General features: G+C 44.0%; 1 protein-coding gene across 2 annotated transcripts; it reads left to right on the top strand.

The window, feature by feature from the left end:
* The first annotated feature begins 35201 nt into the window (after positions 1–35201).
* On the top strand, positions 35202–120947 carry LOC147905626 (S-adenosyl-L-methionine-dependent methyltransferases superfamily protein). 2 transcript variants are annotated; one of them, XM_087381039.1, is made up of 10 exons: positions 35202–35449; positions 56510–56623; positions 56942–57010; positions 57234–57253; positions 57486–57538; positions 57755–57785; positions 57888–57969; positions 88204–88343; positions 117040–117092; positions 120594–120947. In XM_087381039.1, the coding sequence occupies exons 1-9, from the start codon at positions 35266–35268 to the stop codon at positions 117043–117045; spliced, it is 699 nt and encodes a 232-aa protein (XP_087237165.1). In that variant the 5' UTR covers positions 35202–35265; the 3' UTR covers positions 117046–117092; positions 120594–120947. The 2 variants fall into 2 exon arrangements, with proteins under 2 accessions (XP_087237165.1, XP_087237158.1); XM_087381032.1 differs by lacking the exon at positions 117040–117092 and having other exon boundaries at positions 120594–120944.
* The last annotated feature ends 6799 nt before the right edge of the window (positions 120948–127746 follow it).

The following is a 127746-nucleotide window of genomic DNA, read 5'->3' as shown; positions in this document are numbered from 1 at the left end:
AAGAGATTTGTTACAGGGCAGACTATGTGATGCTTACTGATTGCGGGGAGCCTTCTTGCTACAAAGAGGCTATCATGCACGAGGACCAATGTAAGAGGGAGTATGCTATGCAACCAAAGATGAGTTCACTCGTGAAGAATAAGACTTGGGACTTTGTTTCTTTGCCACATGGAAAGAAAGCATTGCCTATAAATGGGTCTATAAGATGGTCACAGGTGATGATGTATCTAAGTATAAGGCCCATTTGGTTGCTAAAGGTTCAAGCAAGAGAAGGGTGTGGACTTTGATGAGATCTTCTCTCTAGTTGTGAAGGTGATGACACGTAGATGCATACTTGGACTTGTGGCAAGAGAGGATATGGAGCTTATGCAGATGGATGTCAAGATAGCTTTCTTGCATGGGGATCTGCATGAGGAAATTTACATGGTACCGCCGGAAGGCTTTAAAGAAAAGGGCAAAGAACATTTGGTTTGCAAGTTGAAAAGAGTCTCTATGGCCTTAAGGAAGTGCCTAGAGAATGGTATCAGAAGTTTGATGCTTTCATTCAGTCCCAGGGTTTTTAAAGAATTGAGATTGATCTCACTACCTCTACACTAAAAGGGCTAAGGATAATAGCCTGATACTCTTGGCACTTTATGTGGATGATATGCTATTGGCTAGCAAGAACATGCATAAGCTGGATGCATTGAAGGCCAAGTTGCATGAAGCCTTTGACATGAAGGATTTGGGACCTATAGATCATATTCTTGGTATGCCCATCACGCGTGACTAGAGTAGGAAACTCCTTTGGCTGTCAGAGAAGGAGTATGTTTTAAACATTATAAGTACTCCATTGCCTCCGTATGTGAAACTGAGTCAGGCAGATACATGGTTGTAAGACACATTAAGTCACGACATGTTAGACATGCTTTAAACACGAGTGTCTAAAGTGTTTTAAAAATAAGACACGTCATTGTAATAATAAATATTTAATTAATATATGTATAAGAATACAAGTTTACAACTTGCTAGTATAGTCAGCTACTAGATTCTTGGAGTACAACACTTGTACAATGTACTTAGGACTTGGCTCAAGAGCTTGCAAGTCACGACACAACTTTAAAGGTTTAAACTAACAATTGAATCTTGATATTCAAAAATTTAAATAAACAGCACAATAAGAGCCTAAAGGCCTACATAGATTATATACCAATCATCATAAATCAATAAACCTAAATATCATGGTAACAGTCTATCAGTCACATGTGACGAATGAAATCTACATCTTGATACATATAATAGGAAACTTTTGACTCTCAAGAGCCAAATCTCTGGAGATTCATCCTAGTCCGAAAATGTGAGATCAATACCACTACTGGATCCAAATTTGCCATCAATGATGGCATGGTTAAGTCAAACTCAATGTCTATTGTTACACCTTACACCCCCCCCCCCAAAAAAAAGAGTCTAAAGGTGTCTTATGGTAAGACACGTGTCTTAAGTGTCTTAAGTCTCTTATCATAAGACATGAGTATCTTAACAACCATGGGCAGATAGTCCCAAATTAGATGAGGAGAGGGCCATGATGGCTAAGGTTCCTTATGCATCAGTGGTTGGGAGTCTTATGTATGCTATGATAGCTACAAGACTAGACATTGCATTTGTAGTGGGAGTTGTTAGCCGATATATGGCTAATCCAGAAAAGAGGCATTGGGAGGTAGTTAAGTGCATCATGAGGTACATAAAGGGTACCAAGGAGATGTGCATTAGATTTGGCAAAGGAGAGATGTGTGGAATTGGGTACACAGATTCAGACTATGTAGGGCATGTGGTTAGCAAGAGATCCACTTTTGGTTATGTGGTCACCTTTGTAGGTGGTGTAGTGTCATGGATTGCGCACATAAGTGTGTTGCTTTGTCTACCACAGAGGCCGAGTATGTTGCAACCACCATAGAGAGTTGCAAGGAGGCTATATGGCTTGATCGACTAGTGGGAGATTTGGGGATTCATACAGGTGTACTGACATTGCATAGTGATTCCATGAGTACTATTCAACTTAGCATAGAATCCGGTCTTTCATGCAAAGACCAAACACATTGAGGTCATGTACCAATTAAAAGGGAGGTACTTGAGGACAAGAACATAAAGCTTGTCAAGGTTCGTACAGATGATAACATTGTAGAATTTTTTGCCTAGTCAACAGTTTTAGTATTATCGTGTATTGATGGGCATTGGATAATATGCTCACGGGCTCTTCTCTCTTAAAGGCACATTGGCCTTTAAGTGGGAGGTTGTGGGGCTTAAAGGCCATTGTGCCTTAACCCCGGTTATGTACAATACTCAAAGACATATATATATGGATGACATAGAAGATTAGGGTGTTCTACACCCATCAAAACTTGTGTGGCTCTCTTTTGACTCTCCCTCTCTCTCACCCTCTTCCATTCTTCTTTTGTTGAGAGCACTCTCATCCTGCCTTGCACATCCAGAACAAATGCAAATCATGACACATATCAAGACAAACAAACCATCTTCTTGACCATAATTTGTATAGGTAACATTTTTGGCAACCCTAGTGGGGAATGAAGTGGTATGTGCTAGATGAGCCAAGGAAATGATGGGAACAAATCGTGTGAACTAACTTGCAACAAATGTCAAGGCCAAAAGATGCAAGTTCTTGTCATTGATGTAAGATATTAGGATAAGAGAGAAGAATGGATAGTGGCTTTGGAAGATCACGTTAGTGGACTTGGGATAGTCAATGACGAGGAGACTTAAATTGAGGAGGTAAGTGGGCTCGCTTCACTAAATAGATAAACTAATCTATGAGGGCCACTCTGGCTCTTAACTTGAGATAGTCATCAATTTCAGTATCATTCATGAAGGTATCCTACTGGTTAATTTCCTTCTTAAATTCCTAAGACCAACTTGGTTTAACATCTTCCTCTTCCATATCCTCTCCCTAAATCCACTGCTCATTCTCCTAGGCAATGAGATCTTTATAAGGGTTCTTGGTTTCAACTACATTAGTATGGGATTGACCTCTTGCTGTGGATTGGGAGCTTTACTAACCTTACTTGGAACATCCTTAGACTATTCTTTTGTGGCTTTGATGGACCATGTGGCCTTAAGATGTTGAGGGGTGGGGGTAGCTTCCCTACTAGTAGGTTTGTCTTTGTCCCTCTTTAGAGGATAGTATTTAACTATGTGAGGAAGAAAGCAAGTGTTTGGCAAATTTTTATGGACTAAAGGTTGTTCCTTATAGAATCCCCCATTTCTATTGACAATCATAATTGTATTGAGGAGCTCCTTAGCAACATCTAGTTTCACACATGCCTATAGGTTTCCTCTAGGATTGATAAATTGTTATTTTTCTACCCCAACGACTTCCCCTAGGCTTTTGCAAAGATTAGCTGCTTCAGGGATAAGAAAAAAGGGTGGATCTAGAAGCTTTACCCAAAAAAGGATAGTAGTGGACCTAGGCCTATCTATATTAAATTATTCTGACCGGAATTATAAGCAGAGGGGTTGGCTTCTAATGGTCCAAATCCCCTGATGTGTAGGGCATCATAAGCCGTTTCCTTTTTCTCAAATAAGAAAAGTACAAGCCTTTTCTTAAGAGCCTGACACTAGTGACAACCATACTTCTTCTCACCCAATTTGTTATAATCTAGTTCTCTAGGAAAGTAGGAAGAGGTTTAGGACTGAGGCATGAATCCAATCAAAGCATGGGTGGATGACCAATCTATGGACTCTTCATGTAGATATTTGTCCAAGAAGGCCATGACCTTACCTTTGGAATATGATGTTATCTCTTTCTGAGCTTCCTCACTCTCTTCATGTATCTCTTGTAGAAACATATGTGATTTAGTTTGATGTTCACTTGATTGCTCAGCTCGTTTGTAGCTAGCTGAGGCATTTCTTTTGCAACTAAGTGGGGTGCTTCTTGTGTGATCAGCTATGGCCTAGGGATGCTTAATTCATACGGCCCCTATTGAGGCACTCCACACTCTAATATAGTTGGGAGAGGGGGTCACGATCACCCACATCTTCCATGCTATGATAAATCTTTGCAATAGGATTGCTTGATGCTCCACTATGGTATTCAAGTTGCTACTCTCCATCTTCCTCTCTTCGAGGTTCATGTCTTAGATGGTAGGCCTTGGGGGACGTCCTCCAGTTAGACTTGGGTGATAGGTTTTTCTCTAGTGTTTAGAAATGGAAGTAGAAATGGGTCTTTTATGGTCAGCTCATTCAACTTTTTGTACAACTTGCAACTTGCCATTCTTCTTCAACACAATACTAGTTGGGATTTGACAAAATTACATTAAAATCCCAAATCAATAGAACTAAACTCTGACTAGGAAATGACAAATGAATCTCGAAAGAAACTGCCATAGTTTTCAAAAGGAATACTATGCTCAATGTCCTTGTGGAGCCTATCATTGAATGCTCGAATCAAGTGAGCAAGAACTTCTCATCCAAACTAAACTAGCAACCTATACAATGAGGCATGTAGCCCTTTACATCCTTTCCTACCAAGGGTCATCCAGGACATGGGACACCATTGGTAATTAATGGGGGTAGAAGGCGTGAGGATGCTCGAGATATCTAACACAACAACTCTGAGGCGTAATTGCCTATAATTACCTACCCAATCTGATAGCTGAGTCATAATGACCCTGTCATCAGAGAAGACCTCTAACTAAAATTGGACAACTCTGGCTACAGGTCAGAGATACCATTGTTGCCATATTGATCCGCAAGAGGGCCAAACAGATAGCAGCATATGTGTCAATCTAAAGAAGGTAAATGCTACCATGTGAAAAGACCACTATACACTACTATTTACAGAGCATGTATTAGAAAGAATGGTAGGAAAAGAAGCCTACAACTTTCTTGCAAGATTCTCTGGTTACAACCAGGTCTCCATAGCACTAGCAGATCAACATAAGATGGCATTTTACATAGAATGGGAAGCCTATGCTTCAAGAGTGATGCTTGTCAAACTCACTAATGCTCCTACAACATTCCAAAGGCTGATGGTTATAGCTTTTAAAGAGTATTTAAGGGATTTTTTAGAGGTATTCCTTGATAATCTATATGTACATTCAGCACGGGATAACCAGCTCATATATTTAATGCTAGTCTTTGACAGGTGTCGCCTATACAAAATTTCCCTCAACCCCCTCAAATGCCAATTTTGGGTTAAGCATGTGGTAATCTTAGGGCATGTTGTGTCCAATAATGGAATTTCCATGGACTACAACAAGATTAAGCTCATCTTGGAAGAGGCCCATTCAGGCATAGTAGGATAATATTTTGCAAGAGAGCTTATGGTCCAAAAGGTATTGCAAGCTAGGCTATATTGGCCTACTCTCTTTGTCGATGTAGCTGAATTTGTTAAACACTGTGACCCCTGCCAAAGGGCTTCTATCCCTCAAAAGAAGGATTATATGCCTTTATATGAATTCCTATGAACCCATCATTTGAAAAGTGGGGCATTGATTTTATTGGACCCATAAGTCTAGTAGACAAAAGGGATGCAAGCCCGATATATTATCATGGCAACTGACTACTTTGCCAAGTGGGCAAAAGCCAAGGCAACCAAGAAAGACTAGGCGAATAGATAAGTTCCTATATGAAAACCTCATGTCACGTGTTTGCCTCCCTTAGGAAATTGTTAGTGATTGATGGACTCACTTCATTAATGAAACCATACAAATCATTATTAGTGAGTTTTTTATTATTTATAGAAAATCAACTCCTTACTATCCTAAAGCAAATGGCCAAGCCGAGAACTCCAGTAAGACCCTATGTAACACCATGAAGTGCATGGTAGAGGCTAGCCAAAGTGACTGAGAGCATAAGCTTACCATTGCATTATGGGCGTATCGCACTGCATATAAAGTTGCAACCAATTGTACCCCATTCAGTCTCGCCTTTGGGATAGAAGCAGTATTGCTATGTAATTTAGAGTACCCAGTTTAAGAGTGGCAGTTCAAGAGAGACTACCTGAAGAGGCCACTCTTAAAAGGTTGGTAGAGCTCAAGAAGCTTAATGAAACCAACCTTAGAGATAAATACAGCATGAAAGTTGAGAAGCACAACCCAAATGTTGGTTTAATCATAATATTTAAAAAAAGGATCTTAGGAAGGGCAACCTTGCATTATTATATAGTGTAAGAAATACCAAACAAAAGTTGAATTATGACAGTATGGGTCCATATCAAGTTGTGGAAATCAGCCCACCAGGAACATGCATGCAAAATCATGACCCTTAATGGAGTCAATATGGGGATGGATATATTAACGATGACAGTAAGCTTAAATACTACTATGGCCCGTTGACCCAGTAGATTCTTCAAGCCATCCATAGTGAGAAAGATGTAAAAAAAGAGATTGCTCGTATGAAAAGACAAGCTATCGAGGAAGCTTGCATGCCCATCATGCTAAACTTAAACAAAAGGACTTAATGACAATTTTCAAGGCAACCATAGACTAGGAAGATGATTTGGATAATCAAACAATCGATCCTGCTAAGTTGTAGGATTACAAACAAACACCACATTTCATATTGGCATTGGTGGATTGTAGAGTGAGCCACAAATTCATTTGTAGGAGGTATGGGAATGACTATTAAAGGTACTCGTTAGACCCATCCCTGCCAGAGTATAAGCTGTTGGCATGCCCACAATTGGTTATGTAGATATTGATGTGATTGTAAATAACCATAGAATAGGGTGCCATTTTTTATGTAATGCCCACAAGCAAAATCGATGAGTCATTTGGACAAAGAATGGTGCTTTTATGTAAAGTGCTAGATAGATTGGCATGAAAGAACAGCCAAGTTAACAAGCGATGGACAAACATTGATGGTGCCTGTATGGCACAAAGATCATAATGAGAAGCCCACTCCAATAATTGTAGTAGCACCCTTGCCCCGAACTCCCCTAGTACCTAAGAATGCTACTGCACCCTCCTCATTGAAGGCCCCACTTCAGCCAAAACAACCACAAATAAAGCAAGTCTCTAGGAAGAAGGACCCCAAACCACCACCAGAACCACCACCATAGAGACTGCTAGAGGCAACCACCCTATCTTTCTTCCGACAAGATGTCTTACCAAAAACTCACCCCAAGGAAAGGAAAAGAATGCTCCATAAATGACCCAGGCAATAGTGCAAGGTTCCAAAGGCATTGCTACAGACCAAAGGGTACTACAAGGGCAACCAACAAATATGGCTACCAAAGCCCCATGCTGGAACTTCCACCACAAATAACCCTCAGGCAAACGTAGATCCTAAGCCATCTTGGCCACAACAACTAGTATGGAAACCCAAGAAAAATCATCCAACTAAAAGGCGATAGTGCGACAAGAACCTATAGCAAGGATAGCCCCAACCTTGACATCAACATCCCCTCAATGTTCTAAATTTGTAAATTTTCATCAAAGGACTTCAAGTGAAGAACCAAAAGATGAGCTCCCTCATCCTTCCAACTCATAGCTCCACAAGAACCTATCCCCATTATGGGGGTAGTATCACAAGAACCTATTGTAGTAGAGAATCTCTAACAACTATAACATTGCTTACCCCCAAGCAGCATGGAGTGACAAGGTCACTATTGACACGCTCAAGGAGTCTACCAAAAAACTCTCATCAAAGGTAGCATCTCGACCGACCAACCCCTTTCATCTTTGTTGGCAATAAGGTATGCCACCTTGTTGTTTTCTTAATAAAAGATATTCCATTCTAGAACTACTCACTCGCATCCACCACTATGTAGCCTTAGGTGAGTGTCTAGGTTAGGCAATTGGTAGCATATTCATAAAGCAGGAAACTTGTTAGTTTAACATGCACTAAGTAAGTAGGGTATTAAAATTCTAGAACTCATTCCACTCACTGTTTAGGCATGAGTCAAGAATTCCCCCTACATAGTTTCACTATTAGGGTGTACTTTTGTTCCTGATTACCTCACTGAGTGCACTTTAAATAGTCAAATCAAGCTAAGTCAGACACCATGTCAAAAAATGTCAAGAGATGTCAAAATCCCCAAAAAATGCTCAAAAAAGCCCAACAACAAAATACATTGAATTAAGGCTAGTAATTTAGCACGTGTTGGGTTACCTAACCTAGTGTGCATTGCATTAATAACCAAGCACCATGCTAGTTGCTAATTCAATACCATAAAGGGATAGCATTTTAGCACCATGTCACAATAATAACCCAGTATCCAATGGGTTAATAACTCAATGCACTAACTAATTCAATGTGCACTAAATTAGTAGAATTAGCTTATTTAGCACATGTTGAATTAATTTTCTATGAGAAGGGACCTTGTTGAGGGACCCACTTGAAAAATCCATGGCAATAACAGTTGTGACTAAACGCTAAACAAAATTTCCCAGGAATTTCCACAACCCTCTAAATCTGATTTCCAGCCTCCTGAACTTATTGAATGTGCATGTATTCCACCTTAAAGAGTTGAAACGACTCTCTAAGCTATTTGTTTTAGACCTATCACTCATTTGACCAAATGGATTCTGGGACCTCTCACACAAGGGAACTGCCAGCCCTGCCACACCATCTACCAGCCTCATCACCCCCTGCAGTACTCTTTCTATTATTATAGCTCCTCCCCCTTCCACCACTCCCATCCCTTTCCTAACTCCATCTATCCCTCTTCCCCTTCCTGGTCTTATTATAGAAGAGAAGCTCAGTGTCAAGCCAAAGCCCCAACCCCAACCTCAAGAATTCAGGTAGCAATCAACAATAAGACCAGCCAAAAGAAAAAAGAAAATTCCCTCCATCCAATACCACTTAGACCTTGCTAACCCTCTCCCACCTTAGCTACATATTTGATGTTATGGATCGTGATTCTCTTGATGCCCACCCAATCCTATCCACACCTTTTTTCAGCGGAGACAAAATTTTAGAGGACTTAAACATCTGTCACCTCCCCTACACCCCATAACCCTCAACTTTCAAAGTTGGTGTAGATGCATCATGGAGTCCTCTTTTTCCCCACTAATATAGAAATCTTAGATCTATCTAAGCCCAGTGACCTTTTGACATGGGCTTGCGATCCTCAGGTGGCTATGAGAGCGCGGTCGTGAAGAAGTCAAAATTACCCATAATTATCTTTTGACCAACAATGTCACTCAATACCATCGTTCTGATATTCTAGTCTTGTATAACAAAGTTTTGAAGGCCATGCAGCACATGTATGAAGAAGGCTCTAGCCATTTGACAAGGAATTCAATTAACAATAGCCTTCTTTAACTTTGTCGCCCACCCCGATACATCCCACTTGCCACACCCCTCTACTAATATTAATTGCCCACCTTCTTCCCCCCTTAATACTTACCTTTATTTCCCTCATCCCTCTCCTTCTTCCACCTCTACACAACCTTATCTTCGCAAACCTCCACAAGCATGCACATTGACGGGTCAACAGAGCCACCTCTGGGACAATCTCAAGATAATCCCACTGTGTTTACTTTCCAATAGGTTCAAACAATACTTCATCGAGACTTCATCCTAGCTAAACCACTTCCACACGACTCAACCCTCATTGAGATGACCACTTTCCAAAGGGGACGACCAAATCAAAGGCATCATTCTAGAATACTACACAACTGTAGACCATTTGAAGATATAACCAACCTCAGTCTTTGAAAGGGCAAGCTATAGAGCTTTGGCTTAAAGGTTTTGGACATCGTGGAGATTAGAGAAGAACTTTCAGAAGTGGTAGGCTTCAAATAAACTAGATACCAGGTGCAAATATGCAAATCTCAATCCCCAAGCTGTTCTTACCAACAATGACACAGATGCTGGTGTATAGACAACCACACTATGAGAGGTTCCCCCAATTCATGTTCAGTAGATACACATAAACTCAGGACTATAAACTCAACTAGAACTATAGCTTCCAATCCAAAGGGCATAAAAAATGGAGTAAAATTCGTTGTGACCTTATAAGCAGTTCTATATGCCCACAATGTTGCATGCAATTTGGCATCCCAATTAGTGCAATTAGAATTGATTGTCTTTGTAAGTATAAGCTTCAAAGTTTTGTTAGTGGATGTCCATTACATCTAGGGTAGTAAGTAGTAGCCACCCAATGAACAATCATGAACTCCTTTGTGAAGTTTTCAAATACTGCATTCATAAAATGAGTGATTTAATCACTACAAAGATGATAGGACAGCCATATCTGTAGATTATTTTGTCAAAGAGGAAATTAGCAGTAGTGAGCTGAGTTACCTTGGTAACTTTTGCTTAAGCCCACTTGATCACATAATCAGTAGCAATAATAACGTACTTATTTTGATTTTTAGTTATCTTTAGAGGACCAATGAAGTCGAGGCCCCATTATTGAATAGCTTCCCAAGGTTTAGCGGGTTGCAAAGGCATGTAATCAAGCAGAAGCATCCTGCTTCCACATTAACAAGCATCACACTAAACATATGCATCCCAAAATAGAATGCCCCACCACATTCCTACTTGCAACACTTTTCAAGTTGTAAGAGCTCTTGCAAAATGACCTCTAGCAAGACCTTTATGAGCCTGAGCAACAAGCACTATGGTGCACTTGTGTGGCAAAATCCACCAACATAATACACCATCAACACATTGGCAATATAACTAACCACCAATCAAACTATATTTCCAGGCCTTGATAGGAATTTGCCTACACTAATTTGGCATTTGCTCAAGAAATACCCTAAGATAAATATTGTAACAATTCTTCATATCAATAGCAAAGAGATTAGCATCAAGAAGCTTGGTAGTAATCCTTGACTCGATTGTTTGGTGTGGAAGTCTAGACAACAATTTGCTCGTACAAGTGCTTTACTAGGCTTATGAATAATCATGAAATTAAATTCTTGCAATAAAAGCATCCATCTCACCAACCTACATTGAGTGATAGTTATGTTGATAAGATACAACAAAGCTTGATGATCCACATAGAAAATAAATTGATTACCCAACAAATACTCGGTCATTAGTCTACTCACATAGTAAACAAGTAATCCATATTTCCCTTGGGTTGACTTAAAATAATCCCAATGGTATATCCAAAAGCATCCACATGCACATGAAATATGGCATCCCATCTTGGTCATCTAAGAATGGGTGTTTTGGCGGCTTTTTGTTTTAGTGTATGAAAAACCTTGGACAACTCAAGATTCCATTAGAACATTACATCCTTCTTAATGAGCTCATATAATGGAGCAACTATCTTAGCAAAGTCCCAAATAAAACACCTGTAGAAATTGATAAATGCAACAAAAGATCTTAGTTGAGTCAAAGTAGTTGGCTCAAGCATAGATTCTATAGCCTTAATTTTTCCTGGCTCAGTCTTGATTCCATCTTTAGATATTAAATGACCAAGCAATATACCAACTCAGACATAGAAAACACTTTTTATTGGATTCATAGAAATACCAACTTGTGCACCTATCAAAGGACTTACTCAAATATTGTAGGTGAGTAGAAACAACTGAGCAAACACAGAAATCGTCCAAATAGATGGCAATAAACTCAATCAGATATAGAAGGTTTCAACCATAAATCTCTAAAATGTAGAAGGTGCATTTTTGAGTCCAAAGGTCATAACCTAAGTGGCATACACACCCCAATCAGTAAAAAAATTAGTTTTAGTTTGCAAAACTTTTTGGTGCAATAGAAATCTAATTGTAGCCACTATAGTTATCCATGAATGAGTAGATCTCATGTCCTACAATTGATTAAGTATACTATCTATGAATGGAATAAGAAAAGGTTGGGCCATTTAACTTCCTGTAGCCCACACAAACTCAAAGCTTCCCATTTTTCAACCTACTTGAATGAGCTTATCTAACTTGGCTTCAACTTTCTTAGCATAATTTGGGTTCATTCTATATCTCCATTGCCTAATGGGTTTGGCATCAGGTATCAAGGGGATTCTATGCTGGCAAATCTCTGTAGGAATTCCTATTAAATCTACATGGCTCCATGCAAAAACATCCTTATACTACATGAACATGTTCTTAACTTCATTCAAATAATCATCAACCACAAAAGCACTGATGACCACTATTTTTGGCTCTTGTTCTAATCCAAGATCCAACTCTTAAGTTGGCTCTGAAAGTAACTGTTTAGAGCTGAACACAGTAATTTTGAGTCGAGGATTAGCAATTTCTCTCTTCCTAACCATATTTTCAATGAAATTGCTAGGATACAAGTGTTCTTGCATAGCAATTAATTTTATATTTTAGATGACAGCTGTCTACAAGATGTCAAGTTCTCCTACTCATAAGATTTGAAGCTCCATAAGTTGAGTTTTAACATCTTATAGAGACTGATCCTTGTTTTCCAAATCTTGAGGTCTGTAACTTTTAGGCACCATACTTGAATTGGTTGGAATCCATATTTTCCTTATCTATAGTTTTGATTGTCATCAACTCCATTCCCTAATCATGTAATACCTTCGCACTTTTCAACCAAGGTCTTCCTAATGATAAGGGATATGAATTCTCTTCCATGGGAATAACCAACAAACTCATGGTACAATGATTACCATCAATAGTCTGAACAACATCAGAAAGCATACCTATAGGTTCCACAAGTCGTTGATTAGCCATTTGGACTCAGAATGAAGATGGCTTCATATTCTTCGGCTGCAACCTATTTACCATAGTTGCAACAATGATATTCACTCTAGAACCACCATCCACAATAACTCTTGAAGCCTTTTGCTTTTTAATTTTAACAGTAATCATGGAAATTTGGTCGTCTACCATTGGAATATCAATGATGGGAATGGCGACTAGTGAATCCATAATGTTGACAATGGGTTCTTTAGCTTGAAGTTGTTGCAATAGAAAATCAATGTAATAAGGTGAAATTTTGAGTAACTCTATGACAGCGAGATTGACCTTCATTTGTTGGAAAATTTTCCATGCTTTTGACATTTCAGGACTCGGGTCTCCTTTAGAACTGTGGATTTCCCGAGACTCTGACTTGTAGAGGCCTCTCCCAAGTTGTTTGCTAGTGGCACTACTTAAATTAGGACGTATGTCCACTATGGAATTTCCCTTTCAATTCCTGAGTGATTTAGGAGGCAATTTGCTTCTATGCCTTCCAATTGAGATCACTCGTAGGTGAGGCTATGCCATCTTCATTAATGGCTTGTTGTTGTGAATGAGCTACTGCATGAGAATCAATTGAATTCTGAAACTTAGCTGAAATTGTTTGGCATCCAGGGTCAACTTCTCATCTTTCGTTGTTGCTTTGGAGTAATTCCAAATGCTTCTACCACAAAGGGCATTCATCCTTTGTGTGGTTACCATTGCAAACATATCAACAAATCTATGAAGGTCCTTGATTTTTATCTTTCCCATTTTTTCCATTACCCTTGCCTTGGTAGTCATGCTTCCTTGTTCTTAGACTTGGGTTCAACCTAATTTAATTCTGGCATCTTCTTTTTAGCATAGCAACAAATAGACTCATCAACACATATTGGAACAAATTCCACAATATTCATGGTGACACTCCCTTATATGGACATGCTCGTGGGGATGTCCCTTTGTTTTGCTGAAGAATCTAGCATCCTTCGACTATCCAATGGAGCCTTTGGTATTGCTGGCCTCGGCCTCTGATGATGCTTATGGCTACATCCCTATACTAGTGCTAGACTTGGTGTTTGATTTCTTGACGATGGGGTAGGACTAAATGTCCTTCACCATGATAGTGACTAATGTCATGACACCCCACTTTTATGGGTATGCTTTGAATCCTGGTTAGAAGCTTGGCTATGACTATGTTGAGTCTCTTGTTCTTCTACCTTTGACATGTGTGAACTTCTGTCATTGAATCCTGCTAGAAACATGTGTAGGTTTAGAATCAGATTTGTAGCACCAGCTTGGAGAATGGTGCTCATAGTTCGGTCTACATCATGACCTATTGGAGTCTTCAGAATGGAGACTCTCTGTGGATGATTGCTTAGAATCTTCTTGCCAACACCTAAAAACTTCGTCTCTATTGACAACTTCAAGTCATCTTAGATGTATATTTAGAATTGGCTCACTTCTAGTGTCTGTATGGTATCTTGTAGTAATTCATGGCAGCTTCCTCATCTTCCATATTCTACCAATGTTTATGGCCTCTTAGTAAGTATTTCTCTCATCTTGCCAAATAACTTTCTCTCCTCACCAAGCACATGTCAAACATTCTAGAAACAAGTGAATGATATCAAGAGCCACTTTATAGCGTACTCCTTAGTTCAGTTATCAGTCATCAAGCAAGCTCGCAAGATGTTGATACCCTCAGACTATCCTAAGAGATATCATTTGTAGTCATTTGCTAAACTAAGTAGCTACTGTACTCGGGTTAGCATGGACTACTACTGGTGGCAACTATGCTCTTGGACTTCTATGCTACCCACTCAACACTTTCAGTTCATCACTTCCTTAGTAGGATTGCCAAAGGTTGATGGCCTTTTTCTCTATTTTTGAGTTGACTAATAACTAGGCACCCTTGTTCGAGCTTGGTGCATAGGAGTTCATAGATGAAGATGTTCTTTCTTGCAGTCTTTGGATTGCTATGTTCAGTTGCGAGTTGAATAGAAAGGGACGTCAAAACAACTAACATAGAGCAATACACCCAGTAGGAAAATTGTATGAAGAAAGGCACATAGTGCTCAAACAGAAAGAAATAGACAATTGAAGAAAACCAAATGCTAATTGTATTTTAAAGTGATATCCATAGTGCAATAGCTCGTGGTGATATCATAGTGCAATAGCTCGTGGTTGCATAATTAGTTCCACTCAAACCATGACTCAAACTCACCTTCCCTTTGCCTCATGTAGATTGGAAGCTCTATGAGCCCTCAGATTGAACTAGACCTTCTAGCTTAATGCTACCAAAGTATCTTTGCAATTTAACAATAGCCTACTACTCTTAATACTCCTAAATATTGAATCTAAATAGGAGCCTCACCAACTACACAAGGGCGAGCTCACAACTTCTAATTCTACTCTTAGCTAACTTGGTGTTGTATGTTCCACCATTGGTCATTATTGTTGAATTCATGGAGAATTCATGCTCCCTTCCAAAATCTATGAGCTCTTCTTTGTCTCGACACCCTTTGAATGTCTATTGCTTCTACCACATTAGCTCACTAAGTTGAGTTCTACATTGCCAACTCCAACATCCCCTAATCTCCTGTTAAGCAGGGGTGGAAGAGAGAAGAACTATGGATGCTTTGGACATTTCAAATTGACCTCATGATTGATTTAAGATGACTATTGCAAGAAGGCATGCATCTTCAAGCAATCCAATATGCACACATCCTTGTGGATGATCTCTTGTATCTGTGTAAGCATAAAATAAACCATATGGTTGATTTGAAAAGGGAAATGGACGGTTTAGTCATACTATACCTATCAGGGCATGCTTCAAGTATGGAAAAACCATGGTGGAGTTGCATGTGGTTCAAATCGACCACATGGTCGATTTGACTGGACTACTACAAGAAGTTATGCATCTTCAAGAAAGACCATGTTCACATATTGTTTTCTAACCTCATGAGCTTCAAATTTACCACATGGCCAAGAACCATGTTATTTTGAATATGGTGTACATATTAGGGCACTGCACCTTCATTAATATGCATTAGCTATGACAAAACTAGTTTAGGGCTACATGAGTTCCAAATTGACTATGACGTGATTAATTCAAGATAACTGTTATAGATAGACATGCATCTTCAAGAGACACTTTGTATACACATCCTTATGGGTGATGTATTCTATTCTCATAATCATCAAATCAATCATGTGGACAATTTGAAAGGGAGACACAAGAACCATGGATGTCTTGTTTATGCTATACTTATCAAGTCATGTTTTACGTATGAAAAGGCCATGGTGGATGTTGCACGTGGTTCAAATCAATCACATGGTTGATTTGATTAGACTACTACAAGAATCTGCATCATTAAGAGATTCTTTGTTGGACATGTAATCTCTCTCATTCTCATGAGCTTGTGTGGTCGATTTGATATATATGAATATATATATATATATATATAGGTTGTCCTATCAATGTAACTTCATTGATATACATTAGCATTGAACATCTAGTCACTTTCTATACGTGGTTAAATTGTTTTGAGATGGCTATTAGCAAGAAGGCATGCATGTTCAAGTGACACTATGTGCACACATACTTGTGGATGATCTTTTCTATCCTAATGACATCATTGATAGTGTGATCGATTTGAAGGGAGAGACAAGGGACCATAGATGTTTTGGTCATGACAAGGCCCTACTTTTGCTATGGAGATGGTTGAGGTGCATGTGGTTTAGATCGACCACATGGTCAATTTGAGTAGACTACTACAATAATAAGATATGCATCTTCAATGGAGCCAATATCTCTTTAGTTATGATAGAACCATGCATGTATCTCAACGTTTAATTTGGGATGCTAGATCCATGGAGCTTTACATAGAGGTGCATGTGTCTTAAATCAATAATGTGGTCAATTTTAAGACCTTATATGCACACTTCTTGGTGCAAGATCTCTTCTATCCCCATAATTTTTGAATAAACATGAGCCATGAATATTTTGAACATATTGTGTACCTATTAGGGCAATGTACCTTCAATCATTGATGTGCATTAGCTATCAAAAATTGGAGTAGGGTGCATGTGTCTCAAATCAACCATGTGGTCGATTTGAGATGACTATTGTAAGAAGGCGTGCAGCTTCAAAAGGCCCTATGTGCACACATATTATGTGGGATGATTTCTTTTATCCTCATAAGCATCCAATTAATTATGGGGTCAGTTTTAAAGGGAGACACAAGGCCCATGGGTGTTTTGGTCCTGCTACATTTATAAAGACATTCTCAAGCATGGAAAAACCATGGCAAAGGATTATGTGGTTCAAATCAACCACAAGGTTGATTTGATTGGACTACTACAAGAAGTTATGTCTCATCAAGAGAGACTTTGTTGAAACATAACCTTGTTTATCCTCATGAGCTCCAAATCAATTGTGTGGTTAATTTGAAAGGATTGTTGTACCAGTACCATACCAACGGATGTATCTAGAACTTGTGGCATGGGAGCAACTGTACTGTGTTTCCACGTAATTTATCTTTAGATAAGCGATAACATGGTTGATTTAAGATGACCATTGCAAGAGGGCATGTATGTTCAAGGTACCCTATGTTCACACATCCTTGTGGATGATCTCTCCTATCCTAGTGAGCATCAAATCAATCGTATGGTTGATTCCATTTCAAAGACCGTGTTGGTCATGTTGTATCTATTAATGCATGATCTAGCTATGGCAAAGCCATGGGTATTTTAACTAGCAAAAAGGTGAGTATTTTGACCCCCCTTATCATGAAATGAGACCCACTTTTGTAGAGCCCTTGTTCAACTCATAAAAAAATGAAAAGGGGTATTTTATTTTTTTGGACCCATTATTAGGTGATGAGACCCTCACTTGTGTAGGGTTCCTATTTAAGAATGGTTCGACTAATAGAAAGGTGGGTATTTATTTCTCTTTATCCAATAGGTCCCCTCAAATATTTAAAAAATCCTAAACCCTATTAATTAGTGGAAACGGAGGAGGGGAGGGGGTAAACGAATGGGGTAAATTGGTGGAAAGTTTCGTAAAGAGAAATGCATAATTTTATCACTTCATTGGTTTCTCTTCTTCTTATATTTTGACTTTAAAACAACCTGTAAAAGATCATTGCTCATTGCCAAAAGTGCCTCACCTACATAACCAAAACACAAAACCATTGTGAGTTCCATCATTTGTCTACATGACCAAAACACAAATCACTTATATAGTAAGCCATCCATGTCCATCAATCTACCAAAGAATGGGGTTATCAGTCCAAAGATATTCCTACAAATGTAGATGAATTAATTTGACTATGTACTTGCAAAAAATGCAAAGGCATACACATTGTTTAATACATTAACTTTTCAAAAACCCTTTCATTCATTATGTTTTCATACAATGTGAAACGATTTTCCATTGCAAATGAGGTTTCTTTGGAACTTTGTCCCTATGCTATGACAACCCATGCTTGATTCTAACATACATGTTGAGTTATAATTTTTAGAAGATCTAGGAGCCATTGCGAGCCTCTTGCTTGCATATAATCCCTATTCAAGCAACTTTTAACTTATAAATAACGCGTTATTAGGCAGTGAGATATGTGCTTGTGTAGGGTCCCTATTCAAGTAGGTTTTAACTAATATCTCCACACAAAAATCCTTGTATTCTCTATATACATTTTTGTAAGAGTATTGAATAATTAAACATATAAATTTCAAATTTCTTATGGAGTAAAGGATTCATCTTGTGAAATTCTCCTCAAACATCACTCTATCTTTCTCTGATATATTCACTTTAAGTACACATTGGGTCCTTATTTTCTAATAACTTGTATAAATCCTTACTTTGAGATTCCTACCAACCTTGTCACTTACCTTCTTAATAGTTCTCTTGGTCTTTCCATCCTTATAAATCTTTGGTTGCTTCCCAATCCTTTGGATTTTAATGATCTACAACAAATGACCTCTTCTTTCCTTCTTTTTCTTTGTGTTGATTAGATTACCCTTCATACTATAGGATCCTTGAATGACATCTTCTACAGTAGATATCCCACAATCCTCAAGTAAATTTCCCTTTTTGACCTCCCAACTAAGTTCCACCTATATCCCACAATCCTCAAGTAAATTTACCTTTTTGATCTCCCAACCAAGTTCCAAATACAATGCTCATAGTTTTAAAAGCTTGTAGTCATTTGATTTGTATCATATAAGTGGAGTGGAGCCCTCAAAGCAATTTAATTATTTTTCTCTCTCTTGATCACATTATAAATTTTCTTGATCCTCTAGATTTAACTACAAATTCATATCCATAACAAGTCCGTCATTTTGTAGTCTCAATCTTTTTTTGCAAAGGAGATAGTGCTACTACTTTCAATAGATCGTATGCTTAAATGAACCATTAAGTAGTGACATGGAATACATTTCCTTGAATTCTAATCTTTGGGGAATTATGTAGCTTTGCTTTCTATTCTTTAACCACCATGAGGGCATCAATATCTCCTTCTATCTAAAATAAAAACATTTAAATGTAGATAAATGTAAAAGAAATAGATTAAAAGATGTACAACACCATTGTAGGGATTATTAAAATTTATAATGTGACCAAAAAATCTAGGGTTGTCATTGTCTCTCTCTTTCAAATTGAGTGCATGATTGCTTTTATGCTCATGAGGATAGAAAGAACACCCACTAGGACGTGTGCACATAGGGTCTCTTAAAGATGCACGCCTTCTTAAGATAATTGTCTCAAATAGACGATGTGGTCAATTTGATACACATGTATCTCTACCACAATTTTGTCATAGCTGAGCATATAAATCGACCATGTTCATTCGTTGCTTGATAATGGGTTAAGAAAAATAAAATACCCACCTTTATGTTAGCTAAAGCTTACTTGAATAGGGACTCTATACAAATGGGGGTCTATCGAGTAGATAAAAATAAAATACTAACTTTCATTGTTTTTAAAGTAAGTTTTTTAATAAGAAAATATGTATTTTTAAATTAAAAGCGTAAAAAAAGTTCAAAACGTCTAAACTCGCATTTTTTGCCAAGGCTTTGTCTATATGTTGGGGCTACTCAACAAGCACACATGTTAGAGGTTAGTAATCTTCTATAAACTTGTTCATTTTATGCATTTGGAAATAAATAATTATAGTTTGAAGATATTACCGTTTGCTCAAGCGTGTTGTATAGTGCAGCTGTATCATTTTGGTAAGTGTATGTACGTACCTCCTCCATACACCCCCTTCCCATTTTGAGATGGATACATGTAAATTCAAATGATTTAGATGCTACAATCCAAATATACTAAAGAAAAACAAATAGTGGTGAATTTACAAAACATTTAAGGAAGGTATCCTTGCCTTGTGAACCTAAGTGGGATTGGCCCACTTTAGCCACCCTAGCTATCACCTCTCACCATTCTTGGGCTCCTTCTTCATCTCCTTCTTAACTTTCTTCTAGCCATCTTGGTGATGAGCCCAACCTTCTCCACATCTAGTTGCCTTACAGATTTGATCTTTTCTTTATTTAAGTACTTGATACATCTTATCCAACATCCAAACTCTTTCTCATTTGGCATCAAAAATTATAACCACTATAACATCCAATCCTTTTTCTTTGTAGGCTAGTATTAAAGTCCTCCATGACTCTCTTGGATGCAAAGCTGCGGAGGTGGTGCTTTTGGTTGATGACCTTTTTACCTCATCAATCCATGATGATGTGACTATGATCATCAACATCATAGGGTGGGGTCATGGAAGCTTGGGAGCCATTTTTGGCAATAGTACGTTCACCTCCCATGGAAGATCATCTACAGTCTGCTGTCTCCCTCTCCCTAGCCTTTGAAGTCCCTTGGTAGATAGAGATGGAGGCAAGTGCTTTGACTTTGCTTTGCTCTCTCTGCTTTGTATATTCTCATATGAGGTTGTCCCTTGTGGAAGGACTTAAACCTACGAGTAACTGTTGCACCTTTTCCTCACTACTACCTAAGGTGGTGGGAAAATTTTCTCCCTCATGAACCATCATTGCTTGGCATTTTGCATTCCAAAGGTATATTTTTGAAACAAAGCATGAAATAGAGAAGCATGCAAACAAATGAAGGGAGAAGAGGTGGTTAAAGAGGATGCCTTCTCTTCTCTCCCTCTCCTCCTACCTAAAACAGTGTAACAACTCCTCCATGAAATTTAATGCTACAAAACATTCTAAATATATGTTGAATGCTACAAAACATTCAAAAATTCAAAGAGGCAAGTCAAAGATAATTTGAAACCCCCCATGAAACATTCTAACATTTAATGCTACAAAACATTATGGAATCCAAAGAGGCAGATAGGAGAAAGTGACTTTAAAATGGCATCTATCAATCTAAAAAGAGATTATAACTTTATACAAAAGTGACTTTAAAATGGCTAAATTTTACAAATTTTATAAGAGAATTCAAGGAAAATTATAAAATTTAACGTAATATGTTATAGGGACTGTAAAAAGCTATAAGTATTACTTAACCTTCATTATGGAAGGTCACTAAGGCGAAGTACAAAAATTAGCAACTACAAGCCTTCTTACAAAAATTGGCCACTGTAAGCCTTCTTGCAAAGTGTAAAGATTTGCAAAATCTATGTCAAATTTCACTTTCTCTTGAGCTTGCTCCACAGCCTCTCCATGGAACATATTATAAATATTAAATACTATTAAAGAATTATAGATTCGGTCTCAAATCTCTCTATCTACCAATATTGTCAAGAGCCTCATGTTGATGATATCTCCCACACAAGAGCTCCCAATGATATTTGTATAAATTAAACTATATTATTCATCCCTATTTGCCCTAAAAACTTGTAGTTCTTGTCTTGGATGTTGAACTTTGGCAAGTGCTTGTGACTCTTGGCTTTGTATTGTAGCAAATTGGTCTCTTTCATATTGGTTTAAAGGAGATTGTGTCCACCTTTTGTGCTCATGATTTTTTAGATGCTTGGCCACCGACTCTAATAGACTAGTGATTATTTGATCCACTTCTAAAATAACTATCAAATGATCCATTGGATCGCAACCAGGAGGAGAGTAGAAAGTAAGTAATGTAGCAAAATCCTAAACCCTAAAGCTAAAGCATGTAAGTCAAAGATTTAATAAGATCAAAGAAGAGTGCAATGAAAGAGAAAGTGACTTGAAAATCTACTGTTTTAAATATCTAGCATTGCTATTACTACCATTACGACTTTCATTGTCATCACTTGGTCACCCTCGACACACTCTTCTATGTCTTCATGAATCCAAACATATTCTTCTTAGAGAATGTATTTTTAATTTGCTATTACTACCATTAGGACTTTCATTGTCATCACTTGGAGGGTCACTCTCGACACTCTCTCCTATGTATTCACGAATCCAAACATATTCTTCTTAGACAATGTATGATAGGCAGATAATATCCAGATAAGTATATTATTATTATTTCCTTATAGTTATTGCTTACAGATATAAAGGTTCACCATCTGTTGAGTGTATCCCTTCATATCCACTCATGGATATGTATCAGAATGAGGATGTGGGGTGTGTGGTTGCAACATTAGATTTTTGGCTATTGCTTAATTGCTGTAAGAAAGTATATTCTCTTGAATTATAAGGATGTCTATTACTCTTGATTCCATGTTCATTCATCTGTTCTTTGCAATTTCGTAATGTTGTAAGCTTTTGGATTATGTTTCAATGATGATGTTTTACGCAACCCTAGTGTTCTCATAGCATTCGAGATCCGATGCAGTGTTGCAAGATGTTTATGCGTTGTCTGTTTTTTTTTTTTAAACGGTAAGAGTCATTGTATTAAAGTAAAAAAGGTTTAGAAAAAGGTATAAAAAAGTACATCATCGGAGCGTCCTCCAGATCAGGAGGCAGGAACCCTTAGTTCTTCAATATCTTTCCTACATGATTACAAGCATCATTCTTTTTCCCAAAAAATTGCATTGCTTTTCTCGTGTCCTCTATAATTGCTGCAGTCACTAGTCTCCCCAAGTGCTGTAAGAAAGTATATTCTCTTGAATTATAAGGATGTCTATTACTCTTGATTCCATGTTCATTCATCTGTTCTTTGCAATTTCGTAATGTTGTAAGCTTTTGGATTATGTTTCAATGATGATGTTTTACGCAACCCTAGTGTTCTCATAGCATTCGAGATCCGATGCAGTGTTGCAAGATGTTTATGCGTTGTCTGTTTTTTTTTTTAAAACGGTAAGAGTCATTGTATTAAAGTAAAAAAGGTTTAGAAAAAGGTATAAAAAAGTACATCATCGGAGCGTCCTCCAGATCAGGAGGCAGGAACCCTTAGTTCTTCAATATCTTTCCTACATGATTACAAGCATCATTCTTTTTCCCAAAAAATTGCATTGCTTTTCTCGTGTCCTCTATAATTGCTGCAGTCACTAGTCTCCCCAAGTGTGATCTGTGGAAAGAAAGATTGTTTCTTTGCCTCCACACACGGGTTATCACATGTCATCTGATCACCTGCCAGACCTCATACATGGGGTCAATCATCCTGCATTTGTCTCCTAGCAGTGCCATTTTCCAGTTCAGTCTGAAAATAACGTGAGCTCTTGTCAAGCTGAGTCCGATCTGTTTCCACACATCCTTGACAAAGAAGCAGTCCCAGAATAGGTGCATGTGAGTCTCCTTGGCCTCCTTGCAGAACATACAAGTAGGACTTACATTTGGGGTCCATTTGGCGATTCTTGACCTTATTGGCATTTTGCCTACCAATACCCACCATAGCACTAAATTCATTTTGTATGATGGCGTGGCCTTCCCTATGCAACCCATACCGGCAATTTGTCAATTGGGGCATGGAACCTCCACTGTCTATTGGCTGACAGAGGGGCCTCATGAGAGGAGCTGTCCTTAAAATCACTTAAGCATACTCTAGAGAATAGTTTCCCTTGGCTCTAAACAAACCCTTTGAACCCCAGTTCCTCTTGAAAGGATTGACTAGTGGGCCAATCTCCTTTGATCCTGCTCAGTAGAAGTGTGATTACCTTGCCTTCTCTTACCGTTTGCCCATATCTCTATGTAATGGTCTCAGTATCTAACCACTTCATCCCTCCAGGATCTCAGATTTGGATGAAGGTGCGAATGCCTTTCCTGAACATTCTAGCAGCAAGCCGAGGGAAACTCTTAAGGAGGGCTGGGCCTGTGAGTGACTAATGGCCAGTCCGTCAACCAAATTGATTTGCCAAGAGATGCATCACCATGAAGCGACCTAAGTCCCCCCCACTGATAGCCCTTCGATTTGTCTTTCCATATTTGCACTAGCTTGGCAAGCAGTTCGGATTGGGGAATCCTAATTGCAAACTCTGATAGGATCACATCCTGCCATGGGTAGACAATCTTTTTTGGAGCGTTTATGCAAATGAAGAATCTTGAGATTGTTGCCCATGGTTGACTGCTACCGAGTTGGAGCAGCCACACAACACATCATTTTTTTCTTTCATAGTGGTTAGCCCTAGGCCACAGCCCTAGGCCACCGTTCTCCTTTGGGGCTGTCATTAGCTCCCACTTCATTGAGTGCCACATCTCTTCCCATATGAAATTCGCAATTAATCTGTCAACTGTCCTTAAATTTGCTTTTGAAAAGGGAATAACCGAAAGAACATAGACTTAGGTGGACTCAAGCATATGCTTAGCAATAGTGATCCGGGCAGCAAGAGAAAGGGTTTTCCCTGCCCACCTATCAAACTTATGTTTTATTCTCCTGATTGGCCAGTCAAATTTATCTTTCAGGGAGACTTCTATCTCGATTGGGCACCCAAGGTATCTCAGTACTTGCCATCCACTTAAACTCAAAGTTAGTTGTCCACGGGGGTTCCTCATCCCAGCTGAGCCAGAGAGCTGTCATCTTGTCCTTATTGATTTTGGAGTCAGATAGTGTGGGAAAGTCCACCACAGTTTCCAGAAATCTGTTAATGTTGTTCTTGCCAGAAAGGTGGTATTGTCATCAGCGAAAAATTGTGAGCTAAACACCGTCCCACCAGGCATCTTTAAGCCCGTTAGGCTTCCACTATTGAGTTGTTTGTCAATCTGCACTAGTAGAGGCTTAGTGACTATGGCAAACAGCAATGGGGCTAGTGGGCAACCTTGCCTTATCGACCTTTTCCAATTCAAATTGCTGATAATGGTAGCCATTTACTGACACCGTGGTCCATGCATTCGTAAACAACATGTTTCCTAGCCTGCAAAATCCATTGCCAAACCCCAATGCACCTAAGCAACTTAGGACGAAGTCCCAGCTTACACAATCATAGGCCTTCTCAAGGTCTAAGTTTAGCATGACTATTTATTCGTTGCTTGCCAAGGCATAGTCCACTGCTAGCATCGCGTTCAGCACTGCTTTGTGGATATTTCTGCCAGTGACAAACCCAAATTGAAGCAGGTGTATTAGCCCTGACAATAGGAATTTGATTCTATTAGCGAGAAGTTTGGCCTTCACTTTATAGATCATATTGAGCATAGACAATGGCATCCATTGCCCAGGAAGTAGCCTGTTGTGAGATTCGGAATCAATTTTATGACACCCATGTTTAGTTCTCTGGGCATCACGCCCTTGATCCTGCACCAATTTGTGAGCTTAACCAGCTCTGTTTTGCATGTATCCCAGTAAACTTGGAAGAACTCTGCAGGAATCCCATCGGCCAGGGGCTTTCTCCTTGGCCATTTGCATGACCGTGAATTTAATATCTCCTTCAGAGAATGGTCTCTGCAACATAACAGCTTCAAAATCTTGCACCTTGCAAGGCATATTAGCCCAGGAAGGCCCTTGTTTTACTTTCGAAGTCGATTGGCTTGTTGGGTCTTGAGCCCGAGACCTTTGCCAAGTGATTAGCAAACACTCTTGCAATATCCTCTTCTCTGTAACCATCTTACCTTCCTCGTCTGCAATCATGGTTATAGCTTCTCTTTGTCACTTTTCCTTTACTACTTTGAAAAAGAAAGCTGATGGCCTATCTCCCTCCTCAAGCCATCTGAGTCTAGACTGTATTTGAGCAGCTTTGAGTCTTCAGTGTTCTTGCTCTGTCAGGAATGAGTCTGTTGAGTTGAGCATGGTAGATAGGTGTGGATCCTTAGGACTTTCTTGGAGTTCTTGTGGCAAAGCCTTTCTTGCCTTACTGGCATTGAGTTGTGCATGTCTGTGGATATTTGCTCTATTCCTGCTAGCTCTTATACATATATTCCACACCCGAGCAGGATGTGTAGATGCTCCAACAGCTTCTATCCGAGCCAAACGTACCCACTCATCGAAGTGCTTATGTCCCATCATAGCTGAGTTCCACTTGAAGGGCATCGGACCCTTAGCTACAACTTTTGCATGCAGTAGATCAAAAGACACCAAGATTGGGAGGCGATCGGACGCGAACGAGTCCGTAAGAACCTGGCCATGAACTCTAGGTTTTATCCACCAAGCACCCTGCAAAAAGTAGATCATATCGAGACGAGCTACCCTCCATGTGCTGCTTGCTTGCTTGTTGCTCCACGTGAAGACTTGTAGGGTTTTAAGATTATCAAAAGAGACCCAGTTGATCAGGTTACATATCCTTTCGAAAAGCTGCCAGGCATTAGTTTCATTGGTTGAAGCTTCAGCACCTTCGTGAGACCGGTATTGAGCACTAAAGACCGAGTTCCAATCCCCGAGGAGCAAAGCCTCTTTACCTTCTACCAAAGTTCTTAGCCTTTCCCATAAGGCGGCTCTCTCAGTAGAGCAGTTCGGGGCATACACTGAAATGGCCATAAACTTAGCTTCCTGGAAAGATATCTCCACAGCTATGTATTCCCCCCCCCCGAGCATTTTCAACAGTCACCACCGAGAGTTGTTCACACTGATAATGAGGGCAGTCCCCCCCCCTTCCTGCCTGGGGGCAATTGCTAATGCACCTGTAACCTCGAATGCATATTCCGTCAAGATTTCTATCTCCTGTCTTGAGTTCATGTAAGGCCAACACCTTCGGCTCATGAGCGTTGAGTATCCTCCTAACCACTCGTTGTTTCCAGAGAGCACATGCACCTCTTATGTTCCATGAGATGCAAGCTAACTGTGGCCTTCTGGCCTGCACTTCATCTCGTAATCTTCATCACGGTCCATTTCTTCCGCCAGTGGAACATAGATATTGATAAAGGCTCCACCTCTTCGTGCTCGACTCTTAGCATCTTTGAGGGATTCGACTCTTCTGGGGTTGGAATCGCCTTGGTGACCTTCATGTGCGGCTTTCCACTCGAGCTTCTTTTTCTGTGCCACCTCTGTGAACTTCCTGTGAGTCTCAGCCTTGCCTTCGGGGTTCGCTTCAAGAGCTTTGTCTTGTTGAGGTGTTTCACCCTAGGACTTCTCCATTTGAGCACTTGGCACCCACGAGAGTGCATGCAGCACTTGTGTTTGTCCCGTGTCCTCTGCCACAAGGCCTTCCACCGTCTTTTCTTCCTCCTCCTCCGGTGGAGGTGTGGGTTCGTTCTTCTCATGGCCGCCACGTTTTGGGCATTCTCGATTAAAGTGGCCGCTGCTCTTGCAGAAATAGCAAGTGTTGGGAAAGACTCCAAAACAAACTTCGACAAAGATGCTCCATTGATTAGGGAGTTCCAGCTCCACGGCCTCAGGTATTTCCCTTCTCCTATCCCACAGGAGGTAGGCTTTGGGAGAAGCTCGTTTAAGTTGCACATGAGACAGGTAGAGTACCTTACCGAGAGAAGACACCACTGAAATGAGCTGAGGGATGAGGAGTTCATTGAGTTCAGGGAAGTGAACCCACATCGGGCATTCATGCTGCAAGACCTCTTCAAGGGTAAACGACGCACTCCAAGGGATGGCGTATATCGAGTTACCTCTCTAACCAACTGAGCTCGAAATGAGCTATTCTCGCTCACTTGTAGGCTACATCGTGGCTTGAAAGAAGCCTCTTCCAACGTACCTGAAGTCAGCCAAAGAGGCATTACCTTGATACGAAAAATCAAACCACCTTGGGAACTCGTCTTCCGAGGGGATGCGTCCAAGAAAGAGCATGAAGATGCCACAGTCAAGGAGCCTGCTATATTCACGGTAGAGGCTCTCAAGCTGGATATCAACTTGAATGCGCACCACTTTGCACGAGGTTCCCTCACCATTCTGAAATCCTTCTCGCTTTCTAATATTGATTCGTTGTGCACGTCCTGTTCGAGACATGCGAGCTCAACCGCATCGAGATCTGTGGAGCCTGACTTGACAGCGTCGGCAAACGTGCCCGTCTCTTCACTGACACCGTCATTTCCTTCACCTACTTTTTGGAGCTTTCTTGCAGAGACATCGGCTGGGGACTGGGATCTCTGAGTCTTGAGGCGCCTCCTCTTGTTAGGCATGGTTGAGCAAATGGCAGAGCTCACTAGAGCTCCTCAGTTCCTCACATCCTCGCTTCACCTAGAGATGTTCAGAAAACTTCGACCTAAATTGAATGCGTTGTCTGTTTGAAGTCTCTCTGTTTTTTGAGTGATGAAAGTAGTAGAAGTATTAAGATGGAACACTTCTGCAGGTTCTAGATGAAGCCCAAATGACTAAAACAAACTATAAAACATCAGGTGAGATAGATAATGGCTCTTCGATCAGTTTGCTCATCTATACTTCCCATCTTTCTATCCTTAAGTCCCTTAATCTCAACAACTTATTCCATACATCAAACTTGACCTAAGCCAGAATTTATTTGAAAAGGCCTTTATTTTTTAATAGGGAAGTTCATTAGATTTCTAGGTGGAGATAATCCAATTAAGCTAAGGTCGGAATGACTTCACAAATTTCATGGAAAGAGGTGATTTGAACTCAAGACACCCTTTCCCTACTAGTAGTTATGGGAGAGGAGAGCACACACAAAGGGATAAGGAGACACCAGAAATGGTGGAGCAAAAGCTACTCCAGCTTATTCCTCTATCATACATATATGAGTATACATGGCACTGTACAAGTGGGCGGGCATACTGCCCTTTACCCCAACAACCTCCCACTTAAAGACAGTGTGCCTTTAAGGGAGTATAGTACACATATAATACAATCAGCCATAGGCTAAAAAACAAGATGACAAGACCATCATCTTATGCCCATCAGCACTTTACAATGTGCAAAGTGCATAGAGGATAAGCTGCTAGTAGACATCAAGTCTGCAGGATAGAAAATGACAAGCTATAGATGCCTGTCAACCAAGATCTCATGCCAGATCTCACTGGGAGAGTGAACTCTCACCACCACGTGCTCCTATGCTAAGTCCATAGCACCCGAACTGTCACTGTGCAAAGAAAATGTCTCTGTACCACCTGTGACCATAAGCACATAACCTACAATAGACCTCTGCTGGTCTACCCAACCTGCATCACTTGCATGCTGCTCCTAGAAGCGTAAGGAACTGATGTCCACAATCGCTTCCCTATTGCCAAAATCTGCCATAATCATGCTACCAACTCCCATTGCAACGGAAGTAAGAACTAGAAGTGTAGCCCCAATGGCAAAAATGTGAGAACCAAGTCTCAACCCAGTCATGGATGCACGAAGTACTATGGCTGCCATATCAACCATAACCTGCTGCTCAATTGATTTGTGATCGTCAAACCTGTTGTGTTTCAAGTATGGAGCCAATACAGGCAATGGAGTACTTAGTAACTTCCCCCTCTCCATACTGAAATAACCAAGTATCGGAAGACAAACATCATCAAGACCATGCAGCTTCCAATGCAAAGCATCCTTGTCCATAAAGGACCATATGGCAAGTAACCTCAGAAGGATAACAACATCTTAAATAGTGAGACCATAACCTGTCTCACTGCGCATCACATCCTGAGCTCTTATAACGGTATCAAACCTATGAAGCCAAGCTCAAGGGGATTGCTTCTAGCCATGGAGGCACTTACAAAGCAAACGTATCAATGATTCCTGCCCATGCGCAATATGACCTGAGTCAATAACTGCAGAAACCACATCTGTCTTGGCATAACCAACCAATGGATCATATCGGGCATCATTAGCCAAGGTATCCTCCTCACCATGCATAGCCTCATCATCATCTACAAGAGGCACTCCGCATCCTGGGAGCAAACTGTAACTGTCCATAGAAAATGCATCAACAATCTCCATAGGAGTATAAACTTGTGGAATACTCGAGACATCTGACCGTATTTGATCAAAATCAGGAAGTAATCGTGGCTATCCAACTTTATAACCTGCTCACCGTGGAAAAAACCTCCCACTCCAAGGGATATGGGCTACCCTTGCAAAGAATTCGGAGGTATCAGTGCACTTACACCCTCTTGGAACACCTATCTCTTGCTATCCACAGTCTTGGGCTGTCTAAACATAGCATCCTCTCTGAAATAGACATTATGGTTGCGTATTAGCTCTCTAGCTGAAGAATCCTATAACTTGTAGTCCCTACTAGACTCACTGTATCCAAGGATGATACACCTCGATCGGGAACCATGAGCATAAGCCTCATAGCCAAACACACGTAAATGCTCATAACATGGTGCCTTGCCTATCAAGAACTCAAATGGCACTCTACCATCGAGAGATCTCCCGGGTGACTTGTTAAACAAGTATGCAGCTGTCTTACATGCCTCAGCCCACTAGCATTCGGTAAGACTTGCATATCGTAGCATGCTACCAATCTTGTCCAATAGAATCCGATTTATGCCTTCTGCCAAGGCATCATGAGCAGAAAGATGAGGAGTGGTCAACACCCTCCTGATACCAAGTGTATCACATAGATGCTGAAATCTAGGAGAGGTAAACTCTGCATCACCATCAGTCATAAAGCTCAATAGATTCTTTCCTGACTGATTTTCAGCATTACCCAAGAAGCACTGAAATGTATCATATACATCATGCTTCTGACGAATCGGATATACCCATATGTACTTTGTAGCAGCATCAATAAATGTCACAAAGTAAGAGGCACCACCCAGTGAAATGGTAGGCATAGGCCCATAAACTGCATTATGAACCAACTGCAATGGCTCAACATACCTCTCACCGATTGTCTTCCTCACAAAAGAGGATCTTGACTGCTGACCATCATGACAATCATGACATAAAATTTGAGAGACATCCATAACAGGAATGTATCTCAATGTTGTAAGGGCTTCCATACCTGCAACAGACATATGTCCAAGTGTGGCGTACCATAAACTAACTGATGGCTGTTGATCCTAGACACCTGATACATGCAATGCATAAGAGAATCCAACTCGTGATCCCCTAGCCATAACCAGATTGCCTCTAGCAATCTTCCATGCATGATCACCCAGAGAGACATGATAACCTACCTCAACCAACTGTCCAGTACCGATCTTGCTCATATCAAGTCCTGGTATATGTCTAACCCTCTGCAGAACAAGAATAGAGCCACTAGGCATAACAAGGTGGATATCCCTATAACCATAGACATCCATAGAATGATCAATGCCCATCAAGCTGCTCTCCACAATGCATTCCTGATATGCACTGAACTATGACCTATGAGAGGTCATATGACATGAAGCACATGGATCTAACATCCAATCACCGAGGATGGGTACATCAGTGGCCAAGAAGGAGGTGTTAGACATAGACAAAAGAATGCCTTCATCACTACTACTGTCAGTGGAAACCCTGGCATCCACGCCTTGAAGCTCAACATGCTTCTTCTCCTTCTTCCTGTCATTCTTAACCTTGCTCTTCTTCTTGCATTTTCTTAGCCATTTCCAGCAGTACTTTTTCATGTGGCCATACTTTCCACAATAGAAACATCTAACACAAGTCCGAGAGCTAGACTTGCTCTTGGAATTCCCCCTTGAACATGACCTATTTCTACCGGTTGATCTACCTCTGGAGTGCATATCATGGCTGTATTTCAGCCCATCAGGGCATTTCAACCCATCATTCTGTAACATAACACTATCATGGTCATACATCCGGCATATACGAGTATAGAACTCATATGCATGGCAGTCTACACCCTGTACACCATCCTGTACCTGCAAGTAGACTAACTTTGATAGTGATGACTGAATGATAGAGCGTGCTTGCTCATCCATCTCATCCCAATCACTCTGTTTAATGCTATTAGGCTTGACACCTTTGCATTGTATGGGCTTATGTTGCCTCTTCTGCACTAACACATCATAAATATGCTCTTTCCAATACTGAAAGTTTGATCCATCCAACCTCTCAATATCAAAGAGGGCACTACCAGCTGTAGATGCCATATCTGTGGCACAATAGCTAACAACCAAAGAGCAATATAGTGCAATAGGCAACCCAAATGACCAAAAAATATAGTGCTGTCTAGACCAATCAGGTCTCCAAATAAACTGGTTGATCCAATGCTCAAAAGCACTTAGCCATAAAGAGGCATAAACATGAATATATGCAGTGCAGTAACCTGCCAAAATGCTTGGCAATCCAAGTAAGCAATGCACTGAACCAAATGAGCAATGCCTGCTCAACCAATGGCAGTAGGAGCCCCCAGCTCAACTATCCATAAACATCAGTGCGGCATCCACCAATGCAAATGCATAATGCATCGAAATGGCATTTATTGCATCACCTCAAGTGTGCAACCCTTTGGCATCAAAATCAAGCATTCACCACTTGCCAAATGTGCCAAAGTGACTTGCCAAAATGCCAATAATGCTCTTGGACTGAAGTGAGATCCCAATGACTGTCTGTAATTTACTGTGAGTTCCCAATTCACTATTGTGCAAGAGAAATTCCTACAACAATACCTCACAGCCACTTTGGGTAAGATAACACGCTGTCCCTGTCTTTGAACAGCGATATATTTTCACCAAAAGATTGATGCCAAAGCTGTAAATAGCAAAGTTGTAGCTTGTAGAAAGATCTACAACTTGTCAGTTGACCTTAAGAGCCAAATCCTTGTGGATTCTCAGAGATTCTCACCTGAAAACAGCTTCCTGCACATTGGTCACAAATAGACAATAGAATGCAACTTTTTGTGGTTTTGTAGAGGCTGTAACTCCTGCAGCGTATATCGGATCAACTTGCTTCCAAAAGCAAAGTTGTAGTCTGTTCAGCGAACTACAACTTTCCAGTTCGGCACCAGGAAAGAGATGTTCAGTCCTGAAAATGACTATTTTGTCATAAAAATAGCAACTATTACAGCAGCTTGTATGCTTGCTGCCCTTTACGGCACTCATCTGTTCCGGCAAAATAGCCCCCAAAACAGCCTCGACATATGCCAACTGTAATGTCCTAACCAATGGCAAACACAATGCCATAAAATCAGCCTCGAATACGGTAACAAATCAGCCCCAAAATGTTGACAAACCAGCCCTGAAACAGCTCCAAACAATGCTAATCTGACAGGATCTCAGTACATCACCGTACCACCGTATGTATCCAACATAGGCAAATAACCATGCATCAAACGGATTGTCAATGCATCTCAACCAAACATGTACCACTGTCAAAGCATGTGTGAACTTTCAAGAATCTAATCAAGGGCCTCCTGCAGAGAGTACTCCTAAACTGGTGAGTCTCAATGTTGGCCTACAGTGGCTCGAGGTGCCTAACCATACCCCTGAGCCAAGCCAATCACGGGAAATACTACCTATCTAGGTGTCCAACATGGACATAAGCACCAGAAAGATAGGCAATATGCTTCAAATGCATTGATTTGACTGCCAAGCTTTACCATGCGTGAAGAAGGATCCAAGAGGCGTTAGGCACAAGGAACGTGCTTCTCCATGTGAGCCATGGCTTGGAAGTAAACACTTAATGATTTAATAATTAAGGTTATTAAGGTTACTAATAACCTTATCTCAAACAACTGGCAATGTCTGCAACAATGGTAGTGAAACAGGGGACTTCTAATGGCGGTCTGAGGCGGTGCTAGACTGCCACAAATGCCAGCTACTTAGTGGCCCCACTCGACTGTGGAATGTATGCCCAAAGCATCAAAGCATTGCCTCTCAGGATAGGAAGATATGACACTTCCACAGTGCACCCCTCAGCTTGTACACCTCTAGCCAGTTCCACCTTTGCCTCGATTCCATCTCTCCAAGTAACAGCAACCGCATCAACTGATGCTTCCTGCAATGCCTCTTCCTCTGTTAAGTTTCTCGTGCTACTGTTGCTGCAGCCGTGCCTTTGAAGTTCCAACGACAGGGTTAGAGAATGGGAGGAGGGGCAGCCATCCCCAGGAGATCTCACGCTTCTGTCGCAGTGTCTCACATCCCCCGAGCTTGCCTCCGCATTCAGCATCACCTCTGAAATGCCACAATATCGCACACTAGCGGAGGTCAGTCATCATTCTCAATCCACGTTCGACGACCTTCATAGCTCCTTGGTTGACTCACTGTTGTCCAACTGCACCAAGCTACTCACTCACTTGTGGGAGAGGAGAGCACACATAAAGGGATAAGGAGACACCAGAAATGGTGGAGCAAAAGCTACTCCAGCTTATTCCTCTATCATATATATATGAGTATACATGGGCACTGTACAAGTGGGCAGGCACACTGCCCTTTACCCCAATAGTAGTATCCTTTTAGATCATGAGATATTGTGAAAAATTTATTGTAAAGATGTTTTAATTTCTTACCCACATAAATAAGAGGTAAGGCCCTCATAAATAGAGAGACTTTCTCATTATTCAACTCTGAGCCCCTTGGCTTTACTACCCCTCCCATCCTCCCTTTTCCCACCAGTTAATACATTTTTGGATTCTTTTCAATTGGGCGAACCATTAGATGCAACACGTCCTCCCTTTTCCACTAATTAATACAATTTTGAACTCTTTTCAATTTGGCGGACCATTAGATGCAACGAGATGCAAATCTAGGCAATAATTTAATAGGAGGTACAATAGAGTTAGATGCACATAGCCTATTAAGGGTGTTTCCAAACTAGCACATCATGGGAACTGCCCACAGACCATGGACGGGCAAGGTTGCTTGCCCACATCCAACCCACGACCTAGATGCATTCAAACCATGGTCAGGTTCACACTACCCGCCATTCATCCTCCAAAAGGTGGTGTGAGGGTAGGGACGGGCTCAGACAAAAATACAAATTTTTGGGTGTAGCCCATGAAGGCCGCCGACTCCATGGCCAACTCCTCCGATTGATACACGATTAATCTCGACACCAATAACTCATTGGTGACATAAACTAGCAACCTGTTGCAGCAGCTGGTGTGAGCCACCACACGTGGCAGCCATCCTCCAATTCTATTCCCTCCTCCATGGGCAAGCAAGTGGTCCTCAGTCTCTAAACACCTTGAAGATTAGCCGAAGAAAACTAGTTTGGCAGGGTTAAAAGCTAGATCATAGGTCTGGAATCTCGAGAAAAAGGAACTGGTCCCCACATTTTTCGTAGAAAGGAAGAAGATAATGGGCAATGTAGATCCACGTACAGGATCGTCTATCTGCCGCTCTGCACTCCCTCCCTATGGGAAAGTCTTGGGCGGCCCCACGGTGCTAGTCTATAAGCACCTAAAACTAGTGTGGTTGGGTTAAAAAGCTAGATCATGAGGTTTGGAATCTTGAATTGGTTGCCACATATTTGATAGAATTTGAATAAAAATAATGGGAAATTCAGATCCACGTACTCCATCGTCTTTCTGCACTCTCCCACTTCTCACTTTTGGGAAACCCATCCCATCTACTTAGAATGTATCGAGATCGCGCTCTTTGTAGCTCATTCAGTTATGGCGATGCCTCTTACTGGGACCAGCGCTACAAACAAGATGCCGGTCCTTTCGATTGGTACCAGCGTTACTCCGGAGTCGAGCCTCTCGTTCACAAATTTATCCCCAAAATCGCTCGCGTGCTCATGGTGGGTTGTGGTAATGCAGGTACGCAATCGCAAGCACGTCCTTAGCTGCTCCATTGCAGGGATTTTTAGTCAGTAAAAAGTAATTTCAAAGTAAGCGGCTGCTTTGTCTAGTCGTGGAAGAGTTGCTCAGCCAGAGTTAATTCGAAGGATGCCTTTTACGAAAATAGGTTTGCTGCAAACGTGACGTAGCCAACGCCATCCTTCAATTCTCCGTCGGATGAAAATGGCAGGCCTCTCGGCCTCTGACGGACGTCTTGGGTAACTGCCAAATGCTAAAAGCTTACAGGGTCAAAGTAAAGGCAAGCTTGTAAAGGGATGTCCACTGTCCTGATAACAAAAGTTCAAAATTTGTTTCTTTGGTTGAGCTTCTTGGGGATAACGCTTAGAGTGATTGGAACAAATTTGCGTTGTATTCCGAATATGGAAAACTTTGGATAGCTTTTGGAAGCTCCAACGCATGACTCTTCTGAGACGAGGACAAGAAGAGGACGTCTGTGATGACGGTGTTGAGATGTAGCCAAAGCTGAAGTAGACGCATGGGTCTGCACGGGTTAAAAGGGGCACATAGATTGGCTTAGTGAGAGGTTTCAATCATGGATTAGCACGAGGAGAGTTCCATTCCAATTGAAGTAGGAGAACAAGAGAGCAGGAATGCTACTGGGCACCACCGTGTGGTTTGAAAGCAGAATTGTATAGCAACAAGGCACTAAAACTACAATACCTTAACTGAGTTACAAATGTTTTAAGTTAATGTAAGGCATTCTTATGATATTCTTATAGGTTTGGATGTGCACGAAAATATTAGTGCATCAGGTGTCTGATGGGCCAGATACTCAAGAGAGTTCTTCTCTCTCTTTGTTACTTCAGTTATGGCGCCCTTTGTAACTCTACATTCAGCTTTGAGCTTTGCTCTTGTGCATCTTGTTAGAAAGGAACGGTCAACTCCCCACATGGAAGCCCATAAACGAGGAAGACTTGTAGATTGGTAGGGGGAAGGCAAGGGATGAACAGGCTGCCACATGGGCACTAGGCAGCACATAGGTTGCCATGTGGGCAGCACACTAGATTCTTCTTAGGGTTAATTCTTATTGCATTCGAGTGGATCATTCACAAAAGTCCATGTGGGGAGGGGTGTAGGGAGGCGTTATAGGCTGAGTTTGGGCATGTTCCTGGATTCATCCTGCTGTATTAGCAAACATGCAAATTTCACTTGTGAAGTTTTCGTCCATGTTGCGGCTTGCTGATATTGCGAGAAATTCTTTCCATCTTAAGTGGTGTGTTGCCCTTTTAGCTAATTTGTCTAAGCATTTCTTTACCATTGGGATAGATGGACCAATTCCACCATTGAGCCCCCACATAGGTAGGAAATGGAAGAGTGACACCTTTTTTTAGTACAAGGATTGCACATGAGCAGAAATAAAGCATGCCATCTGGGCGCTGTGCTGCCCACATGGCATGCTACCATTATGTCTACCTGACAGCCATGATGCTGCTCACATAGCTTCCTAATCAGCCCTCTTTTGTAGGTATGAGGCACTTTGAGGGCACTTCCTTGTACTTGACAACTGTCTACTTTAGAGCAGTTTACACCTCTTGGTTACTTGTTCCTGGATTCATCTAGATATATAGAGGGGTCATAGGCTGAGTTTCTACTCAGATTTCACCTTGTGAAGTTTTCATCCATGTTGCAGCTTAGTAATGGTGCAATACAGTCTTTCTATCTTAAGTGGTACGTTGCCCTATCAACTAGATTGTCTAAGCATTTTTTTGCTTGGATGCTCGTTTGGGAGAGACTAAAAGGAAATCATATAGTCTTCACAAGCAGTTGTAGCAAGAGGTTGTGGACTACCCTTCTCCTTTAGTGCTAGCCTTTGTCACAGCTGAGTCTGCCCTTCACCTCCAGAGTGTTGATAGAAACTCAGTAAAAAAGAACTTTGTACAAATGGATGCTCAAGTTGTTGAGACTGACATCTCCAGGGTAGACTGGCCGACCAGCTCCCACGCAGCAGGGGGGCCAGAGGGGGTAGGCTAGCCGACCAGCCCCTGGCCGACCAGGTCCTGGCTGACCAGCCTCTGGCCGACCAGCTGGTCGGCCCAGTTGGCTGACCGACCAGGCTGGTCGGTCTAGGCCAACTGACCGACCCTCCTGGCCTTCCCTATATAAGGGCCCTCCCCCTTCCTCATTTCATTCACTCCTTCCAGCAGCTCCTCAAGGCTCCAGTCTTTGCCTGCTCCTGGCCGTCCCCACCTGAGCCCCCCTCAGCTGCCCTGTTGGCTGCCCATGCTCCCTCAGCAGATCCCTCCTCTTTCCGGGCTCCTGCCTCCTCGCTCCAGGCTTCTTCAGTCCCCTTTGTTCCCAGATTCCTGCCTCTTCGCCCCAGGCTCCTTCAGCCTCCTCATTTCTAGGCTCCTGCCTCCTCGGTTCAGACTCCTCTAGCCTCCTCGCTCCCAGGCCCCTGCCTTCTCGCTTCAGGCTCCTCCAGCCTCCGTGCTCTCAGGCTGCAGCCTCCTTGTGCCCCTTTCCTCTGCTTCAGCTCAGCCCCTTCTGCAGCCTCCTTGTGCCCCTTTCCTCTGCTTCAGTTCAGCCCCTTCTGCAGCTCCTGTTTCTCATCCTATTCAGGATACTTTGTATTTCAGTTGCTGCCCTGGTTTATGGGCTGAGTTACAGCAGATCTGTTTGTGGCACATCTTGTTGTCTCTAGTGTTCTCTGTGTGGTTCTGTAGTTTCAGTTTGTTTGCATCTTCCGCTGCCATTTTTAATATGGTATGAGAGCACCAGAATACTCTCTGATCTTGGAGCTCCTGTATTGATGAAGTTGAAGAAGCTTGTACTCGTCGGCAACTCTCTTTCCCGCTGACTACAGACCTCTCTTCTTCCCCTATATATATATATTTTTTGCTGCCTGTCGGCAGCCCCGTTCTAGATTTCGATCTGCTCACCAGCCCCGTTCTCTTCAGCCCTTGGTTGCTGTCCACTCCCTGGTTTCAGTCATGGCTGATGAAACAAAGGATTCTGCTCCGGATCTTCGCGTTCCCCCTATGTCCAGTTTCTTTCAAGAGTCTGACAAGCCTGTACGCATCCCCACTCTTCCTACATTTCCAGATGCTCGGCAATTAGATGGGACCAACTATTCCCTTTGGAAAATTCAGATGGCGTCTGTATTGGAATCTTATGATCTTGCCGAGTTTGTTGATCCCGGGATCCCTCGTCCGTCTCCTGAGGAGGATCCACATGCTTCTCTTATCTGGGACAAATTGAATGCTCGTGTACGCTCGTTCATCTTTCTCAATTGTCAACCAGGGGTTCTCAATCATATCAAGCACCTTACTTCTGCACGTGCTATTTGGGAATTCCTTGATGGCATGTACCTTCGCGTCACTCCCATGAAACGTATCTCCTTGGAAGTTCAGCTTCGTCGCCTCGATCCGGCTACTTCCCCTTCCATACGGGACCACATCAATAAAATGCAGAGCATGCATCAGGACATCCTCCATGCAGGCAAGGCTATCTCCTCCGAAGATAGGGCTATGTTTTCTCCTTTGGCTCTGCGGCTATCTCTTGGTCCAGTAAACGCCAACCCACGGTCGCCCTATCCTCCACCGAGGCTGAGTATCGTGCTATGTGTAGTGCCACCTGTGAGGCTGTGTGGCTTCGGCGCCTTCTTCTCGATTGTGGTTTTCAGCAACCCGCTCCTACCACACTTTTTTGCGACAATCAAAGTTGTATTGCCCTTGCTCGCAATCCGGTTTTCCATGCTCGGACAAAACACATCGAAATTCAGTACCACTACACGCGAGAGAAGGTTCTTGACGGTACCATTTTGCTCCTCTTCAGCACCACTACCGACAACGTCGCCGACATTTTTACCAAACCTGTTCCCTCTCCCCTTCTCCAGCGTCATGCCAGCTCTCTGGGTCTTGTGCCACACCCTGGAGCTGAGAGGGGGTGTTGAGACTGACATCTCCAGGGTAGACTGGCCGACGAGCTCCCACGCAGCAGGGGGGCGAGAGGGGGTAGGCTGGCCGACCAGCCCCTGGCCGACCAGGTCCTGGCCGACCAGCCTCTGGCCGACCAGTTGGCTGACCGACCAGGCTGGTCGGTCTAGGCCAACTGATCGACCCTCCTGGCCTTCCCTATATAAGGGCCCTCCCCCTTCCTCATTTCATTCACTCCTTCCAGCAGCTCCTCAAGGCTCCAGTCTTTCCCTGCTCCTGGCCGTCCCCACCTGAGCCCCCCTCAGCTGCCCTGTTGGCTGCCCATGCTCCCTTAGCAGATCCCTCCTCTTTCCGGGCTCCTGCCTCCTTGCTCCAGGCTTCTTCAGTCCCCTTTGTTCCCAGATTCCTGCCTCTTCGCCCCAGGCTCCTTCAGCCTCCTCATTTCTAGGCTCCTGCCTCCTCGGTTCAGACTCCTCTAGCCTCCTCGCTCCCAGTCCCCTGCCTCCTCGCTTCAGGCTCCTCCAGCCTCCGTGCTCTCAGGCTGCAGCCTCCTTGTGCCCCTTTCCTCTGCTTCAGCTCAGCCCCTTCTGCAGCCTCCTTGTGCCCCTTTCCTCTGCTTCAGTTCAGCCCCTTCTGCAGCTCCTGTTTCTCATCCTGTTCAGGATACTTTGTATTTCAGTTGCTGCCCTGGTTTATGGGCTGAGTTACAGCAGATCTGTTTGTGGCACATCTTGTTGTCTCTAGTGTTCTCTGTGTGGTTCTGTAGTTTCAGTTTGTTTGCATCTTCCGCTGCCATTTTTAATACAAGTATGTGTGGGTGTGTCGATTTGTATGTGTGAGAGCTATTGGAGGTGAACATCTCCTAATGTCATATTGTAGAGAGAGAGAGGGCCTTGCTTGTGGGTGTGCCCACCCTATGAGGGGTTAGGGTAGGCTGAGTGAGGGCCTTTGTTGTGGGTGTGCCCGCGCCCCCCCCCCCCTTTTGAGCGTAGAGTAGGGTAGGACTGAGGGCAGACTTGCCCATTGTGGAGGCCAGGTGTGCTGGTTGCCACGGGTCAGCCCGCTACGTGGCAGTCCATGCCAGGGTAGGAGGCTGGGCAGGCCAGTCGGCCAGAGGATGTAGAGGCCCCTAGAGGGCTGCGTCAGGGCAGAAATTCCAGTTTTGTCCACCTTCCCGGTCGACTGTCACTTCGATGGTCTCAATTACAGTGTCTGGCGGGTCATGATGCAGTCTGTGCTACAGCCGTATGATCTGGCAGACTTCATATTAGTGGGAGTTGCGTCCAACCTAGGGATCCTGCAGTAGAAGGAGGCCGAGACCCTGTCTCACAGCTGTGTGACCGTGTCAATGCAAGGGTCAGGTCGATTACATTTCCTAACTATACTCCTCAGGTGATTAATCACGTAAATCATATGACGGTGGCCAAGAGTATCTGGTAGCATTTGGCATTTGGCATCCTTGTACAATCGAACCTCTCCCATGAAGAGGGTCTCCCTGGAAGTCTAGATGAGATTGTTGGATCCCAAGCAGTCTTCATCGATGTGGGAGCAGATCATCAAGCTACAGGAATTTCAGCAAGAGATCCTTCAGGTGGGGAAACAGATATCATCCGAGCACATGGCCATTAACATTGCTGTCCCAGCTATCTTGTCAGTACGTTGCATTCTATTCGTCCTTGATAACCAGTGGAAGGAGGAATACATTGATGTGGGAGGAACTGGTCCCGATGGGGCTCGACCAGGAGGAGAGATTTGTAGGTTGTACCTATGACAGTCAGCCTGAGGCTTTTGCTGCTAAGCAGAAAGAAAGTTCTAGTTCTCCTTGATGCTGAATGTCAAAAAATGCAGAAGTACCACCACGGTATCTATTTAATATCTCTTTGTAAGTGTCAACATCTCTTCATGCTCTCATGAAAGACATTCTTCATTCGCCAGTTATGTGGTAATCTCAATGCAACTCTTGGCTCCTTGGATTGGTAATCCTTCACCTGCTCAATAACCTGTAACATATTCTCAACAAACTTATCAGCAGCACCCCAATGTGTTATTGAAGTGGGTAAAGATCGGCCATAGATGATATCTATAGTGTTTCAACTCATGTATGTTTTTAAGTATTAGTCATTTGAATATATCCTTGACTTTTTTTTGGGGGTCAACCTCTATCTCTATCTTGAAAAACTCACTCTTCTTTGTATTTAGGAACAATTAGTCCTTAGGAGCTCCATCTCTTTGGAGGCCTTTTCAATCTGTTTTGGAGCTGCTGCTTGCATTTTCGAGTTGGTGGCAGCTCAGTTCATGGAATATGTGTTCAAATTGCATGGTCTGCCACAGGAAATAGTAAGTAACAGGGACACCAAATTCATGGACCAATTTTGGCAAGAAGTGTTCAAAGCAATGGGGACACTCCTCACTCTAAGCACTGCTGGCCACCCACAAACTGATGGCCAGTCGGAAGGGTCAACATGTGGCTGGAGGAGTATCTTAGGCATTTCTGTTTTTACACCCTAGACCACATGGGACAGATGGTTACACTTGGCTGAGTTTTTTTTATAACAGCACTAAACACACCTCTATTGGGTTGAGCCCATTTGAGGCCATGTATGGGTATAACATGTTCCCTCCACTGTTTTGGATGGAGCCATTACTAACTGGCAAGCTATTGATGATCTGGCTCACATGACAGCCCTACTTCAGCAATGCAAGGACCACATGTTTTTTTTTTTTTTGGCAAAGGAAGGAAACTTCTATTAATGCTTGGAAAACCCCATACAAATCAGCTGCCAAAAAAAGGCTGATGATGGTAAATACAAGGAGAAAAGTCTGGCTGTCCAAGACCAGCCTGTCGGCAATCCCAGCTCATTGCCTAGGGACTATCTGGAATAGGAGCTAGCAGCCAGGACGGTGGCCTGTACATCCAGCTGATATCTCCTGCCGAAAAGGTGTAAAATAAGCTTGCAGGCCAAGTCTTGTAGAAATGCTCCCACCGCTTGGCGGTACCTCGTGAGCCAGGGACTCCACGCTCCCAGTAGGCGTGCAAAGTGAAGATGATGTCCCGCCAAATGGCTACCAGTGCAGCCGCTGGTGGAACCTGCTGCCCCCCCATCACCTGACTGCTGCAATGGGCGACTACTTGCTCACCATGCCTTGCTTTTGGATGGACTTATTTCTCATCTCATTTCCAAAGGAGAACTCTCTATCAAGAGATTCTTGTAGGAAAGAGGAAGGTGATAATTGCTCACAAGGATCAATCAATTATGTCTGGATTCCCGCACTGGCACTCTGTTGACCCATCCGGATTCTAGTGTCATCAAACAATAGCTGCAGCAGAACTATAGGAGACCCCCTCTGGGTCTGCCAGGTAACATACAGCCACTTGAGTCAGCGGGAACAACTCCTCGTGGCACGAGGTCTTGCCTGAAAGCCTGCCTCGATAAATGACTCCCTTTCCCTTGCACCTGATTGGGAGGTCTCGCCGCCACAAACAAGCAAGCAATCCTCCATCGGGATCCAAAAAGATTGTTGGCAGTGCCTGCCCTGTGCTACTAGAAGGCTGGAGTATATGTCGTCGCAGCAGTGACACTACTGGCCAACTAGTTACTGGGCCCCTCAACGTTCCTTTGGGGACACTACCGCCAATAATGACCTTTGTGGCCACGTCGGTTACACGTACGGGATGCCTTGAGTGCTTCTCGCTCCTCAATTGTCAACTGTTTTTTATCTTTTTGGTTAGCTGTGAAAGCCTCAGGCTGACTCTCAAAGGTCCGATCTACAAAGCGCTCCTCCTAATCAAGCACAATTGGGACCAATTCCTCCCAAGTCAACTCATTTGCAAGGGGATCTGGTCTGGCAACACCTATCAAGATGAAATTTGCTAGATCCTATGACTGTAATACAGACTCCATCATCACTTGCCAGACACCATAATTGAGCCCATCCAACTGCTGGTCAACCGGGAATGTGGGCAACACTGGAATTGTAGTCTTGTTTCTCGAACAAAGTCGCCATGTTGGAGTGAAGAGGAAGCTGAACTGAAAGAGACAGAAGCATGCACCCTCCTCTTCAGTATAGCCTTCCCCCCCTCCGCCCCCTCTGGATCCTTCTCCCCTTCCTCCCCCCTCCCCATCGTCCTCTAGGCCCCCTGTCTAAACCCCCCCCCCCCCCCCCGCCTTTTCCTCCCCTCCATGCTGCTTCTGATCCGCCTCAATTTAGGTCCCCTCCTCCTCCAAATGCCCCTTGAGCCCCCCGGCATGGGCAAGGGTTCAACCCCCAACCAAGCCCCCCCCCCCCCCCCCCCAAGCGGGAGCTCCACCTTTGCCGCGAGAGTTCAGGCGTTTGGGGCCTTGGAACTACCTAGCTATTCCAGATTCCTACCCTTTGGCTCTTGAGCTTACAGTTTTGATTCTGCAGCCCCGTAAGGGGAGATCATTCAATGTGATCGGATCCCGCACTCATCCTTTTTGGGGTATGGAGCTTGCCTCTACAGGAGAGGAGAGATGGACACCGGAGATGTTTGACATGATAGAGGAGCAGCTGTCCCGCATGATGGATGAGTGGATGGGGCCATATGGCCTAGACCTGTGGCTTGCCTATGGCTCGTCGGCCTTCTTCCATCTTGGTTTCACGCCAGGCTCAGGTTTGGCAGTAGGAGTGATCTGTCTGCCAGCAGACCCAGCAGCACTGGATGCTACAGCAGTGTGCAGAGGAGTTAGGGGCAGATTTTTCCTTTATGATGCAGTGGGCTTGGAAGGTGGGAGTAGAGCCGGTGGCTAATTTGATCTGTAGGCGCACGTACACAGACTACTCTCCCTCCAAACCCCCTTCAAAATTGCAGAAGTTTCCTAGAACAAGCTCCCACCCATAGGCAAGCTTTGTTCTCTTTGACATATTCCTCATGAGCTGGACAATGGTGAGTTGGAGCGTGCACATATTCCACGAGCGTGCACATAGTTGTTGGAAAGGTCACCTCCCCATCTGTAAGCCCCCAAATGAGGAGAGCATGGGGGAGGGAGACCTAGGGCAAGGTATGCCCAGAGAGAGGGCGACAGATGGTACAAACAGGCCCTGCACATGGCGGATGACTTCAGCAAGGGTACAGCCACTGTACAGATCAGTACGGGCTGCTGCGGGCAGTGTACGGAAGGTGTGCAGGGTGCGCCAGGGTCCAGACAAGGGCTGAGCAGAGGCGGATCAGTAGCAACATGGAGTTGCACTGTTGCAGCAGGTATTGGGCAGGTCTATGACCTGCAAACAGGGCTGGCAGGGTAAGCAGTCCAAAGGGGCTGGGCCCTGCATGGAACAAAGGGCTGGCAAAGGACTCTAAATAGGGCTGGATAGGCAGCCAACCAGCCAACCATCTGGTCGGTTGGTTAGGGCTGCTACAGACCAGCCAGTCGGCCCAATTAGGGCTGGCTGGTCGGTTGATTCTGGAGGGCCTTGTGCCCTATATAAGGAGGGCCTTTGTGCTCTCATATCTCATCTTCTAGAGCAGCACTTCAGGGAGCAGGAAGGAGCAGCAGAGCAGCACCAGTTGGGCCTATGATCAGGAGGTGAACTGGGCTGAGGAGCTGCAGACTTAGCTCACAGAGGGCTGCCTACCTAGGCTGACACTCAAGGCAGCAAGGTTGAGAAGATCATTCTAGATGGAAAGTCTATAGACGCTCGAGGTGGAGCATGCGGGCTTGAGTCTAGAGATAATTGGCAGATAGGAGAAGGATCTTGTGGTAAGAGAAGAGGACCACACCATTGGTGGGACTATGGATCGATCTCTTTTGTATTGTGTCCATAGCTTTGGACGGAAATATATTATTTTGGAGGTTTCTCTATCTGGTTGGTTCATTGTCTATTGATGAGTTTGCACATCTATTCTATGCACATAAGTTGAAGAAGTTTGTGATTCCACACCCCACACCAAACTGTGTGAGCTCCTGGGCATTACTATCAGTCTTCCGTTGTGCGTACCCTCTGTTGGGTCATTTCTAACATGGTATCAGAGCCCAAGTAGGAGGCTCACAGGTGTGGGAGCGTAAAGGCAGGGACCTTGCTAAAGGACGACCCTGATTCATATGCTCTTGGGAATTGACGTCCACGACTGGAGGATTGTGCTCTTGCGAGGAGGGTGACTTAGGTTCAGTCAGCTGCGTTCAGAGTTTTGGCCTACTAAAAATTGAGTTTGGTTCGGAGAAGACAGACTCATGCCATTTGGCCTTGATGGTACTGAGGAGACTACCTCGGAGTCTCAAGAGCTTTGTTACGACCGTGACAGCAGGACAGAGGACCAAACCTCTAATGTTTGAGGACTTGGGTCCATTACTGCTATAGGAGGAAGCTTGGGAGAAGCTCTATGACGACGACAAAGACGACAAGGTGATGCTGGCGAAGGATTATGTCGGCAAAGGAAAGGGCAAGTCTAATGGTGGCAAGTCCAAGAAAGACGACTCTGACGACGAGGAGACTTCGAAGAGGAAGCAGAAGAAGTGCTTCTACTGTGATACGCGAGGACATTTTGCAAAGGATTGCAGTCTGCAAAAAGAAAAAGGTGGATTGAAAAAACAAATAGGAGTCAGACTCAGATTCAGAGGGAGAGGCCAAAGCAAATGTGGTAATCAAAGAGTTGTTCCTGGTGACATCACCGAGTGTTACCGAGGTCATATATGTTGACCAAGAAACCACAGTGAGGATGTCTGACATAGAGATGTGGGTCGACGAGGAGTCAGATGCCTTTGTGAAGGTGAAGGACAGCATGGAGCGCTTGGTACCTTCCAGGTGCATGGTTGTTGACACTAACACGAGGGTGGATTCCATGGAGGCCCTGGGGTCTCATGGTCAGGAGGGGACAGTCCAGGATTACACAGGCTCTTGGTAGGTGCCTCGATGAGGTACATGGTTTGCTTTCAGAGCAAACACACAGACAGTACAACAGTCTGGTATGTACTTGATATTTTGCATTTAAGCCTTTATGGACGTTGTGGTAAGAGAAGAGGACCACACCATTGGTGGGACTTTGGATCGATCTCTTTTGTATTGTCCATAGCTTTGAACGGAAATATATTATTTTGGTGGTTTCTCTATCTGGTTGGTTCATTGTCTATTGATGAGTCTGCACATCTATTCTATGCACATAAGTTGAAGAAGTTTGTGATTCCACACCCCACACCACACTGTGTGAGCTTCTGGGCATTACTATCAGTCTTCCACTGTGCGTACCCTTTGTTGGGTCATTTCTAACAATAGTCAGCCTTAGTACTTGATTCTTCGCAGGAGTTGCAGCGAGGTCAATGGACCTCCTCTTGATCCAGGGAGTGTTCACAGCCACCACCTCCTCCCAGGAAGGGGGTCCGAGGTTTGGTCCCCAACAATTGGTAGGAGCGATGGGGTTTGTATCTCGGACTCGCAGGCAGTGGCTTTTGAGGTCTTCAACCAGGGTGAACTGATCGCAGGCAGGGCAGTGTGGATGGGCCTTCATTGTGGAGGCCTTAGGATAGGGATCCTAAACGTGTATGCACCAGCATGTAGACAGCACCGGTGGAGGATAAACATGGGGGGACCTCATTCTCAGAGATGCCAGCAGTAGAGACGAGTACCTAGGAGCAGTTTGTTTTTGCGAATAGCGACAGAGACCCTTGGATAGAGGCACAGTTCACGAGGACTCCAGGCAGCCTACATTTTTCTTTTTGGCAAGGGAGACATGATGGCTTGCTGGAGCGCTTGGACCATTTTTATGTTGGGGATTGGGCTATTGGCATCTTAGCAGGCACCACGATGTTGGATCACTCTCCGATCATACTTCACCTAGAGCAACCCCGCCCATATCTCCCCGAGAAGGGGATTCACATCCCAGAAAGCATGCTTCAGGAGGCACAGGTCCATCACTCCATTGCAGTGATCTGGTAGTGGCCAGAGGGAGGACCCGTGCGGGCTGGGCAGCTTGGTCGCAAAGGCGGTCCATAGGAATACGCAGAGCTTCAGTCCCAGGCGCTCAGGAGGAGGCTTGCCCTGTAGGAGAGGGAGAGCCTTGCGGGATTTGGCTTCCAAAGAGTGCCTTAGAGAGCAGGAGCCTGGCTCACAGTGGCTCAGCAGGAGATATGAGGCCACATGATTGATCTAGCAGGATATGGAGGTGCGGAGGGCTGATTTCTCATACTACTCTTCCTGTGCCATATGGGTGGAGCAGGGGGACATGATGACTCGGCAGTTCTTCTAGGCCACCGAGCCACGCTCAGAAGGTACGCAGCTGTAGCGACTGAGGGACGCACATGGTCAGATGCATATGGACCCCCAGGAGATTCTAGAGATGACCACGGACTTCTACAGGCAGTTGTTCCAGACAGAGGCGGAGACCCCTGTTTCTCTTGTGGCCAGAGAGGCAGTGTGGGAGCAGGTTCCAGCAGTGGTCTCCCCAAGCTTGAGCGACTTTCTTTCATTTCTTCTGGAAGCATGTCCGCACTGCATTCTTTCAGACGTGCCAGGAGATTTTTGACACACGCTCTCTTCCACAGTCCCTAGGCTGCGGCTGGATGCTTGTTCCCGAAAGAGGGGGACAGGACGGACATTCGGCAGTGGAGGCTGATCACACTAATGGATACCGCATACAAGATCTTGGCCAAGGTCTTGAGTTTGTGGTTGAGACCTCACCTTCCGGATATCATCCACGACACACAGACTGGTTTTTTCCAAGAGCGTAGCATCCTGGATAACATTTTTACCTTCTGTGAGGCAGTGGATTGGACCGGAGAGGAGTCTCAACCTCTCTCTATCCTTCTCTTGGATTTTGAGAGAGGCATGCGTTCGGTCTGATAGGGCTGACCTCTTGCCCTCTTCCTTTTCATCTTTATGGCAGAGGCCATGGGATACTTCCTATGCTCTCAAGCCGCCGGTCTTTTAGGTATGCCTCCACCATGTGTGGGCATAATCCTCAAGATGAAGCACAACAAATCTTGCTTTACCCTGATCCCCTTCAGGATATAATATAAAATAGTCTTCCAATTTACTGATCAATTCTTCCAATTCATTGGGTGAACCTGTCTCCCCTTTAAACTTGGAAATGCTAGTCTTATCCTTAACCTCACTGCTCTGTAGTAATCCCCCTTTGGTTTCTGAGGGTCTCACAGTTTTGCACATATCGCTGGAATCTGAGAATTGACCTGAGGTCAGCAGGGAGACTCCTATATTCATTAAATCTCTGGTGTAAAGCTTCAGTTTCAGGGCTTGACTTTTCTGAGCTGTCCCTTGTGGAAGGTCCTTTGCTTTGGATGCAACCCCATCATTCCTATGGTAAGCTCTTCTAGCTGATGCCATAAATCCTTCACCTTGGTCATATGCTTAAATTCATCATCAGAATCAGGACTTGTTTCAAGAGTAGCCTCCATAGGTCTCTTTCCCTCTTGAATTTGGCTCCTTTTGAGTTGGTCAAACCCTTTATTCATGGTTGAAGATAAGTTCTGGAATCTCTGGTCCAGCCTTTGGTTGTTCATCCTGATTTCGTTAGTCAAGTCTTTGAATATCTGCAGCATAGGGGCCATACAGCTTTTTATAACCTGCTCCTGACTGAAAAGCATTTGCACACGAGGAGAGGTTTCCAAGACCCCCTGTGTATCATCATGAGCATCATTGAAATCAGCTCCTTCACCCTGATCACCATCAATGTGGCCAACGTCAAGAATGGCCATTCCTCCAGACCTTATAGCATCACGCTCAGCTTCAGTATCAGTGTTAGGATCAGGATCACCCACAGGATGCTTCCTGCCTTGACTTCCAGTCCTCTTGTTAGGCATTTTAGTATCCCAAACCACTGAAAATGTATTGATAAGTGTCAATGTCATTGTGTAGTACAGATACACTATTTTGGGTATCAAATAACAGTATGCAGAATATAATGCCAATGCTAGCAGTAGATTCACTGCTGACACAGCAGATTCACAGTTTGACCCAATTTGGAGCTCAATTCCCAACCAGATGTTCAGATTAGGTATAATGGAATAGAAGAGGTCAGATTAGCTGGAAAAACTCAAAAGCCCCAAATTTTAGAGAAATTGTAACTTCTGACAATACAAAATGCACCTGCTGGAACCAATTTCAAGGCAGAAGTAGGGGCAAATGGCATCTGATCAGTACCAAACTTGGTACAGGACTGTAATCAGCTGGGGTGACTCCATATATGCGGGAAAAACATGAAAGCCCCAAATTTTAGGGAGACTATAGTCTATAACTGCTGATTTTTCAGAAAAGCTTCTGCTGGAACCAATTTCGAGGTAGAAATTAGGGCAAATGACCTCAAATCCCAATGAAACTTAGTACAGTGCTGTAATCTGCTGAAGCAAAATTGATTATGCAGAAAAATCCAGATTTGGTGCAGAAAATGTCCAGATAGCATTCAGGAGGTCATTGCACTCAGGAATATGTAGAAAATTTGCAATTCTGAAAAATTTGAATTTTTGGCTCTCTAACAGCCTGACACGTGGCAGAGAATGATTGAAAAACTCACGGCGATGGAATTTTGCAGAGAGGTAGGCCCACGTCTCAAGATTTCATGCTCCAATTTTCAGAATGATTGGACAAGAATTTACCCATAAAATTCCCAAAAAGGTGCTCTGATGCCACTGAAACAAGGTTGCTACTAAATAGAGCTATTTCTCAGCCTATTTAACTCAAATGACAGCTCTAGGCTAGCCTAATCACCTTTAGAATAGCTTGGGAAAGGAAATAGGGTAGATCCATTCCTTAGAATCTGAAATACACTTGCTGGAATGTACATTGCAGAAAGTACAATGTTGAAGGAAGCATAGAAGTACCTTTTAGAGCAGAGTAAGAGAGGTTGAGAGAGTAAGTCAGGGGCTGGACTTACAACAGGTCTTGTGAGGGGCTGCACAAGGACAGAAGATGGTTAATTTCATCTTAGAATTCAGCTTGAGCTTAGAAGCCCTGGTAGAATTCCATTTTGGCGGGGGGGCATGCCTCTTAGAGGAAGTAGGGCATGCCAAATTACAACTTTATTTATGGGATGGTAACCCCACACTGCCACATGGTATCAATCTAGAGCCTAAAGTACAAAGTACAAAGTACAAGGCTAATAAAAAGGCTACAAAAATACCACTTTTGCTACACATCCCTTCCCCTTCCGTTCTTTCTTTTTACTAGTAACTAGAAATTGACTTATTGTAATTTCAAAACAGAGGTTATTCTACAACAAAACTCAAATCTTGTAGAGTTAATGGTACTAATCCATCTCCCGCTTCGTCTATGTCGAAAAACAAGCTGAAATAAGCTCTTTTCCCTTGTCTTTTGCAATAAATGGTGCACGGAGTTTAGATTGCTTAAGTTGGGTGAATCGAAGGTCTTGATGCCGTTACAGGGGGTATATGATGGGTGGATCACCCTTTTAATATATTGTTCTGATCCAACTTTCCGTTGTGGTAACAAGGGCTTGGGGTTTTCATCTCTTGACGATTGAAGGAGTTCAAGGGCACATTCACATGGGGGATCACCCCATTAGGACGACCGTTCACTGTTCAAGCACAAACATAGCGGATGGAAATTTTAGGCAGAAGGCCTTCCTTAGGGTGCTCGAAAATTCCAAATTGAAGGCCTTCTCTAGGATACTTGGATTTTGCTGTTCTGTGCAGCTGGCCTTTTACCCTATTTTAGGATAGATTCCGCCTTCCAGGCCTTTTCACCACTCTTTGGTCCCTATTGCATATCCAACTATTTCCTCGGCCTTCCTGTGCACGTGATTCCATGAAACCTTGCCCGCTTCTGGCCTAGCTTGCTTGTCGCTCCCATGCATGTTTCTGCCTCTTCTTTGCTGTCGCTCTTTTTGACACTTAGCCCTGGTATGGCCTTGTAGGTTAGTTAGGACGCTTAGTCCTAGGACACAAGTCCTATTGGGACATCTAGTACACTTAGGACATTTTAGTCCTAAGTAGACTTTGGTTGACTTTGGGTCTTATATTGGCCATCTCTTGTACTTTCACACTATCCATTTGCAAGTACACTTCAGTTCGTTTTGCTTGTTGTCTCCTCCTTGCATTCCAGCGTCCTTCTATTGCTCTTCGCATCCAACAATGGTATTAGAGCAAGATCTTTTGCTTCTTCTTGTCTCCCTCATGCTCATTGCTCAACCCAGGTAAGACTCAAGCAATTGAATGCCACGGGTGAAGATGGGAGGTGACCCGATGCACGATGAATTGAGTGTGGGAGTGGCTTCTGTTTGTAGGGTTCATCGACCCATAGTCGCCGTTGCTGTAACAGGGCCGTAGTTAGGGGTTGGCAGTTTTATATGAATAGCACCTCAAAGGCCAGCTGAGATCATCAACCCATAGTCTTGTTTGCTGGAATAGGGCCCTAGTCCGGGGTTGGGAGTTTTAGCAAAATAGTAGCTCAAAGGCCAGCTTAGAGGATGGACACATAGTTGCCTTTGCTGTAACAGGGCTCTAGTTTGGGGTTGGGAGTTTTAGCAAAATAGCAGCTCAAAAGCCAGCCTAGAGCATCGTTTGCAGTTGGGAGTTTTAGCAAAACAGTGGCTCAAAAGCCAGCCCAGAGCATTGACCCATAGTCGCCTTTGCTGTAACAGGACCCTAGTCTGGGGTTGGAAGTTTTAACAAAACAGCAGCTCAAAAGCCAGCCTAGAGCATCGACCCATAGTTGCCTTTGCTATAATAGGGCACACGACCTGCTATTTAGATCTTCCACCTGCTTGTCAGCTCTTGCGACTGGTGCTTGCCTCACATTTGCATAGCTCTATTTGCTGGAAACAACAGCTCGTTTTTGCTGAGAATGATTCAAACACAGATTCAGATCAGATTTGATACAAATCGCAATGCTTCTAGCAATTCACAACCTCCTCATGATGCCAATGTTCAGCCCGATCATGCTATTAAACAGGTAGTTGTAGAGGAGAGGGCTGTCATTGGACAGCCAAAAATAGTCCCAAGGTGGCTTTTGGAGACTCTCAGGTACAGCGAGCAAGCTGAGCCCTTGGCTACCTGCACCAGAGGTGGTTAGAAACAGATACATGGCAATTTTCTTGATGTTGCATTGATTGTCACAGTTTGCAATGAAGAACCCTTATGCCATAAGGATGCATTTGTTAGCAGGGACTGGATGGATGCCATAGGAGCTGAACTTGATTCCATTCATGCAAATGGCACATGGGAGTTATGTGACTTGCCAGCAGGCAAGCATGCCATCGATAGTAAGAGGGTCTTACAAGGTGAAGTGGAAAGCTGATGGTAGTGTAGACCACTACTAAGCTTGTCTTGTTGTGAAAGGCTATGCACATCAACATGGCATTGACTTTGAGGAGACCTTTGCTCCCACTTCACACATTACGACCATTCTGTGTATCATTGCCATTGCATCACATAAGCATTGGGATGCTCATCAGCTTGACATAAAGACAACTTTCCTTCATGGTGATCTACTTCTATGTCAGCCAACCTTGAGGATTTGAGTTTGTAGGTTCTGAAAATAAGGTATGCCCGCCGGAAAAGGACCTCTATGGATTACAGCAGGCAACCTGGGCATGATATGCAAAAATACATTCACATTTGTTGCATTGGATTTCAGAACAGCCCCACAGAGGTTACTCTTCGTGTCTGGAAGAGTGAACCACATTTTTTGATTTTAATTCTATAGTGGATGGCATGCTTATTATTGGTCCAGATACACAGCAAATTGCAGCTTTCAAGCTGATTTGCACAAATCAAGTTACATTACTATATTGGCATTCAATTTGCTACTTTTGATGGGGGTATAATTATGATCCAATCCAAGTACATTGGACAGCTCTTACACTGCTTCCAACTCAAGGATTGTAAGCCAGTTTCCACACCATTGAAGCTTGGCTTCTAGTTCTCCTTTGAGGATGGGAATGACCCATTTGATTCTACCCTTTACCAATAGTCTGTGGGCTGCCTTATCTGTCTATGTCACAGCAGGCCTGATTTGCAATATACAGTGTCTCAGTTAAGCAAGTTTATGCACAAGCCAACTACACAGCAGTGAAACACGTCTTCTGATACTTAAAAGGCACGCAACCTTGGGACTATTATATGATGATGAGTCTTCATTGGTATGCATTCTTTCACGGACAATGACTGAGTGGTTGTTATGACACCCGTGTGTCTCACAGTGGTAACTGTTTCATGCTTGGCTCTTAATGCATTTCTACAGTTGCTACTTTGAGTTGTGAAGCTAAGTACAGGGCAGTGTTCACAGCTACTGTAGAGTGTGTTTGGCTTTGCAAGTTACTTGCAGATGTTGATGTCAGCTAGCGTACCAAGCACATTGAGACTGCCAGCTAAAGGTGTAAAGTTGTCCTATGTTCCCATGATCCATGTGCAAGTACACTTCAGTTCCTTCAGCTTATTGTCTCGTCCTTGCATTCGATCTTCCTTCCGTTCCCCTTCCGTTGCTCCCTTCATCTCCCTTCATCCAATAGCTCTATCAGCGACCAGCCTCCTTTGCTTCCGTCCTTTTCAATGGCTCATTGCTGCTCTGATACCAAGTGACATGCAAAATGCGCTCTCTTTCGTGAATGCTTCAGATTTCTTCATTTTTCTTGAATTATAGCAACCAAGAGTGTAGGGATAGAAAGAAAGAAAGAAAGAAAGTTTATTAAAGTCTTTGGAAGACCGATGGGTCTATGAGACTGTGAAAATCTTGATACAACGAGCTGTGGTAGTGGAGCTACTAAACGAGCATCCATACCAATGCAAAATGCAAAATGCAAAAAATGCAAAAATGCAGAATGGCAATACTAAGTCCTAAGTACAACATAGTCATGTTGATGGTTGACTATATATCAATCTCAGCATCATCATCAATATCATCATCATCCCCAGCAACAGCACTCGAATGTGTCTACCTCCATTTAGGTGCCTAATGCATGACACTTTTTATTTCATTGATAAAATAAGCGTTACTTGTACAAATTTGATGCTGTTTGAAGCAACGGCTTCAGCTCAACAGGCCCTATCATTTAGATGATGTACCGCCATAACAATCTCGGCCGGTGTCCATTATATGTCACACCATCAAATTGGTTCATAATGTAATAATGTTCTAATGTTTGTTAATTAATAGAATAATCAATTTCCCTTTTCATGACAATGCAAAGGGCAAACCAACAAGAATCTTGGACCTAGGAACAATGCAAGTACGCAATCGGAAGATACCCCCAGTGTTAGTTGCATGGCATGGTTTACCTCTATTGGAAGGGAATTACGAGTCTGTGTACCAGATGCAGAGAGCATTTCTAGGCTCCATCATCAAGGACGCTGATGCTTGAAGAGGTAAGGAATGTTATGCTCAGGTTGAGATAGCATGACCTCGTAAGGGTCAGTTGGTATTGTGTTGTGCTTTATGTATATGGTCAAAAGGTTTTAATGCCAAGGTCATCGGTGAGGTAAATGGCACAGACTAAATGGATCTAAGGCCAAAGGCCTTGGTGCACAAATTGTGCAAACAGGCATGGGGGCAAGTGAAATAAACTTGGATCCTCAAGTGGTGCATCAGAGGGTAGGCGTTATAAACATGACATGTGGCATTCAGGTCCATCTATGTATTTGGGGCCTTGCACCTGGAAATGGAAAAGAAATCGATGGGATATATGATGTGAGTTTTTGGCTGCTAGAAAAATGGCTGGGTGGAAAACCATAATGCCACCACCTTTGATGTTTTGAAAAGATCTGGAATTTGTTTGAGGGTTGATTGACAGTTTCATCTGCCATCGCAGCCCACTGGATACTTGGCTGGGTTATATAGAGCCGCACAACCAGCCCAGACATTGGTGCACAGTTATGCTGAAACGCGTTTCAGAGTCTAGCCAAGCCTGAAACGCCGTTTCAAAGAAGCCTCGTTTCCTGAAACGCGTTTCAGAGTCTGAAATGTTTCAGGATCCTGAAACGGCTGGCTGAAACGTTTCAGCCAGTCTGAAACGCGTTTCAAAGCCCTGAAACGGGCCGTTTCAGACAACACAGGCTGCTAGGTCTCCAAAATGAGGCGAAATCCGCCGCCAGCCCCGTTTTTGGTCTTTTTGCTTTCGATTTTGGCCTCCTTCCACTCCTTCAGCCTCATACTCTCTCCATCCTCAAGGTTTTCCAGCCCTCCTTGAGCCCCATTCACTCCTTTCCTCTCCTTTCTCTCCTGCAAGCTGCTTTAGCCCTCCATCATCATCTGCTCCCCTCCAGCCCCCTCCTTCAGCCCCCTCCTTCAGCCCTGTCTTTCAGCCTTCTGTTCCCTCCTCTTTCAGGCCCCACTTTCAAGTTTTAGCCCTCTCTTTCAACCCTTGGCTCTCTTTCAAGCTGTAGGCTATAGCATTCTAAATGTGTGTGTTCTCATCTCAAAACCCCTTTTTCTAAAACCCCCTTGCTGACGTGGCGTTTCCTCGTTTCAGCCTTCCCAAAAATCCCAAAATGTTTCCGTTTCCGTTTCCATTCCCCGTTTCCCCGTTTCTGTTTCCCCTAACTATGCATTGGTGGTACTGTCAGTCATATCTGTTGACAGGGTGACTCATTGGCTGCCATATAAACGGACTCTTTCTTGGATTAACACCTGGTAGCTTGTCTGTTGCCCATGTGGCAGTCTCTCCCACTCCTCTTCCCGTGCCCAAATGGCACCATGCTCACCGATATTGCTATAGGTATCATGCCTCATTGCACTCCTTATTTGGGGACAAACAGGTGATGCCTGCCTGGACTAAATGTTTGCCTTGGCTTCTGTGAAGTTCTTGCTGTAAATCTGAAGTTTGGAAACAGAATTCCGGGTAATGGGATGTATGGACATACTGTAAACCATTGTCGTTTCTCTTTTGCTTACCTTCGAATCAAGGATCTTTATGCATCATTCTATGCTATGAGTGTAGAAGGGCACTTGCCTGAGTATCAAGAAGTTTTCATGAATGGTTTGCATAGTTCAGTCTCAATGGTAGAATAGTCATAAGGTGGCAACCAGCAATGTACACCACTGCTCAGGTGGTAGAATTCTTGGTTTTGTTTTAGAATGTATTACTTATGCTAGGTTCTGAAAATATGTCTACTTCTGAACTAATGGTACTGTTTTCGTCTCGCCAGTTCTGAATTGAAACTCATTTTGTCTAAACTGAGGCTGTTTGTTTGATTGTACTCCCATTGTCATTCTATATTTGCAGTAATGTCAGAAGATATGGTGAAAGATGGGTACCAAGAAATTATCAACATTGATATCTCACCGGTGGTAATTGAGGCAATGCAGAAGAAGTACTGGAATGTGCCTCAGCTGAAATGTATCCACCAAAGTTGAAACTTTGGGTGGGATCCACTTTCTGTTCTGATTCTTGTTTTTCTTGCTTTGGGGTGTTTGGGGCCGGGGGAAGGAGGGAGGGGAGCTGCTAATCAAGATGTCTGCATTTTTTTGCCCTCCTCCCGACCCCCCATCTCTCCCATCCAAGAAAAGTTTCATTGGAAAGTAGAAGCAGTAATCTAGTTGAAGAATTTTACTTTCATACACAGATGCGATTGTTGTGCAAAGAAAGCATAAGGTACTTTTCAGAACATGTGCTTGAAGAGTCAAGCGAAAAAGATCCCTTAATTTCTTACTGCAGATATGACTATGGATGTTCGAGATTTATCTTTCTTTGATGATTGCACTTTTGACTCTGTTATTGACAAAGGTATGTGATTACATGTGTGCACTCATGTCTGCATGACCTGTCTAAATTTGGTTGGAGAGAGCCTGTGTAATTTTCATGCCCTTTTCAAGTTTGGTGTTAAGATGTGGATGTTTCAAGTGGAACTTAGAATTAATGCTGCAATGGACAGTCAACAGCAGTGAGTTTTGAGCTATGTAAAGGGATTTGATTGTAATGCTAGGCTTTGATGAATATTTTGGGGCAGGTACTCTGGACTCACTAATGGTATGTCCTTGAGCTTTGTTTTATAAATATGTCCTGTTATACGCACCTTCAATGCTCCATGGTGGTTTGGATTCTAACAAAATCTTGAAGTTTTCAATTATGGAGAAAATTGGTTCTTTATTGTTATTTTTAAAGGTTTCATCACTGACTTTCTGAGTTTCCTAATTTTGAAAGCTATACACAGTTTGTCAGAATACAGTCATGTAACTTGTATATTGAATATGCTGGACAGTGTGGAGCCAATGCGCCATTTAGTGCAGCAAGCATGCTAGGGGAAGTTAGCAGGTCTTGTTTTCTCTGAAACGACTTTTTGTTTCGCAGTGTGCACATTGAGCATCCTGTTGGTAGAAGCAAGCCTCTTCTTTATCGAAGAACAAATATCAGCAATCTTTGTAAGAGTAGATAATTAGTTTATTGTCTTTTTCAGTGCAAGATTTGTGCTGAGCGTAAGCATCTATTTCTGGCTTAGAAGTATTGCGTCCTCTCTATAATGTGTTTCAGGGTCTTGAAGCCAGGCGGTGTTTATATGCTGGTATGACTGTGCTTTTGTTTTACATTTGTTCGCTATCCTACAATCTTGTTCATCTGGTGCTTATTTTCTCTTCTTGGTTGGTTTGTTGGCATTCAAGTGCAGATCACCTATGGTGACCCGCGGGTTAGAATGCCTCATTTGAGCAGAAAGGATCACAACTGGACCATCACTCTATATGTAATACGTAAGCTCCCAACTTGTGTATTTTATGTTGGTAGGCTTTATGGGTAATTAAGCGAAGCCCTTTGCCAAGGAGGGTTACAGTTGTTGGAAATAGATATGAGAGAGGACCTTCAAGTTGCCAGGGACGGGTTAGAGTCATTGGAAATAGAGGCAAACACATAGGTTTGCCAAGGTGGCGATGAAGACACAACACCAAACTGAGCTTTATTGTAGCATAATCTAATTACACTGACTATTTGATGAGAGCATGGCTGAAGGCTCAGCCCAAGACTGTCTGGTGCACATTTGTCCTGTGCAGACATGTGGTGTTTTCAGTCATGCTCCAGCCATCTGACATGGCCCTGACAGTCCAACCTTGCTGTCCTGTAGTGTGTCCTCTGCTCCAGGCTGGCGCTGACTCACTAGCATTCTTTTCCCACATGGCAGCGTGCATGCTGCCCACATGGCAGCCCTGCATATGCCCTCAGATCTACCTCCGTGGCACAATATTCCTCGGAAGAGGGTGTGCCGAACCATTGGGCTACACCTAGTTTCTTCTCCCACATGCACTGAGGATCTCAATTGGACAGTTCCAGGTATCTTCACAAAGCTATGGGTTGAGACAGGATGGGTATCAGGCATCCCACTGTTAGAGTTGCATCTCCTGTATCATAGAGTTCGGGCCTTTGTTGTGGTTGTGCTCGCCCGTGTGAGGTAGGAGCCGGTGGATTCAGCCTTCCTTGCAGGCTGCCTTGAAGGCATATTGGCCGTGGACAGGGCAGGGGGGTGTGGGGCTGTATATACCCGTCCCTGGGCTCTCTTCAAGGCTGCACACAGGCTGCTATGTAGGTGTCTAGGTGGTGCTGTGGTTGGGGGGCCAATCAGAACGAGGTTGGTCACTGGACCTTGGGTCCTAGGTCAGCCAGGTTGGCTGGTGAGGGGGACCCTATAAATAGGGCTCCTCCCCCCTTGTTGTACCATCAATTGTACAAGGTTTTGGCCTAGCAATTGAGGTATTTTTTCAGATCTCTTGTGCAGACTTACTTTCTCTCTTTCTCGCATTTGAGTTCGCATTGTGTGTGCTCTCTTTTGCTGTCCAGATTAGGCTGCACTCTCACATGGTATCAGAGCCAAAGGTTGGCTAAAGACCTGAGTCATGGAGGGTGCTTGGAGCCAGCGAACCGCGAGGTATTTTGGGCTGCTGTTCGGAGCTGTTTGAAGAGAAGTGTGAGGACCTGTGGACTGTTTGGGTACAACAAAGGGCGACTTGTTTGAAGGGTGTTTTCAGATCGGAGAGGAGGTGTTTCCAGGGCCGGACTTCATATACTTGAACTTTGGCTGCAAGCTTCTTCATCGTCTTTTGCCAGCCCTTTCCTCTCTTCTTCCTTCGATCCCCTTTCTCTTTTCTTCCCACCCACCCTCCCTTTTTCCCTTCTACTCTTCTTCCTGATATGGCTTCCTTGTCGGAAATGGCTGATAATAAGTTGAAGATTCCTGTAATACCCACCTTCTTCGTAACCGTCAATTGGATGGGATTGATTGCGGTCTATGGCGGGTTATGATGGAGTCTTTTTTGCAATCATATGACCTCGTAGACTTCATCTTGGTGGGTGTGCGGAGTGTTGGAAAAGTAGAGGTCACTTCCCGATTTGTGAGTCCCCAAATAAGGAGTGCATTGGGGCGGTGGACCATAGGAAAAGAGAGAGAGGTTTGGGGCTGCCACATGGGCAGCAAACAGGCTGTCATGTGGGCAGCATAAGGGAGCAAGTACCTGGCAGATGAAAGCCTACATGGGGGACAACAAATGTGTAACACTGCCACGTGGCTGCCTCTAGATGGAAGGGCACTGTACAGGGAATCTAGCAAAGAAACAGGCGATGACATCAGCATTGACATCAGCACCTGGATGGCTGTCCATGTCAGCATGTACGGAGTGTTGCAGATCTGGAGGCTGGCAGAGGTCTTGCAGGAGGCAGAATCAGCAGGGCTGACAGGCGCACTGTTTACAGCAGGTTTGGGGGCCAAATAGGCCTGGAAGGAAGTTGGGTTAGGGCTGGACAGGCCTATTTCAATGGCAGCCTGCCACGTGGCCAGGCTGGGCCAGCCAGCTCTCTATTTATGTGTCCCCAGAAGGGGGTCTCGATAATGCATATTGTTACGCTCAAGTTGAGGTAACATGACCTCGGAAGGGTCGGTTGACATTTTCCTTTAAAGGATCAATGTTTGTATTATATTTGTTGGGCTTTAGGTAACTGATCAGAAAGGGATTAAAGTCAAGGTCCTTGGTGAGGGTGATATGGCACTAGACTAGGTGGATCTAAGGCTAAAGGGTCTAAATGCATTAAATGTGCCAAGGGGCAAATGATTCAATGATATCCCAAGAGAGGGGTAAATGATGCATTTAGGAGGTACCTTAGAATGAAGACATGTGGCATACTAGATCCATCTTGGGAATTGGGGCTCGTTGGGATTTGGCAAGCAGGAGCTTTCACATAACGTAATCATCTTGAGAGCTTGCTACCATCGAGGTTGGCTGGGAGGATAATTTGTGTGCCTATGCCTGTGATTGATGTGAAAATTTAGGCGTCAACAGTTTTGGACGTTTCATTTGGTATCAGAGTTGCAGGCGATTGGGAACAGGGGGATTGAGAGAGGCCCTAGACTGGTTGGGTGTAAGATTGCACTCTAGTCGACAGGATCGTTGCTTGGTTTCTTATTCATTTGTAGATGGACGGCAAATATCAACTCTTCGAAAGCCTTCAGGATTGCATCAAGCTGTAGGAGTTTGGAGCGACGCTTTGCTCAGAGTATGATTTAGGCATTGTCTTGGGCTTTGATATTCAGCAGGCAGAGCGTGGCAAAACGTCGGGCTATTGATCCGAATCTTCGTTAAGCCTTAGCGTGCTACCACCGGGAAGCCAATAGAGGAGCGGGAAGCTTATCTTACGTGATCAGGGAAAAGGCTAAGAGTGGCGCACACGCTGGTTTACGGGTTATTACCTTTAGTACTAGTTGACCGTAATATTTCGGTATCTTTCGTTGTTGAATGAAGATGTGGAAGACGGGATTACAGGAGCCTGTGAGCATGGGCTAGTTTTATGATTATTGTGATTCCTTCCGTTCGTCAACCTGCAGCTAGCTTAGGGCCATGGAACTGATCTAGATATCCACGACGAACCACTTAAAAGAAGTCTGGCTTTTGATATTTGTGTTACGTGGAGGTTCTTCAACGTTATCGATGTTGGGTGAGAAAAAAAAAACGTAGTGCTGTGGATTTTGCAAGTCATGGATTCGGTAGCCAGTAGAGTTACGTACGATGCTAACCTCAAAGGTTGGAGCGTAACAGAGGTTGTTGGTCAATTACCTCGCAAGGTTCAAGCGTTATGACAAAATAAATGGCTTGGGGCTAAGGTTACGATGGTATCCGGTGGATTTTAAGGTGACGTTTACTATTTACGACATGGTTATTTTACAATGATGTAGCGTCCAGATTAGATGCTCACAGAGATTTGGTGAAGAAGAAAAAGAGAGCCACATCATCCATTCAGGTCAGATTATAAATGCAGATTTGGAGTGGCTTACAGGGACTAGTTGATCTCTTCATGCAGCAGAAATATGACCAGGGAGCTCTCTATGCCTTCTAAGTTTGAAGAGTATACGCTCGTTTATTTGCCTTGGCGTTTGAGTTATTTCTCATTGCAGATATTTCCCTAGTATAGGGAAAATATATTCGGTTTGGTTCTCAATTACTTTCAGTTGATGGTTACGCCTGGTTGGACACCTTTTGGGGTTAGGAGATTGAAAAGCCGTTTGTAAATACAGTTTTAGGCGGTGTTTTATTTGTTATATTTATTTATTAAAAAAAAAAAACCTATCGACCTAAATGTAAGTAGAAGAAGAAGCTTCTAGGGTGGATCTCGTAGAGTCGGGAGTCTGGCCAACCCCGTAGGTGTTGCGCCTAGCAGGCCATACACTATCTGGCAGAATTGCAATGTTAGAAGATGCCTTGCAACAAATTTTAGCGCAACAATTACAAGCAAATGTAGGGTAATCCGAGCTCAGGAAAATGGTTCATAGTATGTCTGCTAGACCATCTCGAGAAGAGAAAGGTAAATCTCCAATGGAGCTTGAAACCAGTGTTCATATGTTCGAGCCTAAGAGGACTAAGGTGCCTAATATTGCCAAGTATAGGCCAGAAAAGTATTCTGGTTGGATATCTGACCATAGTTCCGATATCATAGAAACCTGGTTACACAAATGGGACGAGGCCTTCACCATTTATGAAATCAGGAATGATATGAAGAAAATCTGCAAGGCCACCCATATGTTTAATGAGGCAGCGGATAGGTGGTGGATAAAATAGCAGAAAGATGGATTGGCATCCACTACTTGGGAGGGGTTTAAAAAAGAATTTAGAAAACACTTCTTACCTCCTGACGAAGCATCTTGAGCTTGGGATCAGTATTGAAACCTTCATCAGAGAAATTTATCAGTGGCAGAATACACTAATAAGCTCAGAGAAAGTGTAATGAAAGTTTATGAACCTCTATCTCAGTCAATCCAGGTAAAATATTTTATCTTTGGATTGAATGATCGGATCAAGATGGAAGTTCAGGCTAAGTATGCGAACACGCTAGATGAAGCAATTGCCATAGCCTTGAACTATGAGGATGCAAAAGGGAACATACCAAGTGGGTTTGTGCAAGTTGGGACTCGGTATGAGTACACGAAGAAAACTGGGTTTAAGAAGAAGTTGATTAGCAAAGGGAGTGCCTCACAGCATAGTGGTTGAGCCAAGCAGGCGAAACCAGTTGAGACTCGTAAATCAAGTACCACCATTTGAATGAAAAGGAAAGTAACACCAATGGCAGCCCGGGCTTAGTCGAAGTCTTCTTTGAACTCAGAGCAAAGAGAAAAAGCGAGGAGAGAAGGCTTGTGTTTTGGATGCCTTCAGCCTCATCAGTGGAAAGATTGTCCACGAAACAAGGATCGTCGGATGGCTGAGATGGTGATCTCAGAATGCGATGTGGAAATGGAGGGAAGTCCCAGAGCAAGCAAATGCAGATTCAGCTAGCGGGATCTTCTCAAAGGTCAGTACCTGTTTTGTTATGTGTGTCTATTGCTAAGTTAGTAACTAGTGCACTTGATAATGTCCTGTCAAAGCTCGCGACAACGGGGTATACAGCCTTTAATGATACGGAGTTAATTAAGATGAAGGGGCAAGTAGCTAATCATGATGTCATTGTGTTGTTTGACTCAGCGTCAACGCACAATGTAATTAACTCCAAGCTTGTAAAGAGGCTGAAACTAAAGACTAGCCCATCTGACTATGCATATACAGTCAGAATGGCAGACGGAAGTTCAACTGAAGTATGGGACCAAAGGGTTACCCAGTTGGAACTTCGAATTTAGGACTATGCTGAGAAGCTTGATTTTGAAATGACAAAGCTTGCTCATGCAGACATAGCCCTGGGTAAGACTTGGCATTCTAGGAAGAATCCAGCCATAGATTTGAAAAAGCACATTTATCTATTTAAGATGAATGATGTGCTGTATGTCTTACGAGGTGAAAAAGATATACCTCAAGGACCGTTGGTTTTCGTAATGGAAATTCGAAAAGATCAAGAAGAGTTTTTGTTTCTTTGTACAGTATCGGTAGAGCCAATTGATGATTCTTCGGCTAGCACTGATGTTGCCCAAAATGGAGATATGGCCAAGCTGGCTGATCAAACAGTAGAGGAGTTCTCTGATTGTTTTAGGGATGAGTTACCTTATGGGTTACCTCCAGAGCGGAATGTTCAGCATAAGATTGAAATCCCGGGAGCAGAACCTGTAAATAGACCTCCCTATAGGTTGAGTTTTACCGAAGAAGCGGAGGTACGAAGACAACTGGAAGAATACCTCAAGCTGGGGTAGATTCAACCCAGTTTCTCACCTTTTGCTTCGCCAATGATATTAAAGAAGAAGAAAGATGATACTTTTCGCCTCTGTATAGATTACAGAGCATTGAATAATATCACTACTAAGCACAGGTATCCGATGACTCGGATAGATGATTTGCTAGATGCATTACATAGGGCCGTAATTTTTAGTAAGATAGATCTTAAATGTGGCTACCATCAGATCCGTATTGGAGCCGAGGAGGTGCATAAAACCGCTTTTAGAAGCAGGTTTGGACATTATGAGTTTTTAGTAATGCCCTTTGGACTTACCAATGCTCCAGCTACATTCGTCATGCTTATGAACGATTTACTACGTCCGTATATCGGAAAGTTTGTAGTACACTTTATTAACGATATTCTTATATTCAGCAAAAGTATTGCTGAGCATTACGAACACTTAAGAATAGTGTTCAATACTTTGAGGAAAGCCAGTCTTTATGTAAATAAAAAAAAAACTATACTGTGTATGGTAAGACTTGAATATTTAGGATTCATAATTACTCATGAGCGGGTAGAAATGGATCCAAAGAAAGTGGCTGCGATACTGACTTGGCCAATCCCTCAGAGTTTGACCGCTTTGCAATCATTCTTGGGATTTGTCCAATTTTATCGAAGGCATATCAAAGGATATTCCGAAATAGTATCACCATTGACTGATCTGACCTCAGATAAAGTACCTTTTATATGGGGACAGAATCAACAGAATAGTTTTAACACCATAAAACAAGCTGTGGTCTCAGGACCGGTGTTAAAAATACTTGATCCCGAGAAACCGTTTTTCCTTGAAACCGATGCAAGTGGCATTGCGGTAGGAGCTGTTCTTCTTCAAGAGGGAAGGCCAGTAGCCTTTGAAAGCAAGCAGCTTTCTCTCTCTCAATGAAATTCGCCAACTCATGAATTAGACTTGTATGCTGTTGTCCATGCTTTGAAAACATGGAGACATTATTTGTATGGGTCAGAGTTTTATGTTGATGTTGATCATTGTACTCGTTTCCAAGGTTTTGGCCAGGCACAAAATCGATCCATGCCTCCCTCTTCAAAAGGAGAAAAAAAAAAGAAAAAAAGAAAAAAAGAAAAACCTCGTATGGAAGGCCGTATGTACGGACGTACGGATGGAGTATGGTGAAAATGTCCGCACGCGTGCGGACCTAACTATGATTTCAAGTTTGATGGCCATATGAACGCAAAGAATCTGCCAGCATGTCATCAAAAGTGGCTTGCTGCCCACCACCAACCCCTTGCTGCGTAGTAGCTGCTGCCATCTGATGCTCTGGTTGCATCTGGCTATATGTGCTCGCTGGTGGAGCGATAGGTGCATGAACCACTCCAGGCATACTTGATGGTGCGGTGAAAGGAGCACTAACTGGATGCACACCAACGGGTCGGCCCAAAAGAGACGGCTCAGCCTGCATAGATGTAGAAAGCTGTGAGCGAAAAGATGGCTTGACATTCTGCAAGAAGGTGCTCAGTTTAGAGAAAATGCATCATCTAAGTACAGATAATCCCCATGCTGGGGTACATGCAATGGTCCAGAAGACTGATGGCCATAGGCACGGTGGGTATTTGCCATAAAACCCCTACGTGGAGCAGACAAAACATCCTGACTGTCTGAGTGGTTCCCTTGCTGGGGTGCGGCTGCTTACCCTTATCCTGCATAGCAATGGCAGATGTGATCTGTTGACCAATCTGCTGTCCCATCTGGGCAAGAGCGGTATCTTGCATATGGTAAGCCGTTGGCTGAACTCCTATCCTATCTGGCGGAAAGCACCTTGGAGCATAGAGGAGAGGGCATCCAAAGATTGTCTGTGTTGCTTGCGCTTCCCGGGATGCAGGAGAGAGAGGCTAAGTGGAAGGAACCTCTGTACCATGAGTGGATGCAGCCACTGTGGGAGGCACTTGCTCATACTGAGCAGCCTCATCACTCTCGTGCAATATATCACGAGGGGCATGCTTCGGTAGCATGGTGACTGGCCCTGGAGAGAGGAGCTCGAATGTAGGCAAAGAGAAATGGATAGCAAATCCCTGTTGTAATGAGCACGTGAGATAGTGTGTGGAAACACGAAAAGGTCGATGGAGAGGCTCAGAAGAAAGGTTGTTGAAGAAGCTTCGAAACGGGGCCCGAATTAGCCAAAATAGGGCTATGAGCACATGAGATAGTGTGTGGAAACACGAAAAGGTCGATGGAGAGGCTTAGAAGAAAGGTCGTCGAAGAAGCTTCAAAATGTGGCCCGAATTAGCCAAAATAGGGCTATGGAAAGCCCTTAAAAGAGGTTGGAAGATTCTTAGTTTTGCCTCTCTTTTTTATTTTTATTCTTTAATTTTTTTGTGTGTGGGGGGGTCCCTAAGTCACCTAGGACTGGTAAAGAGAGTTAAGACAAGACTTAGTCTAACCTAACCTAACCTACTAATTGAACCGTAGTTAGGTTAACTAACTGACTAACTAACCCAACCTAGCTCATCAGACCTAATTGACTAACCCGACCAACCTAACTAAACCTAACCAAACTAACCCAACCCAAACCAAGTAACTAACCAACCAACAAACCCAATGTTAGTATAGCACAGCTAACCTTAGAGGCTAAGGTTTACAAGGTGGCGAGGACGTCGCGTAGGGCGGCGCACGGGGGCAGACGGGGGTGATTACGCAGTGGGCAGCGGGTACTGGACGGGGTAGCGTGCAGCAGGAGTAGGACGAGGAGATCACGAAGTGGGCAACAGACGGGGAGATCATGTAGCAAGCGAGGCTCGACGGAAAGGAATGGGTAAATGGACGGAATGTCTAGAAAAAAACGGGTGGAACGGATGGGCTCATGGCATGGGCGTGACGGGAGAGTAGATTGGGCCTGCTGGGTTTGCAGGGCAGCTTCGTTACGGGATGCTTGCAAGGTTGGGATGCTTGCAGATCGCCCTTCTAATCCTAGCTAGTGGGGGCTTTCCTCGTAAAGAAGGGGGTTTTCCTCATTGGCGACCTGTTGGCGTTGGAGTTTCCTCTGCCAGTTGCGTTGGTCACCGCATGTTGCTTGGTGGGTGGCGCTAGATCACAGTTGGCGCCAGTATTTGACGTTGCACACTACCTGTCCTGCGTTGGCAACCTGTTGGAATTCTGAATGGAAACCAAGGTGCCAGTCATGCTCTGGTACCGATGCATTGAAGGGGGCCGGGGCTGAATTGGTGAAGCGCCAGAGATGGCAGGAGAAGGGGGAAAAGAGGAGAGGGGAGAGGGAAAGGGAGAGTGAGATGAAAGGGGAGAAGGAGAGGAAGGGGAAGAAGGAGAGGAAGGGGTAGAGGGAGAGGAAGAGATAGAGATAGAGATAGAGAGAGAGATTGGGAGAGAGAGTAGGCAGAACGTAGGAGGAAGGAGGAGGTAGTATATAGGATTAGATGTCACATCAAAAAGTGCTACAATAAGTGGTGGATGGAGACTTATATAGTCCCACCACATGTCCCACCTAAAATCCCCCTAAAGGGCCTCTAAATTAGCCCATTTTCCCCCTTCATGACAGAGTGGCTCTAGCAAATAAAAATATTTGTAGTTCCTAAGGCAGTGGCCAATGTATTAAGGGTTAGGGGCGATTTTTCCCTTTATAAGGTTTTTTCCTCCTAACCTCAATTAGAGGTTGAGTTTGTGGGCGAGTTAGTCACTGCACATGTTTTGATCCTAGTTAGGGTCCATCCTAGGATTTTGTCTCTATGACTACCCTAGCTTTGTAGTTCATTCTTGTTGCTGCAATTTCAGTTCAGCTTTCTTCACTGCATTCTCTGTTGTTCTCTAACTTCCATTTCCAAGATTTGGTTTAGAGCAGGCTTCCCTTGATTCCTAGCATCTCCCGCGCACTCGTGGAGCTTTTTTGTTGTGAAAACCCTCCGTTTTCGTCGTGAAGAAAGTCTGAAATCATTCCAGCCTAGCTGCAGTGTTTTGGAGCAGATTTTCAAGTAGGCGATTATTATTTTGGCAGTTTTGAAGCCGTTTTTCTGAAGTCTCAAACTGTTCTTATTGAGTTTTTCGCATGCAAGCAAGCGGGTAGGGGGGTGGGGTGGGTGCACGCGTGCAGGGGGAGGGGGAGGTTTCTGCATGCACGCAATGGGGGGGGGCATCTTTTGGACAAATTCTGGAGATGGGTGGTACATTTTGAAGCAGTCTTTCAGAGTAAAGAGCTGCTGCTTGTCCCTTTGAGCTTTGGTTTGTCACATTTGCAGCCACTAGTCTCTTCTTGAGAGCCTTTGGAATTGCTGACAGAGCTGGTCGACCTATTTTGACGTGTTTTTCCTGCTCTAGCACGTGTTTCAAGGCATGGCGCTGCTGTTTTTCATCTGCTGCCCATATTTCGAGGTCCTTTGCAGGACTTTTCTGCTGTTTTGAGGCTGTAGAACCCCGTGGGGGTCTGTTTTCTCTATTTGCTGTTTTCCTTAATTTTGCTGTCTATTTTAGATGTCTAATCCCAAAGGCTATTTTAGATGTCTATTTGAACCTGGAAATGTCGCAGAATACCAGGTATTTTCTGGTCATGGTGCCACATGTTCATCCCAAGGGATATAGCCACCTATGATCATGTAACAAAGGGAACCAAGTGTAAATCCTGGTGAAAAACTTCAAACTTGGGGCAAGGAAGTGCCTTTGTAAACAGATATGCTAAGTTGTCCTCAGTCGGAATGTAGGACAACTCTATGTCTCCCGCTTTCAAGCGCTCTCGAACATAATGATAGTGAACCTCAATGTGCTTGGTACGCGTATGAAAGACTGGATTACGCGCAATGGCCAAAGCACTCTGGCTGTCAGTGTGGAGAGTAGTGGAGGATGGCTGACATATATCAAGATCTGCAAGTAACTGTCGAAGCCAGAGACATATCAGTTAGAGGTTGAGTTTGTGGGCGAGTTAGTCACTGCACATGTTTTGACCCTAGTTAGGGTCCATCCTAGGATTTTGTCTCTATGACTACCCTAGCTTTGTAGTTCATTCTTGTTGCTGCAATTTCAGTTCAGCTTTCTTCACTCCATTCTCTGTTGTTCTCTCACTTCCATTTCCAAGATTTGGTTTAGAGCAGGCTGCGCTTGCTTCCTAGCACCTCTCGTGCACTCGTGAATCATTTTTGTCGTGAAAACCCTCTGTTTTTCGTCGTGAAAAAAGTCTGAAATCAATTTGTTTTTTATGTCAGCCGGCATTTTTAAACTTATAAGAGCTCCAGGAGATGCTCCTAGCATAGGCAACTGATTCTTGAACTGATTTGGATTCCCTGGTGCTCATTTTTGTGCTGGTTGACTGGTTTTTGCCAAATTTGAACCTGATTTTGCTGTCCCAGAGTAGGCACGATTTAGGCGGCTTTGATTTCCAGCCTAGCTGCAGTGTTTTGGAGCAGATTTTCAAGTAGGCGATTATTATTTTGGCAGTTTTGAAGCCGTTTTTCTGAAGTCTCAAAGTGTTCGTATTGAGTTTTTCGCATGGAAGCAAGCGGGTTAGGGGGGTGGGGTGGGTTCATGCGTGTAGGGGGAAGGGGGGAAGGGGGGGGGGGGGCGGGGGCTTCGGCATGCACTGAAGGGGGGGGCCATCTTCTGGACAAATTCTGGAGACGGGTGGTACATTTCGAAGCAGTCTTTTAGAGTAAAGAGCTGCTGCTTGTCCCTTGTAGCTTTGGTTTGTCACATTTGCAGGCACTAGTCTCTTCTTGAGAGCCTTTGGAATTGCTGACAGAGCTGGTCGACCTATTTTGACGTGTTTTTCTTGCTCTAGCACGTGTTTCAAGGCATGGGGCTGCTGTTTTTCATCTGCTGCCCATATTTTGAGGTCCTTTGCAGGACTTTTCTGCTGTTTTTGGGCTGTACAACCTTGTGGGGTTCTGTTTTCTCTATTTGATGTTTTCCTGAATTTTGCTGTCTATTTTAGATGTCTAATCCCAAAGGCTCTTGGCAACCAAAAAATTACAAAGCTGTAGGTGCGGTGAGTGTGGGAGCATGCACAAGAGTTCAGGCTGAAAAGCTGTCACGTCAACTAGATAGAAGAAACGAAAGTACAATGTACATAAAGATAGACCCTAGGACTAAGTGTCCTAGGTGTCACATAGGACTAAATGTCCTATGTGGCATAAAAGGCACTAAAACACTAAAGTGCCTATAACTATGCGTACAAGGCACATACCAGGGACCATAGGGCATCACTACGACCGGGAGAAGATGGCCTACGAACCCCCCTCCATGTAGGGGGAGGGGGGGGGGGGGGGAGGTTTCCGCATGCACGGAAGGGGGGGGGGGGCAGCTTTTGGACAAATTCTGGAGATTGGTGGTACATTTTGAAGCAGTCTTTCAGAGTAAAGAGCTGCTGCTTGTCCCTTTGAGCTTTGGTTTGTCACATTTGCAGCCACTAGTCTCTTCTTGAGAGCCTCTGGAATTGCTGACAGAGCTGGTCGACCTATTTTGACGTGTTTTTCCTGCTCTAGCACGTGTTTCAAGGCATGGCGCTGCTGTTTTTCATCTGCTGCACATATTTCGAGGTCCTTTGCAGGACTTTTCTGCTGTTTTTGGGCTGTACAACCCTGTGGGGGTCTGTTTTCTCTATTTGCTGTTTTCCTTAATTTTGCTGTCTATTTTAGATGTCTAATCCCAAAGGCTATTTTAGATGTCTATTTGAACCTGGAAATGTCGCAGAATACCAGGTATTTTCTGGTCATGGTGCCACATGTTCATCCCAAGGGATATAGCGACCTATGATCATGTAACAAAGGGAACCAAGTGTAAATCCTGGTGAAAAACTTCAAACTTGGGGCAAGGAAGTGCCTTTGTAAATAGATATGCTAAGTTGTCCTCAGTCGGAATGTAGGACAACTCTATGTCTCCCGCTTTCAAGCGCTCTCGAACATAATGATAGTGAACCTCAATGTGCTTGGTATGCGCATGAAAGACTGGATTACGCGCAATGGCCAAAGCACTCTGGCTGTCAGTGTGGAGAGTAGTGGAGGATGGCTGACATATATCAAGATCTGCAAGTAACTGTCGAAGCCAGAGACATATCAGTTAGAGGTTGAGTTTGTGGGCGAGTTAGTCACTGCACATGTTTTGACCCTAGTTAGGGTCCATCCTAGGATTTTGTCTCTATGACTACCCTAGCTTTGTAGTTCATTCTTGTTGCTGCAATTTCAGTTCAGCTTTCTTCACTCCATTCTCTGTTGTTCTCTCACTTCCATTTCCAAGATTTGGTTTAGAGCAAGCTGCGCTTGCTTCCTAGCACCTCTCGTGCACTCGTGAATCATTTTTGTCGTGAAAACCCTCTGTTTTTCGTCGTGAAGAAAGTCTGAAATCAATTTGTTTTTTATGTCAGCCGGCAGTTTTAAACTTATAAGAGCTCCAGGAGATGCTCCTAGCATAGGCAACTGATTCTTGAACTGATTTGGATTCCCTGGTGCTCATTTTTGTGCTGGTTGACTGGTTTTTGCCAAATTTGAACCTGATTTTGCTGTCCCAGAGTAGGCACGATTTAGTCGGCTTTGATTTCCAGCCTAGCTGCAGTGTTTTGGAGCAGATTTTCAAGTAGGCGATTATTATTTTGGCAGTTTTGAAGCCGTTTTTCTGAAGTCATAAAGTGTTCGTATTGAGTTTTTCGCATGGAAGCAAGCGGGTTAGGGGGGTGGGGTGGGCTTATGCGTGTAGGGGGAAGGGGGGAAGGGGGGGGGGGGCGGGGGTTTCGGCATGCACTGAAGGGGGGGGCCATCTTCTGGACAAATTCTGGAGATGGGTGGTACATTTCGAAGCAGTCTTTTAGAGTAAAGAGCTGCTGCTTGTCCCTTCTAGCTTTGGTTTGTCACATTTGCAGGCACTAGTCCATTTGCAGGCACTAGTCTCTTCTTGAGAGCCTCTGGAATTGCTGACAGAGCTGGTCGACCTATTTTGACGTGTTTTTCTTGCTCTAGCACGTGTTTCAAGGCATGGGGCTGCTGTTTTTCATCTGCTGCCCATATTTCGAGGTCCTTTGCAGGACTTTTCTGCTGTTTTTGGGCTGTACAACCTTGTGGGGTTCTGTTTTCTCTATTTGATGTTTTCCTGAATTTTGCTGTCTATTTTAGATGTCTAATCCCAAAGGCTCTTGGCAACCAAAAAATTACAAAGCTGTAGGTGCGGTGAGTGTGGGAGCATGCACAAGAGTTCAGGCTGAAAAGCTGTCACGTCAACTAGATAGAAGAAACGAAAGTACAATGTACATAAAGATAGACCCTAGGACTAAGTGTCCTAGGTGTCACATAGGACTAAATGTCCTATGTGGCATAAAAGGCACTAAAACACTAAAGTGCCTATAACTATGCGTACAAGGCACATACCAGGGACCATAGGGCATCACTACGACCGGGAGAAGATGGCCTACGAACCCCCCTCCATGGTATGGGCTGAAGTATTTTGGAAACGTCTCAGAATAGCTTGTATTTTTTGGTCATGGTGGCACATGTTCATTCAAAAGGATATAGCCACCTATGAATGTACAAGGTATGTCAGATCATGTAACAAAGCGAACCAAGTGTAAAGCCTGTCGGAAGACTTCGAACTTGGGAGGAGGAAGTGCCTTTGTAAACATATCTGCTATGTTGTCCTCTGTGGGAAGATAGGACAACTCTATGTCTCCTGTTGACAACCGCTCATGAAACATTGAAGTTCAGCATGAAACATTGTGCTTGGTACACGCATGAAACATTGGATTACGCGCAATGGCCAAAGCACTCTGGCTGTCAATGTAGACCATAGTGGAGGATGTCTGGCAAATACCAAGATCTGTAATTAACTGTCGAAGCCAGACACACTCTACTGTAGCGGTGAAGGTTGCCTTGTACTCAGCCTCACAGCTGGATGTGGCAACTGTTGGTTGCTTCTTGCTGAGCCAAGAAATACATGAACTGCCAAGCAAAAAACAATTGCCGGTATGTAACACTCTGGTGTCGGAACAACCTGCCCAGCCACTATTCGTGTAAGCATGCATGGTAAGTGAACCCTGATCACCATAGAAGAGGGCTAAATCTTGAGTGCCTCTGAGAGATTTGAAGACTCTCTTCACTGCTTGCCAATGTTGTAAACTGGGCATGTGCGTGAACTTGCTGAGTTGGGATACTGCATACTGTAAGTGAGGTCTGGTGTGGCATAAGTAAATGAGACATCCAACAGCCTGCTGGTAAAGAGTGATATCACATGGTGGGCTCCCATCATGAGCTGAAAATTTGAAGCTAGGGTCCACTGGAGTAGAGATTGGCTTGTAATCTTCAAACTGAAAACGATCAAGGAGTTGTCCAATATACTTGGACTTTGACATCATGATACCCCCCTCAACATGAGCAAACTGAATGCCCAAATAATAGTGCAGCTGTCCCGTGTTTGACATTTCAAAAGTGTGCTGCAAATCAGCCTTGAAAGCTGCAATATGCTGAGTATCAGGGCCCGTGATCAGCATGTCATCCACATATAAAATCAGCACTAAAAAATCAGATCCACTCCCACGGGCATAAAGAGTGGGCTCTGTGGGGCTATTTTGAAAACCAGGGGACAGTAAGTGTGCATGAATTTTGGCATACCATGCCTTGGGTGCCTGCTTCAAACCATAAAGGGCTTTTCTCAGCCGGCATACCTTGTTTTTAGAACCAACAAGCTCAAAGCCAGGAGGTTGTGTCACATAAACTTCTTCCTGCAGATCCCCATGAAGAAAGGAAGTCTTGATGTCAAGCTGGTGCACTTGCCAATGTGATGGGCTGCAATGGCAATAACACATCTAATAGTGGCAATCCTGGAAGTGGGAGCAAAGGTCTCCTTAAAGTCAATGCCTTGTTGTTGGGCATACCCTTTTGCAACAAGACGGGTTTGTGTCGATGTATGCTGCCATCAGATTTCCTTTTTAACTTGTAGACCCACCGGGTACCAATGGCATGCTTGCCGGGAGGAAGATCTACTAATTCCCATGTGTCGTTTTTGGCAATAGATTGTAGCTCAGCTCTCATTGCATCCATCCACTCTTTGCTGTCAAAAGCATCTTTATGGCACAAAGGCTCTTCATTGCAAGCTGTAGCAAGGAGGGCAAACTCAAGAAAGTGACCATCCATCTGTCTATTCCCTGATCTTGTTCGGGCAGCAAGAGGCTGATCTTGCTTGCTGTCCCTCAATGTGTCAAGAAGCCATCTGTGACTTGCATTTGTTGTCTATTGACAGCTCTTTCTTAAATCATTGCATCATGAATATTGGGATCATTTTGTGCTGGAAGAGAAACCTGCAAATCAGCATGGGGTATTGGTTGATCATTGCTTGTTGGAGGGCCTGCAGGAGGCTCATGTTGCTGGCCAAAGTCTCCCTCTGAGGGAAGCAGAGGTAACCGAGAGTCAAAGGCATCAAACATGTCAACTTCTGGCTTAACTTTGCAGTCCACAAGAGGAGAAGCTGAATGTTCAGCAAAGATTACATCTCTACTGACAATAATCTTCCCAGTATTTGGTTGGTATAACCGATACCCTTTGCTCTCCTGGCTGTAACCAATAAATATGCATTTGATTGCCTTGTAATCTTCCCAGTATTTGGTTGGTATACCTGTACGGAAGATCGTACGAAACAGGCACGGAGCAGATGAACCTGTACGGAGCGAGTACGGTGCAAGCACGCCTGTATGGAATATGTACGACGTAGGTACCTTGTACGGAGGAGTTGTTGTGCAGGTACGGTTGTACGACGCATGTATCATTGTACGGCGCACGTACCATTGTACAACATAGGTGCTATTGTACAGAGCAGGTGTGACGGGTAGAGCAGCAAAGAACGAAGCTGTACGGCAGGGCACGTGATTTGTACGTTACTTGTGTGGTCGTTTGTACAGTCGTATGGACTGTACGGATAGCGGACAAAGCAAGCTGTTGGTAGCTGGGAGCAATGCAGGTCCGGCGGCAGGGGAGCAGGTCCTGGGAGCTCTGATACCATTGTAGGTGCGGTGAGTGTGGGAGCAAGCACAAGAGTCGAGGCTGAAATGCTATCACGTCAACTAGATAGAAGAAACGAAAGTACAAGGTACATAAAGATAGACCCTAGGACTAAGTGTCCTAGGTGTCTCCTAGGTGTCACATAGGACTAAATGTCCTATGTGGCATAAAAGGCACTAAAACACTGAAGTGCCTATAACTATGCTTACAAGGCACATACCAGGGCCCATAGGGCATCATTTTGACCGGGAGAAGATGGCCTACAAAAGCATAGAGCTTCAAAGAGAATAGTTGGTGCCATCCAACTTATCCTCTTGAGTTAGCATACCAAGAAAGTCATTTGTTGCCTCATTTTTCTTCTCTTTCATTTTCTTATTTATTTTCTTTGTATGCAGGCTCCTAGAGCTTGGTATGCCAAAATTGATGCCTTTTTGATCAGCTAGGGAATGCAGAATGGTTTGCATGAGAGCACCCTCTATGTCAAGGAAAGAAGATGGGGGATTAGCTCACTGTTGTCCTATACATTGATGACATGCTGCTCACCGGTATAGATCTTGCAAAAATTGCAGATTTCAAAGGCTGACTTGCAGCGGACATTTGAAATGTCTGATTAGGGGTGCTCCATTATTATCTAGGCATTCAATATATGCAAGATGATAGAGGCATTGGTTTATTGCAGTCCAAATATATTGGGGGGCTGTTGGAATGGTTCAGATTTCAGAATTGCAAGTCCGTTCCAACTTCTATGGAGCCATGGCTTAAGCTGTCTATTCATGATGCTAGTGACCATTTTATACCACTATTTCCACCCAGGCTGTGGAATGCCTCAATTACTTGTGTAAAACGTCGCCTTATATTTGGTATGCAGTGTTCTAGCTGAGCATATTTATGCATAGACCTAATACTTCACATTGGCAGGCTGTGAAGCATGTGTTTTGGTACTTGCAAGATACTTGGTCTCTTGGTTTGCGATTTCCTAGGGGAAGACAACGATTTGGATTGGATTGGTGAGTTTGATACTAGGCAATCAACCAGTGGCAATTGTTTCTTTCTCTGACACTCATGCATTTTTGGTTGAGCTCATCCTGTGAAGCTTAGTACAGCTATGCTTTCACGACCATAGTCAAGTGTGTTGGGTTGAGGTGTTTGTTGGCCGATCTTCATGCATCATTGAAGGAGCCTACTTCGATTCTCACTGACACCGAGACTGCCATTGGCGTGGCATGGAATCTTGTGTTTCATGCTCGTATGAAACACATTGAAATTCATGATGCAGCTACATGCACGGGATATTAGCTTGGTCTTTTGCCCCATACAACAAAATATGGTGGATCTTTCACCAAAGCATTACCTCATCCAAAGCTTGAGGCTTTGTGCAAGGCTTTGAACTTATATCTGTTTGACGATGATATTTACATTGTACATTGTGACATTGTCGTTTGTAGGGGGGATTAGACATATTTATATTTCTTAAGGCAATGGCCAATGTATTAAGGGTTAGGGGCACTTTTTCCCTCTAACCTCAGCTAGGGTTTTGTTTCTATGACTGCCCTAGTTTTGTAGTTTATTCTTGTTGCTGCAGTTTTAGTTCAGCTTCCTTTAACTCCATTCTCTCTAGTTTTCTCGTTTCCATTTCCATCACTATTCTCTAGTAGGGGGATATCATCGATGTAAGCAAGTGAGTCATGCTGAAAATCAATAATCGATACTTGGTGGTCAGCAGTCTTGGCTTTGGTCTCCAACTAAAAGAACTTCGCCGTGGCTCGAGAAGTTCACCAAGGCAGCATAGGGAGATGCCTCTCCCTCCTCTCGGAGCTCCCTTGCAAAGTGTGAGATCTCCTATGGATAGTAGCAACCCGCGATGAAAATATCCCGCAATGATGTGCTCGTGATTCGGATTAAAAGGAATCTGGCGTGTGGATCGTGTCGCTTCACACTGCTCATCCTAGTGATAGATGAGTGATATAGAAGAGCAACATTGCGTGATCGTCATACTCCTCTTGTGTCTCTGGTCTTGTCCCAAAAGGCTAACTCCCTTGTATACCCACAGATAGAAGGTAGTGGATGCTCTAGACTCCAAGGTGTCTTTGTGTAGAAGACAACATCTCATCCTCTATTCGACTCCAAGATGTTCCCTAGCTCTGACCATAAGTTTCCATTATGGTTCCAAATGGTGCAGGTCAAGGGCTTGACCCTATGAGTCTCATATACGACGGGATGTCCAAGGTCCTTGTGTAGGCCAGTGAGGAGCCGTCCCTCACGTACCATTGTCGCCTTTCCCTCTCTACAGATGGCATCCTACTGCTGTATGGGGACTCGCAGGAACCATGTGAACCTGTGGCTAGTCTCGGAGGGCTAGACTTGGGCAATGCCACCAGTCTAGCTTAGGTGTCTCCGAAGCATATCACTAGAGGCTGCTCTATGGTGAGATCCCATCCGACTTGCCATGCCACCTCAATGCTATACTCGGGTATCTGAAGGTGGTGGTAAAAGGTAGTGGCATCGAAAGAGGTGGAGGTGGTATGTTCAATGCATGACATCAGGAGAGACAATGGGTTCTGTGGTGGGTAAGCATATAGAATGGAGGTGGAGGGTAGAGTGTGAGCTGGGGAAACCAGCGAGGGTCTGGCATGGCATGGGTATTTGGGGGAGCAGGGGGATGTGGGACTTGGGGGGAGAGCGAATACTTTGTGTGAGTGGGAGAGATGATATGAGAGGAGAGGTAGAGGATTGAGGCGGAGGCCGGGGGATCCTAGAGGGACAATTGGAGGGGCTTCAGGGACGAAAGAGTCGCCAAGAGGCATGTGGGCTGAGGTGGAGCCATCACGGTATATGGCAGTATTGTGTGCTTGGTTCCCACTTTTGGGTAAACCTCTTATTCCATACTCGTACACTTTTCCTTCTATTTGTCTTCCTCGTTCTTATCTTTTGGCTTCTCCTTTTCCTTGTCTTTACCTACATCTCAAGCCATGTGAGAGAGGCTGAATCAAGGGATATAGTGGCGAGGAAGATGTCCATCTATATGTGTCTAGAAATTAGCTCACCATCTTTCAGTTTCGATGGGGGCAATAGGATAGGGAGCAAATGCAGTAGCAGAATTCAGATTGGTGTGGGTAGATAATATGAGTAGAGAAATGAAGGTTGGATAGGGAGGATGCAGCAGCAAGCCGGAGGCCGGGGGGATCTTGGAGGGACAATTGGAGGGGCTTCAGGGACGAATGAGTTGCCAAGAGGCATGTGGGCTGAGGTGGAGCCATCACGGTATATGGCAGTATTGTGTGCTTGGCTCCCACTTTTGGGTAAATCTCATATTCCATACTCGTACACTTTTCCTTCTATTTGTCTTCCTTGTTCTTGTCTTTTGGCTTCTCCTTTTCCTTGTCTTCACCTACATCTCAAGCCATGTGAGAGAGGCTAAATCAAGGGATATAGTGGATAGGAAGATATCCATCTATATGTGTCTAGAAATTAGCTCACCATCTTTCAAGCCATGTGAGAGAGGCTAAATCAAGGGGATATAGTGGATAGGAAGATGTCCATCTATATGTGCCTAGAAATGAGCTCACCATCTTTTAGTTTCGATGGGGCCAATAGGATAGGGACCAAATGCAGTAGCAGAATTCAGATTGGTGTGGGTAGATAATATGAGTAGAGAAATGAAGGTTGGATAGGGAGGATGCAGCAGCAAGCACAATGAAGGGGGGTTGGTAGTAGGCGCAGTGTAGAAGTTTGGAGGGAGGCAGCAGGAGATGTGCAGTCGGGGAGGAGAGACCAGAGGCGCAACAATCGGGAGGAGATGGGCTGAGAGGATGATGCGATGCAGGGGGAGGGTAGAGAGATGGCAGGTTGCAGGGGGGGAGAGGGCATGAATGGCGCGATGGTTGGGGGAGAAATAGGGAGGGTGCTAGGGTGTTGGGAGGATGCAAGGAGGGGTCGTGGGTTGGGAGGGTTGCAACCAGCGGGGAGACAACAAGGAGGGGCTGGGATGGGCCGTGAAGCACGGAGGTGGCAGGGGGATGGGTCACGATTAAAGCAATCAAAGAAAGATTTGGGTGAAATCACCCAAATCTTTGATTATATTATATGAGTAGCAACCTCAAAATAAGGTGCTACAATTATATCAACTGAAAATTTCAGCATGTGCCAAAAAGACCTCATGATCTATGCAGCGGGTCTGCAAGCAATCAAAGAAAGATTGCTGCAGAGAACGCCTAAAAAAGCCAAACAGAGAGAAAGTAGGATCACCAAAGACTTTACAATTCCTATATGTCCATAAAGTCCATAGTGCCCAGTAGCGAACCCAAGCGAAGAAAAGATGAAACTCCGGTCTCTGGATGGATGAAACCCAAATAGCCACAAGAACTTCCCAAAAGGAACAGATGGGAATCTCGCTCGTAGGCGCTGTCAAAGCAGATCAAAAAACTCACGAGAGCACGGACAATGCAAAAACAAGTGAGGCACAGTCTCCGAAGAAGCAGAACATCTGTGGCGAAGTGCAGGAGCAATGTGTCGATGAGCTAATAGCTGTCCAGATGGAAACACTCCCAAAAGAACTCGCCAAAAGAAAACCTATTGCCGCTTCCAGGTGAGGCACAGTCTCCGAAGAAGCAGAACATCTGTGGCAAAGTGCAGGAGCAATGTGTCGATGAGCTAATAGCTGTCCAGATGGAAACACTCCCAAAAGAACTCGCCAAAAGAAAACCTGTTGCCGCTTCCAGGTGAGGCACAGTCTCCGAAGAAGCAGAACATCTGTGGCAAAGTGCAGGAGCAATGTGTCGATGAGCTAATAGCTGTCGAGATGGAAACACTCCCAAAAGAACTCGCCAAAAGAAAATTTGTTGCCGAAGCGGTACTTTATAGACCCAAAGTTGCTGTAATCTTATCCTCCACCACTTGGCTGGGCGATGCATTCGCCAAACAGAATCACCTCTCTGAAACCTAAGGTTGAGGCAAAAGGATTTTATACAATGCAGGTACAGTAATCTGAGATAGCCTCAAAGGATGAGAAGAGGACCCTGGAGAAGTCAAAGTCCAATCTTCTAGCTGGTCCTGGAGTTCCAAAGGAGGAATCAGAACAAAAGGCGAAAGCATAGAAGTAATTTGTCGCCACAAAGGACGATAATGAGAGCCCAATCCATATGTAGTGGCTACTAGAGAAAAGGGGAGCACAGTACTAGCATCGTCTATAACATTAGCAACCGAGATGATGCCTTTAAACAAGACAGAGTGTGAACGTCGAGGTTCGTATAAAGCCAAGGGAGGCTGAAAGACTTTCGATCAGTGAATGCTTTCAGCTCTCCAAGAAATCCCGCCGTCCATTCCATCTTAGATGAGAAAGAACATGCTTTTAGTTAAGAAGCAAGCGGGAGACAAAAGGGCAGCCAGGCAAAGTGCCATCAGTGCAGCCAAAAAAGAAAGCCCGAGTTGCCAATGACCAAACGCAGAAATACTAATATGAGTGACCAGAGTCCTAATCATAAGAGCCCAAGGCTGACACCTTGCAGAAATTGCAGCAACATTTTACCCCTATGGGCAAGAATATGCACATGAATATCTGTGATGTTCAATTCACCATGCATCTTGGGAGAACGAATGTGATGCATCGAAAGCAGCCTGAGACTTTTTGTGCCATGTTTGGATCGCCAGGAGATTTCCATAAAGACAGACATGAAAGATGTAAGATCTGCCTTAGTGAACATGATCAATGGCAAGTAAAATTGAATATATGCCACAAGGATGGACTGCACTATTCGAAGTGAACGTGCAAAGGCCAGGTTGCCAGTTTCCAATACTCAAGCTTTTTTCGAAGCTTAGCCAAAACCCAATCAGTTTGTTGTCGGCGAGTGAGTTCCCACCCCAAAGGGTAACCAAGATGACGAACAAACTGAGTGGGTGGAATGATATCCTCGGGCCATAATAGACTATGCCAGTCTTTGGAATGCAAAGGGAGCAGCTTAGACTTCTGAAAATTAACATGAAGACCAGCTGCCAAACCATAAACAGAGAGGGCCTGCATCAAGGCACCAAGATCATGGGGCATATTCTTTGGGGTAAAGAAAGAATCATCAGCATAAGCTTGAGTAACCATGCTGCGATTAGCATCCAATTCCAAGCCATGAAGTGATCCTATAGCCACAAGATGATCAATATATTGCAGCATAGGATGAGTAGCAATGGCATACAGTAAAGCACTGAGAGGGCATCCCTGGCGGACTGAACAACGAAGAGTCCACTCTTCAAAGATATCCCCAGAAAGAATGCAGGCCGCATTGCTATCTCCGTAAAGCCAGTATATAACCTGCTGCATTTTTGGTCCAAACCCCAAAGTTCGCATAGTTCGCAAGATGAAATCCCATTGAATTGTGTCAAAGGATTTTACAATATCTACATGCAAGAGTAGAACATCCTGCTGCGTGTATTTGCCATATTCAATCTTAATATAAGCATTGGCAATGTTATCTGTGTTATGGCGACGTGGAACAAAGCCATATTGGGAGGGATGCAACCTATCATGCAAATAACCTTTAATCCGATCAACCACCATTTTGGCAATGATCTTATAAATGACTGGCATGAGCGTGATTGGCCTCCAATCACCAAGTGAATCACATAGCTGCTTTTTTGGAATCAGCTTGAGAAGACCCTTTTTCCATGACACAGGCATTTGCTGATTTTGCCATGCTGTATCTACCATTTGCAGCAAGGTGAATTTAAGAAGATCCCAGAATGCAAGAAAAATTTCAACAGTGAGACCATCCCATCCTGGAGATTTCCATGTGCCACAGGATCTCAGTGCATCAGACAATTCCCTTTCAGTGAAGGGATGTTCAAGTTCTAAAGTTTGAGCAGACAGAATTTGATGAATATGCTGCAAAAGAAGCTGACGTGCAGATACGACCCGAGGAGAAAGAGTATCCACATGCCCAAAATGAGTGGAGAAGTGCTGCACATATAAATCAGCAAGCTTTGAACGAGATGTTGACCAAGAGCCATCAGGCATCCAGATTCGACAGATATTGGCGGCCTGTCTTTTGTAGTGTAAACTCTTTAAAAATTGCTTGGAAGAGCAGCCTTTATCCAAAAATGCTCGTTGTCTGTATTGAGTTTCCCATTTAGCAAGCTTTCTGCGATCATTGGATTGAAGAGAGAATTGAGCCTAACATAAGAGCATGCTTTCCTTTGAAGACAAAGGGTGAAGATGAGCAAGCTCAGTCAAACTCTGACAAGTAAATTTGGCATGTGCTACAGTCTCCCTTGTGGCTTGCATATAGGATTTGCCATAATCTCGAATAACTGCTTGCATCCAAGTAACAAAAACCTACCAGGCATAATCTAAACCAATGTGTATCTGATGAGAGAGAGGCTGAATAGCATCAGAGACCAAGGCTTTAAAGTTAGCATGCTCCAGATAACTATTTAAAGTCTTTGGCAAGGCAATCTGTCAGTGGGAAATTCATGTAAGGAAAGCCTCAACCAAAGAGGAGCATGATCCGAATGTGTGAAAGCATGATCAACCCAAATTTGACAAGTAAAGGCATCACAATGCTGTGGATCAATCTGTTACCATCCGTCCAAGCGTGCCCGATAAGAAGATTGAGCATTATGCTGAAAGGTATAGCCCGGAAGCATGGGTTGTAATTCCTTCCAGAGATCAACCAGGCGCAACTGAAGCAAAAAATCAGACCATGCCTGTGTTTCAGAAGCCAACATATGAGTGTGGCCTGAGGTATTGTCACTCGATTGAGGGGCATTATTAAAGTCACCACAAATGAAGGCATGTTGTCACCATGGATAAGTATGCATGGCAGCCCAGATCAAAGCTCTATCATGAGAAGATTGGGGGACATAAACCGATGCAAATTCAAAAATTTCCACTTGAACAAGGCATTGAACAATAATTCATTTACCATGGCGATCATTGAGATCCACAACAGGTTGAAGGTCGTGCTTTACCAAAAAAGCCACATTAGAAAAGGACGCTCTCCAGCATAGAAGATATCATAACCAGCAAAATGGCCTATCTGACTAGCATACATATGCTGATTTTGCTCTTGCAAAGCAACTATATCAGGCTGCAATTGCCTGATATACATCCAGACCAGTTTTCATTTGTGACCATCACACATTCCCTATACATTGAGAGTAACACACTTCAGATGATCAAGCATATTTACAGTTATGGGACATGTATGTACAGCAACTAACGGGTTGTCTACGTCTGCATTTCCACCTCAATGTCCAGGCCTCTGCCATGGGATGAAGCATCAGCTTGAGGCGAGGACAAAAGTGCAGCAACTTCTTCTTCAAGAAACAAGGTCCGATTTGCAGTCATAGTAGCCCAGGTCAAGCCAACACCAGAGTTTTCAGCAGGTGTTTTCCCATGAGAGGATGCACCACTCCAAGTCCGAGAAGGCAAAGGTCGCTTGGGGGAGATCACTTTGCAAGGAGTTTGCCATCCATCAGTCAAAAAATTTTCCCCCTTCCCGTGAGGTGGAGAGGACAAAGGCATAGGAAAAGAAGCATTACCATTTGAGACAGCCGGGGCTTTGCCTTTGTTTTGAACAGAGAAAAACTGTTTGATCCCTTTGTTTTTGACCACAGAAGAGGCATTTGCATTCTTATCCAAAGGCTGAACCATTTCAGCTTACAATGGCATCCATGGAGCTCGGGAAGGGCATTGTGAAGCCATGTGCCCAAATTGCTTGCATTCAAAGCAAGCACCTGCAAACAGCCCCCACTTGAGCTTGTAAAAGGCACTCCCCATGGAACATTATTCACAATAACTGAATATGAAGCTGGAGTGGGATGATCCGTATCCCACAAAATGCAAAAGCGATTCGAATTTCCATTGGGTCGCGGTGGACATGCCACCTTACCGAGGGAAGCTGCAATTTTAGGTAGAAGAGAAGACAAGCATTGAGGAAAATCCACAACTTCTACCCAAATAGGGCAACGTTGCCGAATCAATGCCTGATAATCCCGGGTGGGAGACCAGGGCAGGACATGGACCATCTGCTGGTCATATAAGAGAGGAGAGTGCTCCAGCAAAACCTGACGGTGCTCCTCATCAGCCATGATGATCTAAAAAAGGCTCCTCGCTACATAATGAACCTTTTTGACATAAGAACCACACAGGGTTCGAGTCAACCAATTCCCAACATCTACTGCAGCAGGCATCCATCCTGGGAAGAAAATTATAATGGCATGCTTTGCATACTCCTTAACTGGATCAAATATATCATCCACTTCCACCATAATGCCAGTGGTGGGAAGTGGATCTTTCCAACCTTTGCGGGTGTCTTCAAACCCTTCATGCATAACCTCATAAACAAGCTGAGCCTCAGCAGAGTCATGAAGGGAATCATCTGAATCCATCACCTGTTTTTGTTTCTTGTTGGAAACCGACTTGTCTTTGTGAAAGGTTTTCTCATAGGAATAATCCGCCATTCGAGTTAAGGAAAAGGCTTGGAAGTAGCAACGCTTTACAAGGAGGAAAGCACAGCAGGTACAAAACTATACGTACTTTTCGTGGCTGTATGGACACAATCGTACGGATTTTTGATAGTACGGGAATCCCCCCCGGACAACAAAACTGTACCGATTTTCCCGACTGTACGGACAAAAACTGTACGGACTGTACGGACAAAACTGTATGGATTTTTCGTGGCTGTACATACAAAATCGTACGAAATTTTGATAGAGCATACGGACAAAAAACGGGCGTCAAACGGAACCTCGAGGGCGTCAAACTGAGGGAGAAACAAGCAGCTGCAGCGTGGGAGCACGAGGGCTAGCACGGGATCTCTCTCACATACACACACCACACCACACACACACACACACACACACACACACGACAAGCACTACAGTCACTCTAGTCATTTGTCTCCGAGTCTACCTAAGGTCGAGTCTATCGAGTCATGTTCTCTAGGTCTCTACTACGCCGCGTCCCTTGCTGTCCCTGGCTCTAGTCATCGAAGAAGTCCATGAACTGGGCTCTAATGGGCCCTCTAGTATGCTGTGCTCTCCTCTATGCTCAAATGAGTTGATCTATGTCGTTGGGCCTTGAGGAGGAAAAATGCCATGCATCGCCAATCAGATGGACCAAGAAATTCTCTAAGAGGGCCAAAATTGTTCCTGAATAGATAGTGTGCCGTCCATAGATCTCATAGGACATATGGCATCTGAATATAAAGTGCTCCTCTATCTTGATCTCTTGCATATCACATAAAGTGCAAGTCCGTCGCTCATGTGAAGTGTCCTTTACCCATCATGTATCATTATGTAGCTGATGAGAAGACACTCGGAATTATCCAATAAGAGATCCTCATTTCATGTGAAAGATGGTAGCCGCCGGCTGGTGGTTCAATGAAATCTTGCTTTGAAGTGCAAGATAGTGATCTCTATAGAGATGAATTTTACCAAAGCTCATGAGGTGTAGCCAAGTCCTATAAGTGTGGAGTTGTAATAGATCCTCTTTGATGACGTGGTTCATCTTATGATAGGTGAGTGGAGATGGAGCCTCAAGGCTATATTGAAATGGTGGTAGTATCCATAGTATACTGAAATGGTGGCGAAATCTTTCTTTGAAATCCATAGATAGCGATCTTTGTAGAAGCTGAAATTTACCAAAGCTCATGAGGTGTAGCCAAGTCCTATAAGTGTGGAGCTGTAATAGATCCTCTTTGATGACGTGGGTCATCTAATCATAGGTGAGTGGGGTGGATGCAGCCTCAAGGCTATACTGAAATGGTGGTAGTATCCAAGTGTGTGTCCAAGCATACCAAATCCTCTCATCCTCCTGCCTCTAGTGCCATAGATGAGGTCAACAATGTGTTGTCCGGATGTTGTGGTGTCAAAGTCCTTGACTCAATGAAGATAAGTGACCACTTGAAAGGCTGCATCAGGTAGAGGGCTAGGACCGAACTCTGCTAACCTAGTGTGATGAGGGACTGATGCCTTGCTACAGATCATCTAAAGAAAGAAGTAGAATCTTTAGTCCCTCTACGTGGGAATGGCTTGTCTCAGGCAGATCTGTCCCTCAAAAGGGACTGCTATACATCCCTACTGGACAAACAAGTGAGTAAAAAATAAGAGAGGTTATGGGGTCTTGGAAATGGGAGTAAAAGCATTGATGCTTGAGTCTGGCAACTGTGGCATACCCTTTGCTGAAATGGGCCTGCAGAGCTGGTTTCATCGTGAAGTTGGGCCTGAGAAAAGGACCCCTAGGTACATATAGGACTCGTCAAAGTTAAACTGCTCTGGATGTGCGGCTGCTGAAGAAGTGCTGAAGATCATGACCTTGGGTTTACCAAGGTTGACCTGTCTCACATGAAGTTTGAAGTGTATCCAAGTATCAGTGGAGACCCTCGGCTAAGAACCACATCATCTATGTATAGTAGAATCAGGATCAGGGAACCAGCTATGGGTAAACCTGCTCCTACTAATGCTATGATGAAGGACTTGATCTCATGAATGTATAGGCCAAAGAAGGCTGATGGTAAAGGACAACCTTGTTTGACCCCAATCATGTTCATGATCTCCTCTGTCTACCCAGTCAATGTCTTGACTCTGCCTGATCCGCTGATATAGTGACCGGATGCCCATATGATGTCTTGACTACACCCTAGATCAAGTATCTTGTGTACAGGAACTTCCTCATTTCCCAGCTCCATAGGTGTGCTTCCTTGCATTTGTTTTGGAAGATGTATAAGGCTTCAACCCTCCCATGGCTCTTCTTTCTGGACATGCATTCCACTTGTAGTTGTTTGCAAACTTAAGAATGACCTTTGTCTTTGAAATTTTGACTTTCATCCGTAAGTGTTGGTAGAATTTACCTAATGCATCCAAGTGTGTTTGCATGTCCTTTTGTCTTTTGCAAAGAAAACTATGTCATCCGCATAGATAACAAGGAGTAAGGCATGCCCTGCAAATTGTACCCCCTCTATACTGCGTGCTTTCATCCAAACTTCTAAGTCATCTATGAATAAACTGAATAGAGTTGGCAAGAGGGTGACAGCCTTGTTTCACCCCTATGTCATTACTTCCTTAGAGTTTGACCCATCTACTAGTGACTCTGCTAATTCTGTTAGGACCTTTGTCTGAGCATGGCTTCCCTAAGTTCTTGAGGTATTTGCAGCTGTTCAAATAGTTTTTTGTGGGGTACTGACTGAAAGGCTTTCTTGGAGTCCACAGAACAGCAGTAAGTTGCTTTCCTCTGTCCTTGACTCCCTCTATTGCAGTTCCCATTGTGACCAGGTGTTCTATTGTTAAATGCTTGGGCTTGAAACTCGCTTAAGATGTTGCTCTTTTTTCTTGCTCTTCTGCCCAATCGTGACTTTCTAATCAAGTATAGTACCATACAGGTTTGCCAGTAACTGCTTACCATGATTGTTTTGTAATCGCTTGCTGTCCTATTGTCTCCTCCTTTGTGGATTGGTGCAATTCTATTGAGTTGCTACTTCATGGGAAGTTCTCTTTGAAAGCGTTATTTATTAGCATGTTAGTATCTTTTGTTTTGCCTCCTCCTCTTTTCAGCATCTCTGCTATTAGGCCTTGCAAGTCCAGAGCCTTCCCATTTGCAAATTTCTTCAGCCCCCTCTCCACATCCTTTTCTATAATAATATCATCTGTGGCCTCGTGGAGAAATGTGGGTGGGCCTTTTCTTCCCCTACTCTCTGGTAGAGGTTCTTAACAAACTTTATCATGTCTTTTCACGCCGCTTCCCCACCCATGATTTGTTTTTGTGTAGCTTTTGGAAGAAGTTTCTGGGATTTTTGTAAAGTTCCTCAAATGATCGAATCGTTTTTCTCTTAAGAACCTTCTCTTCTTAGCTGCTTGTATGCTCTTTCCCTTTTTTCTTTTCCTATGTGTTTATTGTTTTCCTTGATTTGTTGGCTTTTAAAAAAAGCCCTCATCATACCAGCTATCACGAGGCATTCCTTTGCTTCTTCGTTTGCTCTTTGTAAAGCATTTGTGGGCCATGCTTTCTGTCATGCATTTGTTCATCTCCTAACAGGCATGGGCCAACCTGCACTGGGATATTACCTTTTTATTTCCTGCTCATATATGTGAGCCTAGGGGGTCGCTGTGGATTTCTGTTTTTTAACAGCTGGTCGTATGTCTGGCCGTGTGGTTGGACTCCAATGTCTCACCAGATACTTCACAATGACTTGTGGATTTATTAATCGTGTAGTCAATCACGCTTGATTCTTATGGGGTTGTGCAGCCTCTGTTGTCCTTGAAAAAGGGGGAGTGGTTGGGGTTTGAATGAGTCTAGTTGTAGTATGGTTTATATTTAACCAGAGGACAATGCTTTCTCAACTCTTCTGTTGCAATTAAGCATTTGATCTTTTTTCAAGCTTCTGACTTGAGAAGTCTTCTTTATTGCACAGCTCAACCAGGCTCCAAAAAGGCTTTAGAGGGTTGCTCAAGCTCAGACTTAGATCCGGTATTGGTACATGATGATGGTAGTTATGCAAGTGATTTTTCCTTGGAGGATAAAGATTCTCATTTTATATATGTATGCATAAAGGTACGACCCTGCATCACACCCCACCCCCATGCTGAGAGATGTGAAGTGATGTGAAAATTCAGGGGCCCGGGGGGGGGGGGGGGGAGGAGAAATTGTTGTCACTTTTGTCTACAGACCAAAGGAGTTATCACGACCATGAATGTTGTTATCAACGTGGATGAAAAGTGGGAGCATTGGGGAAATAGGAATAAATATATTATAAAAACAAGAATTAATGATGGTGCTCGCTTCCCCAAGACAAAAACATATAAATGGGTATTTACAAAACATCCAGGGTTGCTATTAATCAGTCCTTTGAATATTGCTCTAGCAAGATAAAGGTTGCCATTTCAAGGGCTGTGTTATCATGGTAGTGCTGTTATCTTAGTATCCACCAGCGAGTCTGAGGAGTGTAATGCATATGAGTGTGTGTGCATGCTATGATCTGAGTATCTTTTGGCAAGTCTTAGGAGTGTAATATATGTTGGTGTGTGTGCATGCAAACACACACACAAATGTGCGCACATCCACTTGTACACACTCATAACACTGACCAGTGGATAAACACGTGTGCACTGTGCACGTACGCTTGTGTATGTGTGAGCACGCACACACCCAGTGTATGTATGTGTTTGGGTCTAGGTGCACACACACATGGGCATGCGTATGTGCACACACTTATCTGATGTGCATAAAGTTCTATTTTACGGGGGGTGTGCCGCATCAGCAGTGCAGACACAGTGAGCTGATAGAAACTTTTTGGGTAAGGTGGCTATCTTGAGATTCTTTTGGTGGAAGTTACCAGAAAAGTTTTAGCTTGTACGGCCACCTGCACTATACATATAAACATCTGTGTTTCAGTCTTTGCTTGTATGATAGCTAATAAAGGAAATCAACAGCTATGAGAAAGGCATGAAGGCTTGGCAACAATATATACAAATTGTAGTTGGAGCTACGAACGAAGAAAATGAGTAAAAAAGAAGCTTAGAGTGACAAGAAAGGTCTGTAACATCAGGACATATTTAAAGTCTGCACGTTCAGTAGACATTTGGATGTCATGAACCGTGTGTTGAGGTCCTCCAGGATCTTTTAATGGGGGGCTGAGAATGAAGGGCGGAGTTAAAGGACACTGAGAGGGGGCTGAGAGATTGAGAATGCTGAGAGTGGCAAAGGGTGAGAGAGGGCTGAAAGCGGGCGAGGTGTTGAGAGATGGTTAACAGGACATGCGTGCAGAGAGGGCTGAGAAGGCAAGGTGGTAAAGAGAGGGGCATGAAAGAAAGAAAGAAATTTTATTAGTCTTCGGAAGGCCGATGCGTCTATGAGACTGAAAGAAAACCTGATACAAATCACAGTAAGGGTGGAGCTACTGAAACGAGCATCATCACCCGTGCTGAACCCTAAGTCTGATCATACATAATCAAATACATCTGGATGTAACAATGAAAAGAAAAGAAAAGGACTGGAGTGGAGCGGAATCCTCTGTATGTCATGTTGCCCTGGCTGGTGCATAGCCGGTGATGGGACGTTGGCGCCCGTTAAGGGGTGCCGTGCGTCTCGGTCTCCTGGACGAGGCTCGACACAAGGCCAGAGCCACCGTGACTCCCATGGGACGTATCCCGGGTCTAAACAATGACGGGGGGTCCCCCAGAGTGATCTGTGTCCCCCCTCGATGTCTTGTGTGTGTGCTGCAGTTGTCGGGTCGGGGTCTCTGTCATGTCTGCGGCTAGAGACTGGACGATCAATGTCACTCGGTCTCCTGGACGAGGCTCGACACAAGGCCAGAGCCACCGTGACTCCCATGGGACGTATCCTGGGTCTAAACAATGACGGGGGGTCCCCCAGAGTGATCTGTGTCCCCCCTCGATGTCTCGTGTGTCGTGGTGCAGTTGTCGGGTCGGGGTCTCTGTCATGTCTGCGGCTAGAGACTGGACGATCAATGTTACTCGATGGGAAGAACTCTGCGATCCTGCTCTGAGAGGTGTCTGATGATGTGGCCAAGCCTCGTTGCCTGAGTAAGTACTCTCTGTGTCGGACCCCCTCGTGAATGAAGGCCGCGAGGCATCTCTGATCTGGGTAGGCGAGGAATCTGAAAAGGAGCCCGGAGTCGTCTCTGAAGAGGCAGTGGTAACGACCTCGAATCTTGTAGTACACTGGGCACCTGAAAATAAAATGCTCCTCCGACTCAACCTCCTGACAGTCGCACAATATGCATAAGCGATGCTCCCTAGGAATCCCCTCTGCTCTGCCGGTGTGATGATACCCAAAACTGTCCGATGGAGATCTGTAGTGAGTGAGGCATATAAAGCTCAGTGTACCCCGGTGGTGTGATGAATCCCTCCTCCGAAATACGAAGATAGTAATCTCTGTAGAAACTCAGCTTCACTGGGAGCTCCCTCGGCTCCAACTAGGTCCTAAAGGTGTGTAGCTGCAGGAGATCCTCTCGAATGACTTGGTTGGTGTGTGGCCTAATCGGGATGGTGGGTGGGAGTACCGGAGGGGCATCTAAACTGTACTGAAAAGGAGGTATCCTATTGATGTGGAACCCTAGTCTCACAAACCATCTGTGAGTCCGTGCATACTAGCATCGCTCGTCTCCCGGTGTTGCCAACCTCATGGAGGAATCGAGAGCCAACCATGGCAACCTGTGTCTCCCTGATGTGCAGTCCCCATATGATCTAACCCGGTGTAGATATGTGATGGTCTGAGAGGATGCATCTAGCTGGAGTGGAGAAGCACCAAACTCGGCCTGAATGATGTGATGTGGTACAGACGGTTTCCCCCAGATCATCCATGAGAGCATGAGGATCTGCACGTGCTCCACCCGTGTCCGCTCTATCTCTGACATGTCAGGCCCCCAACAAGGGCTGCCATACATACCGGCTGGTCGGACCAAGGAGTCGAAGAGAAGAGCCTTGGTTCGAGGGTCCTGGAAGTGGGAGTGAAAGCATTGTCTCTCTAGCCGAGCCAGTGAGGCGTATCCCTTGCTCTGTCTGGCCTGCATCGCTGTCTCATCGTGAAGATCGAGCCGGAGAAGATGACCCCCAAGTAAGTGTATGAGGATATGATCTCAATTGGTGACCCACCGAAAGTAAAAGTAACCTGCTTCCGTTGCATGTTTGCTCGACAGGTGTTAAAGGTCATGACCTTGGTCTTGCCAAGGTTGACCTCCAAATCATGGGATAAACAAAAAGCCTGCAGTGCATCTAGGTGTCGCTGGAGCCCCTCAGGTGTGGACGACATGAGTGCCACAACATCTGCATAAAGAAGAATCTTGATGATGATCTTGGAAAGTGAGCAACCGGTCCCTCCGAACGCCCCCATGAAAGTCTCAAGCTCATCGATGTAGAGGCCAAACAGGGTCGGTGATAAGGGACAACCCTGTTTGACCCCTATGGTACTCAGGATCTCATCTGTCCAACCTGCGCCTGTCCGAACTCGGCCTAAGACTCTCATACAGTGCCATGACTGCCCAGATGATCTCCTGATCAAATCCCAGTCTTTGTAGGCGTGTGATGAGACGAGCTCGAGGTACAGTGTCAAAGGCTTTGCGAAAATCCACAAAGCAACAATATACCCTCTCCTTCCGAGATCTGGCCTCCTCAATGACACTTTTGAGTGTGAGTATGTGATCCATAGTCCCATGGTCTCGTCTGAAACCGGCCTGACCCTCTGCTCTGAGCCCTCTCATCTCTGTGAATAGGCTGACCGATGCATCCAATACAGCTGCATAGATCTTGGACATCACATGTCCAATCATGATAGTCCTGTAGTTACTCGGATCCATGGGATCCCCTGCCTTGTGGATGGGGGTGATGGTGTTGAGTGTCCAGGTGCGGGGGAAGCCAAGGCAAACAGCGTCATTGAATAGCTTTGCTAGGATCGGGGCTAACGTGTTAATCCCATATGCGATAAACTCAGTGCATAGCCCCTCGTGATCCTTTGCTCGGCCATTGTGCAGTTTCAATGTCGCGTCCTTGACTCCCCCTCTGGTGAACAACGTGCAAGTGGTGGGGCAAGGTGTGTGTATGAGATTTGGAGTGGGCTGGTGTGGGACATCATAAAGATGATATCACCTTGGCTTGAGGCACTAGTCTATCAATTAGAGCAATGAGGATAACCTAGCCTAGAACCACTACTCAATACTAGTTATTATATGATTACATTGAGAGACGTTGCTCTTAGCTAGAGTCTTTATATCCAAAATGATATAGATTGAACATATGTTATTTTATGCATGCTGCTTCTTGCATTGTTGCTCCGTTATCGCATTGCTCCAAATAATTATTTGCACAATCAACTTCATTAACCTTCATGTCTATCACTTCTCAATAAACATCTTCATGCACATGCACTTGATTAGTTTGTATCCATATTAACATAGATTCTTTCATGCTACTATATGCATGAACCTATATAGACATGTTAACTCTCATACCGGGTACACTAGTCAACTGAGGCATGACAAAAAAAGAGCATCAACAAATGGTTACATGATTATGACCTAAGATGAAGGAGGATGCATATAATATACAAATGGAGTCCATAATTGTGGTCACTTTAAGAAAAAACTATCCAAAATCATAGCAGTGGAGAGTCATTAGGTCTAGGGATAGGGATTATGCCATGGTCGGGGACTCCCATGGTGGTGGTCACAAAGGTGATCGCCTCCTCCATGGGCATCGTAGTGGTGCTGGTGCTGTCTCACGTGATCCCTCGTACCCGGATGTTGAGGGCCTTCGAAGCCCTCTGCTGCTGCTCCTGTATGGCGACTGAAACGGTTGCCTTTGCGGGCTCTCGTTTCGCCACGTCCACCCATCTAGTCGTCTTTGCTATAGCCGACTGTATCGTGGCTATCTGTGCCTCCATCTCTGTGACTGGGGTCGCTCCAGGCACTGCTCTGAGGGTCCCGAGCTCCTCTCGAAGCTGTGTGATGTCGTGTCTGAGTCCCTGGATAAGGGTGCCCTGCTCATGTATAATGCGGGCCTGCTCCTGGGTGTATCGGGCCTACTCCTGGGTGTATCGGGCCTGCTCTGCCTCACAGGCCCGGATGCTGTGTATCTCAGTCAATAGGGAGTCCCAAGCATTTGGCGGGGGCCTAAGATGTCCTGGTCCAGGTGGGAACTGGATCTCGAGAGGGGTTGGAATGAAGGTGGGCTGCTGAGGTTGTACTGAGGGTAGGGACAACATGATCTGGGTGGTGGAGTGATATGTAGGAGTAGCGAGGTCGGACGAGGTGATGAAGGGTGGCTGATTGAGAGGTAGAGGTGATACGAGGAGAAAGTACTGTGGAGCCGTGGCTAGTGGCGCCAGTGGTGAGGCTACTGGAGAGTAGACTTGTGATGATGATGCAGGAGAGGGGGAGGAGAGAGGTGGCGTAGATGATGAGGCGGATGATGGTGGTGAAATAGTGGTGGTAACCATAGAGGTCGAGGATGTGGTGAGCGGCATGGGCTTTGGGTGGGCTCCTTTCTTCTGGACCGCGGTGCTATCCACTGTCAAACAGCTCCGGTTGCTGCGTTTGTTGAAGTCCTCCAGACTGGGTTGCTTTTGTGTTTTCGCCTTGTCACCGTTCCGCTTCCCCATCTCCACGCGTATGCAAATTTGGATCGAAGGGTCTCCCGCCTAGTCTCCTGTCCTCATCCCCCTGTTTCCTTCATTATGGGGGAAACAACAGTGGGCAAAGAAGGGATTACAGGAGGTCGAAGCTGCTTCTCTTTTTTTTTCTTTTTTTTCTTTTAAAAAAAAAAAAAAGATCGAAGCTGAGGAGTGTTTTTTTTTTGGGTGAGAAAAAAAAGGGGGGGGTAGCGAGGGGGTACCAGAGGTAGCGGGGGGGTAGCAGGGGTAGCGGAGGGGGTTAGCGAGGGGGTAGCAGAGCTAGTGGACTGTGGGAGGGGGTAGCAGAGGTAGCGAGAGGGGTAGCGGGGGGGTAGCAGAGGTAGCAGGAGGGGTGAGCGGGGGGGTTGAGCGAGGGGCTGCGGGGGCTGAGTGGAGAGGTGAGAGGAGGGGTGCGAGGGGGTGAGCGGGGGGGCTGAGCACATCAGCGGAGGGGGTAGTAGGAGAGAGGTGTGAGTGTTGAGAGAGGTTTGAGGTAGAAGGAGACGCTGAAATCCTTGGGGGAGGAGTTGCAATGGTGGCGTCAAATTTTTAGGGATATTTTAAATGGTGCCTGACGGAAGCACCTTACGCTTAGTTTTGTTTCAACAGGGACTGAACACTTTGAACAGCACCTTATGCAATCTTCAAGTCAATTGTGGCTTGAACACTGGCATAAGGCAGAAACACCATGTCCATGCATCCGACCTACTATGTTGAACACATATACATAGGCTAATTCTCACATTAGAAGGATGAAATATATTCTTACTAGCTACGAGGTGCACAAAGAATACGTCTACAATGTCTGAAGCATTCCTGCGAAGGTATAGGCAGGAGATCAATGAAGAAGTCTTTGCACAAAGCTGAGTGAGCTAAAGCAAAATAAGAAGAGTCAGACTTTGTGCTTAGGATGCGACCTCTTATCAATCAGTTGAGTAATGTACCAGATGATAAGTCTATGCGAGTGTGGCTAATCACAGGGTGAACTCAAGTAGATTTGCATAAGCTGGAGTCAGTCAACCCGACTAAGACTTATGAGAGTTGCGAAACCAAGTTGTTGCTCTGGAAAAGAGTGAAGGCTTAAAGAGCAAGGAAAAGAAGAAAGATGCTGATAGCGATACCGAGGAAATGCCAATAATAAGTGTTCGAGGGGTGGACATTGCTAGAAACATGGTGGAGAGAGAGAGAGAGAGAGAGAGAGAGAGGTTAGGGTGTGAGGAAATGATGCTCAAATGAAGACATGACAAAGGCTTTCATGCATTCATCAAGTATGTCAAGACAAGTGAAGTACAAGCCTTATATAGGCTACTCACTCACGCACTAGCACCTAGTGCATATCCCATGATGACACGTGGCACCCACACAAGTCATACTAGATCACCTAGTACTACACACCAACACACTCTTTGACTATGATATTTCCAAAACCGCCCTTCAGAGCAAAGAGTGTGAGACCCAACACGCAAAGAGTAGACTGATCCCCCCTCCACCGCAATATTGGAAAGAGCAAGTCCAACTATCCAACACCTCCCGTGTGATAGTGACTTCTGAGTCCGCTTGCGACCGGCAAGGGCAAACCATCACTCGTCACCCCCCCTTACTCTGAACTGGGTCTATAAACCCATTGTCATTGGAGCACTAAGGTTCACTGATCTAGTGTCAGTGTACTAGTTTGGACCTGAGAGGGGTTGTATAGCTCTGAGATACATGTGCCCATATAGGGAAGTAGACCTTGCACCAGGGGCAATATGAGTTGGATTATTGTTTCAGTATTTTTTGGAGTGATGTACCAGTAACACTAGCATGCTCTTTCCGGATAGCTGCTCTTGTATGGGCTGGTAGAGGTATAATGATCACTATACTTGAACTCGCTTCATTTCATCTGTTCAACGATCAATCACGTGGCAGGCACTCAAAATTTCCTCCTAGCCAACCTCGGTGGTAGCAAAACCTCAGAATAGCCAACAACGTGAAGGCTCCAGCTTGCAAATTCCACCAAGCGCCAATTCCCTAGATGGATCTAGTATGCCACATGTCTTCATTCTAGGGTATCTCTTAAATGCATATTTACTACCCCTCTCTTGGGATATTAATTTATTCACTTGGCGGCCTCTCAAGTCAGGTTGTTTATAAAAATGTTTCAGAGTATCATGATCAACATCAACATAAAACTTTGACCCATACAAATAATGTCTCCATGTTTTTAGAGCATGGAGAAGAGCATACAAATCTAATTCATGAGTTGGCCAATTTCGTTGAGAGGGAGTAAGCTTCTTGCTTTCAAAGGCTACTGGCCTTCCCTCTTGGAGGAGAACTGCTCCTACCGCAATGCCACTTGCATCCGTTTCAAGGAAAAGCGGTTTTTGGGGATTAACTATTTTTAACACCGGTTCTAAGACCACAGCTTGTTTTATGGTGTTAAAACTTCCATGTTGATTCTGTCCCCATATAAAAGGTACTTTATCTGAGGTCAGATAAGTAAATGGCGATACTATTTCGGAATATCCTTTGATATGCCTTCGATAAAATTGGACAAATCCCAAGAATGATCGCAAAGCGGTCAAACTCTGAGGGATAGGCTAAGTCAGTATCGCAGCCACTTTCTTTGGAACCATTTCTAACCCCTCATGAGTAATAATAAATCCTAAATATTCAAGTCTTGCCTACATAAAGACTGGCTTTTCTCAAAGTATTGAACACTATTCTTAAGTGTTCATGATGCTTAGCAATACTTTTGCTGAACACAAGAATATCGTCAATAAAATGTACTACAAACTATCTGATATACGGACGTAGTAAATCGTTCATAAGCATGACGAATATAGCTGGAGCATTGGTAAGTCCAAACGGCATTACCAAAAACTCATAATGTCCAAACCTGCTTCTAAAAGTGGTTTTATGCACATCTTCGGCTTTGATACGGATCTGATGGTAGCCACATTTAAGATCTATCTACTGAAAATTATCGATCCGAGCCATCGGATACCTGTGCTTAATAGTGATATTATTCAATGCCCCGATGTTCACGCTCAGCCTACGCTCACGCTCACGCAACGCTCACAACACTCACGCTCAGTCTACGCTCATGCTCAGCCTACGCTCACGCTCACACTGACCCTACGCTCACGCTATGCTCCCTATGCTCACGCTCTCCGCTCATGCGACACTGCCCTCTCGCTCGCAGCTCTTAGACCCTCGCTCCCCTCAGCCACCCCTCGCTCCCTGCTAGCTCGCTCCCTCACTCAGCCACCCCTTGCTGCCCGCTCCCTCGCTTTCCCACTCCCCACTCAGCTCCCTCGCTCTCCCGCTCCCTGCTCCCTCGCTCTTTGCTCCCCCACTCAGCCAGCCCTGCTCCCCGCTTAGCCTTGGCCCCCGCTCAGCCCCTCGCTCTCCTCAGCCATCCCTCGCTCCCCGCTACCCCCTCACTCAGCCACCTCCCTCCCTCCTTTTCTGCTCATCCACCGACCCCCCCTTCTCTGCTCCCCTTGCTACCTTCGCTTCTTTTTTTTTTTTGGAACTTCAAAAAAAAAAAAAAACCACCATTAAAAAAAAAAGAAAAGTTCCTCGTCATCTTAGCCCTTCCTTCTTCTCCACCTCTTGGCTGCCTCTCCACCTCAGGCTTCTGCCTTGCCTCTCCACACCTCGCACTAGATGTGCCTCCCATTATGGGGGGGGAACCGGTGCTCCCGGTCCCGGTCAAACAGTAAGATCTGCACCCGCACCCCAAGAGAAATGGGAGACAAAGCTAAGAAAGATGACAATAATAACAACAACAAAAAAAAGCAAACGACACAACTGAAATTGGAGAATGTGAACACACGTTACAATTGAAGTGGACTCGGGGTAGACAGCAAGGCAAAAGTAGGACCCGCGTCAGCTTCTTCAGTCTCTATCTCTACCTCAACCTCAACTCCCGCTACAGTGTCAGTTTCGTTTTCAGCTCTAGCCTCAGCTCCCTCTATCTCTATCTCTACTTAGACTTCAGTCCCCGCTTCAGGCCCAGCTCTAGTTCCAGTCTCAGCTCCTTCTACATCTACGATCAGTGACATACTCATGCCCATGGCGCCGGTTGTTGAGTTGGTATGATGATAAGTGTAAGGCCTTACGCTGTCAACTCAGATTTGAAACCAAAAACAGTCTCCCAAGCGCACCAGATATGCTACGTGAATACCGTAGACTGGTACAGAGGAAGAAACTAGACTTCGTTCGTCGAAACGAGGAGGAGCTACTGAACATTTCGTTTAGTAACAACTCTAAGGACTTCTGGGGGAGATTTCTAGAAGGACGGTCCCCTTCGCCACTCATTGACACCCAGATCTGGTTTGATTATGCACGCACACTTTATGACATCCCAAATTAGCCAGTCCCTAACCTCTCACACATGCCTCGTCCCACATCCTGCATCCTCTTTACTAGAGGAGGGGTAAAGGATGCCGTAATGAAACTTCATAATGGCCGAGTGAAGGACCATGAGGGGCTATGCACTGAGTTCATTGCATATGGGATTAACCTCCTAGCCCCGATCTTAGCAAAGCTTTTTAATGAAGTGGTTTATTTGGGATTTCCACACACTTGGACCATTAACACTATCTCACCCATCCACAAGGCAGGGGATCCCATGAGCCCGGAGAACTACAGGACCATTATGATTGGACATGTCATGTCCAGGATTTATGGATCAGTACTTGACTCCGAGGTTAGTAGACTTGCAGAGTGTTGAGGACTTAGAGCAGTAGGACAGGCCGGATTCCGGCGTGATCATGGAACCATGGACCACATTCTCACGCTCAGATGTATCATCGGGGAGGCGAGATCACGGAAGCAGAGGGTTTATTGTTGCTTTGTGGATTTCCGCAAGGCATTTGACATGGTCCCAAGAGCCCGCCTCATACGGCGCCTACATGACTTGGGTTATGACTAGGAGATCATTTGGGCTGTCATGGCACTTTACGAGAGAGCTTCTGGCAAAGTTCCGGTAGGATCCGGGTGGACAGACGAGATCATGAGTACCATCTACCATCGAGGTCAAACAAGGGTGTCCTTTGTCGCCTACCTTGTTTGGCCTCTACATTGCCGAGCTTGAGATAGTGATGCAGACACAGGGGGTGTAGGTTGCTCTCTTGCGGGCACGCTGATCCAGATTTTGTTCAATGCATATGACGTGGCTCTCTTGTCTTCCTCAGCAGAGGGGCTTCAGAGACACCTAGACGCACTACAGTCATTTTTTGAGTCTCATGATTTGAAGGTCAACCTAGGTAAACGAAGGTCATGATCTTCAATACATCTCGAGCTATCATGTGTCAGGAGCAGTTTACATTTGTGGGGTCTGTTGGGGTAAAGGCACTATGGCCACCCAAGTACAGTTAGTACACTTAAGTAAGTATCGCTTCTTTCCCCGCCTCCCGCCAAGCGTCCTCGCCCTGATTTCGGGACAAACTGTTGATTAATGCCTTTGGTATTCCTTAAAATCTTTGGAGAGCTTTGGCTTACAAAATGATGCAGACTACACTCCCGTGAGTACCTAGTCGGTATTGAGAATTTCAAGTCACAAGGTACAGAATCAAGGGGCTTTTGTAGCCACAACCAAGCATTGGCTTATACACGCACTTGTTTGCGTATATCCTCCTGATTGGAGTTGATTTGTGCAAGGATTTGATGCATTTTATGACTTACGGGACAGTGGCAGATGCATATGAATTGGGGCTTTTGACATTGTTATGCATATCAGTGTTGGGGGAAACACCTAGATGCTTTATGTGATCAGTGGAGCTTTGGGAAAGCGGTGTATGCACTAAAATCTTCAAAAATCGGCTTCCAGTCAAGGGGCTTTTGCCTCATTCAAGTTCTAAACTGTGTAACACAGTTATAGAGGCAAGAGAAAGTCTAATTCTGACAGTTTTGGACAGTTATACAGTCAATTTCTGTTGCTGTACTAGAAAGTACAGTCAGGTACTGTCCGGAGTCAACTTTTGGACTGTAAACAGTCACTTTACTGAAGTTTAAAGTGCATAAAATAGTGCTGTTTTCACTGTTACAGCAGGGACATACATTGTGTCAAATAAAGGTACTGCTGTACTGTACTACAGAGCATCAATTAATGCATTAAGTATTGCTGTTCTGGATCTGCAGCAGGCAGGAAACAGACAGTATTTACTGTTAAGTGGGAGAAAGTTGCAGGTCCTGTGTTCCATTGCAGGAATTAACTTTTGAGCACAACTACAAGTGCATCTGTGCACTTAGTTTGCAGGGAGTCAGGCACTCAAGTGTGGGTTATATTTCTTGCTGATTGTAATGGCTTCATCCTCGGAATCTTCTCTTCTCAATATTAAAAAGTTGCAGGGTGCTGCTAACTACCCAATGTGGAAAAAGATGGTCCTGAATGTGCTAATTCTCAGGCAGTTTCATGCTCCTATTATACACAAAGGTGTGAAGCCCACTGGCACAACTGATGATGCTTGGGCACTAGCTGATCTGTCAGCAAAGTCCATAATTGAATTGTCACTCCATGAGAGTGTTGTTTGGAATGTGGATGGTGAAAAAACAGCCTGGGGTGTGTGGAAAAAGCTACAGGACACATATGAGCAGCAAAGTGTAGCCACAAAGATATATTGGTTGCGCAAGTTCTTCAATCTGAAGATGAAGGAAGGGACCTCCATGGATGCACATCTCAATGAGTTTAATTCAATTGTCACTCAACTTGCAAATCAAAAATATGTGGTGGATGAGGAAACCAAGGGTATGGCACTCTTGATCTCTCTTCCTGAAAGTTGGGATACATTCACCACAGCTGTAACAAATGCAAACACTTTCATAAGTTTTTCAGATATCACAGGGCTGATTTTGCAAGAAGAGCAGAAGCTGAAAGCTCAGATACAGTAAAGCCTAACAATGCCTTAAATGCAAGGGGGAGAAGTCAGCAAAGAGGCAAATCTCAGGAAAGGGGAAAAGGGAGGAGCAAGTCCCGCTTCAACAAAGATGTTGAGTGCTACTACTGTGGCAAAAAGGGACATACCAAAAAGCAGTGCTTTAAACTGAAAAATGATAAGAGAGACAAAGCCAAAAACACTGATGCATCAGATGCAAAAGCAATTGTACCAGTAAGCATGGCAAGAGCAGTGTGAAGATTGAAGAGCTTCATTCTACACACGGTTATGACAGTGAGGGAGAGGTTCTATTTCTCTCTACTTTGGATGCTCATTCTCTCCATGCAGGAGATTTTGCAGACATGCACTCTTGGATCATTGACTCAGGTGCCTCATTCCATGTTACACCTTACAAAGAATTGTTTGTAAGATATGCAGCAGGCAGTAATGGAGTCGTTTTTCTAGGGGATAATCATGCATGCAGTATTGTCGGTGTTGGAGATGTCAGGCTTGTATTTGCTGATGGTACTCAGCTTATGCTTCACAATGTTAGGCATGTACCCGAAGTCAAGAAAAATCTGATTTCTACTGGTATGTTGGATGACGAAGGTTTTGTGACCAGCTTTGGTCATGGTTTCTGGAAGGTCACCAAAGGTGCCCTGGTTGTTGCCAGAGGCTCTAAGGTTGACACAATGTATACTCTTCATGCTAAAGTAGGTAATCATGCTGATATTCATGCCACTGAGCTGCCGAATATTTCTATGTGGCATAGCCGGATGGGACATATGAGCATAAGTGGAATGGAGCAATTGGCTCGCCTTGGCTACTTACCGTCTCTTAAATTTTCTGATTTAAAGTTTTGTGAGCACTGCATATATGGTAGACAGTTACAGTGTCCTCATAAAAGGAGATTAGGACATAAAGATGCTCAACTTGAGCTTGTGCATACAGACGTGTGTGAGATGCCTAGTCCTTCACTTGGAGGTGCACGGTACTTTGTCACATTTATAGATGATTCCACAAGGAAGGTGTGGGTGTATCCTCTTCGATTGAAGAGTGATGTCTTTCCAGTGTTCCAGAAATGGCTTGCTATGGTTGAGAACCAAACAGGCAGAACCTGAAGGCTTTGCGGTCAGATAACGGTGGGGAGTATATGTCTAATGCATTCAATGCATTTTGTGATGCTAGAGGTATTAAAAGAGGACTCACTACTCCTTACAGTCCAGCGCAAAATGGCACTGCAAAGCATATGAATAGAACCATACGAGAAAAGTCTCGCTCTATGATGTCACATGCTGCTTTACCTCATGGATTTTGGGCTGAAGCTGTAAAAACAGCAGTACACCTCATCAATAGGTTACCAAATAAAAGACTAGATGGCAGAGTGCCAGAGGAGCTTTGGACAGGAAAACCTTCTTCCTATAAGCACTTGAGGGTCTTTGGCTGCACTGCGTACGTGCATATACGCAGAGAAGATCGCAGCAAGCTTGATCCTAAGTCTCTTAAATGCATTTTTCTTGGATATGGTGACAGTGGTGAGATGGGTTACCGCCTATGGGATCCTGTGAATAAGAAGCTAATACGCAGCAATGATGTCTTATTTGATGAGTCATGTATGTTTAAGGCAGCAGATAAGCCTTCTGATGCTTCAGAGGTTGACATTGATGACTCGGGACATCCTGTACAATTCAGGCAGGCTGCGAATCAGCCACAACAGCAGCGTAATCAGCCAATGCATGATGCTGCAGCAGGTCCAAATGGACAGCCCGCAGTGGCGGAAGATGTACTACGGGACATGCCACCTTTGGAAGACCTCCCAGGCATAATTCTGCAGCCTGATCTACTGGAACAGCCACCTGTTTTAGGTGAGCAGCAAGTTGGACAGCAAGACCAATGGGTTCGAAGGTCCACTCGACAAATGAAACCGCCAGACAGATTTGTTCCAGGAGCAGATTTTATTATGCTTACAGATTGTGGAGAACCTTCCTGTTACAAGGAAGCCGTGCAAATGCATGATAAAAGGCTATGGGAACTAGCCATGAAGTCTGAAATGGACAGTCTCCATAAAAATGGTACTTGGGAATTGGTGCAGTTGCCTGAGGGCATGAAATTACTGCCATGCAAGTGGGTGTATAGATTGAAAGTCACACTTGGAGCTAAGCCAAGGTATAAAGCCAGGTTGGTTGCCAAGGGCTTTAAGCAGGAGTATGGTGTCGATTTTGATGAGATCTTTTCTCCAGTGGTTAAGATGACCACACTCAGGATTGTACTTGCTTTGGTTGCATGTGAGAATTTGGAATTATGCCAAATGGATGTGAAGACAGCCTTTCTTCACGGTGATCTTCATGAGGAGATCTACATGCAGCAGCCAGAAGGATTTGCAGTCAAGGGCAAGGAGTCACTTGTATGCAAGCTTAAAAAGAGCCTTTACGGGCTGAAACAGGCACCAAGGGAATGGTATAAGAAATTTGATACCTTCATGAAGTCCCAAGGTTTCAGGAGAAGTGATGACGATCACTGCTTATATACCAAAAGGGCTGCAAATGGCAGCTTAATCATTCTCAATTTATATGTGGATGACATGCTTATTGCTGGTAAAGCTCGTAAGGAGCTTGATGACCTTAAGAAAAGATTGCATGAGGCCTTGGATATGAAGGACCTTGGTGATGCAAATCACATACTGGGAATGCGGATACGGAGAGACTGGGGACAGCGCTTGTTGTATTTGTCTCAGACTGAATATATTGGCAAAGTATTGTACAGGTTTCATATGGAGGGGGGCAAGACCCTTAGTTCTCCATTGCCTCCATATGTGAAACTCAGTGCAATGGACAGCCCACACTCAGATGCTGATAGGGCTGAAATGGCCAAGATTCCGTATGCTTCAGCTTGTGGCAGTCTCATGTATGCCATGGTTGCTACCAGAGCTGATATTGCGTTTGCAGTGGGAGTGGTTAGCAGGTATATGGCAAATCCAGGCAAGAAGCATTGGAATGCAGTGAAAGGTATCATGAGATACCTGAAGGGCACACAGGAGTTGTGCATATGCTTTGGCAAGCGAGATGCAAAGGTGCATGGTTATGTGGATTCAGATTTTGCCGGTCATCCAGATAACCGGAAGTCTACTACCGGTTATGTTTATACATTCACTGGAGGTGCAGTGTCATGGATGTTAAGGATGCAGCAGTGCATAGCCTTGTCTACCACGGAAGCTGAATATATTGCAGCCACAGAGGCATGCAAGGAGGCCTTATGGTTATCTCGGCTAGTGGGAGACTTGGGCATTACAAGTGATATTCCATTGTTGCATTGTGACAGTCAGAGTGCTATTCAGTTGGCACACAATCCTGTCTTTCATGCAAAGACAAAGCACATTGATGTGAAGTATCACTTCATCAGGGAGGTAATAGATGATAAGCTGATTCAGCTTGTCAAGATTCACACAGATGATAATCCAGCAGATCTGTTGACAAAAGGCTTGCCTGCAGAGCGGTTTGCACATTGCCGACAGTTGATGGGTATAGGTTGAGCCTCATTTATTTTTACTTGAGGGCATATTGCCTTTAAGTGGGAGGTTGTTGGGGTAAAGGCACTATGGCCACCCAAGTACAGTTAGTACACTTAAGTACAGTTAGTACACTAAGTACACCGTACTTAGTGTTGTAACCTTATCCTTTCATATAAAAGGTTGACTGTGTGCTAGGGGAGGTACACACATATGTTTTATCCCCACACTCTTGTGTTTATCCTGCTTGTGTGTGTCGGTGTGCTCCCTCTCTCCCTTCCCACAAGGTCATCTGTTGAGATAGTTTCATCATACACTTATCTTGGGGTTATCTTCTCCGGACTGAGCTTCACTATGAGACCCGCGATGCAGGCACGCTTGAGTAGAGGGTATGCCTCATTGGCTACGCTAGAGAGGCAGTGCTTCCGCTCGCACTTTCAGGATCCACGCACCAAGGGGTTGCTTTTTGACTCCTTAGCTCGCCCAGCGGGGATGTACGGCAGCCCTTGTTGGGGGCCAGACTTGTTGGATACAGAGTGGGCCCGTGTGGAGCGCCTACAGGTTCTCATGTTATCACGGATGATTCGTGGTAGTCACCCGTTCCTCACCAGATCATTCAGGTTGAGTTTGGGTCACTCCCTTTACAGCTAGATGCTGCATTTCAGGTCATCACATATCTGTACCGAGTTAGGGAATATGGGGATTATACCTCGGGGCGTAGTAGGCTACCATGGATAGCTCTTTCCTCTTCTATGGCACTTGCAGCAGGAGGAGATTAGAGGTGCTGGTATGCATGTACAGAGAGATGGTTTGAGCGACTGGGGCTTCACATGGATAGACCACCTCCCTTCCAGTATAGCATGGATGCTCCGTTCTCTCCTCTCTTATCACACGAGGTCAACCAAGTTATCCATGAGGATCTACTACAGCTACACACTTTTCGGACCTGGTTGGAACCGAGTGAACTCCCAGTGAAGCTTAGCTTCTACAGAGATCACTTCTTACATATCATAGCGGAGGGTTTCATTGACCCACCATGATACACACAGATTCACCTACCCCACTCGCTGAGGATCTCTCTTGGACAGTTCTGGGTCTCTTCTCACAGACTTCGCATCGAGAGCGGCAGAGTTGAGTGAGTACCCAGGGAGCGGCGCATATGCACACTGTGTGACATACAGGAGGTTGAGACAGAGGAGCATTTCATCTTTAGGTGTCCTGTGTACTATGAGATTCGAGGACGTTTCCACTTCCTCCGGGATAGTTATGGGGTTTTAGCCCGTTTCCTCTCCCACCCAGACCAGCGGTGTTTGGCAGGTTTCATTCATGAGGCACTTAGACACCAGGAGAGGATACTCCGAGCACGGAGATAGGAGTAGACTTCTTCCTCGGTTGATCCCTCTCAGAGCTCTATCACGGAGTTCTTTCAGCTAGATCACATGGACCCCATCGAGACGAGGCCTCGACATGATCGTGACCCGGAGCGCGTGACCTGACAGCTCAGAGAGGGTCGACATATCACACTTGGAGACATCCCCTCCTTGTTTAGAGTTGGAGCTTGACTGATGGGGGTCACAGTAGCCCTGGTTAGACGTAGAGCTACGATCAAGAGACGTGCTAGGACCGCACCTCTAAGTGGCTGATAACACTCTATTGCCGACTTCATGCCTCCACTGCCTCATCCATCCTGATATCTTGCTGTTGCTGGGGATGATGATGATATTGATGATGATGCTGAGATTGATATATAGTCAACCATCGACATGACTATGTTGTACTTAAGACTTAGTACTGCCATTCTGCATTTTTGCATTTTTTGCATTTTGCATTGGTATGGATGCTCGTTTAGTAGCTTCACTACCACAGCTCGTTGTATCAGGATTTTCACAGTCTCATAGACCCATCGGTCTTCCGAAGACTTTAATAAACTTTCTTTCTTTCTTTCTTTCTGTAATCTATACAGAGGCGAAAAGTATCATCTTTTTTTTATAAAAGTATCACTGGCGAAGCAAAAGGTGAGAAACTGGGTTGAATCTGCCCCAGCTTGAGGTATTCTTCCAGTTGTCTTTGTACCTCCGCTTCTTTTGTAAAACTTAACCTGTAGGGAGGTCTATCTACAGGTTTTGTCCCCGGGATTAGTTCAATCTTATGCTGAACATTCTACTCTGGAGGTAACCCATAAGGTAACTCATCCCTAAAACAATAAAAGAACTCCTCTGCTATTTGATCAGCGAACTTAACCATCTCTCCATTTTGGGTAACATCAGTGCTAGCCGAAGGACCATCAATCGGCTCTACCGATGCTGTACAAAGAAACAAAAACTCTTCTTGAGCTTTTCGAACTTCTATTACGTAAACCAACGGTCCTTGAGTTATATCTTTTTCACCTCGTAACACATACAACAATCTATGGCTGGATTCTTCCTAGAATGCCAAGCCTTAACCAAGGTTATGTGTGCATGAGCAAGCTTTGTCATTTCAAAATCAAGCTTCTCAGCATAGTCCTGAATTCGAAGTTCCAAGTGGGTAACCCTTTGGTCCCATACTTCAGTTGAACTTCCGTCTGCCATTTTGACTGTATATGCATAGTCAGATGGGCTAGCCTCTTTACAAGCTTGGAGTTAATTACATTGTGTGTTGATGTAGAGTCAAACAACACAATGACGTCATGATCAGCTACTTGCTCCTTCATCTTAATTAACTCCGTATCGTTAAAGACTGTATATCGCGTTGCTGTGGGCTTTGATAGGACATTATCAGGTGCATTAGTTACTAGCTTAGCAATATACAGACATAATAAGACATGTACTGACCTTTGAGAAGATCCCGTTAGCTGAATCTGCATTGGTTCTGCTTCGGGACTTTCCTCTATTTCCACATCGCATTTTGAGATCACCATCTCAGCCATCCGACGATTGTTGTTTCGTGGACAATCTTTCCACTAATGAGGCTGAAGGCATCCAAAACACAAGTCTTCTCTCCTTGCTTTTTCTCTTTGCTCTGAGTTCAAAGAAGACTTTGACGAAGCCCGGGCTGCCATTGGTGTTACTTTTCTTTTCATTCCAATGGTGGTACTTGGTTTAGGAGTCTGAACTGGCTTCGCCTGCTTGGCTTGACCACTAGGTTGTGAGGCACTCCCTTTGCTAATCCACTTCTTCTTAAACCCAGTTTTCTTCGAGTACTCATACCGAGTCCCAACCTGCACAAACCCACCTTGTCTGTTCCCTTTGGCATCCTCATAGTTCAGGGCTATGGCAATTGCTTTATCTAGCGTGTTCGCATACTTAGCGTGAACTTCCATCTTGATTCGATCATTCAGTCCAAAGATAAAATCTTTTACCTGGATTGACTGAGGTAGAGGTTCATAAACTTTCAGTACACTTATCAATGTATTTCGCCACTGATAAATTTCTCTGACGAAGGTTTCGATAATGATCCCAAGCTCGGAATGCTTCGTCAGAAGTGTTTTTTAAAACCCCTCCCAAGTAGTGGATGCCACTCCATCTTTTTGCCGTTTTATCCACCACCTATCCACTGCCTCATTAAACATATGGGTGGCCTCGCGGATTTTCTTCATATCATTCTTGATTTCACACATGGCGAAGGCCTCGTCCCATTTGTGTAACCAGGTCTCTATGATATCGGAACTACAGTCAGACATCCAACCAGAATACTTTTCTGGCCTATAATTGGCAATATTAGGCACCTTAGCCCTCCTAGGCTCGACCGTATGAACAGTGGTTTTAGGCTCCATTGGAGATTTACCTTTCTCTTCACGAGATGGTCTAGTAGACATACTATGAACCATTTTCCTGAGCTCGGATTGCCCTACATTTGCTTGTAACTGTTGTGCTAATTTGTTGCAAGGCATCCTTCAATAATGCAATTCTATCAGATAGTGTATGGCCTTCTAGGCACGACACCTGCGGGGTCGGCTGGACTCCCGACTCTACAGGGTCCACCCTAGAAGCCTCTTCTTCTACTTCCATTTAGATCGATGAGTGTGTGAAAAAAAAAAAACACACCTGAATTGTTTCTACAATCGAAAGTCAAACTCCCAAATATACAGCTAACCAGACATAGATCAAACTGCAAACCAAAACTGCTTTTTCTTATGCTAGGGAATCTCCTGCAATATCAGAAAGCTCAAATCCTAAGGAAAAATGAATTAACATATACCAAAAGTGATTTTAAAAAGCATAGAAAACTCCCTGGTCATTCATGCTGCATGGAGAGATCAATTTGTCCGTGCAAGCCACTCCAGTACGTATTTATGACCTGCGTTGTGACTAGGAACATGCAGGAATGTCTACCCCTTCCCACGAGCTCACGCACCAACAAAAAAAAGCACTTCGATTGTTGGAATGATGGTGAGTGTAAGGCCTTGCGTTAATCAAGCCCAAACAAGATTGGTTTGTTGTAGGAACTTTTGGTGAAAGTTTCTCGAGCAAAGGTCGTCCTCCTTCCTCAATGACCTAGTCACTTGGAACTCATATGCATGCATCCTCTATGACATCCCTCACCAGGCAACACCAGGACTTTCATCGCTACCTTGCCCTATTCTTGGTGACTTTTAACCACCATTGGTGATATCACACATGCAACCTGTAGTCCCTGGATCACTTTGTTCACATCGACTATGCAGTCTTCTTTGACCTTGCATCATTTGATAGAGATTAAAGTTCTATTACATCATACCTCCGACATTGCTGTTAGTTCTTTTGGCTTGGTGATTCTCTTGTATGTCACAACCTACTGGATCACATTTTTATAGCTACATCGACTAGCTTCACATTTGGATGCCTTTTTACAGAGCAACTGCATAGTCCACGATGACTTATGACATGTTCAGCACACATCCATACATGTTGTTATTTGCGCACTCATCTTTTGATTGACTAGTCTTTGATCCAGGTGGACTTTACTTTTTGCATATTCCTTCCTCTTCCTCTTCTCTTTGTCCTATCTAACCGCAGTGCCTCTGCAAAACCTAGTTACATTCCTGGACCAACCAAATGTGAGCAGGCCTGTGAGACTTAGCCTCTTCTCCAATTTAAACTGTGTCGTCGAATTGTCTTCCGTTGACCAGGCAGGTCTTTGTGGGCGCAATCTTGATCTATGTTTAGCGACTAAGTGCAACCAAGCTCCCCCAAAAAAAGTTCACAGCAAATGCACGTAGCTCTGTGGGCTACTAGGCCCAATAGCCGAGCCCACGCTAGCAAAGCCATTTGTACTATCGTAACGCATGAACTTTGCAGAGCAATTGACCCACGATTCGAACGCCAACTGTGTTCCAACAACCTCTCACAACCATATGATGTTCAGCTCCAGCCTTTGGTGTTAACCAAAGTTTCGCCAACCAGTCATGACGCCAGCTAACTAGGCTGTGTGCTTCATCTCGTGGAGTGCACCTCATGTGCAATAGCTAGCTCCCGCGATGCCAAGGAGCCCTGAAGGCAACAAGCCGTGAACCTGCACGTGCGCCACTCTGATGTCCAACGCACACCCCAACGCACACCCAACACTGACGAACTATCGGATGGCATGAACCACACGACGCGAACGATCTACCAGAATTGGGCACAGCCTGATGCTTCGCCAATCGTTCGTCCACTCCTTCAATCGTTCGTCCACACCTTCAATCCCCCTTTTCCAATCACCCGCTCTGATACCAAAATATAACGATCACTATACTTGAACTCGGGTCATTTCATCTGTTCAACGATCAATCACGGGGCAGGCACTCAAAATTTCCTCCCAGCCAACCTCGGTGGTAGCAAAACCTCAGAATAGCCAACAATGTGAAGGCTCCAGCTTGCAAATTTCACCAAGCCCCAATTCCCTAGATGGATCTAGTATGCCACATGTCTTCATTCTAGGGTACCTCTTAAATGCATATTTACTACCCCTCTCTTGGGATATCAATTTATTCACTTGCCCCTATGCACATTTCCCACTTAATGCATTTAAGATCCATAGCCTTAGACCCATCTAGTCAGTGCCTTATCACCCTCATCAAGGACCTTGACATTAACCCCTTTGACCATTTGCATGAAGCCCAAATAGATATAATACAAACATTGATCCTTTACAAAGGAAAATGTCGACTGACCCTTCCGAGGTCATGTTGCCTCAACTTGAGCGTAACAAGAGGAGTGTCTTGTTTGCTGTCTTTTAATGTGTAAAGGAGCCAACGGGGTACCTTTGAAGGCAGGAGGCAGAAAGGAGCAGCAGGAAGCCACCCTCTGGACCTATATCCAGGAGGTGAGAGGGTGCTTGAAGGGCTGCAGACTTAGCCAGGAAGGGGCTGGACCTTGGCTGTCTTCTAGGGCAGCAAGGTGCTAAGATCATCATACCTTCTGGAGCAGCCATTCACAAGCAGGTTGGAGCAGTGGAATAGGGACCTGTGTGCTGCAGCCAAGGTCCAGCCCCTTCCTGGCTAGGTCTGCAGCCCTTCAAGCACCCTCTCACCTCTTGGATATAGGTCAGCAGTGGAATAGGGACCTGTGTGCTGTAGACAAAGCTTGGCAGGGGCTGCCCACCTAGGCTAATTCATAGGCAGTAAGGTGGAGAAGAACACACTGGACGGAAAGTCTACAGAAGCTCGAGGTGGAGCACGCGAGCTCGAGTCTAGAGATAACTGGCTGATAGGAGGACCTTGTGGTAAGATCAGAGAACCACACCATTGGTGGGACTCTGGATCTATATCTTTTGTATTGTGTCCATAGTTTTGGACGGAAATATATTTTGGTGGTTTCTCTATGTGGCTGGTTCATTGTCTATTGATGAGTCTGCAAATCTATGTGACGCACATTAAGTAAAGAAGTTTGTGATTCCACACCCTACACCACATTGTGTGAGCTCCTTGGCATTACTATAAGTCTTCCGCTGTGTGTACCCTTTGTTGGGTCATTTCTAACACAACAAAGGCATAGTGGAAGATTCATAAAACACAACATCCCGACTAACAAAACACTTGCCCGTGCGGGGCTGATATAGCTTATAGCCCCTGCTCTTTGAACTATACCCAAGAAAAATGCATTTAACAGCTTTATCATCCAACTTAGTGGGTCTCTGTGAAGGCACATGAGCATAATCTAAGCATCCAAAAGTCCTCGTGTGGGAAATGCGAGGCTTATGACCCGTCCAAGCCTCATAAGGTGTGAGTGATAGTCTGCAATGCCTTTGTAGGACGTCTATTCAAGATGTAATTTGCACACATGACCGCATCCAACCACAACTTATTAGGCAAATGTTTGCCTTTCAACATGCATATGGCCATTTCCATCACTGATCTATTCTTCCGCTCAGCCACGGGATTCTGTTGAGGAGTATAAGGCACCGTGCATCGATGATTAATGCCACGGGAAGCCAAAAGAACAGCAAACTCTGTTCGACATGTATTCACCCCCCCTGTCTGTGTTAATGTCAGCAATGTGCAGCCCACTCTCATTCTCAGCCAAGGCAATAAAGTGCTTGAAGCATGAAGAAACATCAGACTTGGATTTCAATGCGAAAATCCAAGTGTACCTGGTGAAATCATCAATAAAAGTAACAAAATAGTAGAATCCCCCAAGCACTGCAACCCTCGTGGGTCCACAAACATCACTATGAACCAGGTAAAGCTTGCGTGAAGCACCAACTCTCCCATCCTTGGGAAACGCAGCACGGTGTATCTTACCAAGTAAGCATGGTTCACAAACATGTTTGATAGGTATATGCATTTTGGGAAGATCCACAACCATATCTTCCTTTTATAACTTCACCAAGACTCCAAAATTGAGGTGCCCAAACCTCTCATGCCACAAATGAGTATCTGCCATGTAGAATCAATAGTAGAGGCATGTGCATTGGCAAGTGCAGCATCATCATCTGAAAATCTGTCATAAGCATCAAGTCTGTAAAGACCGCTAGACAATGTGCCAGTAAAAACCAGGGTAAAGGCATGTGTAACATCATACACTGCACACCTCACACCATAAAAAATAACCTGAAAGCCACATGTAGCAATGGCTGAAAACGAATGCTTGGAACATAAAGCACATGCTCTAGAGTGACAATACCACCAGAGACAAAAGAGCAACTTTCCCAATACCTTTCTCGGTATACGATGCATTATTGTCACATGTGACACTGCCCCCCTTAGTTGTAAGCTCCAATGAGCTGAATAACTTCCTAGAGGAAGTGATGTGCTTGCTAGCACCACTATGAAAGAACCAGGCATCATGAACATTTGAAATTGCCATATAAGCATCATGAACATCAGGATTATACTGACATGTAACCAAGAAAGCCCAATGGTGGTCTTGTGCGAAATTAGCGGACTCATGTCGATCGTGTGCACTAGAAGAACTAGATACTGCAAGACCAGTCTCTTTCTTTTTCTTTTCAGATGCTATGCGCTTCCTGCATTCAGAAATATCATGCCCAGGTTTCCTGCAATAATGACATCTCTTCTTCTTTTTGTTATCCCCTGAGGCACCATGTGAATGATCAGCATGGGAATGCCCTGCATTCCGTGGACATGGTTTGGTCATTTTCATTCGTCCCTATCTAATGGTAGGGAGGTCTATAACGAGGTATGGGCCTTGCCCTCCCCCAAAAAAGCAGGATGCGAGTAAATGAGAGGGCTTTCCAGCTGAAACCTTGCCTTTATCTCTTTGGTTGTGATGGGCAGCAAATGCTTGATCACTAGCCATAGTAGCATTGCGATTCACACGGCTTTGCTCCTCCTGAAGAGGAAGAGCAACAAGCTGGTTAAATGAGAAATGATTGGCATCACCCCCTGCAACCAACCTCAATTTAGTGGCAAAGCCTTGATATGAATCAGGCAACCCATCAAGGGTATTAGAAACCAGCTGAGAATCAAGCGTAATCTCATCAATGTTGGCCAAATGCTCTTTCAAATCCTTCACATTAGTGAGATAGGCATCCATGTTACCACCCTCATTAAGATTTAAATCTATCAACTGCTTGCGGAGATAGGCAACCCTCGCCTGCGGAGACAGTGCGTGTAGGCCTAGCCTCAGAACCTAAAACAATATCTCATAGATTCTTGGCAACCAAAACATGTCCCATCATGTATGACCACATGGGGTAATTGGTGCCATCAAGCTTGTCATCAGTCCCAATCAGCCCAAACAAATCATTTTTGCCACTAGACATGGTGATGAAATACAAGGCAAATGCACCAACTGGCAAAGCAAATGAGAGAAAGGCAACCTCTCAGAATCAAGTGCTGAAAATCTGCCCAAGCTTCAAAGCTTATGTCTGCAAAAGACTCTGCTGTCCCAAGGTGTACCTGTTGCAAGAAAAATTCCCAAAGGCAACACGAGGCCTTCCAAGGCAACACAAGGCGTTTCCAAAATGCAAATGAAGCAGATATTGGAAAAAGCCAATGCAACAACGGCTTACCCAATGATGTACAGCAGTGACAGGCTCTGAAAGCGAGCAACTGAGGGTTGGAAATGAGAATTGCAACAAAAGAAGTGCTCCCACGAAAAGGAGAGCACTTAGAAATGGAGAGAAAGAGATCCAATGGAGACAAACTCGCAGCCCGAGGCAAAGGGATGCCAAATGAGGAGGGAAGGGCTCAAAGAGAAGTCTCCGGGTGAATTCATAAATGTCGGCACGCAGCACGAGGCAGCTCGAAAATGCTGAGAAACCTTCAATATAACTGGCACGCACCGTGAGGCAGCTCCGTATTGCAGTAAATGCTTGCTGACGCAGTCCGTACTGCAATAAATGTTGCTGACAGGTCCGTACACAGTCCGTACAGCCTTAAATGCAAGCAAAAAGGTCCGTACAGATTTCGCACAGCATTAAATGATGTCTGATAGGGCCGTACAGAAATCGTACAGCAGTCTGACAGGTCCATACATAGTCTGACAGGTCCGTACAGGTGTACGGAATTCAGACGTGCGAAATCCATACAGTCCATATAGGGCGTACAGAATTCCGTATAGATGTTGCGAGCAATAAATGTGCAGTAAATGCACCGATTTCAGCAGAAAAAGCTCCAAAACACTGATTTCCTGTGCCAAGAGTGAAGTTCCCGCGACAGAAATGCTCGAGGAGGTCACAGGTCCTCATAGATGTGTAGGAAACCTCAAAAAACTGAGCAAATCAGCAAGAATGAGAGCTCAAAAGGCTGCCAAACAGCTTGAGAAAGCTGTCAATGGATGAGGGAATGGATTCCCGACTTGCTCTGATACCACAGTTGGGTGTTGGAAGCAATGGAAGCTCAAAAATGGAAGCACAATGAAGAAAAACGAGATGCTGTAATAGATTGCTGCAAAACTGAGTTGTGGAGGCTCAAGGGAGAGCCAGCATAACAAAACCCTAGGGCTAACTACCCTAACTAGACTAAGTGTCCTAACTGACCTAGATGGTACATAAACTAACTGTACCAAGATGGTACATAAACTAACTGTACCAATAGTCCTAACTGGCTATAACTAGGCCTACAAGGCTCATACCAAGGTATAAGTGGCATCTATGGATAGCCCATGGTGTGTCGGTAAGCTATGACTCAATGCATCATGTCCTTTATTTGTCGGGATAACCCTTACAAAATCCATAGATAGACCTTCCCATAAGCATTGAGAATGTGCAAAGGATACAACATGCCTCCAATCTTAGAGCCTTCTACCCTATTAATTTGGCATTGTTGACATTTTCACACATAGTCCTGTACATACATTCTCATTTTTATCCAACAAAAGTTCCTTTTGACGAAATCGTAAGTCCTTTGTACACCAAGATGATCTGTACTATGGTTGTCATGATGTTCATAAGAAATCTTTTTCTGTATGTCATCCCTATCACGCATACGTACTTTTTCACCTATGAAACAACGAGCCATTTCGGATTGTATAGTGATTTCTAACCTTACTCTCAAAGATAGTGTTCTCAATATCGTGAGAATCCTTATTGTTGGAAATATTGTTATATTTAAGGCCACTAGTGGCCAATGTATTTATTAATTAGGAGGGTTAGGGGCACTTTTTCCTTGTAGGGGTTTCCCCCTAACCATACTTTATGGTTGAGCTGGCAATTGAGTGAGTTTTAATTCATGCTAGGGTTTTAGGGTCTTATCATATTGATATCCCTCTTGTATCTCATTCTTGCAACTTCTTCTCCATGTCCAATACCTTAGATTTGGTATTAGAGCAAGCTGCCCCTTGCTCCCATGCACCTCCCCTCAACTCTTGTGCCCTTGGGGACAATTTTTGTTGAGAAGAACTTGAATTTCTTACGAGGAAGTTGCTGCTCCAGCCCGTTGTTGATCAGCCACCCTGTTTTTCGGTGAATTCAAGGTCAATTTTGGTGCAGAGTGTACGTACTCTTGCAGCTGTTCTCCTACTGGGCGCCCAAAAAACAGGGAGAGCCGTTACCGTTTGACCTGTTTCGATCAGTATCAGTACCGATTTTCTGTCTTGAAGGAGTTGCCTCACTCCTTGAGGAGTTTTGAATCAGGTGCCTTCATCTGGAGCCAAAACAGTGCTGGTTGAGCTATTTTGTGAGGCATTTTTGCTGTTCGGGACCTACTGCACCTGTTTTTGCACTGGCCCCCTACAGAAGGAGTCTCCAGAGTGCATTTTATGGTTGCTACAGTCATAATTTTGAACTGTACCAGATCTGATGTTGCTGTTCAGAACAGGCCACGTACGCGTTTTGACTTGTCGCCTCACTTTTAGGTGGTTTTCAGACCTGTTTCGACTTTTCCCATGTCGGGGGAGGCTATCTTGCTACCCCGGCCAGTTTCAGTGAAAAAGCACTCAGCTGCATGTCGTTTTTGAGCAAAACAGCAGTCAAATCAACTCGAATGTTTTAGGAGATTCAGCCCAGAATGATAAATTGGATGGCACCAATTACTCCCTGTGGAGCTTTATGTGAAAGAATCTTTTTGTTGCAAAGAGTCCATGCAGTTTTGTCACACATGAAGATGCCTATGCAGTTAGATGTAGCCATTGCTCTTGGTACACATTATCAAGGAGGTAATCCTTGTAATAGACAATAGGTAGAAGTAAGGTATGTTTTACCAGTTGCACTTGTTGCCCCTACTCAGGATCAAAGGAGATGGGATGCCAGGCTTTGTCACTCATTGCCTTGTCTGTGAAGAGGTTCCTCATACCTCATATCCGCTCCTCTAGGACTTCCAAGTGAGCTTGGTATACGTTGGAGAATATGTATAAGGCAAGGAATGTGGCCAGGGTCTCTTTCTTGAAAAAAGAGCTTGATAATGCCAAAATGCTGAAAGGTGACTCGTTGTTAGATCATTTGACTAAGATCAAGAATCTTAGAGAGCAATTGCTGAACATTGATGACGTTATACATGATAATCAGCTTATATCTACAACTTTGAATTTTGTGCAAGATACTTACTTGACTTTTGATAGCTCTTCGAATTTGTGCATGTGGGGCAATTAGTTCCACTTACTTTTCAGGAACTTGTGGGGTTGTTGCTACTAAAAGAACATACAAGGAAACTATGTGTGATCATGTGCATGATCGACTCTTGTTGGCTAAAGGCAAATATAAGCCTCATTTCGGTGGCTCTTAGTCCAAGACTGGTTCAATCGGCCCAAGTCAAGAAGCTTGGAGATCACATCAATGATTGCAGGAAAAGGTTGGAGAAAGAAAGGAAAAAGAAGATGGAATGATAGGTTCAGATTGAAATGCGTAAGATGTAAACGAGGGTAGTTCTTCAATAAACCTTGTTACAAAAGAGTGTTCTTTTTTGGTTTTGCAGTTATGATGGCATATGTGATGCCGACCAGTGACCATGAGGTTGCCTGACTCAGTGTGAGTGATGCCTCAGATGTTGTATGGTAATTTGATTACTTCCAGGAAGAATTTACTTGTAGTTTTGCTGCCTGCTCTTGTTGGCAAGAGAGTGTCTTGTGCCAACAATTCTTCATATCATGAATGGAATTGGAAGGACTTTGCTATCATCGGTTAGTGAGACTGATCTCAAGCCTTCTAGATGTCTTGTATGCACTAGGGATAAAGAAGAATTTACTTTCTATGTCCTCTTTTGAAACAGAGAGGCTTGGTTGTCGTTTTTGAAGATGATAAGCGCAATATAAAAGACAATCAATAGTCATTATAGGCACTTTGAATCAGGGTTTGTATGAGTTGGACAAAATGACATCAATATGTCTAAGGTTGCAACACTCGCAAGAGTTGTCATCATTAGATTTGTCCTTGCATTTGATAAGAAGTTCTGGGACCATGCTACTTTTGAGGGATCTTTCTCTATAATCGAGAACTGCTTTTGGTTCATGAGGGATATACTTCGACAGATCTTGTAATTCGGGCAAGATCCTCTGCTGAAACCAAGTTATCTGCCTTGCCTAATGTCTCTTTTAGGCGACTAGCATGGAACCTCAATGTGCTTGGTACGCGCATAAAAGATTGGATTACGCGCAATGGCCAAAGCACTCTGGTTGTTAATGTCGAGAGTAGTGGAGGATGGCTGACATATATCAAGATCTGAAAGTAATTGTCGAAGCCAGACACACTCAACTGTAGCAGTGAAGGCTGCCTTGTACTCAGCCTCACAGCTGGAAGTGGCAACTGTAGGTAGCCTTTTGCTGAGCCAAGAGATGCATGAGTTACCAAGCAAAAAACAGTTACCAATGTGGGACACTAGTGTCAGAACAACCTGCCCAATCACTATCCGTGTAAGCGTGCATGACAAGTGAACCCTGATCAGCATAGAAGAGACCTAAATCGTGAGTACCTCTAAGATATCTGAAGACTCTCCACTGCCTGCCAATGCTGTGAACTAGGCATATGCGTGAACTGGTTGAGGTGGGATACAGCATACTGTAAATTAGGACGGGTGTGGCACAAGTAAATGAGACATCCAACAGCCTCCTGGTAGAGGGTGACATCACATGGTGGACTCCGTCAGGAGCAGAGAATTTGAAGCCAGGTTCCATTGGAGTAGAGATTGGCTTGCAATCCTCAAAGAGGAAATGTTCAAGGAGCTGTCCAATGTACTTGGACTGAGTCATCATAATAGCCACCTCAACATGAGCAAACTGAATGCCCAAGTAATAGTGCATCTGTCCCAAATCTGACATTTTAAATGACTGCTGCAAATCAGCCTTAAAATCTGAAATATGCTGAGTATCGGGGCCAGTAATCAGCATGTCATCCACATACAAAATCAGCACCAAAAAATCAGGACCACTTCCACGGGCATAAAGAGTGGGCTCTGTAGAACTGTTCTGAAAACCAAGGGACAGTAAGTGTGCATGAATTTTACCATACCATGCCTTGGGTGCTTGCTTCAATCCATAAAGGGCTTTTCGCAGCCGGCATACCTTGTTTTTTTTTTTTCAAGAAAAGTACTTCATTAAGTATGAATAATAACCGCAGAGCAAGCTCAAGTGCGTGAGTACATCATGTCAAGCATGAGAAAAAAGGCATACTTTTTTTTAAAAATCCAACAACCTCAAAGCCAGGAGGTTGTGACACATATACCTCTTCTTGTAAATCCCCATGAAGAAAGGCAGTTTTGATGTCAAGCTGATGCAGCTGCCAATGCCTGTGGGCTGCGATGGCAATGACACATTTGATGGTGGTAATCCTGGGAGTGGGAGCAAAGGTCTCCTCAAAATCAATGTCTTGTTTTTGAGCATATCCTTTTGCAACAAGGCGGGCTTTGAACCGATCTATGCCGCCATCAGATATCCTTTTCAATTTGTAGACCTGGCTCACGGCATGGGCGTGACGGGAGAGCAGATTGGGCCTGTTGGGTTCGCAGGGCACCTCCGTTACAGGACGCCTGCAAGGCTGGGATGCCTGCAGATCGCCCCTCTAATCCTAGCTAGTGGGGGCTTTCCTCGTAGAGAAGGGGGTTTTTCTCATAGCTTCCAATGCCTTGTCCACTCTATCGCGGATTTTATGCCTCCATTGCCTCATTCATCTTGATGTACTGATGATGATGATGATGGTGATAATATTGATATGTAGTCGACCACTGACATGGCTATGTTGTACTTAAGTATTATCATTTTGCATTTTTTGCATTCTGCATTGGTGTGGATGCTCGTTTTGTAGCTCCACCCTCATAGCTTGTTCGTACCAGGATTTTCACAGTCTCATAGACCCATCAGTCTTCCAAAGACTTTAATAAACTTTCTTTCTCTCTCTCTCTCTATATATATATATAACAAGAGAGGGATCCACAGTAAATGACATTAAATCATTAATTACCACATTGATTAGGCTCTATATAGATATAATCACATTTGAGGGAACTAGGCTCCATATAAATATACCACATTTGAGGAAACTAGGACACACGCACGCACGCACGTGTGTGCGCTCGCGCACGCTGTATGTCACATGTGATACTTGCTCATCCTATTACCCGTGACTTCCTCAGCAGCGCCTTGAGGCCCTATTTCCAACTTCTTGTTTTGGCAAGCTTTTTTGGATCTTTGGCATTCATCCACGGAGGGCAGAATTTGATCTTTTTTCCACATGGGCACTGTATTGGGCACACAGGAACCATAGAGTCTTTATAGAGCCTACTTCTTCCATGTTCTACTATTTCCACATCCTCTTGTAAGTTGTAATATAAAGATACCTGGATTTCACTTTAAAAAAAAGTGTGTGTAGATAGATAGATACATAGATAGATACAGAGAGAGAGAGAGAGAGAGAGAGAGAGAGAGAGAGAGAGATTAAGGAGGCCTCACGGGCCTATGAGACAAGGTACAATAAAAGAGTGACTCATACAAGCCTCTGTGGGCTGAGGCAAAGGGCTCACTTAGGGTGCTTGCTATACTAAGAAACTCGAGCTAGTACTCAAAACTCGAAACTCAGAAATCCTGAGAGAGCAGACGTGATCGGCTATCAAAAATTTCACCTCAATTGCACCTGCACTTGGGGATTGAACCCATGACCCCCTGCACATAGGTTCAAGATCCTATCACTAAGGTAGAGGACTCTCATGTACATATGAAACAAACATTCATCATGCATGAATCCCTTGCATATCTAAAATCTCTCATAAAGGTGACACTGAGACATACAGCTTTTCTGTTTATTGAATGTTTTCTGGCGACTATCGTGTTAGTATGGAGCCTTCATTTCCTGCTTCCAATTCTGGAGCGGGAGTCAGTCTCATTTGGCAGTATACTCAGTTGTCTCACAACAAGGATTCTTGTTCTTTATTCTTTGAAAATTTACACTTGCAAGTGTTTTATTCTGTATATAAAGTGAAGATGATAGTTTATTCACTCGTGGTTGTATGAGACATACATTTGATGAGGCGATTTCGTACAGGATTTTCATTAGAATTCGGTGGAAAAGCAGACAATGCAAGCAGGACAAAGGCATTCCAGAAAAATAGTGGGATGCAGACACTGTTATAGTTAACATTAATATGAGATCCATATTCTTTGTAGATAGATATTGGAAAACTATCCTGTAAGTTTGTATGACCTGATCTGTCAGTTTTTATTAAAAGGTTTTACATGCATTCTGGCAGCATGCAAGAATATGTAGATAACTGAGACAGTGAAGGTGCCACTTGGCTGTCCAAGTATGGTTTCCCCCTAATATTGTTAGGTCTTTCTTACTAGGATAGATCTGGTGAAATCTCTGAATATAGTGTTTTTAGTGCCTGAATAAGCCATTTCATTCTGGGACCTTGTTTTCCTTTTAGTTTGCTCGTATTCTAGGCTATCGTCTTTCTAGTCTTCCTTATTATTTTTCTTGTTTCAAAATAGTTGAATGTAGATTCATTGGGCATGATGGGAAGGATTGTTGTTCCATTCTCTGATATGTTGAATTTAGATATATCTCTGAAATTCACCTCATAGACTATCTTTATCATGTATTTGACTAAATGCCATCCTAATCAAGGGTTCAAATTGATCTTGATACTACCACCAAAATGGCTAATTTGAACTAGTTGATCAAATCATATACAAAGCTTACTGTTATATATGCAGAGAACGGACAATTTATTTGAGATAGTGTTACAGCTGGGATGTGGTTGATGTTTTGCTTGTATTTGGTGTCCCATTTTCTAACTTGTTGGAGCGACTGTGAAGACAAGCATGTTGAGACATCATACACAACTGGGCAAAGTACTTATCCAAGCTGACTCTTGGATCTCTTGGATGAGAGACCTTTGGTCTCTTATTTTCCTACCAGCATGATATTTGATTTGTCTACACCTTTTGCGCTAAGCAGTTAGCTTGGAAAATATCCTGGATTCATTTACAGGCATGTCTCCATGTTTTTGTTGAAAATGTAACTGCCATTTGGAGTATTTGAATGAATTTGGAGGGGGACAGGCATGTCTATCGATCATTTACCACCGTACTTGTATGCACTCGATGTCTTCTTTTTGCATCTGACATAGCAAGAGACTCATCAGATCATACAGGAGGACCTATGGCAGGTATACATTCATGTAAAAGAACAGTACCCTCCCTACAGTACTCTGTGCCCCCCATTACAGCAACTCCCTGCCCCTTGCCCTGCCCTGTTCATATCTTCTATAGAGAGAGAGAGAGAGAGAGAGAGAGAGAGAGATGCCCTCAAAAGATCAAAGGGTCTACAAGGCTGAAGGAAAACCAGATACAATAAAAGCTAAGGGCTGGGGCCATAAAGCGAGCATCCAGACCCAAGGTTGATATCTGAGCCAAGAATATCAATAGAGTACAGCACGCTGTCTTTTAAAGAGTCCACAAATGATTGTTTGTAAGAAAACCAAAACGCCAAAAAAGGAGGGAGATCCCTGATAGTGGGCCAACCGCTTAGCTGACGCTCGGAGTGACGAAACCTATGTATGCTGTCTAGGGGACCATCTCCGCCAGTTGGCTGAGGATAGAAGAGATTCCTCAGCCCATGGGATCTAAGCAGGGGTGAGAGAAGAGTCCCATAAGGCTGCAGAACGACCAAAGGGTCTCTCTCTCTCTCTCTCTCTCTCTCTCTCTCTCTCTAACTAGGCATAAGCACATAGTGTTATTCTTGTGAAGTTTGTTACCACCACCCATTGGAGCTAAATGTAAGTTTCCACAAATTTGCTTTTGGCAAACCTCTCCCCAAAGAGTTGAACTCAGTGCAAAGGATACCCAAACAATGGAAAGTGAGCTAGATTATGTTAGAACAATACTAGCTATCATAAGTTTGAGCTTTGGAGAATTCAACATGTCTATATTATATTTTAATTGGCAAAAACTTATATATAAAGGGGCTATATTAGATCTAAATTGGCAAAATATTATGCATAAAGGGAATCAAGGAGGGCTGAAGCAATTGTGAGAAAAGATTTGAGTGGTTTTTTGCCCATTAACAACCAAAATTTGGGATGACCATACAGATACATTCGCGTTATCTAGATGTATATATTTTTGTGCAATCTTGTCTTTGTGAACAAGTACAAACATTTGTGCTATTTCATCATTATGGAGAGGTACATACATTTTTATACTATTCTTATTGGATAATTTGGACGATCAATTTTGCCATTGTTGATGGACCTAGATGCACAATGGTGGTATGTGATTCAAGTTGCACTAAAGGAGCAACATGTCTTCTAAGATGAGGACGTCAACAAAGAGAATATGCAAAAGTAGATGGCATGGGAGCAACCACTAGAACACCCCTCTAGGACTCCTCTTCTATGTCATGAGCCAATGGTTATATGACCTCCATAAGATATTGATGATTTAAGCTCTCTTTGGATCAACATTTAGATGTAGATGTGGGACCGGATCTAATTGATGTGTTATTAGAGGATCATCCAAAAGATTCATTTAACGATTCACATAACTAACTACTCACTAAAATGTTATGATGTACTCACGTTTCAGAGTTCATGCATTCATGGATTGTATTATGGTTTAAATTTAGCTCCTTGTATGTATCTATATCCCCACATCTTGAAAAGATTGTAGTCCCATGTAACTATGTATTTGAAAAGGAATGGTTCCCATATTTATTAATTATTGAAAATGAATGGTTACCATCTTTATTGATTTAAGCTTTATGTTGCAGACATTTCATCTAGTTGAAACTTCAAATCAACATATATTTTAATTTCTCTAGTTCTCTGCATGCCCATCTTTTTCTCTCCCTTCATATTCCAATCACCTTGCTTAAATATTATATGCTAAATCTTTTAGACAATGTCATTACAAAAAATTTCAACTAAAAAAGGGGCCCTTCGGAGAATTATTAAAATATTAGAGGCTTGGATAAGGGAATATGGTATTCATGAAGGAATTATGCCATGTGGACATCTCTGTAACAAAGGCTCCCCAAAACTAGGGAAAATTTTAGTATTTTTCTCAAAATACCCAAAAAAACGTCATTGGTGGTTCACAATAAAAAATTATCTTTGACAAGCCTACCTTGACCATGTCAGGCCTCCTTATTTTCCTCCCAAGGTAAACTATCCCCTAGCTAGAACTATGCTCACGTTTTCCATTTGGTTCAACCATTTGGCCCAAATTTTGACTTCCTAACTAGCTCTCCCCCTATTCTCTCTCTTCCAAAACGTTTCAATCATTCATTTCCCCTACTTTCTAGGAGCTGGTTTTAAAATATATTATTTCCACTCTTGCTTAGTCATTCTCTCTCCTCTTTGCTCACGTTTTTCTTCCACATTTGAAAATCTATCAGAGAAACTTCTGTCCAAGCTCTGTTCATCCCTCTTCTCTTTCATTCATTCTCTACTTATTTCACTCTTTATTAGAAACCAAAGTTACGACCTAAATCTACTTGGAAGGAGTAAGAAAAACGGGTGTTCTCTCATTTTTAATTCTTTGCTCATCTTTTTGGAGTATAGAGAGTCACCTCTTGAAGTTGTGACCTAAATCTACTTCGAAGGAGTGAGAAAAGCGGGTGTTCTATCATTTTCAGCTCTTTCTCTATCTTCTTGGAGTATATAGAGAACTCCAGAAGAAGGAATACATACTTTCCAGGTAATGGAGTGATTTTGCCTTGAAAGTTTTGTTTGTATTAAGTAGATACGTTTTTGTATCACATTTTGTCTATATGTTTGTGACAAGAGATAAGGAAGAGGGTGAGATTGAGGTAGATGATAAATTCTAAATTCTAAATTTGTATGATTGGACTTATTCTAGTCTTACAAAGGTATATATGAGATTGAGGTAGATGATATATAAAACTACAAGACGATTTTTGACATTTTTTTCTTCACTGGTATAGGAGGGATAGATAGAGGAAGGGAAAGAGAGAGAGAGAGAGAGAGAGAGAGAGAGAGAGAGAGAGAGTATTTCGAACTGCTATGTTATTTTTTATTTGAGGGGATGAGTGAGGGAGAGAGAGACATAAAATATTCATTTTTTTCTTCATTAGTATAGAAGGAATAGATATAGGAAGGGAGAGAGGGAGAGAGAGAGAGAGAGAGAGAGATTATATTTGAAACTGCTATGTTTTCTTATCTGTTTTAGGGGAGGACTGAGGGAGAGAGATAGAAAATAGTAGTTTTTTAATTTGCTAGTATAGGAGGGGTAGATAGAGGAAGGGAAAAGAGAGTCAGAGATTATATTTTGAACTGCTATGTTTTCTTCTGTTGAGGGGATGATTGAGGGAGAGAGATAGAGATTGTGTTTCAAATTGCTAGGTTTTAGAAGTATTTGAGAAAGAAGGAAGAAAAAGAGATTCTAGTCAAAGAGTTTTGGGAGGGAGAGAGAGTGATATGATATTGATATTGTTTCTTTGTTTGAAACAGAGTGGGAAGAGAGCATATCGTAGTTAAGTATTTCAAAAAAAATTGATGTTTGTGTGAGGGGTACCTTGGAAGACAGACTGAGAGAGAGAAGTATTCTATGTTTTTTGTAATAATATTTTATTTGTTTTTGTGAGAGATTTAGTTAAAGGAGAGAGGGAAGGAGGGAGAGAGAGAGAGAGAGAGAGAGAGAGTTGCAAAGAAAGAGAAAGAGAGGCATAGAGAAAGAGAGAATAGAAGACATAAATTTGGAGGGTCTTTGGAAGTAGAAAGAGCTAATTTTAATCATATGGTACAGGGGCAGAAACTATGGAAGTAGAAAATAATAGATATAGAAGTAGTTTACAGTCTGTTATATTGAAGAATGTTAAGGGTGAGCATGGGGAATGGATTCCTCAGCTCTACAGGAAATATTCCTTGGATCACAATGCAACCCACTAATTGTGGGTGCTACAAAGTGGGTCAGAAGGATGCAATGGATATCTCCAAACATTGGAAGGGAAGGATCTTAGATTTTAAAATTTCTCCTGGCAGTATAGTGGCACAGGTATATATTCAGCATGTCTTTACCCATGCAAACATATATGTGCATCCGAATGTAGGACTTCCATATCGTAGGCCCAATTGTAAGTTTTTCAAAGTGTACTAGTACTTCATTTGCTTTTTAGAGTATTTGCATTTATTTGGGGACGTTGATACTACTGTCTTATGCCTTGTATTTGTTTTACAAACTTATATCCATCTACTTACAAAGAGTGGGAGCTTGCAGCATGTGTAACTGGGGTGTTACATGTTCTCCATGTTGAGATCGGGAGTCTTCAGTATGAAGGTCGCACCATCAGAATTAAAAAAAGGACAGGATCTTCTTCTATGACTCAATGTTCATTGTGCTAGATGAAGAAGGATAGTATGGTAGACTAAGATCTCTTCCCTTGCCCTCTTTTGATAGTCTAGAATGGCCGCTTCCAAGCATGGAGATACATGAATCATATAGAAATATAATGTTTAATGATGTGAGAAATGCTATGAAGCCAACTACTAGTAGAAGAAATTCTAGGTTGAGTTGGTTTCTTCCATTTTCATGCTTTGTTGATTTCTTTGCAAGTTGTAGGTAATTAAGGAAAACAAACATTAATTACACTTGCAAGAGCTTAGAAATGGACTGGCTGTTTGAGCTATTTGACAATGGATGGACAACAAGAACATGTCATGCCAAAGATTTAGTACAATGTCGATTGAATACTTCAGATGTGACATTTTCGTGAGCAAACCTTACAATTCTTGTTTGTATAAAAAATGATCAGGATGTTATGTATTAATAGATCCCAAATTTTACAGGTATTTCATTGGAAGGTAAAATCTCTGCATGACTTTCACATATAGAAGGTTTAGATGGAAGAACCTTCAATGGGAAGCAATAGATGATGATCTGTGCGATGGGACTTATAGTCCTATTGTCGAGGTATCAATTTATCGGCAAGGACATCCTAATCTAATATTAGAATTGGAAGAGGAGTGGACCATGCAATTTATCAAGGAAGAATTGCAGTTGGCAACAGTAAGCCCTCCCTAAGACTATTATTTTAGACTTGATAATCGCAAAGCTAGATATAGGGATGAGACAAGTATCCTTGGTAAGAATAGTTGCCCCCCCCATACTCTAGAAATAGTAGAGACATGATGGTAGGTATTTCATATGATATCCAATTTCTTCGATCCTTAGTGCTTCAACAATGCACTTGGCAATGAGACATTGTTACATGTATGACAAAAATCATATATAATACAAAGTGTTGTTTCATTTATTGTTAAGATTTTTTAAATTAAGTATGTACCTCTAGATTGATGGCTCTCTATGGTCTATGAATGATAAAGCGATAAATATTTGTAATTCTAAATTTGTGTAAGTATTTGTATATCTGTATTGTGCAAGAGAGAGAGTGTGTGAGAGAGATAGATAGCAATTAGAGCGTGTAAGCGAGAGAGAGAGAGAGAGAGAGAGAGAGAGAGAGAGAGAGCAGTCACAGACACAAAGGGAGGGAAAGAGACAGAGGGAGGGGGACGGACACAAAGGGAGACATAGAGAGTTAAGGTTGCATTTATTCATTTGCACCTCTAAGTTGAGAAAGAGAAAAATAGGAAAGTTAATTAAGGTCTTTGAGAGACTATGAGATTGAAAAAAAACCTAGATACAACTGATCCAAAGGGTGGATTCGCCAACAAAATACAAAAAGTGTATACGTAAAATCAATGTCCATGACAATGGAGACGAGGACAGAAAGAGGGAGATGGAGAGTGGGATAGAGAGAGAGAGAGGTAGAGAATGGGAAGAGAGAGAGAGTTAAGATTGCATTTATTCTTTTGCACCTCTAAGTTGAGAAAGAGAAAAATAAGAAAGTTAATTAAGGTCTTTGAGAGACTATGAGATTGAAAAAAAACCTAGATACAATTGATCCAAAGGGTGGAGCCGTTAACAAAATACAAAAACTGTATATGTAAAATCAATGTCCATGACATAGATAGTTCAGGGCAATATGGCAACAAGATGATCATCGGGGGTGTGTGTGTGTGAGAGAGAGAGAGAGAGAGAGAGCAAATAGGGACACAAAGGGAGAGAAAGAGATAGATAGATAAAGAGAGAGAGAGAGAGAGAGAGAGAGAGAGAGAGAGAGCAATGAGGGACACAAAGGAAGGGAAAGAAAGAAAGATATATTAACATCCTCGGAA

This window comes from Dipteris shenzhenensis, chromosome 1 (assembly GCF_047967505.1).
Source record: "Dipteris shenzhenensis isolate YYH24624 ecotype China chromosome 1, Dip_SZ_1.0, whole genome shotgun sequence".
NCBI classification, from domain to species: Eukaryota; Viridiplantae; Streptophyta; class Polypodiopsida; order Gleicheniales; family Dipteridaceae; genus Dipteris; species Dipteris shenzhenensis.
The sequence above is the reverse complement of the archived record's forward strand: the minus strand, read 5'-3'. Positions and strand labels throughout refer to the sequence as shown.

Excerpts from the sequence above, each read along its gene's own strand:
- LOC147905626 (XM_087381032.1), top strand. The coding sequence starts at position 35,266 with ATGTATCGAGATCGCGCTCTTTGTAGCTCATTCAGTTATGGCGATGCC. Across the intron at positions 57,539-57,754 it reads ATGCTAGGGGAAGTTAGCAG|GGTCTTGAAGCCAGGCGGTG; the intron begins GTCTTGTTTTCT and ends AATGTGTTTCAG. Across the intron at positions 57,970-88,203 it reads CATCACTCTATATGTAATAC|CTCAACCAGGCTCCAAAAAG; the intron begins GTAAGCTCCCAA and ends TTTATTGCACAG.